This window comes from Bos grunniens, chromosome 10, assembly GCF_055505025.1.
Source record: "Bos grunniens cultivar Pamir isolate PY7600 chromosome 10, Bosgru_T2T1.0, whole genome shotgun sequence".
NCBI classification, from domain to species: Eukaryota; Metazoa; Chordata; class Mammalia; order Artiodactyla; family Bovidae; genus Bos; species Bos grunniens.
The window spans coordinates 32,431,672-32,575,850 of NC_141174.1; the positions used below are offsets into that span (position 1 = coordinate 32,431,672).

The following is a 144,179-nucleotide window of genomic DNA, read 5'->3' on the forward strand; positions in this document are numbered from 1 at the left end:
TGCTCATCCACCTGCTTCTATCTTCCAAATTTTATCTCTCATCTGGTGATGTTACTTCACCAGTAATCTTTGTTTATCTCTTTTTTAAATTCCTAATAACCCTGTCCTTTTAATAAAGTTTCACTTAATGAAGAGGAAGAGGCTACAAAGACAAGTATACACACTACTATATTAACCAAACTTCTCTGAACTAATTATTTTGAAATGTGAATTTATAAGTTGGCATTATTAAGACAAATACCAATTTGCTGTTCCAATGCTAAGTCATGTCCAGTTCTTTGTAGCCCCATGGACTGCAGCATGCCAGGCCCCTTGTCCTTTACTATCTCCCAAGGTTTGCTCAAATTCATATTCATTGAGTCGGTGAAGCTATCTAACCATCTCATCTTCTATGGACCCCTTCTCCTCCTGCCCTCAATCTTTCCCAGCATCAAGGTCTTTTCCAATGAGTTGGCTGTTTGCATCAGGTGGTCAAAGTATTGGAGCATCAGCTTCAGCAACAGTCTTTGCAACGAATATTCAGGGTTGATTTCCTGGTTTGGTATCCTTACAATACAAATGGTTTAATAAAAATAGTCTAATAAGATTTTTTAAATAATTTTCTGTAACTTGCCCTTGATACCAGAAAAGTAAAAGATGAAAAGAAAATAAAACCCTCTTTCAACTCGTAGAAAAAGGATTGTGAAAAATTATAAGAAAACAATCATCTTACTCCGCAATTTCTAAATTTAGTCTTATCCCATCTTTATGAATGCTATTCTGTGAAGAATCCATTTCTGAATAGGAAGGTTTCTGAACAGACACAGTTTACCCATAACTTTGTCATGTAATAGGAAATAGGCCACCATGAGCAGACTATCATCCTCTCCTCACCTTAAACAAGAAATGTAAATGGAACACAGAATTATTGTGGAACACAGAATTGTTGTAATACACAGAATGGTTCGAGTATAAATGGAGGTCCATGAACTAAATAACAAAGAAAAAAATGAGTCCTGGAAAGAGAGATAAATAAGAAATCTGGGGACCCTAGAGCTAATCCTTTCTGTCACCAACCAGCTATATCAATTAGCATTGTCTTAGCTTCTCTGTACAGCAGTTTTCTCTTGTGAAAAACGATGAGGTCTGACTTTATCATCTGCTTGAATTTTCAAGCTGGCCTGACCCTCCTCTGCCCCAGACACTTGGAAACTGTGAGGCACAAATGTGCCCTCTTTGGAGCAATTGTCCAGACCCTACTTGTTTTATTCTAGCTTTTCCTCTGTCCCCCTCTCTTAGCTCCTTCTTCAGCCCCCGTCTTCCCCACATTGGTTAGGTGGTTGACTCTGCTACCCTGATTCATAAGTCTCCTAAAAGAATGATGAGTTTGGTTCAATCTCTGCTCTGGGCCCCAACTGCTCTATTGACATCCAACTTGATCTCATCTCACTCACTTGCAAGAGAGGAAGGAGGTGGATTCAGACAGGCATTTCTGAGCTCTCTTTCAATTCCAGAATCCTACAATTCCATTAGCATAACAAAGTCTGAAAATACAAAGTTTCTATAACCAAAATAAATCTCAGCTACATTTGACTGGCATGAAGAATGGCAAGTTCATCTTCAGCAAGAAGATGAAGATTCTTGGGTTGTCAAGGCAGAAGGAAGTCTTATTTTAGAGGGAAATCTCTTCCTTTATTACTGTTTTCCTGGTTAAAACAAGTCAGTATCACCACCTATGAAATTCTTCACAGGTACTCGGTTTCAATTACTTCTGTACTGGAGGGAAACAGATGCCAAATGGAAAAGTAATCTCGAAAGATCTTAATACCAGGCACGAAGTTGCCACTGCCACACATGTCTTGGAATGAAGCCACATTTCTCAAGCTTCATTTCTTATAAATGTTTATTGACATGGAGCCTTTGACAGGAGTCAACCTGGCCGATAGCTTTTTCCTATTAAATCCAGTTGCTTTCACTGCTGAAAGCTCTTAGTGACAAAAATGAGGAAGACGTGTCTGCAGCAAGAGACAAATGTCTTGGGCTTGGTTTCACCTTGTCCCAGTTGGTCTCTCCTCAATGAAGAGGGGCAGTCATACCAGTATATATCTGATGAGGAAGAATTCATAAACTCAGAAAAAATTAGGGCGTTTGAGAGTTTTATAATTAAAACTCTAAAGCAGAGAGGAACTAATATTTATTGAGCGTCTAAATTCCAGGCATTATTTCAAGGGCTTTCAAATTATCTTTTTAATTAAAATTATCTTTGATTCTCATGAGAATCTTAGAAGAGAGGTAGCACTGTCCCTATTTTATGGATGAAAATGTAAGTGAAAGTTAACACTCAAGAGTGTAAGTTGGTGCAGCCACTATGGAAAACAGTATGGAAGTTCAAACTAAAGCTAGAACTACTATCTGATCCAGCAATCCCATTCCTGGGCAGATATCCAAACAAAACTATAATTCAAAAAGATACAATAGCCAAGACATGGAAGCAACCGAAATGTCCATTGACAAATGAATGGATAGAGAAGATGTGGTCCATATATACAATGGGATACTGCTCAGTCATCAAAAAGAGTGAAATAATGCCATTGGCAGCAACATGGATACAACTAGAGGTTATCATACTGGATGAAGTAAGTCAGAAAGAGAAAGACAAATACCATATGATATCACATACGTGGAGTCTAAAATATGACACAACTATCTGTGAAACAGAAACAGACTCACAGAGATAGAGAACAGACGTGTGGTTGCCAAGGGGGTCGGGGGAGAGATGGACTTGGAGTTTGGGACTAGTAGATGCAAACGATTACATGTAGAATGGAAAATCAACAAGGTCCTACTGTATAGCACAGGGAGCTATATTCAGTATCCTGGAGTAAACCATAATGGAAAAGAATATAAAAAAGAATCAGATCAGATCAGATCAGTCGCTCAGTCGTGTCCAATTCTACTATATACCTTTCTGAAGTGAGTTCTTTTTTTTTTTTTTTTTTCATTTTAAAATATTAAAAAAAAAATTTTTTTGAAGGATAGTGGATTTACAGTATGTTCATTTCTGCTGTACAGCAAAATGACTCAGTTATATACACACACACATATATGTGTGTGTATATATATATATACATATATATATATATGTGTGTGTGTATATATATATATATACATATATATATATATGTGTGTGTGTATATAACTGAGTCATTTTGCTGTACAGCAGAAATGAACATACTGTAAATCCACTATCCTTCAAAAAAAATAAATTTTAAAAATATTTTAAAATGAAAAAAAAAAAGAACTCACTTCAGAAAGGTATATAGTAGTTCAAAATCAAATAAATGGTGGGGAACTAGTATATTATCTCAAGTCTATAAACTGGATTTTATTTAGTTCTGGTGTGCACTACAGACTTTCATCTTCAATTCAACAAAGGGAAATGTGCTCATGGGAAAATAAATCATAGAATCATATAATTTTACACCTTGAATGTTATAGATAAGGAAACAGACCCATAGAGTTTAAATGACTTACCCAAATTACATGGTTCTAGCTGTGCAAATTGTGAAACACTTTCTTGACTGAAGCACTAGGGATTAAAATGCATGCCTTTTGCAGTTAATTGGATAAGAGATATCCTAAACCAGCACAAATAACAGAGACTGTAAAAGTTCCAAATGGGAATTTCTAAGATAACCCAAGGACACTGAGTAGTATGGACTTTGAGAAGGCTTTCCTATCAAACCAAAGGCTTCCAAGCACAACTGTTTTTTTTAAGTCAGAGTAAAAAATGTGACCGAGCAAGTCCATCTGCAACTAGAAGTAGCATTGTAGTCTGTTTTTTTTTAACTAGGAAATCACTCAACATCAGGTCAATGGGTTAGCAGAAATGGTGGGAAACAAGACAGGAAGGAAAAAGGCAGGAGGAGAAATAGAAAAGATTCATCCACATGGAAACTAAGAAACAAGCAAAATCAATTCCACACATTTCTCCATTGGTATAGGAATAATTTGCCATACAAGCCCACATATATTTGCATTACTTAACCATGGGTCAGAGACCCCAGCAGAAATTCTCTCTGCCCAGAGAGAATTCAGTCTTAATCATCAAGCAGCTAGCCAAACTCAGTTATATTCCACAGCTGAAAGCAGAGATTTAATAGACTTCCCTGCCCAGAATGCAAATGCTCTAAAGATCATCTCCAATTTTAAAAAGCTTAAGAAGAACATTTATGTACTGGCTTTTATGAGCTTAAACTCCAAGGTCTAGAGTTATGTAAATGACAATACTCAGGAAAGGAAACTTATCTTTTGAATTTGGGCTTTTGCAAAGCTTGGATACAAATAGTGCCTGAAAGAGGAATAAACATGATTCATAAGGGTTGTCTCATGTGGTTAATCCTTCCAGGCAGTTAAGGACTGGATTCTCCACAGATGTTTTTACCAACTTTTTCTCTTGGAGCATCCAAGGAGGTATAACGATTATTAAACATCTCATTGATCTGTCTCTTAACCCTGGAGGACTAAGGGCAAATGCTGCAGTTGAAAGATGATGAAGCAACTTGAAAACTGTCAAAGAACAGTATTTGATGCACTTGATTTGTATGCAATCAACTGATTTGAATACAACTTATTGTAAACTAACTGAAGCCTAAAAGATGAAGCCTTCCCCTGCTTGTTTGTAATGCTTCAGACAATAATGTTATCTCTCTTGGATTTAAGTTAATCGACTTAAGAGATCCTCACCTGGATGTGAACTGAAGAGGCCAGCAAATGGAAAGGAAAAATCACACAGTATAAACCAATACCATTAGTTCATGGCATTACACAAATTTTCTCAAAAATGTCTGCTTACATTGTGTAACAGCTTTAACCCCTTTGACAAATATGTGCTGATGTTTTCACAGTGATTAATAACTGGCTATCTCAAAAGCCTTGATGCCCCTTGTACTGAATAGGAAGCAAACCACCCCACTTGATGGTCAGAGGATCATTTGGGACTTGTCAGAAGATCCAGACAGGCTGGTCTCAGCCATTCCCCTCCCATGAAGTGCTGTTGGGATGACTAATGCAGACAGTGGTGGGAACACCAAGTGCTGCCCATTTAAAAGTTGCGCAGAATGCATGCAAGACAACACTGTGAAAATACAAACTATTTATTTAAAAAAAAACTTTACTTGCTGTTGTCTTACCTAGAAATAGAATATTCCTCATTCAGACAAAAATAATAACAATAATAATTCCATCCAGAGCAAGCAGCCAACTTGTGCCTTATATGCCTCCTCCGCTTTCATGGAAGAATTGGAAGGACATTAAGAAAAAGTTTTTTGTATTTTTAACTTAAGTCCTTTCTTTCTTTTGAACTTTTTATTTTTATTAGCCAATTAACAATGTTGTGATAGTTTCAGGTGAACAGCCCAGAGACTCCACCATACACATACACGTATCTGTTCTCTCCCAAACCCCCCTCCCATCCAGGCTGCCATGTAACACTGAGCAGAGTTCCCTGTGTTATATAGTAGGACTTTGTTGGTTATTTTAAATATAGCAGTGTGTACATGACCATCCCAAACTCATTAATGATCCCTTCCCTCCAGCCACCATAAGTTCATTTTATAAGTCTGTGAGTCTCTTTCTGTTTTGTAAATTCATTCGTATCATTTCTTTTTAGATTCCACATAAAGGGATGTCATACTATATGTCTCCTTCTCTAACTTATTAAGCTCTTTAATTTTTATTTTTAAGGCTATTTATTATTGTTTACTTACTCCTTGGAAGGAAAGTTATGACCAACCTAGATAGCATATTCAAAAGCAGAGATATTATTTTGCCAGCAAAGGTCCATCTAGTCAAGGCTATGGTTTTTCCTGTGGTCATGTATGGATGTGAGAGTTGGACTGTGAAGAAGGCTGAGCGCTGAAGAATTGATGCTTTTGAACTGTGGTGTTGAAGAAGACTCTTGAGAGTCCCTTGGACAGCAAGGAGATCCAACCAGTCTATTCTAAAGGAGATCAGTCCTGGGTGTTCTTTGGAAGGAATAACGCTAAAGCTGAAACTCCAGTAGTTTGGCCACCTCATGCGAAGAGTTGACTCATTGGAAAAGACTCTGATGCTGGGAGGGATTGAGGGCAGGAGGAAAAGGGGACGACAGAGGATGAGATGGCTGGATGGCATCACCAACTCGATGGACGGTGAGTCTGAGTGAACTCCGGGAGTTGATGATGGACAGGGAGGCCTGGCATGCTGTGATTCATTGGGTCGCAAAGAGTCGGACATGACTGAGCGACTGAACTGAACTATATTAGGTTTTCTCAACTCATTTCTACTGGCGTCTAGGGTTGGATAATTCTTCGTCCTGGGGGCTGTTTTATATACTATAATATGTTTAGCAGCACCCTTGGCCTCTACCTTCTAAATATCTGTAGCACCACCATCTTCCACTCCTTCCCCAACAGAGTTATGACAACTAAAAATGTCTCCACATTGCAAATATCTCCACATTGAGAACCACTAAATGCAAAATCTTGGCTCAAGGAATCCTGTTTCATATAAGTATGTTCTACAACAAAGTAATATAACTGTCAAATCAGTCAATGGAGGCAGTGAGGAGCTTGCAGCAGCCACTGCCATCCAGGAATCCAGGATAATCTCAAGATAATTACATCTACAAAGATCCTTTCTCCAAATAAGGTAGCATTCAGAGTTTCAGGGATTTGGACGTGGACGTACCTTTTGGAGGGGCTTCCCAGGTGGCACAAGTGATAAAGAACCCACCTGCCAGTGCAGGAGACATAAGAGACGCAGGTTTGATCCCTGGGTCAGGAAGATCCCCTGGAGAAGGAAACAGCAACCCACTCCAGTATTCTTGCCTGGAGAATCCCATGGACAGAGGAGTCTGGTGGGCTACAGTTCCATGGGGTTGCAAAAATTGGACACATCTGAAGCAACTTAGCCCATCACACATCATCCAACCTGCTACAGCTGGACTGCCTACCTTGAGACTTCTTATTTATCCTCTCCCCTCCCCCAAAAATAAAAATCCTCCTTAGGTTTAAATCATTATTTTCGAAACTTCTGTAGCTCACAGTCAAATACCTTCCTTCACTAATAGGCTGCTTGATTCAGTGAGGATGTTGGGAGAGCTTCAGGGAAGGATCTTGATGACTGGTTTTAAATTCCCTGGATTCTGAGTCTCTATGTTGGCACTTTGGCAGGGAAGATCAAGATCCAGTTTAGAACTCTAGCTCACATCTCAACCTGTGACCCCAGAGAATCAGTATTACCTGCTGTGTGTACTTAAAATTCTGGGGTTTTACCCTCAAAATGAGTTTGACATCTCAAAATCTCTGGGAATTTACATCTCTAGCAGGTCCCTTTGAAGGTTTTTATGTCCCCTGTATTCTAAGCACCATTGCTGTCCTTCCTGCTTTTCACAGTGATTCTCTGCACCCTGACTCCAGATGGAACAGTTAGTCCTTATCACTCAGGGTGGCTTGTCTACCTCGAATTTTATTGATTTTGCAGTTAAACCTGTTTATGCTCCATTGATTAAACAAAATCTGTGTTTCCTTAGCAATAAAACAAAAAATTATCTTTCTTATATTGAGTTTTTTCAGATTTCAAAAGCTACCTGATAACCTCGTCTACACTTTTATTGCAGATGCTTTGTAAAAATGGTTTCTTTTTTAGCTACAAAGTGCACAGTCCAATCATGTTATAACATCAGAGCTGCGAGCAGAGGGCTGCACCCAGTACATGATAGGATTTCTGTTTCGACAGAGGGGCACCATGCATCGTGGGGTACTTAAAAAACAGAATTCTCCTCAGTCAGATTCATGACTCCATCGAGATTAATCAAATCCCCGGTTTGTGAGGGAGTTTATTGTACATTCCTTTGTCCCTGGTTTCTTTGATTCTTGCTTTTCAACTTCCTTCTGGAGAGCATGATGCATGCCATCTGGGATCAGGTGACAATTCCAAAGTGTGGCTCCAGACCATCCAATCACTAGTTACAAGTCCTTCCTTAAGCCCCTGCAATTTTGCCATTTTCCATGTGTGAAAGGAGGCCTCGTCACCTTCAGCATATACAGAGAAGGGGGACAAAGCAATTATCTGAGGAGTCAGGCACTGAGCTGGGTTTTGAGCATCTCAAGCCTCAGCCTATACAGGAGTCAAGAGGGTGAGCTCTGAATCCCCAGTCTCCCCACACAGAATGCAGGCCGCTGATGGAGAGAAGCGGCATGAAACTGAAGTCAAGGGGCTACCCTCACTGCAAACTGCCTAGAAAAGGCCTCGCGCCAAGGAGGCGCTGATCTGAATCACTTGGAAGGTCAAAGAAAAGGATTGTTTTCTTTCCTAGAAACCGAACCCCCAGAACCACACCCACCTCAAATCCCTTCCAAATCCCCTAAACTCAGCTAGAAGCCAGACCCAGATGGGGGCAGGGGACGGTGAGATTCCTCTGGCTTTAAAAGTGTGCTGTAACACATTAACTGCTTCCCTGCTGAGAACCTCTGCCATCTCCTGAGCCCAGCCAGTGCATGCCATTCAAGGCCCCCAAATGAACATTCGAACATTTGTTTCCCGATGTGTGCTGGAACTGTTCCTCTGCCTGCCCTCCCTGCCCACCAGGGACTTGCAAACCTACAGCAGAGAAACCACCACACCTACTGATGTTTCAAATGTTGGCACACACTGCGAGGACAGGAGGCCACCTTCCTTCCGTGGGGCTCCTCCTCTGGGTGTCTGGTTTCTGTTTAGAGGGCATGAAGCGGGTTAACCGGCTTTGTTCTCCCCAGGCCACCTAAGCATGCTTAGAATATGCTGCCAGAAAAACAAAGCTCCATTCCTTTCCTATTTGTGTTGGGCTCTGTGTTGAGGCTGTTTTCAGCTCTGAAACTACACAAATTTATCTATCAAAACTGCTTTCAGAAGCCGACAGATGCCATCCTAGTCAGTAATTTCTACTCCGAATCCCTGTAGCATCTCACGCCTGCAGCATCTACATGACCTTCTGTGTGGGCTTCCTGGCTTGGTCTCTAGGTTTATATGTCTTAATGCCCTTTCTGCTCTAAGTTCCCAGAAGGCATGTGGTATAATCTTAAACATAGTTAATGATTCACGCAACACAATAACAAAAAAATAACCCAGTCAAAAAATGGGCAGAAGGGTTTCCCTGGTGGCTCAGTGGTAAAGAATCCACCTGCCAATGCAGGAGACATGGGTTCAATCCCTGGTCCAGGAAGGTACCACATGTCATGGAGCAACTAACCCTGTGTGCCACAACTACTGAGCCTGTACTCTAGAGCCTGGGGACTGCAACTACAGAGCCCTTGCACTTCAGCTAATGAAGCCCACATGCCCTGGAGCCCATGGTCCGCATCAAGAGAAGTCACCACAATGAGATGCCTGTACACGACAACTAGACATTAGACCCTGCTCACCACAAGTAGAGAAAAGCATAGCCAGACCCAGCATAGCCAAAAAGAAATAACCAAATACAGTTTCTTTTAATGGGAAGACAATCTGAATAGACATTTCTCCAAAGAAGACATACAGATGGCCAACAGGCTTATGAAAAGATGCTCAAAATCACTAATTATTAGAGAAATGCAAATCTCAACTACAATGAGGTATCACCTCACATTGGTCAGAATGGATGTCATCAAAAAGCCTACAAATAATAAATGTTGGAGAGGATGTGAAGAAGAGGGAACCCTCCAACACTGTTGGTAGGAATGTAAATTGGTGTAGCCACTATGGAAAACAGAATAGAGGTTCCTTTAAAAACTATAAATAGAGTTGCCATATGATCTAGCAGTTCCACTCCTGGGCATATATCCAGAGAAAGATCAATTTGAAAAGATACATGCACCCCAGTGTTTACAGCAGTACTATTTACAATAGACATGGAAGCAACCTAAATGTCCATCAACAGATAAATGGATAAAGAAGATAAAGAAGATGTGCTATGTCATATATAAAATAGAATACTACTCAGCAATAAAAAAGAATGGAATAATGCCATTTGCAGCATTGGCATTAGAATGGGTCTAAAGATTATCGGTGGCTTAGAGGTTCAAGTGTCTGCCTGGAATGCGGGAGACCCAGGTTCGATCCCTGGGTCGGGAAGATCCCCTGGAGAAGGAAATGGTAACCCACTCCAGTACTCTTGCCTGGAGAATCCCATGGAGGGAGGAGCCTGGTAGGGATCGCAAAGAGTCAGACACAACTAAGCAGCTTCACTTCTTCAAGCCAGAAAGAGAAAGACAAATACTATACACTATCACTCACATTCACATGTGGAATCTGAAATATGATACAGATGAACTTGTTCACAAAACAGACTCACAGAAGACAAACTCGTGTTTACCAAAAGGGAAAGGGGATTGGGGAAGATAAATTAGGAGTTTGGGATTAGCAGATACTAACCACTATATATAAAATAGATAAATAACAAGGTCCTTCTGTATAGCATGGGCAACTATATTCAATATCCTATAATAAACCATATTGGAAAAGAATATGAAAAATATATATATAATACCTATATATGTGTGTGTTGTGTATAATTGAATCATTTTGCTGTATACCAGATATAAATAAACATAGTTAATGACGAGTCATCTTTAATTGAATTAATGAAATCTTAGAGTACCATGCATTTTCTATTTGGAGACCAGTAGGAGTTATTACAGAGAAGGCAATGGCACCCCATTCCAGTACTCTTGCCTGGAAAATCCCATGGATGGAGGAGCCTGGTAGGCTGCAGTCCATGAGGTCACTAAGAGTCGGACACAACTAAGCGACTTCACTTTGACTTTTCACTTTCACGAATTGGAGAAGGAAATGGCAACCCACTCCAGTGTTCTTGCCTGGAGAATTCCAGGGATGGCGGAGCCTGCTGGGCTGCCATCTATGGTGTTGCACAGAGTCGGACATGACTGAAGCGACTTAGCAGCAGCAGCAGCGGCAACAGCAGGAGTTATTACTGTGTGAGAAATGCATGGATTAATTTTATATTTTAGGCCAAAGCAGACTTGACCTAACTATCCCTAACTCAGTCAGACAGAAACACAATGGCTGCCCCTGCTTGCTACTCATATACCCATATTTAGAAACAAAACTTGACATGCAAGTCTCTCATGAGAACATGGTTTGTTGCTATAACCAACACCAAACTTCTAATGTTATGAATTAGAAAAGAATATTCAATGGCACTGAAGCAGATGATGATTGCAGCCATGAAATTAAAAGATGCTTACTCCTTGGAAGGAAAGTTATGACCAATCCAGACAGCATATTAGATAGCATATTCAGAGAAGGCAATGGCACCCCACTTCAGAACTCTTGCCTGGAAAATCCCATGGACGGAGGAGCCTGGTAGGCTGCAGTCCATGGGGTCACTAGGAGTCGGACACGACTGAGCGACTTCACTTTCACTTTTCACTTTCAGGCATTGGAGAAGGAAATGGCAACCCACTCCAGTGTTCTTGCCTGGAGAATCCCAGGGACAGGGGAACCAGGTGGGCTGCCATCTCTGGGGTCGCACAGAGTTGGACACGACTGAAGCAACTTAGCAGCAACAGCAGCAGACAGCATATTAAAAAGCAGAAACATTACTTTGCCAACAAAGGTCCATCTAGTCAAGGCTATGTTTTTTCCAGTGGTCATGTATGGATGTGAGAGTTGAACTATAAAGAAAGCTGAGCGCCAAAGAATTGATGCATTTGAACTGTGGTGTTGGAGAAGACTCTTGAGAGTCCCTTGGACTGCAAGGAGATCCAACCAGTCCATCCTAAAGGAGATTAGTCCTGGGTGTTCATTGGAAGGACGGATGTTGAAGCTGAAACTCCAATACTTTGGCCACCCAATGTGAAGAGCTGACTCATCTGAAAAGACCCTGATGCTGGGAAAGATTGAGGGCAGGAGGAGAAGGGGACGACAGAGGATGAGATGGTTGGATGGCATCACCAACTCGATGGACATGGGTTTGGGTGGACTCCAGGAGTTGCTGATGGACAGGGAGGCCTGGTGTGCTGCGGTTCATGGGGTCGCAAAGAGTCGGACATGACTGAGCGACTGAAATGAACTGAACTGAATTGAAGTAATTTCATAATGTTTAGCAATAGCAGAGATGATGGGAGACCTAGTATCCAGGCAATAGCCTCCCTATTCAGAGGCAGAAAATGAGAATAAATAGGAAAATACTGGTTAAATTACTAAGGGTAATAGAATCTTGGAATAAAATATCCAGTTGTCAGTAGAATACAATTAGACCCATAAGTGAATTTTTTTGAGGTTACTTGCTCTTTGAGATTAGATTGCAGCTACGTCAAAGTCTCATTTTTCATGGCTTACTCCCTGGGCCCTCCCCATCAGAAAGGAAATTAAGGTCAAATGGCTTTTTCACTAAACAATTTATTTCCCATTTCTAGGCTGTTCATTTAATAAGAGTTCACTGAATGCTAAACATGGAAGTAATACAATCACTGCTCGGCACCTGGGGTAGTGTGTCTCCAAAGACGCCCCTCCAACCATGCTTCCTGGGGTTTACTCCCCTGTGTAGTTCCTCCTCTTTAAGCAGGGCTCTCACTTTCGAGACGATGACTCCCTTTGAATCACAGAATATGGCTGAAGTGATGCAGCACGATTGCTAGCACTGTATCGTAAGAAGACTTGCAGCTTCCACCTTGATCTCACTTTTCAATTTATTTTTAATTGGAGGATAATTTCTTTACACCACCTTGATCTCTTTGCAGTACTTCTTCTGGGAGAAGCTAGCCACCAGGGAAGAAGCTGAAACACCCTGAGACTTCCATGCCTTGGGAAGCCCAATGCAGCGATGTGAAGAAGCCACAGGAGAGAGAGAAGGAGAGGGCCCCAAACAGCCTTATGTGTTTCAGCTGTCTCATATGAGGAGTCAGACGTGTGAGACAAGAAGTCATCTTGGACATCCAGCGCATGCTTCAATAAGTCTAGTTTCTTCAGATAAATCTAGTTTCTTTTACCTTCTGGCTACAATTGCAAGAGAGACCTGAAGCAAGAACAGCCTAACACAACACACCAAAAATACATGAGAGAGAAAAATAAATTGTTGTTGTTAGCCTCAGAGTTTTGGATTGGTTTGTTATACAGCAATAGATAATGAAACCAGTCCCAAAGAAACATTTTGTATCTATTAAAAAGCAAAAGCCTTGCCTTTGGAGAACTTAGATTATAGATGAAGCAGCAATACATCAAAGAAAGCAACGTAAATACCCTACGACATAACTCTTTCAATGTCCTCCAACTGGGGAACAGCTTTATGAGGCCTGCATGTGGGTTTGTAAAGGAAGAAAGTGGCAGCAAAGGAGAGTAGCCAAACTAATCCTGGCAACCACTGAGGGGACAGCTGTCACATTTACAAAAAGAGTAAAGACAGAGCCTGGAAGCACTGAGGAAATGTGGAGCAGAAAAGTGAGCAGAGAAAAGTGGCAAAACACATCGTGTAAAACTGTTCAAATGTTCACACTAAAAATATAACCAAGAGAGAGATACAAATTAAAGCAAGACACTGTTTTTCAACTATCAGAATGACAAACATCTCTTTTAAATGAAAAATATTCATGCTTTCAGAGTTCAGTGAAACCCATGTGCCTTTTTTGGCAGGAAAGTGAAAGTGAAAGTTGCTCAGTCGTGTCCAACTCTTTGCAACCCCATGGATGATATAGTTCATGGAATTCTCCAGGGAAGAATACTGGAGTGGGTATCCGTTCCCTTCTCCAGAGGATCTTCCCAACTCAGGGATCAAACCCAGGTCTCTCGCATTGCAAGTGGATTCTTTACCAGTTGAGCCACTAGGGAAGCCCAAGAATACTGGAGTGGGTAGCCTATCTCTTCTCCAAGGGATCTTCCCAAACTGGGGTCTCCTGCATTGCAGGTGGATTCTTTTTTTTTTTTTTTTTTCTAATTTTATTTTATTTTTAAACTTTACATAATTGTATTAGTTTTGCCAAATATCAAAATGAATCCGCCACAGGTATACATGTGTTCCCCATCCCGAACCCTCCTCCCTCCTCCCTCCCCATACCATCCCTCTGGGCCGTCCCAGTGCACCAGCCCCAAGCATCCAGCATCGTGCATCGAACCTGGACTGGCAACTCGTTTCCTACATGATATTTTACATGTTTCATTGCCATTCTCCCAAATCTTCCCACCCTCTCCCTCTCCCACAGAGTCCATAAGACTGTTCTACACATCAGTGCCTCTTTTGCTGTCTCGTACACCGGGTTATTGTTACCATCTTTCTAAATTCCATATATATGCGTTAGTATACTGTATTTATGTTTTTCCTTCTGGCTTACTTCACTCTGTGTAATAGGATTCTTTACCAGCTGAGCTACTAGGGAAGCCATAAGCCATAAATATACATATACTTTTGGCAGGAGTATACTGTAAATGCATCTCATCTTTCTTCAGGGCAATAGGTAGCAAAGTCTTTAAAATAATCACATTTTGGTAAATAATCACATCTTGGCACTGTTATTGAATTTCTATAAATTTAACCAGGGAAAATTATCTGTCACTTATTTTTTTAAAATTTGTGTAAGGTTTTTAAAAATAGATTTACTTATAATGTGTGTGTGTTAGTCACTCAGCTGTGTCCAACTCTTTGTGACCCCATGGACTGTAGCCCACCAGGCTTCTCTGTCCATGGAATTCTCCAGGCAAGAAAACTGGAGTGGGTTGCCATTTCCCTCTCCTTACTTATAATAGCATGAGTTAAACACTGTTGCAGAACCATGTTGTAGAACAGCCAGATATTAACCTAAAGTCCTTCCCTGTAGCTAAAAATCATACAATTGTTAAAAATCATGTTTGTAAATGATGTTTCATGAAACCACAGTGTTAAGTGGGAAAAAAAGAGAAAAGACCTTATGCAGTATATAATCTCTACACATTTACGAATGTATGGAGGGAAAAAAAAGGAGGAAATGTATCAAAATACAGTGGTTGTCTGGACTGGTGGAATTATCAGTGACTCATTCATTTTCTTTCTTTTCTGTGTTTTCCAAATCTTCTGTGATAAGTATGCATTTTTTCACAAATTGTCAGAAAAGTCACATTATATATAAGGAAGAAAATACAAGTAATCAGAGAGCTGGGGTTGGTTGACATGTGTGAAGGTAGAGTTAGAGTGACAGCAGAGATGAAGGGAAGTTCTGTTTGGATACGAAGTGTAGGAAACTATAGGAATGTGAAGATGAGAATGGACAAAGGATGGACCAGAGGGATTCTAAGTGCTTGAATAAGGACAGCATAAGAGGGAACCAATACTGGATGAAGGCAATTCTAACTGCTAGGAGGAAGCTTGCAGAGAGGAGACAGAAGCAGAGAATGGAGTAAGGATTTCTACAGTATTCCTGGCAGCTAAGTCAACATGCACAGGCATGCACACTCATGATTTACGTTTCTTTCAGCCTGTTAGCACTTTGATTTTTACTAAAGTGTGTCTGCTCTTGTCATACATTCTGAGTAATCCAACGTCTATGTTATCAACAAATGAGGTTTTGGCATCTTCTCCCAGTTAAGTGTCCAGTTAGAAAGAGGAAGACAAGACAAAAGCAAAACATTAGTTCAGTTCAGTCGTTCAATTGTGTCTGCCGACTCTTTGTGACCCCAAAGACTGCAGAACACCAGGCTTCCCTGTCCATCTCCAAATCCCTGAGCTTGCTCAAATTCATGTCCATGAGTGAGTGATACCATCCCACATCTCATCCTCTGTCACTCCCTTCTCCTCCTGCCTTCAGTCTTTCCCAGTATCAGGGTCTTTTTCAGTAAGTTGGCCTTTCACATCAGGTGTCTAAAGTATTGGAGCTTCAACTTCAGAAACAGTCCTTCCAATGAATATTCAGGGTTGATTTCCTTTAGGATTGAGTGGTTGGATATCCTTGCTGTCCAAGGGACTCTCAAGAGTCTTCTCCAACACCACAGTTCAAAAGCATCAATTCTTCAATTTTTCAGGGCTCAACTTTCTTTGTGGTCCAACTCTCACATCCATATGACTACTGGAAAAACCATAGCTTTGACTAGATTAACCTTTGTTGGCAAAGCAATGTCTCTGCTTTTTAATATGCTGTCTGGGTTGGTCATAGCTTGTCTTCCAAGGAACAAGCATCCTTTAATTTCATGGCTGCAGTCACCATCTGCAGTGATTTTGGAGCCAAACAAAATAAAGTCAGCCACCGTTTCCACTGTTTCCCCATCTATTTCCCATGAAGTGATGGGACCAGATGCCATGATCTTAGTTTTCTGAATGTTGAGTTTTAAGCCAACTTTTCACTCTCCTCTTTCACTTTCATCAAGAGGCTCTTTTGTTCTTCTTTGTTTTCTGCCATAAGGGTGGTGTCATCTGCATATCTTAGGTTATTAATATTTATCCCAGCAATCTTGATTCCAGCTTGTGCTTCATCCAGCCCAGCATTTCACAGGATGTATTATGCATATAAGTTAAATAAGCAGGGAGACAATATATACAGCCTTGACATACTCCTTTCCTAATTTGGAACCAATCTGTTGTTCCATGTCCAGTTCTAACTGATGCTCCTTGATCTACCTGCATACAGATTTCTCAGAAAGCAGGTCAGGTGGTCTGGTATTCCCATCTCTTAGAGAATTTTCCACTTTGTTGTGATCCACATAGTCAAAGGCTTTGGTGTAGTCAATAAAACAGAAGTAGATGTTTTTCTACTTTTCTACATCATGTTTTGATGATCCAATGGATGTTGGCAATTTGTTCTCTGGTTCCTCTGCCTTTTCTAAATCCAGCCTGAACATCTGGAAGCTCATGGTTCACATATTGTTGAAGCCTGACTTGGAGAATTTTGAGCATTACTTTGCCAGCATGTGGGCTTCCCCTGTGGCTCAGCTGGTAAAGAATCCACTTGCAATGTGGGAGACCTGGGTTCGATCCCTGTGTTGGGAAGATTGCCTGGATAAGGGAACAGCTACCCACTTCAGTATTCTGGCCTGGAGAATTCCATGGACTGTATAGTCCATGGGGTTGCAAAGAGTCAGACCCGACTGAGCGACTTTCACTTTCACTTGCCAGTATGTGAGATGAGTGCAATTGTGTGGCAGTTTGAACATTCTTTGGCATTGCCTTTCTTTGGGATTGGAATGAAAACTGACCTTTTCCAGTCCTGTGGCCATTGCTGAGTTTTCCAAATTTGCTGGCATATTGAGTGCAGCACTTTCACAGCTTCATCTTTTAGGATTTGAAATAGCTCAACTGGAATTCCATCGCCTCCACTAGCTTTGTTCATAGTGATGCTTCCTAAGACCCATTTGACTTCACATTCCAGAATGTCTGGCTCTAGGTGAGTGATCACACCTTCATGATTATCTGGGTCATGAAGATCTTTTTTGTATAGTTCTTCTGTGTATTCTTGCCTCCTCTTCTTAATATCTTCTGCTTCTGTTAGGTCCATACCATTTCTGTCCTTTATTGTGCCCATCTATGCATGAAATGTTCCCTTGGTATCTCTAATTTTCTTGAAGAGATCTCTAGTCTTTACCATTCTATTATTTTCTTCTATTTCTTTGCACTGATCACTGAGGAAGGCTTTCTTATCTATTCTTGCTATTCTTTGGAATTCTGCATTCAAATGGCTATATCTTTCCTTTTCTTTGCCTTTTGCTTCTCTTCTTTCCTCAGCTATTTGTAAGGCCTCCTCAGACAACAATTTTGCCTTTTTGCAAATGGTTGTCTTGGGGATGGTCTTGATCACTGCCTCCTGTACAATGTCATGAACCTCCATCCAGAGTTCTTCAGGCACTCTGTCTATCAGATCTAATCCCTTGAATCTGTTTGTCACTTCCACTGTATAATCGTAAGGGATTTGATTTAGGTCATACCTGAATGGTCTAGTAGTTTTCCTTGCTTTCTTCAATTTAAGTCTAAATTTGGCAATAAGGTGTTCATGATCTGAGCCATAGTCAGCTCCTGGTCTTATTTTTGCTGACTGTATAGAGCTTCTCTATCTTTGGCTGCAAAGAATATAATCAATCTGATTTCAGTATTGACCATCTAGTGATGTTCTTGTGTAGAATCTTCTCTTGTGTTGTTGGAAGAGGGTGTTTGCTATGACCATTGCATTCTCTTGGCAAAACTCTGTTAGCCTTTGCCCTGGTTCATTTCGTACTCTAAGGCCAAATTTTCCTATTACTGCAGGTATCTCTTGACTTCCTACTTTTGCATTCCAGTCCCCTATAATGAAAAGGACATTTTTGGGTGTTAGTTCTAGAAGGTCTTGTAGGTCTTCATAGAACCGTTCAACTGCAGCTTCTTCAGCATTACTGGTTGGGGCATAGACTTGGATTACTGTGATATTGGATGATTTGCCTTGGAAATGAACAGAGATCATTGTGTCATTTTTGAGACTGCATCCAAGTACTGCATTTCAGACTCTTTTGTTGATTATGGCGGGTACACCATTTCTTCTAAGGGATTTTTGCTGACAATAGTAGATATAACGGTCATCTGAGTTAAATTCACCCATTCCAGTCCATTTTAGCTCACTGATTCCTAAAATGTCGATGTTCATTCTTGCCATCTCCTGTTTGACCACTTTCAATTTACCTTGATTTATGGACCTACCATTCCAGGTTCCTATGCAATGTTGTTCTTTACAGCATTGGACTTTACTTCCATCACCAGTCACCAACACCACAAGTGGGCATTGTTTTTGCTTTGGCTCCCTCTCTTCATTCTTTCTGGAGTTATTTCTCCACTGTTCTCCAGTAGCTTATTGGGCACCTACTGACCTGGGGAGTTCTTCTTTCAGTTTCCTATCTTTTTGCATTTTCATACTGTTCATGGGGTTCTCAAGGCAAGAATACTGAAACGGCATGCCATTCCCTTCTCCAGTGGGCCACTTTTTGTTAGACCTCTCCACCATGACCCTTCCATCCTGGGTGGCCCTACATGGCATGGCTCATAGTTTCATTGAGTTAGACAAGGCTGTGGTCAATGTCATCAGTTTGACTAGTTTTCTGTGATTATGGTTTTCATTCTGTCTGCCTTCTGATGAAGAAGGATAAGAAGCCTATGGAAGCTTTCTGATGGGAGAGACTGACTGAGGGGGAAACTGGACCTTCTTCTGATGGGCAGGGAAATGCTCAGTAAATCTTTAATTCAGTTTTCTGTGCTTGGGCGGGGCTGTGTTCCTTCCCTGTCACTTGACCTGAGGCCAAACTATGGTGGAGATAATGAAGATAATGGCGACCTCCTTCAAAAAGCACTGTATGTGCACTGAAAGACTCAGTGCCCCCAATCATGCAGCAGGCCACCACCAAGCCACGCCTCCGCCGGAGACTCTCAGACACTCATGGGCAAGTGGGGGCCAGTCTCTTGAGGGGTCACTGCTCATTTCTCCTGGGTCCTGGTGCACACAAGATTTTGTTTGTGCCTTCCAAGAGTCTGTTTCCCCAGTCCTTTGTAAGTTCTGGTGGCTCTACGGTAGGGTTAATGGTAACCTCCTCCAAGAGGGCTTATGCCATACCCAGGTCTGCTGCACTCAGAGCACCTGCCCTTGCGGCAGGCCACTGCTGACCCGTACCTCCACAGGAGACACTCAAGCACTCAAAGGCAGGTCTGGCTCAGTCTTTGTGGGTTCTACTGGTATGCACAAAGTTTTGTTTGAGTCCTCTGAGCATCTCTGGTGGGTATGGGCTTTGATTCTAAAACTGATTCCACCCCTCCTACCATCTTTTTGGGGCTTCTCCTTCGCCCTTGGATGTGGGGTATCTTTTTTTGGTGGGATCCAAAAACATTTTTTCAAAGACACCAAAAAAGCAAGGCCAGAATTTTTACTTATCCCATGGCAAAAAAGCTTTGAATTAGACAAGCTTTTCTCTTTTTTTACTTTTTATTTGGAAATAATTTCAAACCTATAAAAAAAATTGCAAGAATAGAAAAAAAAAAAGCAAACACTCCTATACCCAATACCCAGATTATCCTATTGTACTATTATCATTTCACCCATTTATTTTGTCATTTGTCTTCTTTTTCTCTCCCTCTCATGTTCGTATATATACAACATATATAATATATACATATAATTTTCATCATTTGAGAGTAAGTTGTATACATCACATAAATCTCCTAAAATCGGGATATTCTCCAATGCAACCACACACAGTTGTCAACTTTAGTCATTTTAATCTTAATTTAATAATTTTATCTAATCTCTTTTTCATATCCAACTTTGTCAGTTGACCTAATAATTTCTTTTGTAGCATTTTTCTCCTCTAATAAAGAATCAGGTATTACATCTAGTTGTCATGTCTCTTTTGTCTCCTTTCATTTGGAACAAATTAATTCCACAGATTTTTCCAGTGTCCATGTATAGATGTGAGAATTGGACCATAAAGAAGGCTGAGTGCCAAAGAATTAATGCTTTCAAACTGTGATGCTAGACAAGACTCTTGAGAGTCCCTTGGACTGCAAGGAGATCAAAGGTAATCAACCTTTGTTCAATCCTAAAGGAAATCAACGCTGCATATTCATTGGAAGGACTGTTGCTGAAGCTGAAGCTCCAATACTTTGGACACCTGATGTAAAAGGCTGACTTACTGGAAAAGACCCTGATACTGGGAAAGATTGAAGGCCAAAAGAGAAGAGAGCAGCAGAGGATGAGATGGTTAGACAGCATTACCAATTCAATGGACATGAATTTGAGCAAAGTCTAGGAGATAGTGGAGGACAGTCCCTGGGGTGAGCTACAGTCCCTGGGGTCACTAAGAATTGAACACAACTTAGCCTCTGAGCAACAACAATAAAGAATCACCGTAGGATCAGGTATTACCTCTAGTTGTCATATATCTATTGTCAGGTCTCTTTTGTCTCCTTAATTTCGAACAAAGTAATACCACGGGGTGGGGAAAATCCCCCCCAAAAGCACCTATTTTAATTCAGACACCTATTTCATTTAAATTACATATTTTCTAAATTACTTTCACCAAGGAATCCCTGCCAACCCACAGGCCCCAGATTCACTTTCAATGGCACTCATCCATCTGATCCTTCTTTCCAGGTAACATCATGTCTGTTTGAATGGTAGGTATAGTTATGTCCTCATGAAGCATTTCCTTTTCTTAGCCCTAAAAGGACTGATGGTTGCAAATTTTGTCCTAAATGAGTATGAACTAGTGGTCATTTATTTTAAGGGATCATGTGCTTCAATGCCTAACTGGCGAATATAGTACAGACTCTTTTGTGGTCGTCAATTACCAAATCACTCCATCGCCTTGACATACTTTCTCAATCCCCTCCTCCACCTGTCTCCTTCTGAAGTACCATGACCTTTGACAGCCAGCCTGACTGAGAGAGCCCATTCTTCTTGAAGGTCTCTGATATATGTTAAGCGCAGAGATGGCTGTGATTGATAGGCACAAGCTAAATAAAGGCTCCAGATGAGAACTTTTGATGGCTGTAGTTTTCATATGAGCCTAGAAGACAGGTATTAATCCATGCAAACACTGCAGTCAAACCATATGGGTGGGGTAAACTTGACTACTAGCCCGCAATCACAAACACACAGCAAACTGAAAAACTACACCTCTCCCCAGGTCACGGTTTATTTGCATGCACTCCCAGCCAAATCAATATCGCCATCTTAATCAAGAGGGAATTACAGGCTTCAGCAGAGAGGTAACACTGTTAGTAATTACATCCAAGCCATTTTCAGACACATCTCATGCTGAGCTGAAAGGTTTAAACAGATATGAGAAGAAAAAGAAAAAAAAAGAGAGAGTGAGAGCTGAACACTGTTTGTGCCCAGAGTGGCATCACTGTGTTCACGTCCAAACATTAGAATAAAAGTGCTGGCCGGTGATCTAAGGGTCGGGGAAAGAAAACCCCAGTGGCACTCTAATGTGCACACCGTGAGTGGTGGGGGTTGTAATCTTAAGTGAAACGATCCAGACTCTTTTTTTTTTTTTTGTCTGTTAATCAAAATACATCACCTCTTCCATCTTTTAGGGGAAGAATTCCTGGTACAGTTGCCATGTGAGACATAGTGGGTTTGCAGCTTGGCAGAGATACTATTTGGAAAGAGGAGCACTCTAGCTGGCTGTCAACAGGTCATGGAAGCCCAGGGCACTGCATCCAGCTCAGGCCTCCTAGCAGAAACTAGAAATTAGGAAAAGCGGGGTCTGAGGGAGAATAGATCAAATGACATTCATTTGTGCTCACATTTTGTAAATTAGTTTCATCCTTTTTTTTTTTGCTTCCTAATTTGTATTCCAGTATTTGACAAAAAGAATCTGCTTCAATTAAGAAAGTATGAAATGGTATTCATGAATGAGGAAAAGTGATTTTCTCAGTTTCCAGTACAAGCAGCATCAAAGCAAGAAAGGTGCAGTGGGAGAGACACTGCTTTAGTTAAAGAAGAGAAATGACTTATAATTAACTCTGAGCCGGTAGCTTGAGCCATGCTGGCCTCAGCCAGAAGGGGCTTTGTTATATGCAAATGCCTTTTCCAAAGCACCAGAAAACACTTCCTTTCCTAGAGGAAGTAATCATCTTCTTGGTATTTTTTTCTGTTCTATTCATTTGCTTCGTTTTCCACCCCCTCTTTTCCCCTTAATATTTCTAAAGAAAAGGTCAACTTTAGTTCTTACTAAGAATGATCACAGATTCCATGTTAATCTATTTTCCCTGGTCAAATATTGCCCCATACCTATGGTTTTACCATCATAGCTGTTTTGCAGTGGTGCCTTATTAACAAAGTCAACCAGGGCATCAATAGAATGGTGATGGAATCCTCAGAGCTGGCTCGGTTGGCAGCAGCAGGGAGGCAGAGGAGGTTCTGTCTCTGTCCCTGCTCCTGGACATGTCTGTAAGGCCAGAGACCAGCCGAGATGGTCACAGAGCTACCCTCTCTGGTTGGTGCATCCTGGGTATGGTAGGGGTGTGTTCAGGGCCCCCTTGGCAGAGGGTTATCTAGAAAAGGAGAGGATGCCCTCTGCCAACCATCCCCCACTCCATGAAACTGAGCCTTAGCCTACACGGAGGAAGCTTAATTAAGGGGCTCTAATTTCTGAGGCACGCCCATATGCATTTTGTATTACTTCCTGTCATTATCAATTTCTGTCAATGAAAGACTCTACTGGAATGTGGCCAACCAAACTCCTCCTCCATAGGACCCTGTTATTCTCCATCTGGTATTCATTGGCCTTTCCCTCTGAGGAACTTCCCCCCGAAACCCCGCATCAACCACTACCTAAAATATGCAGTCACCAAACACTACCAATTTCACATCTTGAAGTTGTACGTCTGTTTTGTCGGGTCTTCGTATTCCAAATATATCTGTTCATTACCTGCCCATTCATCTGACTACTGAAAGAACTGCTTATCTGGACTCCAGCCTCTGACCATTAGCCTTCAGCACAACAGTCATGCTGGCCCCAGAGAGAGAAGGGGAGAGACGGAGTCACCCCCACCACGACCCCAAACCCTTCAGTGTTGTGTCGGTCCACTCAAGCAGCTATAACAAAATACCATAGACTCGGTGGCTTATACAACAGAAATTGCTTTTCTCATAGTTCTGGAGACTAGAAACCCAAGATTTATGGGTGGGCAGGTTTGGTTTTTCTGAGGCCTCTCTCCTTGGCTGGCAGGCAGCTATCTTCCCCCCATGATCTCACCATGGCTGCTCCTCTATGTGCACACAGCTTGTAAGGACACGGGTCATATTGGTATAAGGCCCACTGAAATGACCCTATTTTCACTTAATTACCTCTTTAAAAAGACTCTATCTCCAAACACACTTCTGAGATACAAGGGATTGGGGCTTCAACATAAGAATTTGGGGGGTAAACAATTCAGTCCGTAATACTGCTTGACCAATAGAATATGGTGGAAGTGATGCTGGGTCCATTTCCAAGCCCAAGCATTAAGAAACTGGGAGCCCGCACTTCCTGTCTCTGTGACATTTGCCCTGGGAACACAACAGTCACTCTGGGAAGAAGCCCAGACCACTCAGGGAGGCCATGTAACTGTATCAGGCAAACACCACACTTTTGTAGGCTGCTGGTCTGTAGTTTGCTCTAGCAGTTCCCCAATACTTTGCCTATCTGCTAACATCCTGCTTGTTCATCCGTCATGACTTGCAAATGCTGCCTTAACCCAAACATCCCAACTGCTTAGCTTTCCTCCGAGTAGGAGCTGGTTAACTTTTGTTGAATAAATGACTAGGTGACCAGAAAATCAAAGACTTAACTATATTGAGGTCACTTCCTGTCTTCCTTGATCTTCCTTGGAATCCTCATCATAACTCCCCTTTCACTAAGGTAGGCAGACCTGATTCTGACCTTGCCACTTACAATATAGTGGGTGTTGACAAGTTAGATACCTCTTAGTCTCCAGCTTTTCCCATATGGAGGATTTGGAATGACCTCTTTCCTGTTTCTCTGGATCGCCTTTTTATTCTCTTTTATCTTTCTTCTGGCAATTCTGTTGTTTATCCATTCTTATCTTTAATGGCTTTCAATTACTCAATGAAACGTGTCAAGCCCCAGAGTTGACCGGGCACTGTGCTCCGAAGATGCAGAGATGGACAAGGGCACATTGTCTCCACATGGGAACCTCTCAGGTTTAATACTAAAACCCACTTGCAAAACCAGATGATCTGTGGATATGCGAGTCTATTACAGTCCAGATCCAATCCTTTATTTCTCACAAGTAGTCAGTCAAAATGAAAACTTTTCACAGTGGTAAATTCTTGGCTGCCTGGTTTTTCCTTCATCCCAACTGCTTGATGGCATTTAACTTGTTTCTTTGCCCTTAGATTTAAAAAAGAAAAAAAATTAATATTGCAACTAAAACTGTAGTTAAAACTGTCCTAAATATTTCCCCTAGCTCTGGTCTCTCCACAACTGCAGTTCATCCCTCACAACACTGAGAGATTATTTTTTTTTAACACCATCTAAAAGCAGTCAACAGATGCTGTTCACACACCAGAAAAAGCTCCAATGCCACGGCCTGGAACTCAAATGGATCTGAGGCCTGGCCCCAGCCTGCTGTCCCAAGTCCTCTCTTCTAACACCCTATGTGAACCCTGGCTCCAAACAAACTCATTCTCTCATTGTCCTTCAGAACGCTGGACATCCCCAGGACCTAGCCTGATGCTCAGCCAATGTCTGACAATCACACTCCATTACATGTGTGTCAGTTGGTTGCTTTGGTTACTGATTAGACACAACCCAAGCAACAGTCAACACCTCACTTTGGTTACTGACCTTGACTTTCCTTCTGACCCTGTGTAATGTGTAAAACTTAACAGGACTTACTGACCACTCTAATTAAACAATTGACTAGGAGTTATACCCTATAAATACCACCTAAAGAGGTGTAAATTTCTGTTTCTAAGACAAATCATGTTTACTTTTAAACCATGAAACTCAGTATCCCTGGGATGGTACCAAAACAGTATCTGAGGAATGGGCTAAAGGCACCAAAAAAGAAATCAAAATTATTTTGTTTTCTTTATCCCACAGGACCCTGGAGTTAGCATCTGTGCTGAAACCATGTGAAAGTAGCAGGTCAACAAATGTCTGACTTTAAATATTCCAAAGCTAAATTTAAAAAAAAGTCAGTGGGTATAATTGAGAAAGCATTCAGCTCAGGGGAGCTGAGCTCACATCTCCCTTCATTTGTGCAGAATGACTGCATTCTAGAGATGCTCGGCTGAATGCCAATGAAGGGGAAAGTGGTGTAAACTTTAAGCAAATAGAACCAGGTTGTCTAATATATATGCAATTAATGTAAGGATTAAGAGATAATAAGAGCCCTGGATTCTGGTTAGATTTTAAGTGGTGCTTAACAAGACTATTAAGTCAGAAAAACCTGACCAAGAATAGGCAAGTTGAGGCAAAGCTTTCCAAATCATTTTTCAAAAGCTAAATGGAGTGTTTTATAGTTGCTGGTGACCCAAAAATACAGACAACACATTATGAATTTTACATAAATGTCACTGTCCAGACACACTGAAGTGTTTCTACTGAAGACTCCCCATCTTACAGTTGATGAAGAGTGAGGTCAGGAAGCATTAAGTGGCTGACTCACAGTCATTAGTAGGCATTCTAACCTAAAGGGCAATAGCTTTCCACTGCACCCACTGTCCCTAATTTACAAAGGAGGCTAAGTCGCTTCAGTTGTGTCCCACTCTTTGCAAACCTATGTACTATAGCGCGCCAAGCTCCACTGCTCATGGGATTCTCCAAGCAAGAATACCGTAGTGAGTTGCCATGCCCTCCTCCAGGGGATCTCCTCAAAACAGGGATTGAAAAACCGCATCTCTTATGCCTCCTGCATTGACAAGTGGGTTCTGTAACAGCAGTGCCACCTGGGAAACCCAACTTACAAAGGATAGAATTTATAAGGAGAAAGGGTCCAAAGGTAAAGTGTCTGTATTAAGTGACTTAAATGGACAACACTAAAATGTTTTATCATACATTAATGGTTACAAAAAATTGGACTTCTTAAGTTGACCTCCTGGACCAAAAACAGCAACCTGGATTCTCCTCATGAGCTAAACTGATCAATTGTCTGAAGGCCCTTTTGGAGAAAGGTTCCAAAGCCACGTCTGGATCTGGTAGGAAAAAAGCAATGCAATGGATTAGTGATGTCTGCCATGGGCGAAGAGAGGTGTGTGTTAATAGCATGCACATCACATATTTACCATTTCGATTGACACTTAGATGTTGAGCTTACTGTGTATTTTCCCTGGCTCTGACTGGTATTTGGATTCAGTCCTCCTGATGTCAAAGCAGTTGCTTAGACAGGTCACCCACCTCAGGGAGGACTGACGGGGAGCTGTGAACACCTGGCTTTAAGGAGAACCATCACATTGGAAGGCTGAATCAATGTGTCTGAAGTATTTGCTTTACAGTATATCTCAGAGAAAACATGCAGAATATGAAGATTCCAATTTCTCTTAAAGAAAGGCACATTGTTCATCTTGTTGGTGACTGGCAACTTACAGTGAAAGGAGTGAGCATGCTGTTTATAAATTGCCATATCTGAGATAATATCACATTTTTAACTCTTGACTGATATCTTTATCCCATTCTTTACCCCTTTTCCTTCTGATAACTCTCTCCCCCACTTCTGTTTCAAACTGAAAATCTATTTTCAGTGGAGGGACTTGGTAAGTCAATAAAACTGAAATCATCTGCCACACATTTGGACACATTTTGCTCACCTATTTTGTTGAATATTCATGTTATTTCTACTGTCTTTCTATTATGAATATTGCTACTATGAACATTTGTAAACACATTTTTGTGTAAATATATGCTTTTATTTCTCTTGATGAAGCAATTCCTCTCTTGCATCTCTTCCTTTCATCAGGGAATTCAAAGATCCACCAATATGCTTCCCCCTTGTTTCACTGGTCACAGTTTAGTGACATGGTCACCTCTGTCTGTGAGACTGGAAAAAGGATGTTTCTGGTTTATTCGATCATGAGAATTGAGACAGGAAAGAGGGAGTTAGGAATGACTATTGGGTTATTCAGCTATCAATGTTCTTCTAGTGGGCATGTGTCTACTGAATATCTCCACTTGTGTCAGAGGCACCTCAAAATTTCAAGTCTAGCTCTCAACTCATCATCTCCTTCTTCCCACCAAACCTGGTCCTTCTCTAACAGCCTGGCTTCCTGATCTCCTTTATTTCCCTCAGCCCTGGACCTAATCAATCTCCAAGTCTTATTTTACCTCCTAAGCACCCACCACGGAGAAGGAAGGGCAAACCCACTCCAGTATTCTTGCCTGGACAATCCCAGGGATGGGGGAGCCTGGTGGGCTGCCGTCTATGGGGCTGCACAGAGTCGGACACGACTGAAGCAACTTAGCAGCAGCAGCAAGCACCTCCCAAATCTGTTCACTTCCTCATCTCCTACACACTGTTTCAGGAGACTTCATTTCTTCTCTGCACTGGCATGATTGCCTGCAGTCTCTCCTTCCTCTAGACCATTCTCTGTAACCTAAGCTTCAAGTGCAAATTAGTTCATGTTTCAATGAAACTTAAAATCCACTGAAGGCTTCTCATTATCATAGCAGTGATACAGGCTAATCTCCATCAAACCCCTTCCTGATCTCTCCTGCTCCAGGCCTTTGCACAAGTTGCTCTTTCTGGCTGACATGTCTACCCCTATTCCTTCGTCTAATGTTAATTCCTACTCATCTTTCAAAGTTCAGCTCAGACATCCTTCACTCTAAAAAGCTTCCCTGCTTCTTCAGACCAGGGCAAGTCCTCCATTATACACTCTTACAACAAGTATTTTGCCTTCACCCAGTTAACACATCCACTTCGCTCAATATGTGATTATGTGTTTAACATCTGTCTCTCCAGCAAGAAAGTAAGTTCCACGGGTCAGGAAGCATAACCTTGCTTTATGCTCCTTCTCCCATGCCTAGCACAATATGTCACATATGGGAGGCACTCATATAGTTATTGAACATATATAAGAATAAATGAATTAGAAAAGAGGTGGACAGTATTCAGAGCCAATGACTACTACAAAGAAAGCCACTGAAGCAACTCTGCAGCTGGGGACCAAAGGGAGGAAAGGAAGTTTAGAGAGATCTTATTTCCTCCATAAACTACAATAGTGTCTTCATTGCGAACAAAATCTTCAGGCAGTAGCAGCCTTCAGCTGCCTGATTACTAAAGCTTTCAATAGTATTTGCTCAGATATTATTTTCTGATCCCTTATTGTCTCAGGTTCAAGTCTGTTGAAGGCTAGGATAATTTCTGAAGAGTAATAACATGTCACTTGGCTCAAGATTTATTTATATCTAATAAATACTTTGAGTTTAATCTTTAATCATATCCTAATATTACCAAATTGAAGCGCCAGCAGCTTCAGGTCTCCAAAGCCACTGTAAGGAGAGAGTGCCTTGAGGGCAGGGACAGTATAATATAGCCTTCCTCTTGCCTGACACGTAGAGGACCTGTAAATGCCCATGGCTTTTGGACCTCCTATGGGTCCCTCCACAGGTGCACAGTGAACAGCATGTCTCACCAGTTCCACTCTTATCTTATCACTGTCATGAAATCTTCACTTGACAGGAGAGAAAGAACTCCACACCCATGTCGGAGGGAGTGACCTGCTCTAGAAGAGCTCTTGCTTAAAACTCAAATGCAGTGACTTGAGGTCACCTCAAAAGAGATCACAGCATTCCTTCCCAATTTAAGGAAACGAAGGAGCTTTGGAGCTCAAGCCCACTCTCTTCAAAGTAACGAAAAAGGTGATTTTCCCTCAGTTGTTTGGAGCATACCTGGTGATTTCTTTTTCCTCAGCACAGTATGCAATTGCCTAATTCAATCCAGTTTCATTGTCCTTAAATCCTAATACTTTCGCTTTGATCTAATGATCTCAGGGAAAGAGCATTAGTGCTGAAAAGGTACCAGCCTCTCTGAAAAGTCCTATTCTGAGTCCGCTCTGCTGCACAGGTGCAAATCATAAGGCAGGGCACCATTTCAATCTGGGTATCCCCATCAACCTACGTAACACTGAGTGCATCAATCACTCTGCCAAGTAGGAATATGTTCATTGTGCTGTCTGTCTCAGGAATCTGCACCAGGCGACACCAAGCAGCTCCCCACAAATGCTCACTGAAGAATGTCAAGACCAGCAGAAACCTTTCCAAGAGAAGCCTGGCAGCTTCTGAATCAAATTTCAAAAACAAACAAAAGAAAATCTGCAAAGACAGCAATATTATAAAGGATCTTTATTCCTTGACCTTTGTCCTATAGTTTTTGGGTTTTAAAAAATAGATTAGGGCTTCCCTGGTGGCTCAATGGTAAAGAATCCACTTGCCAATGCAGGAGACCTGGGTTTGATCCCTGATCCAGGAAGATCCTAGAAGCCTCGGAACAACTAAGCCCATGTGTCACAACTGCTGAGCCTGAGCTCTGGAACCTGGGAACCACAGCTATTGGCCCATGTGTCGCAACTACTGAAATCCACGCATTCTAGCCCCCATGTTCCACAACAAGAGAAACCACTACAATGAGAAGCCCGTGAACAGAAACTAGAGCGTAGTCCCTACAACTAGAGAAAAGCCCACGTAGCAACAAAGACCCAGCACAGCCAAAAATAAGTAAATAAAATTACTTTTAAAATACATACATTAAAATTTTACTCATTCAATCCATTCCACCCAGGAATTTAAATCTCCTGGCACAGGATAAAATGTCTAACCATTCTTTATATTATTTTATGAACAACTTTAAAAATAGAGGAGCTTTTATCAGAGTGGGGACTACATGCTCTACAAACAAGGATTAATCTATACAGTTTGGGATACAAATATACACATTACTATGTATAAAATAGATAACTAATAAGAACCTACTGTATAGCACAGGGAACTTTACTCAGTGCTCTGTGGTGACCTAAATGGGAAGGAAACCCAAAAAAGAAGGGATATATGTACACATATAGCTGATTCACTTTGCTATACAGCAAAAACTAACACAACTACACTCCAATAAAAAGCTTAAAAAATAATAACTCACACCAGTAATTCCTAGAGATTGAGGCAGTGACTGCATGACTTCTGGTCTATCCATGACCCAAACACCCTTTCTACGCTCTGTCCTGGAGTCACTCAGGCCCTTGAGGTATCTGGAAAGCAAGTCCAGTCTAGCACAGGCACTGACTGAACCTGGGCGCTGCTGATGAGGCATGACTAATGAATCATGTTCCTAGTGCAGAGAAGCTGGCTGATGTTTCTGGTTCCCATAGGAACCACAGAGACTAAAGTGGCTGCAGTGATTTAGGACTAGGATGTTCACGCCCCATGTTTAAGTTCAGTAAAGAGGCCTCCTGCCAAATCAGCCAGTACCTTTTGGATTCTGGCTCATTTATTTTCTTACTCTGCTGCATCTACCAGGATCCAGGGTGAGTCAGGTGGGGAGGCTTCATAGGTCGTCTCACATACATGAGGAAATGGAAATTCAGGCCATGATCAACCGAGAAGATACAGGGCAGAGGAAGGGGAAGTGCCAAGAAAGCCATCCAAAGAAGAGAGTTGGAAGCAAGATGCCACAGCTGAGGCCTGAGTTCTAGCTGCCTGCCATGAATGCCAAAGAGAATTCCTCCTGGTAGTTCTTCAAGACAAGGTGACCTCTTCCTCCTCATCAGACCCCTCCTCAAAGACCTGAGCCCTGGGTGTTACCCTCCTAGTGATCAGTTTTTTAGTTCATGTAAATAGCCACACCCAAGTGAGCCAGCCAACTCTGGGAAGGCTGAGTGAGGTCGGGTCCCAGTACCTCAACCATCTCTCTCTCCATATCACAATACCTACTCATCTACGCACACAACTCCAGTGGGGCCACACAAGCGATTCTGTTAAAGAATAAGGAAACGGTGCTTCAAAACTAGTTTCTGTCCTTGCTTGAATGTGAAGCAGCTGGCAACTTTCTCTTCCTGAAGGAAGGGGAAGAGGTAGGAACACAGAACTGTAATCTCTGGCCACAAGCTCCCCTGCTACAGCAAGCCCACCACACTCCACAGAGTGGCTCCCCGCTCCCAGACCTTGTTGACAGGGTGCCACCCACTGAACATACCAGTGCTCCAGCGTGTCATTCCTTTGGTGACAGTTCACTGAGTCCTGAGCAATCCTCACCATTGCTTTGCGATCAATCCATAAGGCTGGAATTGACCTCCACATTCTTTGGCAATTTAATGTAGCTCGCATCTCAAAAAATGAGAGTGAAGCACACTTCTATTCTTTGCTTTGTTATTTTTTCTGTAATTGAGAGGAAAGGTCTTCAACCATAGGACCTTAGCGATTCTTTTCTTATACAGTGAGTTCCTTTATTTAAAGAGAACTCCCTGCTCTCTGAGTCCTAGGGATTTTTCCCTCTGGAGCAGCTGGGCAAATGCTGATAGTACGTATAACTTAAAGAAGCCAGAGAGCATTGTAACTACCTTTCTTGCATTACCCTTTGCTTTGGAAACTTTATAATAAATTGCCACTTGTACAGTTGTATTTGAATCAGAATTCTTATCCCCACTGGCAGTTTTTCAAACATGAACATTTAAAAAAGAAAATCAAAGACATACGTATCTTTTTCAAACATCACTCTGTTTTCTCCTAAGTCTATTTTTTGTCCTCTGTCCTTAAGGCTGTGTTCCCTTTGGGCAGCCTCCTTGATGAAGCCTCTGATATGAAATCTGCCCTTAGGCCACTTTACCAGGATGGAACTCACCCACTATTCCTTGCCTCAATTACTTTTCATACAGAATCAAAGATTCCTTATGCCAGTTTTTGTACTCCAGAGCTATCACACAGTGCCCCCGGATTTTTCTATCATGTAAAATAGAAACTAACTGGAAAACACCAATCATATCAAAATATTTTATTGCAGCAATGAGTGATTCTTGAAGCAACTGGTAACTGCTTATAAAATTTGATTCTGTACTCAGCTCAATTTACATTAATCCAATTATTTTGGAATAATTCAACAAGAGAATACAACTACAAGAAAGCATATGTAATTGGAGGGAAATCAGTAGATTTTTTTGCTCAACCTAAAAGGAAAAGATTCATGATTTCCTCAACCTAAAAGGAAAAGATCATGATTATGATCTTATGTGATTATATGATTAAGTGATGATTACATGATTAATGATGGAGGGGAAGATGAGTCCAATAGCTTGGAATCCTTTCTGAATTGTTCAGTTCGGTTCAGTTCAGTTCAGTCGCTCAGTCGTGTCCGACTCTTTGCGATTGCAAATCTCTCTGAATTGTTAGGCACATACAAATAAATAATGAAATCAACATGGTACTGTTGGTTCTTTTGCCATCAGAACAAACACCAACAAATATTAGTGGTATGTGAACCTGTTCAGTGATTTACTGAACCAATCATTGCCTCTTTTTTTTAACTTTTTATTTTATATTGGAGTATAACAATGTTGTGTTAGTTTCGGGTGTACAGCAAAGTGATTCACATACATGTTATACATATACATGTATCTATTCTTCCTTCAAATTCTTTTCCCATGTAGGTTGTTACATAATACTGAGCAGAGTTCCCTGTGCTATAGAGCAGGCCACTGCCTCTTAGCTTAGTTATTTTACACATTCTAGTTACATGCTAGTCGGTGTGCGCTACGCTGCCTCCTCATTCTACAAGGCACTATATGGCATAGTGGTTAAGGACTTTGGAGTGGGACTGCCTGAGTTCAAACCCTAGCTCCGCTATTTACTGTGTGATCTGTGCCAGATGAACCCTGCATCTCTGCTCTGATGCTAGGCTGTGTAGATGACATCAACAGGCTTCAGTAAACTGGAACTTCTGATGAAGTCTGCCCAAGTCTACCACTGAAGACTCCTGGCTGGAGCCCAGAGCGATGGGAAAGGGATTAGGGTGTTTGTTCCCTTGGCTCCTTCCCTGAAAAGCTGCCATGGGCTAACAGTGCCTCTACCCCCCAGAGATCACTGCTCCTTGCAAGGAGCATACCTTGTTGCATACCTCTCTCCTCCAGAGTTTGATTGACTGCTCACTCCCCTCATCTACTCAGACCCTCCCAAGTTAACTATTTTTATGCACCATCTATGATCTATTTGGATCCTAACTGATAAACAGTGTGACTCTAGATAAATCACATAACCTCTCCATGCCTCCCTCTATAAAATGCAGAAAATAAGGATAACTTACTTCCTAGGCTTGTAAGGATTAAGTGAGCTATTAATACATATGAAATACTTGGAGCATGGTCTGGCATGTAGTGAGCATGACTAGTTTATTTTTATCACCACCATTTTCCTCACTGTCATCATTAGGCGACACTAATGAACAAAGGAGACATGTCTTTGAGGGGGTAGCTATCTGGTTTCTAGCATGCAAAGTTGCTTGTGGAGAGCTGTAATTTAAAGAAAGGACACAGAGAAATCTGACAATTAGTACATAAAGTAGCTTAAGGGAAATCCAGAGGTGATTTAACAACACCGGGCAGTTAGGATCGATAGTCATTACTAGGAATCCCAAAGGATTTCTATATTCAGTTGCTTGCTCTGCTTTTTCTCAAAGCCCTTTTGATGTATCTTATCCTAGATTCATAGACATTTAGCACCAAGAAGGACTCTAACTAGAAACATAACCCCTCATTTAGCACTTTATTTAGAAAAGAAAACTGATTTAACCAAAATAAACCTTTAGGCCATTTAGATGCAGACTCTGTATAAGAAAAGTAAGTGGGAAAAAATATGGGGGCCTTTCAGTCTTGCTCAAGGGACTCTCAGCTAACCATTCGGAGAGATTTATTTCTAACCGAAGTTTCCTAATTCCGAGAAAGAATATTATTGTATTCTCTCCCTAGAGAAGGGAAATGGATCTTAATAAAAGAAAAAAAAGAAGAAAACAAAGAGAAAACGGAAGTCCCCCATTCATTCTGCAGACTGATTTATAATCTCCATTAGGTTCAGCAGAATATGAATTGCTATATGTCCAAAGCATTTGACCAGGACTTATATTCAATTCCAAGAGTGATAGTAAATGGCAGGGGGGTGGGAGACAGTCATACATCAAAAAAAGAGGGAAACTTACAGGATATTATGTGTGCCCAAGTCAAATTGTGAGAGTCTCATTCCCTTGAGAGAATGAAGGGCTAAATCCATCCTTTCAAAAATCAGAATCTTTGGGGGCAAAGAAACTAGATCTCAACCCTAAATATTTCATTTCATCTCTCTGAGCCTCTATTTCCTGTAAAATGAGAGGGTTGAACCAGATGGTCCCTGTGATTCCTTCTAGTTCTTTATTTCTAAAATTCAGTGAATTTTAAATTGGATATTACATATTTCAAAGAGCCCTGCTTCCCAGCTTCAGATTCTATTACAAAGAAATAGATGAAGGCTATACTTCACTTGTGACAGGATCAAAGTTGCTTTTTGATTTCTTTCTTTCTTTTTTTGTTTTTGTTTCAAACATCTCTGAGTGCATTTCTGATCCTTGAGTCCAAAAATTCATTTTAAACTCATCCAGTTTTTTCAAACTCTAGGTGAAAAAAAATTTAGTTAAAAGAAATTGATTTATGAGTGGTATGTCAAAGGCTACTTCATTAATATGCCCAATTAGGAAACCCACTTGGAAGACTGAATTAAAATGAGAAGGATGAAAAGATACTTTGAGCAAGGTTAGAAAACAATCCATAAAAAAATAAATAAATAAATAAAGAAGACAAGAAAACCAGTCATCAACTGAGAGAAGATACTTGCATCACAGATAACTAGCAAAGTGCCAGTAGGTGAAACTTGTAAAAATCTTCAAATTAATAAGAGAACAACAATCCAATAGAATAATGGGCAGAAAATTACAAGCAATTTACAGGAGAAAATGGCTAATAAACATTAAAAGATGTTCAGCCTCACTAATACACAGGGAAACGCAGATAAAAACAACAAAAACCACTTCACTCCTATAAGCAAAAACTTAAATGTCTAATAAAACCAAGATTTGGTGAAGATGTATAGACATAGGGATACACAAGACTGGTAGTAGCATAAATAAAAACAAACGTCTTAGAGACGAAAGCTAATGAGGTTAAGAACATGCATATATTAAGGCCTAGTAATTATACCTCAAGTATGTAATCCAGTGGAACATAACAGTTCATGCAGATAGCTTACAAGAATATATTTACTCTGTGACAACCTAGAGGTGGGATGGGGGGGAGGAGATGGGAGAGAGGTTCAAGAGTATATTTATGGCTGATTCACATTGCTATATGACAGAAATCAACACAACATTGTAAAGCAATTCTCCAATTTAAAAAAAGAACATGCTCATAACAACAAAAATTGGGTACAGTCAAACATCTATTAAGCAATGAAAAATAAATAAATTTAATATAATCCTACAATGGGATATTATACAGCAGTTAAAGTAATGAGATGTCGAGCCATATGTACCTATGTGAATTGGTAAAAGTATACTTATATATATATATATATATACAAACATTAGATCCCCTGGAGAAGGAAATGGCAATCCACTCCAGCACTCTTGCCTGAAAATCCCATGGATGCAGGAGCCTGATAGGCTACAGTCCATGGGGTCGCAAAGAGTCGGACACGACTGAGCGACTTCACTCACTTCACTTAGTGCTATAAAATATGCCCAAACTACATTATTTATGGATTATGGATTATTTTATTATTATTATGGATTATTTATGGATCCATATACATGTAGTCAAGATAAAAGTCATGAATGAGAACATATACAGGGTTGATATGGTCTGACATCAAGAGAATGAAAACACCATTGGGCAAAAACCAACATAATCATTGTGGCCACAAGAGTCCTTAATGGATGCTTAAGATATAGTGAAAAATAGGCTATTTGCATAGTCAGTATATTTCTACAAAAGATACTTAAACATACTTACCAATTGCAAAGGGAAAAAGAGTGATTTCTCAGTGGAGAAACCTGGAAAGCACCTCTTCAGCCAAGTGATCAAAATGAACATCACCAGTAGTGGAACACATCAACATTGAGAACATCCTGATGTGATGGACCAAAAAGGGCACGAAGTCACTTCTGTGCTGTTCTTGCTAAAAATGCATACCATGAATTTCAACATCAGTTCAGTTTAGTTCAGTTCAGTCGCTCAGTTGTGTCCGACTCTGCGACCTCATGAACCACAGCACGCCAGGCCTCCCTGTCCATCAGCAACTGCCAGAGTCTACCCAAACCCATGTCTATTGAGTCAGTGATGCCATCCAACCATCTCATCCTCTGTCATCCCCTTCTCCTCCTGCCCTCAATCTTTCTCAGCATCAGGGTCTTTCAAATGAGTCAGCTCTTCGCATCAGGTGGCCAAAGTATTGGAGTTTCAACTTCAACATCAGTCCTTCCAATGAACACCCAGGACTGATCTCCTTTAGGATGGACTGGTTGGATCTCTTTGCACTCCAAGGGACTCTCAAGAGTTTTCTCCAACACCACAGTTCAAAAGCATCAATTCTTCGGTGCTCAGCTTTCTTTATAGTCCAACTCTCACATCCATACATAACTACTGGAAAAACCATAGCCTTGACTAGATGGAGCTTTGTTGACAAAGTAATGTCTCTGCTTTTTAATATGCTGTCTAGGTCATAACTTTCCTTCCAAGGAGTAAGTGTCTTTGAATTTCATGGCTGGAGTCACCATCTGCAGTGATTTTGGAGCCCCAAAAAATAAAGTCAGCCACTGTTTCCACTGTTTCCCCTGACAAATCTAAATTAAGAGACATTCCACAAAATAACTGGCCAGTATTTTTTAAAGGGTCAAATCAAATCATTAAAAAAAAGAAGATGAGGAGCTATCCTAGAGGCAATATAGGACATTAGCGGGTAAAACTGGTAACATATAAATAAGGTCTGTATGTTAGTTAAGAGTATTGTATCAGTGTTAATTTTCTGGTTTCAATCATTGTGCTATAGTTTTGTAAACCACAGGGTTAACAATTGAGAATGTAAGATGAAGTATATATTATTTTTGCAATCTTTAAGTCTAAAATTATTTCAAGATAAAATGCTTTATAAATGGCTGCAAAAATATGACAAAGTGGCAAGGTGATTAATGGTAATGAAGTATCTGTTATCTATACTTCTCTGTATGTTTAAAATATTTCATAGTAAGAGGGGATAATGAAGAATGTATAAATTTTAAATGTGAGTATAAGGAATTAGATAGTCTAAAAGAGATATATTTATCACACAGCAGTTTTAAAACAACAAATTACTGGGGATGCAGGCCTAAGCTTTGTATCTACCAATCAGGAGCCTTGACTGAAGACTCAAAATACAAACACTGGCATACTAAGAAGTCCTTAGTGGATCTTCTGACTCCATTTTAAGCAAAATGCATGATGTCAGTTTCTTGCCCCCTGCCTAGTTTTCTCTTGTGGTTCATGCTAATTTCACTTGGCCTACTACTACTCTAATATTCTTCCTGATTTTCTCTCCACCTAATTCCTCATTTTGCAGCTTTAGTAGTAATTGTCAGTTTATAGTAAAAACCATCTGAATGGAAATAGGGAGAACAAGTGTACAGATTAGCATTGAGGAGATGAGGAGTTTGACTTTGAAATGTTGAGTTTGAATGGCTTCATCATGACCTGCATATGGAGCTGTCTTGTCGATTGCTGGAAATGCGGGCTGCAATTAGGATATAACCTAGTATTAGGGGATTATCCATAGAAGACATGTAATTTGATAAGACCATCAAGGTTTGGGAACAGAACCTAGAAGCAGAAAAAAGAGAAACCAGCCTTAATTGAGAATGTAATAATACGCAGAATACATCACGTAAAGTGCCAGGCTGGATGAAGGACAAACTGAAATCAAGATTGCTTGGAGGAATATCAATAACTTCAGATGTGCAGATGATACAGTCCTAATGGCAGAAAGCAAACAGGAACTGAAGAACCTCTTGATGAAGGTGAAAGAGGAAAGTGAAAAAGCTGGCTTAAAATTCAACATTCAAAAAACAAAGATCATGGCATCCAGTCCCATCACTTTATGACAAATAGATGGGGGGAAAAATGAAAACAGTGACAGACTTTATTTTCTTGGGCTCCAAAATCACTGGAGATGGTGACTAGAGCCAAGAAATTAAAAGACGCTTACTCCTTGGAATAAAAGCTATAACAAACCTAGACAGCATATTAAAAAGCAGAGACATCACTTTGCCAACAAAGGTTCATACAGTCAAAGCTATGATTTTTCCAGTATTCATGTAGAGATGTGAGAGTTGGACCATAAAGAAGGCAGAGTGCCAAAGAGTTGATGCTTTCAAACTGGTGCTAGAGAAGACTCTTGAGAGTCCCTTGGACAGCAAGGAGATCAAACCAGTCAATCCTAAAGGCAATCAACCCTGAATATTCATTGGAAGGACTGATGGTGAAACTGAAGTTCCAATACTTTGGCCACCTGATGCAAAGAGCCAACTTATTGGATAAGACCCTGGTGCTGGGAAAGATTGAAGGCAGGAGGGGAACGGGTGACAGAGGATGAGATGGTTGGATGGCATCACTGACTCGATGGACTTGAGTTTGAGCAAACTCTGGCAGATAGTGAAGGACAGGGAAGCCTGGCAGTCCTATGCTACAGTCCATGGGGTCACAAAGAGTTGGACACGACAGAGCAACTGAACAACAAATAAGCTTTATTGCCAATAATGTTAAATGAAGTTTAAAAATATTCAAGTAAGATGAGAACTAAGTTAAAACTAGCAAGTTTGAATATTAGAATGTGGCTTTCAAGGCATCAAGATGCCACAGGACATTATGGAGGGATGGACTGCAAGAAGCTAAGGCCAGAGTGAGTGGGAAGGGACTGTGAGGAACAGATATATAGTGGTGAGATAAGAAAGAGAAAATGAGTGCTAGTCTTGAGGGAAGAGCTGCATTAAGGAAAGGATTTTAGAAAAAGAAACACGAGTACACTTGAGGGAGAGAAGGAGCCAATAGAGGAGGAGGGAAATTATACCTTAGAGAGACAGATCAGGGACTTTTCTGACAATCCAGTGGCTAAGACTCTGCACTCCCAATGCAGTGGGCCGAGTTTTGATCCCTAGTTGGGGAACTAGATCCCTCTTGCCGCAACTGAGAATTTGAATGCCACAACTAAAGATCCCTCATGCTGCAACTGAGACCCAGCAGAGTCAAACAAATAAATAAATATTTTTTAAAAAGAAAGATAGAGCAAAGTCAGCGAGGTGAGAGAAGGCAGGTAATAGACGATAAGGTGCACCAGCAGGAACGACTTGAGTCTGTCGTCTTCAATGAAGTCATGAAAGAAAGACTGAAAGTTAGGATTTTGGAGTTTGACACTGACATGGAGAAAGCTTTTGCCTAGAGTCTCAGGTCAAAGTCACCTGCTGTATAAAGAGTATTAGGAAAGAGGCTAAAGGAAAGTAAGACATTTCAAGGGGAAATTGCCATTTTAAAATAGCTTAAGTGTAAATCCAATGCTACTGATTTTCTCAGCTTACTGTGGAGCAGCCCTAGAGTGGAAAAGGATCAACGCATATAGCAATTAACAAGGTCGCTTTTGCATTTGTTTTGTAAGTTTATTCCAATAACCCCGTGACATAACTGGAGTGGATATTATTAACCCTGTTTTATCAACAAGGAAATCAAGGCTCAGAAGTTAAATCAAGATGATACACCAATCAAATCAAGATAAGAACTCACTTCTACTCACTTTGTTCACTCTAAGCGCTTTGGAAGAAATGGCTCTTTTATACAAATTATCTGCAGCCAAGCAATTTTTTAAAAAGCTCTTAAGAAAAGCTGCCAATGTGTGCACTGTCAACAGAAGCATGCCTAATAATCTTATTAGTGGAACAAGATTCTTCATTAAATTTGTTACACGGTTAGATGGGGGTTGGTAGCAGGTGGTAGATACTGAAAGGAGCTCCTGATAGCTAAAAGCTGTTGGCAAGAGCATTTAGAATATACAATGATGGATGACACAGTATTCAATTTAGGGAAGGTGGTTGAGTCTAATAGGGTGACCCAAGGGTCAACCTCAGGCTTAGTGCTATTTAACATCTCATAGGATTTTTGCAGCAGGCATAACAACATGCTAATAGAATCTGAAGATAATCATAACTGATGAGTGATGGTGATACTAACAAGGCAGGGGGAAGAAAATAAAACGGAACTTGGTACAATTTAAGATTTAAAGTGAAGAGAAGAGGGTATGAAATTATATAAGGTATAAAGTGAAGATATTTTTTACCATAAAAGAAATGCAAATATACTATAGTAGGGTTGAACCCCTACACCCCCAGAAGAAGATCAAAAAGAATGAAGGAGGAGATCAGAAGAGAGGTAACAAGTGATAATACAGACAGGATGATAGTGCAGCCAAAAGGTTCAGCTGAGTCTAGAGTTAAAACTGCAACTGACATGCTACCACTTGCTTAACAAAAAAAAGCGGGAAGGAATGGGTTCATGTGTCTGTGCACATATAAAATGCACACACACACACAGAGAATATCTCTGAAAGGATATAGAAGAAAACAATCATCTTGGTGACCTCTTGTGAAACAAACCAGTGCCCTACAAGCTAAACCCCACCTACAGATTGTTACATTTGGCAGCCTATTTTTACAACTTTGAGTACTTTTAGGCTAGGTGTAAATTCTCCAGTTTAGCATAATCCTCATCATTCTCTAAGTTTACACATTTATGTTATCTGCCTGGTCCTTAGAGGGAATTTAGTTGATATGGTCACACGTGGCCATACACAGAGACACAGTCACATATGTAAAGAGATAAACATAGAGAAGGGCCTATACAGATATATTTTAAAAGGTTAACAACAATGATTTCTGAGCAGTTAGATTATGGGTGACTTCCTTTATCAACACTTGTAAATGTTGTCCTACTAGGAACACATTTATAAGATAAATAATAAGTGGTGGTTGATCTTAAATTCACGTTTAAATTAACATCGGCATGCAGCCAAGTACAATCATAGATGTTCCGGGGAGATGTGCTGGGACAATCATTCTGATAGATTTTGCTTCTGTTACTCCTTTCATGCCTGAGCCTACATCTCTGTGCCTGTCTTCAAATCAAGCCAGAGGGACTGAATATATACAATGGGTCAACCACACATAGTCACAGCATGGTATCCACTTTTCAGTAAAGAAAAATATTTAAAAGAATTTTTAAGTTTTCATTTTAATAGGTAATATTCTAATGGCTAGTTTTAAAATGATTAAATAATAGCCCACCCTTCCAATCATCCAATTGTTCTTCACAGAGGGAGGCAAAGTTACCAGTTTCTACTATATTATTTCAGAGGTGGTCTATGCGTACAATTAATTACAAATATATCATCTTTAGGAAAATTTTGTCCAGAGTAAGTCCATTGTCTTTATCTGGGCATTATGAAGATGACTTAGAAATGTATTTTGTATAATGATGTGAACAAAGGTCAATTTCCATAATTTGTAGAACATCATAGCGCTTGCTATGACAAGGAATAATTTCAGTTTCAACAGCAGTGGCCACAGAAACAGTTTCCTCACACTTCCTGCTATAGGGAAAGCAAGGAGAACAGCATCCTAACCAAATATTTCAACCCAGCAAATCAACTGTCTCAGTGCTTTTAATGGTATTTTTCTAATCTGATCATTATCGTCCCATTTCTTCCCTGTTGCTGACAAAAACCCTATAAAGAATAGCTAGTTTCAAAAGTGAAATGGGCTTGATTGTGAAAATATGCAAACTTATGATTTTAGTGACAATTTATCTTAGTCAAAGCTAAGCAAATTCAAATTCAACCCATCATAATTCTTCCTCCAAATCTCCTACACGATACTGAAAACACACAATTGTGTCTGCTTCTCCTTAAGTCATTTATCATTTTTAAAAGGAAGGAGAAGAGAAAGTGGTTTCCGGCATAATTAAAAATCAAGAGTTCCCCACTGTGAAGGCTGGATTCTCACTGAGGCGGGCATCTTAGCTGAGGGGCTTGTTAGGGGGGCTTGGGATGTGTGTGTGTGGACAATGGCCCAGGTGAGATAAACACCCCTTCTTTAATAACCCATGCAAACGCCACACTCGAGGGATTAGGGAGAGGCCTCCCCTTATCGTCAGGATGTTCGCACATGACAGGTGACCTCTGTGACCTGGTCCTGATGGAGAGAAGAGGGTGTTTAGGAAACATGACCAGCTCGCCTCTCTCTCCTGCCTCTTCCTGCCTGCAATCTAAGTGGTGTGATTGAGGCATGCTGAAAGGTGAGCCTGTCACACCAATCTCCTCCCCAGCAGCCTGCCACAATGCAGAGATGTGACAGGAAAGGTCATGACACCCAAACAGAAGGCTCCCTCGTGACTTTCAGCTGTCACTATGCTGGGGAGCAGGGCTGTCTTCTGCTTATTCCAGAACCTGGGGTAGAGACTTCCCCAGGATCTTCTTCCGGCAAACACCTTCTCGCCAGCTCCAAAACGGGAGCACATGCAGTCAGCTACTTAGAAGGAGAGACCACATGGCGCTAGGAATCAGTCAGGCAGCAGGGGTGAATCCTCACCCGCCTCGGTAATTGACTGTGCTTTGTCCTGGGCTGACTTACCCCTCACTCATCCACACATGGCTCCACGTCCACTGCTCCAAGTCCACATTTAGGAGCAAATCCTTAACTTTCTTGAAGCCATCTAATACCATCCCCCCAACACCTTTTAACAAGACTGCTGGGGCATTCCTAGTGTTCCAGTGGTTAAGGCTCTAAGCTCCTGACGCAGCAGGGACAGGTTCAATCCCTGCTCAGGGAACTAAGATCCTCCATGCCACGCACGGCAGCCAAAGTAATGAAAACAAACAAACAAACAACAGGAAAAGAAAAACTTAAGAATAAGACTGCTCTCTTTGCCATTGTCCTCGCTCTCAAAGCTCAGCCATCTATCTTCAGCCAATCTAAAAACAGACGTCAGGAAGAGATGAAAGTTAAGTATATGTACTTCAGAATTTTGTCAGTCATCTTATACTCACCCACCCTCATTCCCATCCCACTCTGTGCCTGGGGGTGCTCCAAGCCCCCAGAGCTGACAAGGGACAGGAATAGCCCAACACAGTACAGTAATAGGACTCGGACACTGCCTACTCTCAGTGGAAAGTGCTAGTTATTTCTATCTGTTGCAAAAATGTCTACAGAGTAGATCAATCATCTTAGGCAGTTCTCCTTTTAACCAGTTAGGGGAATAAATGCCATCCTCAGTGTAATGTGGTGAGCTTGCTGTGTCTAAGTGAACCTGTATGTGTTTCCCTCACTGAAGGTGCACTCAACCCAGTTGAGTTGCTTACTCTTAGATTTGGGATGCCCACCTAGCTGCAAGCAGAGCCTAAGCACCATTAGGGGAAGGAAGAATATCTAGGCTGGCCTTGCACCCAAGGGCTCCATGGCTGGATCAACACTGAAGGACAGGAGCTCAGTCTTTGCCTTGAGCTATTGTTGAAATAACATCTCATCTTTCAGAAACCTAATGGTTCCAAGACTAGTGCTTGGGGATATAATCTGAAATCAGGATGAAATGCCCTGCTTAATGAGAACAGCAACATTTATAAAGGACTTCAAGGAAACCTGGGGTGAAGGATTTGGGTGAACATTGCTCCTGCAACAGTTGGGGCCCCAACCCATATCAGTCCGTTTATCAAAAAGTGTCTGAATTCCACTCTGCTGGCCTCACTGTGCCCTTGGCTTTTCCTCTGACCTTCTACTGCCTGCCCCACTCAAAGAGAAGCCAGCTCTCCACACCCTGGATTCCCACTGCATCCACCACAAGCTGTTTACAGTAGCCTGGGTTGCCTGTAAGCCTCCCCAGCCCACTGTCATCTGACCTTGTTAGCAGCTGTGGCTCAGGCTGCGTTCTCGTCAAAGACACCCTGCACCTGAATGATGGGGGCTAGGGAAGGCTAGCAGACCCCTGAACCCAGTTCTTTGTACCCTGCACCTGAGTGACGGAGGCTGGGTAGCAGACCCCTGAGCCCAGTTCTTTGTAATTTCACCCAAACCTTACAGAGAAACAATGCAAAATTATTCCAAATATAACATTTGGGGCTGTAATAACTGGAGATCAATATGAAATTCCTATCATTAGGGACTATAATAGTGGTGAAGTTGGTAGTCTATGGGAGAAGGCATCATAGCATGACTGAAACTGACATCCATCTGGAAGCAAGACACTCAATTAGTGTCAGAATGCGTGGTGCATACAAATTCTGTGTGTAATTATCAGATGCAGACGTAGTTTATTGTTATTCCAAGGCCTTATTTTTTGTGACAGCTTCGTATTATTAGAAGAGTCCTGTTCAGCACTAAAACCACTTCCAGCTGGTCAAAGATACCACCAACCTAGAGAGGGACTTGCAATTGAGGGCTGAATGCACCAGGGAAAGGAATCAAAATAAGAGGGCGAGTTTTATTCCATTGATTTTCTAGCCATGAAACAACCCAAAACACTTCCCCGGTCCTTATAATTTTTCTGTGCATTTAGCTGGGAAATGTGCATTTTCCTGATAAAAACTAAATGAAAGTTTCAACTGACTTTTTGCTTCATCGGAAGATTTTCATTTAACATGTAAAACAGCCAACTCATAGAGTTGGTTTTAAGGACCTCATTACAAAATGTGACTCCCCGCCTCTGCTCTCACACTGTGAGCTGAGAAGCTTTCAATTACTTGAGTCACGTGTACCTGAATGAGGTAACGGTTGAGTTTAAAGCAGTTAAGTGGAAAAAATTGTAATTATTTTTCTTTTACAGTTGAAGGGCATATATTAATTATTTTTATTTGAAAAACCAAATCATGTGATTGAAAACTAAATAATCAGTTCAGACTCACATCTGTGAAATAGCCACTGGATGCTTCGAAGGCAAGAAGCAGCTTAGACATCATATTATTTAAATATTTTCTAAAAACAGCAATAAATATGTCCCCAAACTGCAAATCTAACATAAATGCACTGTGTCAGCTAGACAAAGCTGCAAACCTAACATAAATTCATTTTTCTAAATAACCAACAAAAAATATATCTCAAATTTGCAAATCTAATGTAAATACACTTTGTCAACTTGAGACTAATGAACACAGAAGACGATGTAATGGTACAGTTCAGTCGCTTAGTCATGTCCCACTCTTTGCAACCCCATGAACCGCAGCACACCAGGCCTCCCTGTCCATCACCAACTCCCGGAGTCCACCCAAACCCATGTCCATCGAGTTGATGATGCCATCCAACCATCTCATCCTCTGTCATCTCCTTCTCCTCCAGCCCTCAATCTTTCCCAGCATCAGGGTCTTTTCAAATGAGTCAGCTTTCTGTATCAGGTGGCCAAAGTATTGGAGTTTCAGCTTCAACATCAGTCCTTCCAATGAACACCCAGGACCGATCTCCTTTACAATGGACTGGTTGGATCTCCTTGCAGTCCAAGGGACTCTCAAGAGTCTTCTCCAACACCACAGTTCAAAAGCATCAATTCTTCAGCACTCAGCTTCCTTTATAGTCCAACTCTCACATCCATACATGACCACTGGAAAAACCATAGCCTTGACTAGACAGACCTTTGTTGGCAAAGTAATGTCTCTGCTTTTGAATATGCTGTCTAGGTTGGTCATAACTTCCCTTCCAAGGAGTAGGTGTCTTTTAATTTCATGGCTGCCATCACCATCTACAGTGATTTTGGAGCCCAGAAAAATAAAGTCAGCCACTATTTCCACTGTTTCCCCAACTATTTGCCATGAAGTGATGGGACCAGATGCCATGATCTTAGTTTTCTGAATGTGAGCTTTAAGCCAACTTTTTCACTCTCCTCTTTCACTTTCATCAAGAGGCTTTTTAGTTCCTCTTCACTTTCTGCCATAAGGGTCGTGTCTTCTGCATATCTGAGGTTATTGATATTTCTCTTGGCAATCTTGTTTCCAGCTTGTACTTCCTCCAGCCCAGCGTTTCTCATGATGTACTCTGCATATAAGTTAAATAAGCAGGGTGACAATATACAGCCTTGATGTACTCCTTTTCCTATTTGGAACCAGTTTGTTGTTCCGTGTCCAGTTTTAACTTGTAAGCCTGAGCCAATACCAATGTGCATAAGAAGTCCCTCAGACACTGATACGGCAGGAAAAAAAAAAAAAAAATCAGAACGTCTCTGACCCAACCAAATATCTGTCCCCGCAAATGAAGAAGGGCTGGAGGCCCTTCCAGGTCATCTCATTGCCTGAAGACAGAGCAAATATTCCACAGAGATAAGAATCACCTATTTGTCAGAACTGCTAGAGGTGAGGTCTCAGCCTTCCCTTGAAAGTCATCAAAATGCCTCTAGTCTCCATTGCTTTTACCCCCCCATTTTTCATCCAGCCTGAATCCCCTTTGTTGTGACTGGAGTCTATCCCCTCTTAGTTTATCCTTAGTAAAGGCAAATAATATCAGTCACAACCATCTTCCACTAATAATCCATCATATCCTTATAACTGCATTATGCCCAATAGCAGACTTTTTCTTGATGAATTATCCCTGGTTCTCTAGCATCTCCTCTCAGGGCTAAATTTTTTTTAGCTCTTTAATCATTCCTATTTGAACAGTCTTCATGTGCACCCTCGGGATGTAAAGTCCAGGACTGGACACCATATCCCAGCTATGCACTAACAGTGCTGATGAGAATGCGGTTATGCCTAACAGACCAAGCAGAGACACAAGAGGAACAAAGACCAGAGATGGAAAGTCCCAACAGCCTTCCAGTCTTTGAGTCTATTACCAAGGTGCCAAGCACCCCTGCTAATAATCACTTCTCTTTTATTGTTTAGGTTGGCTCCCTTATTTTCTGATACTTACAAACTTTTCTCACAAATACAGTATCTGGATTTAACAGCTGCTCCCATATATAGCTGCTTTAGGACTGACATGGCTCAGGTACAGAGCACAGCAAGAAAGAAGGTCTTAACAACAAAATGCCAAAGTTGGCCATTTGACCCTGTCTGGAGACTGTGTCCTAGAAACTCACTCTTCTATCTTTGACCCACCACCACTTAAGCCTCATGACTCCTATAGATTTGGTACTCCTAGTTAGCTTTGCCTAGAAGACTGATTCACTATTATCTTAGATAAAACACTCAACTTTCCCAACTGTGAAAGCCCTAGCCCTCTTTCCAGCCCTCACTAGGGCCACAATCATCTATTTCAATGCCATCATTTTACAGATGTGGAAACAGAGGCTGAGACAGACATAAAGTGACAACATCCAAATATATAGCGTTGGAACATCCTTTCAGTCAATTCCTGCCAGTCAGTCTATGACTTGTCCCTGAGTCACTGAACTCCTTCATAATGCTTAAATGATGAGAGAATTTGCTATGCCAACTTTCAGCAATATGATGTCCAGCAAAGTGCTTTATGGTTCTCTGGCTGTTTCCCCATCTGTTTCTCAAGGTATTTTGTTTCTCTGAATGCCAGCTCCCATGGACACGTAGCCCTATGCCAATGGCCTTGACTACCAAATCACAAGGTTCCTTTTGTCTTCGACTTCAGTTTCCCTAAAAACAAAACAAAACAAACAACAAAAAAAGCCTACTTATTTTAACTCTGTAACTACTAAGAGTAAGAGCAGCTTCCAGGCAAAAAGATTAGCCCCTAGCAATATGAAGCATCTTTCTCACTATCTTTCCATTTCTCCTATCAAAAAGAATAAAAATGATCCTTCTTAACATGCAGAATCCTATTTAATATGTGAATTCATTTCAAACCCCTGCTCTCCTAGATGAAAAACACTTTAGCATTATGAAATATTTATATTTCCACATAGAAATTATATTTGCAATTATTTCTCTTCCTTTCTTGCTTTTTTCTTTCCTTCCCTCCTGCATTTCTCTCCTCCTTTTTCTTCCTCAGGGTCACATCTCTGCATTCATCTCATCTGAATCTTCTGGTTTTATCTCAATCCACTTCCCCAGTTTCCTGTTTGATATCTAGCCTGAGTCTCTGCTATTCTGGCTACCTTTACCTTTTCCAAATTCCAGTTTTAGGGTCCTCTAAGAACTTAGTCAGGTTTTATTTTCACTTAATTTCCCATCAATCATTAACATTGTTCCTCAGCATTTACCTTGTATTTTGTATTTTAACAAGTGGTCATATCAGAGGAGAGCTAACCTGACTTTCTTAGGCGATTTTGTTGTGCATATTTTGTGTCCTATTCTATTTCTAGTCTCTCTGTAGTCTACTCACATTTGCTGGGCCATTATATCTAATCCATTATCCAGAAAATGGAAATATAATACTAAGTGGCTTACTATAGCCTCCATTCCTTTCATAATGTCATAAAAATTTATAACACTTAAAAGCCAACGATCCCCGAGGTCATTTATTCTCAAGAAAGAACAAATTTATTCTTGTGGAACAGAATCTATGTCAGATGTAGCTCTCATATTATAAGAAATATAACCTTAATGCACAACATCAGGGCAGCCTGCAAGCGCCCAGCATCCATTCAGTGTCCTGATGGTGCAAAGCCCATTACATGGAGGCAGGTGGGCTCTTACCATTCAGAGGTAAGGGCCTGTATTTCAGCAATTCACTTCAGCCTCCATATCAGATGTGGCTTCACAGAGAGATAATGACCCCCTTCAAACAATAGGAAATAACTGAGAAAAGTCATTATGTCACCATTAAAAAATGTACTCGATTATCCAGTCCTAGCAGTTAGCTAATCTGAGTTTTATTTCAAAAGGCTCCTGAGTGGGAAAGCTTAAGCGCCACACATACCTAGCTCATGAAGTCATTGCTCTCCGTGGCCATCAGATAGTGGTAGCGGAATGCAAGCAACTGTGGAATGAGGGGTGAGGTAACGGGAATGAGGTAGCAGCTAAAGAAGTTCTAAAACTACAGCAGTTACACAGAGCTCTTTTTCTCCAACACCAACTGGAGAAACGACAGGTCCTCATCCGGCAGATGAGGGTTTTCTGCAAACACCAGCTGGCTTGAGAGCCATCTGCCTTCAAAGAGGCTCTCACCTGGGCTCCAGGCCGCTTCCTGGGGGAGCCCCAGGCTCTGAGCGATACCAATCCCCACTGACAGCCACCTCTCCAGACAGCCTCCTCTGGGAGGCACCAGTTGTCCAGGTATCAGATTCAGTCTTTCAGCCTCGGGCAAGGGTATGACTAACCTTTGCTGATGACCTTCTTTCAAGCCTTCTGCTCCCACTCAGTTCTAACTTCCTGATGAAAAGCACAGCACACAGGCTTTTCGAATCACTGAAAATTGGTCCTTCCACAATTTCCCAATAAAATATTAGGCAGCTGTAAAATAATGATCAGTTATATCTTGACCAAAGTTCACACTAGATTATTAAATTGAAATGCAAATTATAAAACATTAATTTGCTAGTGTTTTTTTAAAATAAATGGTTATGTAAATATATTTTTAAGGAGTTAAAATTTCTCTTAGGGCTTAATAACAAAATATGAACTATTCAAAGAAAGACAAATATTAAAAGATATCATTTATGGGATCTAAAACATAATTCAAATGAATTTATCTACAAAACATGATAGATCCACAGACAAAGGAAACAAACTTGACTACCAAAGGGAGAAGGGGTAGGGAGGGACAAATTAGGAATTTGGGATTAGCAGACACAAACTACTGTATATAAAATAGATAAACAACAAGCACCGACTGTATAGCCCAGAGAACTATATTCAATATCTTATAATAACCTATAATGGAAAAGAATCTGAATATATATATAACTGAATATATATGTGTATATATAACTGAATCACTTTGTTGTACACCAAAAACAAACAATATTGTAAATCAACTATATTTCAATTAAAAAAGAAGAAGAACTGTGGCGAACACTGGAGAGTGGAATTACAGATTACTTTTTTCTTTTTGCTCACCCCTGTTTTCTCATTGTTTGGTGAATGTGTATTATCTGTGTGCTTTTAAAAAATAATAATAAGAGAAAGAAACTCTCTGTAAATACGTGGAAGAGTTTTTCATTCCCCTTTTTTTGTACTGGAAACTTAGGAGACAACAGTTGTTGAACTGGTGTGGGAAGTGGGGCAGAGGAGGGAGGGGGGAGAACTATGGTGCCCTAACTCTGGAAGAAATTTCCATTGGCCACAAGGATTCCTTGAGTGCTCTGTGCCCCGTAAAAGAACAGAAGAGCCTTATAAAGAAAATTGAGGCCTTGGAGAACCACTGATTAAATACAGAAGAACCACAGGAGGCTTGAAGGGGGAAGTCCAAGTAACATGACTTTAAAGATTTGTTTCAAGGAAGTAAAAGTACCCGTTAAATAAAATATATTTATTTTGAAACTGTATTACTATGACCTTTTTTTCACAATCAAAAGTAGACAGATTTTATTCATCAGCAACATGATTTTATTTTTGTATTTTTACCACCTCTACCTAATATAAAACATCTGCTGCCCTTGGACTAGCTTCCAGTTCTGCCTACCACTCTCTGTGTACCCAGTCCCACCCCTCAGCTATGACGCCGTTCTCAACTATATCCTTTCAGTTGGTCTCCCTGTGCTTCATATCATCCATACAATTTGTTTGGTTTCAATAATATAAAAGCTTTATGTGATTATTTAAAATTTAATGTATGCATAGTTTCACCTCCTAAGATTTAAGTTCACTATGAGAGATCCTGCTAGTGGTCCCCCAAATACATTCTTTCCCTCTTCCAGAGTAACAGAGCTCCTGATTTTACCTAAGGCATATAGCCCCCAAAACAAAGCCCACATTTCGTCGCCTCCTCACCCTAGAATTGACAATGTGACTAAGTTCTGGCCAATATGACATAAGTAAAAGGGCTGTACGCAATTTAAAGAGAGGGAGCATGCTCTTCTTTTCTTTTTTCTTAGAAATGTTGATGCAATGGCCGGAGCTCAAACAGTGAGTTGGGACCCTAAAGTAAGTTAACATGCCAAGGAATACAAAGTTATAAGACACAAGTAACTGGGCCCTGATACTATGAACCTTCCTTAAACAGCCTGGACTGCTTTTCTCTAGATTTATTTTACGTAAGAAAGAAACTTTTCCAGTTTGCGTGCATGCTAAGTCACTTCAGTCATGTCCGACTCTGCAACCCTATGGACTATAGCCCACCAGGGTCTTCTGTCCATGGATTCCCCAGGCAAGAATACTGGAGCAGGTTGCCATGCCCTCCTCCAGGGGATCTTCCTGATCCAGGGATTGAACCCAAGTCTCTTATGTCTCCTGCATTTGCAGATGGGTTCTTTACCACTAGCTTCTCCTGGGAACCCCTTATTCAGTTTAAGCCACTATTATTTTGGGGTTTCTGTCACTCACTGATGACCCAAATTTGAACTGATAAAATTTTCATTCATTCTACAAACATTTTCTGAGCACCTACCAAGTGTCCAGCACTGAGCATCCTGGCTCTGGAAACACCAAAGCAGACAGGGTCCTTCTCTTGTCCTCCATTTGTGAAGCCTACATTACAGCTCAATATCTACACAGTTAGGCATCTACTAGGTGCTGAAATACCTGATCAACCAAGATCCCTCTCCTGCTTTTCTTGTGGTTTAAAACAGATTTTGTCTTCATGTCTGAGGATCTTTTGTACGAATAATGCTCAAAAAAAAACAAACAAACAAACCCAAAACACAGTTCTTTTTTAAAAGAAATAAAATTACTTGATGAACCTATTCTGCTACTATACCTACTCCCCACACCCTGAATTAAGCAAACACATTAACAAAGCCTATTGTTGCCTTTTAAATTAGAATAAGCAAAGATGATGCCACGATGACAGCCCAAAACAATGCACTGTAGTGTTACCCATACCATATATGTCTTCTCAATAGGGAGGTGCACAAAACTGGTATAAAAATTAGATGAGATATTGTCTCAGAAATGGTTATTAAATATTAGCTATAACAGCTGATAACAAATATTAGCAGCTTTAAAAACAGTCATAATTTTAAATTCAGTAATTCCATTTCTGGGATTCTATCCTAAGAAAATAATCCTAAGTATGAGGGGAAATTTTATGAAAAAATGTTCATCCCAGAGTCATTTATAATAGGCACAAACTAAAGATCCAGTGACCTTCCCCTGCCACCTTCATTCCCATCCAATGGTGAGCTGAGGCCGAGCACTCTGGCCCAGTCGAGAGTTATAAACCCGGGACTAGATGGGAAGACGCAGACGGATTTGGGAAGAGGCAGAGAAGAGCGCAGAACTTGAGTCCGACTTCCTGGCAAGGCAGACTGAACGAGAAAGAAGAGTTCAAAATGTCAAGTCCATCAGAGTAGAGCAGAGTGAAAGAGCGGAAATGAGGCTTGACCCGAGATCAGGCTCCTTGAGGGAACATTCTAGAATGTGGATATTGGAGCCATGCCCTGAGATCCGGAGGGAAAGGGGAGGAAGAACCCTCCACGGAGCATCTCGGGCACACTTGGTGGGTGGGCTAGGAGACACTGGGTTCTGAATAGGAACAAAATATATTTCCATCATGAGTGGAAGGGCTAAATAAATTATTGAACACTGGAAGAAGATACTATGTAACCGTTACCAAATGCTGATTAGAAAGGCTGTAGTAATCAGAGAAAAGTGCTCCACTATTGCTAAGTACATATGTTTATGTACTTAGTACATAAAATGTATTTGTTTTTGTTTAGTCACTAAGTCATGTCGGACTTTTGCGACCCCATAGACTGCATGCCCCTTCTGTCTGTCCATGGGATCTCCCAGATAAGAATACTAGACTGAGTTGCCATTTTCTTCTCCAGGAGATCTTCCCCACCCAGGGATTGAACCAGTGGCTTCTGCGTTGGCAGGTGGGTTCTTTACCACTGAGTCACCAGGGAAGCCCACATATAATGTATACTTATATATCTGCTGCTGCTCCTGCTGCTAAATCACTTCAGTCATGTCCGACTCTGTGTGACCCCACAGACGGCAGCCCACTAGGCTCCCCTGTCCCTGGGATTCTCCAGGCAAGAACACTGGAGTGGGTTGCCATTTCCTTCTCCAACGCATGAAAGTGAAAAGTGAAAGTGAAGTCACTCAGTCATGTCCGACTCTTAGCAACCCCATGGACTGCAGCCCACCAGGCTCCTCTGTCCATGGGGTTTTCCAGGCAAGAGTACTGGAGTGGGGTGCCATTGCCTTCTCCACTTATATATCTATTTGTATATAAAAATATAAGTACACACTATATGTATATAAAATGAACATGCAAGTACTTACATAAATACATGCATGGTATGCACTTTCATATAAATATGTGTATATGTATACATATGTATACATGTATATGGTAGTAGCTATGGTATATGCATAGGAAAAATATTTGGAGGAAACATCAAAACACTAATAATTGAGTAGGAAGATAAAGTAATGATAATTTTCCTTTTTTCTCTATTTTCTCAATTTCATTTAATTTGTAGATTTTCAACTTTTATATTTAAAAACTTGGATGTAAGGACAAAAAGAAAATTAGGCACATTTATCTAAATGTTACAGTGATACTCTTCCAGAAATTTGTTTCTGAAGAGTAAAATATGTGTATCTTAGGCAACAAGCCATATTTTCAGCCTCCTAAATCCTTTCCTCTAAATATCAACTGATGAGATTCCAGTGAAAGAATGTTCCTCCCTTGGACTACTTTTTGCTCTTTGGGAATAACTGTAACTCTTTCCTGACATGTGATATCATTTAGGGGACAAAACTCAAAAAAAAAAAAAAAACTTGTTTATGGGATACATTCTAATGGTCAGCAATTACCTGGGTCCTTTCCAAAGGTTCTAACTTGCTCCCATGGTAAACCCTAATCAGGCATCATATAAAGTAATACAAAAGAAAGTGAAATGCTACAAATATTAAGTACTATTATATTTTTCACATTGTATATTTTCTCAATTTTATTAAGAACTTCTTGACAGAATGGGAGTCATTTTAGTCCCTCAATTCACCAGAGCACAGGTTGATCTTTGGTTCTGGTAACTCTAGAGCTGTGAGCAGAATCAATTAATCTATAGCCAAATTGACCACATGATTATCAATGCCAACTATCAGGCCTGCCATAGACCTCCCATGAATCATCTGAATCCAACATATTGAGGCAAATATTTAGAATAACACCCCTAGAAATAAAAGATTGATTTTTGAATTTTTAAAAATTTTTAAAGTTCCCTTAAACAATTGGGGAAATATGAATGTGAACTGGATATTAGACAAAATAAAAGTGCATTTATTGCACGTGGGAAGGTAAAGATCCTTGTCTTTAAAAATCAAGTGGCAAAACAGTATGAAAGGTATAATCTCATTCTGAAGAATCAGACACAACTTAGTAACTGAACAACAGAGGGACAAAAATACATAGAAGCGTAATTGGAAGGGGATTTGGACGGATATGCAATGAAGAGTTGGCAGGAATCATCTCTGGATAACAAAAATCATGTTTTTATAGCCTTATCTTTTTGCTTATTTGTATTTTTTAGACTTTCTATAATACACATACACTGTGTTTGTAATAATAAAAGAATATTTTCAATGGAAAAAAAAAGCCCCCTTCAGTTTTAAAAATAGACCTCTGCATTATCCTGGTCCTGGCTACATACAATACTCAGAACTAAATGTCAGAACCTACAGAAAGCCAGAAATGTGGGAAGCATTCTTTTAAGTAAAGAACATAACATTCAGAAAGAAAATCCCATGGGGAAAAGTTGCTTTTGCAAGATTCCCTGCCCAAGTTGCCAGTGTAAAGCCTTAACACATTTTGCATAGTTTTTTGATACATAAATAGATTTTAGGGTTGTTTACCAAAACCAAGTTCACACTCTGATCATTTTGATGTTGCTACTGCTGCTGCTAAGTCGCTTCAGTCGTGTCCAACTCTGTGCGACCCCATAGATGGCAGCCCACCAGGCTCCCCCGTCCCTGGGATTCTCCAGGCAAGAACACTGGAGTGGGTTGCCATGTCCTTCTCCAATGCATGAAAGTGAAAAGTGAAAGTGGAGTTGCTCAGTCATGTCTGACTCTTCGAGACCCCATGGATTGCAGCCCACCAGGCTCCTCCATCCATGGGATTTTCCAGGCAAGAGTACTGGAGTGGGGTGCCATCGCCTTCTCCGAGTATCTGTGCATAACATTCCCTTAAAATATAACAGCTAGATGAACTAGTGATATTTAAGACTTTTTTCATATTTTGGTAACCTTGAAATATTCATCTGTTATAGTTAAAAGGAAAGGTAAATTATTCATTGACCACTTGAGCAGTAATGATTCCAAAGCAGCTGTTATTTACCTGGGCAATGGTCCTCAACTTAAAATAATTATCTGAATCAGCTCTGGGCTTCATGCTGCTACTCCTTATGTTTAACAGATAGGTTGTAACAGCTCCAAAAAAACCACTGTGGGCCAACAAGTAAATAACCATTTTCAAAAATGTAATTATATACTATATTTATATTATAGTCAGAGATATGATGATCAGGTAAATAAATAAAAGTGACAGGTCTGAAACTAAACAAAATGACTCAAGGAAACAAAAGGCACTTTTATGCTACCTTTGAAGCAATATACACATGTGTAGAGAAAATTATTTTTCACTCAGCCCCAAAGGAAAGAATCAAAGAAATAAACAATTATATAGCTCCCTTCTATCCTACAAATTAAAGGTCTGCACCTAGAAAAAAGTAAAATAAAACTGACCATACCAATCCTAAATACACCTTCTTCCAGGTAAAGTATTTCCTTGCTTTTAATGACTTTTACTATGTCATGAGATTTAAAAACCAGAACACAGAAAGCCTTGTGTGTTTTTCAGAGTCGGGTGGGGAATTTGGGGGAAGCATATGATTGGCTTTCCTTCAGGATTCTGCTGCATCTTTGAAATCTATCCATATTAAAAATAAATAGGTCAGTGGATTCTGGTTCTACTATGGCAGCTAGTCCACCTACTGCTGCTGCTGCTGCTGTCACTTCAGTCCGACTCTGTGCGACCCCATAGACGGCAGGCCACCAGGCTCCTCTGTCCCTGGGATTCTCCAGGCAAGAACACTGGAGTGGGTTGCCATTGCCTTCTCCGAGTCCACCTACTAATTACAACTAAAAACTCTGACAAAAATACGGGGAGAAAAAACTACCTGAGGACTGTGAAAGTAAACAAAAGCAGCTGGATGGGGGGATGGGTGTGCTTTCCATTTTTTCCTTTTCTCATGCAGCTTCATCCTAAGAATTGGTCCCAGTTTCAAAGCAATGTATGGAATAGGCAGCTAAAATTCCAGTAGAAAACGTCTTTCTAGCCAGAGAAACCAGGAAATGATCACCCTGTGGTGTGAAGTGAGTAGGAGAAACCTCAGAGGAGAAAAAAGCTAGAGAAAGGGGGTCCCCCACTTCTGTGTATGAAACCCTTGGCTCAATCTAACATTTGAGTCAAGTATGCAAGGTACCGACTCAAACCAACATCAGCAAAGGCTCTGAGAATTTAAATGAGATAGGAACCACCAACCTAAGTGTCAGACTAACCCTTGAACTGTGCAGGTACCCAACAGACCCAAAGCACCACAGCAAAGGTTTATATAAATGAGTGAGAGTTAAACCACTGCCCACAAAGGTGAGAAGAACTTAGGGTCAGAGCCTAACAAGATTAACTGCCTGGTAAAGCAAAAACATCAACATTCCCCTGAGGATTATAAACAGACTCCGAACCTATGCAATATTACTCTGACAAGTTCAGGATACAATCTGAAATTACTTGACAACCAAAGAAACGGGAAAATATGACCGGATCTCAAGGGGAAAACAATCAACAGATGCCAACCTCAAGATCAGTTAAATGTTGAAACGATCAGAGACTTTCAAGTAACTACTGTAACTATGCTCCATGAGGAAAATACATTTGAAATGAATGGATAGAGATTCTCAGTAAAGAAACAGAAAGTACAAAAAAAGAAAAAAAAAAAAAAGCAAACAAACAAAAAATCCAACTGGAAACTTTAAAACTGAAAAATACGATATCCAATTTTTTTTAGAATTCACTAGATGGGCCAAATAGCAGAAAATAGATAGGTAACAAGGGAAAATGAAAATAGATCAATAGAAATCATCTAAACTGAAAAACAGAAAGTATTGGAAAAATGAACAAGGTTTCCAGATCTTTCAGTTCAGTGGCTCAGTCGTGTCCGACTCTTTGCGACCCAATGAATTGCAGCACGCCAGGCCTTCCTGTCCATCACCAACTCCCGGAGGTCACTCAGACTCACATCCATTGAGTCGGTGATGCCATCCAGCCATCTCATCCTCTGTCGTCCCCTTCTCCTCCTGCCCCCAGTCCCTCCCAGCATCAGTCTTTTCCAATGAGTAACTCTTCGCATGAGGTGGCCAAAGTACTGGAGTTTCAGCTTTAGCATCATTCCTTCCAAAGAACACCCAGGACTGATCTCCTTTAGAATGGACTGGTTGGATCTCCTTGCAGTCCAAGGGACTCTCAAGAGTCTTCTCCAACACTCCAGATCTTTAGGACAATATCAAAAAGTCTAAGATTGGAATTCTACAAAGCAATTACTAAACCTAATAAATGAATTTAGCAGGGTTTAAGGTCAATAATGTTATTGTTGTGCTCAATCATTCTGACTCTTTGCAACCCCACGGACTGCAGCCTGCCAGGCTCCTCTGTCCATGGAATTTTCCAGGCAAGAATACTGAAGTGGGATGCCATTTCCTTCTCCAGGGGATCTTCCCGACCCAGGGATTGAACCAGCATCTCTTGCATCTCCTGCGTTGTTAGGCACTTTTTCCACTGCGCCAGCTGGGAAGCCCTTACAGTCAATATAGAATATCAATTGTATTCTTATATATATATATCACCAGCAGACAATTAGAAAATAAAATTTTCACACTTCTATTTACAGTATCACCAAAAATCATAGAATGCATAGAATTAATCTAACAACAGATGACTAAGACCTTTATACTAAAAACTATAAAACATTGCTTCAGAAAATTTAAAAGACCTAAATAAATGGATAAATACTGCAAATTTATGGATGGAAAGGCTATTTTTAAGATGGTAATACATCTATGGTGAACTACATTCCATGTGATACCAATAAAAATTTTGGCAGGGTTTTGTTGTTTGGTAGAAATTGATAAGCTGATTATACAATTTAAATAATAATGAAAAGGATCAAGAATAATCAAAGGATTTTAAAAGAATGAAAATGACAAAGCAAAGTTGAGAGGACTTGCCCTACCTGATTTCAGCAATTACTGTAAAGCTACAAAAATCAAGGCAGTTGATACTGGTGAAAAAATAGGCATACAGATAAATGAACTAGAATAGAATCCAAACATATATGTGTGTGTGTGTGTGTGTGTGTGTATATATATATATATATGTATATATATTTCAATTTTTTTACAAAGGTGCCAAGTCAGAAGTGAAAATCATTTCAATAAATAGTACTAGACTGAAAGTATGTGTTTGGAAAATTGAACATCTGTCCTTACCTCCCATTATATCCCAAAAATTAACTCAGAATATGTCATTTGATCTACATGGAAACCTAAAACCATAATATTTCTAGAAGAAAGCATAGGAGAAGATCTTCACAACCTTGGATTAGGAAAACATTTCTTAGATGGGATGCTAAAATCACAAACCATAAAAGAAAAAATAAAAAGCTGGACTTGATTAATATTACAGATGTCTGTTCCTCATAAGACACCATTAAAGTGAAAAGGCAAGCCATGGACTAGGAGAAAATACTCACAATACTCATCAGAGGACTTTTATATTAAATTTTTAAAAAAGAAAAACTCTCACAATGCATTATGAGAAGCCCAACAACCCACAGACAAACTATGTGAACAGACACTTCGTCAAAGAAGATAGGTAGATGGCCAATAAACACATTAAAAGGTGTTCAACATTCTTAGTCATCAAGGAAGTTCAAATTAAGACCACAATAGGATACCACTACACATCCATTAAATTGGCTAAAACTAAAAAGACGGAGCACACCAAATGATAGTAAGGATATGAAGCAACTGAAACTCTCATTATGTCACTTGTAAGAATGTAAAATAGTACAACTCGTTTGGAATACATTTTTGCAATTTCTGCAACATTCACCTACCATAAGACCAACACATTGCATTTACCCAAAGGAAACAAAGACATCTGTCCACACAAAGACCTGTACATGAACGTTCTTCACAGATTTATTTATAATATCCCCAAACTGGAAATAACCCAAATGTCCATCAACAAGTAAACGGGATAAACAAATCATTATTTATCTGTATAGAAGAATACAACTCAGCAATAAAGCAGAAAAGAACTATTGAGACATGAAGCAATATACATAAACCTAAAAATCATTATGAAGAATGAAAAATTCAGGCAAAAGAGGGTACACACTGTTTAATTTCATTTATACAGAATTCTAGACAACACAAAGTATTCTATAGTGACAGAAAGCAGATCAGTGATTTTCTGGGGAAAGGGGTGGAGGGCAAGAGAGAGAGACAGGACACAAAGATCTCAAGGAAACTTTTGAGAATGATGGAAGTTTCATTGTTTTGATTGTGATGATTACATAATTATATAAGTATGTCAAAACTGATCAAATTGTAAAGTTCAAATATGTGCATTTTACCATACTTCAGTTGTACCTTGATAATACTGTACCAAAATGAGAGAAGGAAATGAGAATGCAACTTATTGGCAAAGGCAATGAATGGGTGCCTGTATGGATTTTATTTCCAGCCCTTTGATGGGCTAGATAACCTAATCATTTCACTGTAAAACACTTAGAAATGATGGGTAAACTATTAACAAACATCCTCATACGTGTGTATTGACTTCACTACAAATGCACCCAAGTTCGGTCTACCTTTGGAGAGTAGAGGGAGAAGTTTCTGGTCCCTGAAGCAAGGCACATGAGGACAAGGACTTGTAGCATTTGGGACTGAGACCTCTTCATATTTTCTACAGGCACAGAAGGGATACACCCTCAGCAAAGGGTTGGTCCAAGAAAAAAATTTCACTTCCTGGCCCAGGATGAAAATAAAGAAGCTCTTCTGCCGTGGGAAATGTCTCCTCTGAGAACATGTAACCAGCGTACTTCCATGTGGGTTTAGGATTTGCACTTGTACTACCTCTGTGGGCAGGTAACCCCAACACAGAGAAATGAACTTAAAAGTGGTCCAGCATGGATATGTCCCTAAGGCACCTAGGAGAAAAAAAGACAAAGCTCCTCGGTATGGCAAAATCCTTAATCAAGCCTCACAAGATTTCCCCCAATAATAGCCCACTGAAGTGACCTCACAGTAAAAAATAATAAAATACAGTGAACAAAATGCCAGGCTGGATGAAGCACAAGCTGGAATCAAGACTGCCAGGAAAAATATCGATAACCTCAGACATGCAGATGACACTACCCTTATGGCAGAAAGCAAAGAGGAACTAAAGAGCCTCTTGATGAAAGTGAAAGAGGAGAGTGAAAAGGCTGGCTTAAAACACAACGTTCAAAAAACGAAGAGCATGGCATCCAGTCCCTTCACTTCATGGCAAATAAATGGGGAAAACAATGGAAACAGTAACAGACTTTATTTTCTTGGGCTCCAGAATCACTGAGGAAGGTGACTGCAGCCATGAAATTAAAAGATGCTTGCTCCTTGGAAGAAAAGCTATGACAAACCTAGACAGCATATTAAAAAGCAGAGATATCACTTTGCCAACAAAGGTCCATATGGTCAAAGCCATGGTTCCTCTAATAGTCAGGTATGGATGTGAGAGTTGGACTGTAAAGAAGGCTGAATGACAAAGAATTCATGTTTTCAAACTGTGGTGCTGGAGAAGACTCCTGAGAGTCCCTTCGACAGCAAAGAGATCAAACCGGTCAATCCTAAAGGAAATCAACCCTGAATATTCATAGGAAGGACTGATGCTGAAGCTGAAGCTCCAATACTTTGGCCACCTTATGCGAAGAGCCGACTCATTGGAAAAGATCTTGATGATGGGAAAGATTGAGGACATGAGAAGGGGGTGACAGAGGATGAGATGGTTGGATGGCATCATGGACTCAATGGACAAGAATCTGAGCAAACTCTGAGAGATAGTGAAGGATGGGGAAGCCTGGCGTGCTGCAGTCCATGGGGCTGCAAAGAGTAGGACACTGAACAATAACACATGAGAAAACTAAAAAGGCAGTAGGTCTGCAAGTGTACAGCACTTGGGTAACACTTTTATTGCTAAATATTAGAATTTTTCTAAGTAGGGCAAATAAGTAGCCCCATAAAATCTGGTGCCTTTTTCTTCAGTGAGGAAGTACTTGGAACCCCATTAGAAGCAGAGAATTATATTCATGAAAGAATAAGTTACAGAATGATAAATATAGACCAGGACCTGGTTTTGAAGAAAAAATATAACGATAATATATTTGTTTGTACACATAACACAGTATGGAAATATACACACCAACATTATTAAAGGGTAGGATTTGAGGAAGATTAAGAGTGCAAACATATGTACATAAACTGACAGTTTTTCCTTCTGACAATGAGAACTTGTAATTTATTTAAATAAAGAAAAATATTTTAAAGAGTTCTTTTGTCTGAAATAACAAGTATAACAAGGTATACTTGTCATTGAAAATAATGGACAAAATCCAATTTTCTAAAATCCAATTTTCCAATTTTCTAGTACTACAACCGGGAGTTGGTGATGGACAAGGAGGCCTGGCGTGCTGTGATTCATGGGGTCGCAAAGAGTCGGACATGACTGAGCGACTGAACTGAACTGAACTGAGTAGTACAACTGTTAGCTACAGATAAGTCAAGCAACAGACAGAAGTGGACAAACCCAAGGTTCTTTGAAAATCCTGTTTTTCTCACTTCTCTTTCTTTGGTGTTCTGTCACCTAAAATTTAATGATTCAGAAGCTGTTTTTTAGAAAGAGTCCCCCTTCTGTGCTTATTGAGAACAACCTGGACATGATTCAAGAACTGACTGTAGGTCACAGCTGCGTTACACAATAAACTTTATAACTTGCCCCCAAAAAGATTGGATCACACATAGCATTAGAAAAGATGGTCAGATCATCTGCTTGTTTGTCCTTGGCTTAGATTTAATCAGGCAACCAAAGAAATTCTAGTCAAAGAAGAATGACTACATGTAAAAACATACAAATATGAAAAGACTAGCAACTCTACATTTTCAAAAATTGTCTGAGGTGTCTTGTTAAAAAAAGAACTCTTGTTGGGAAAAAAAAAAAAGCCTTATCTTTTTAAGCCTCAGAGAAATAATTTGCTATAGTTTCAAAGTTAAAAGCCTTCTTAGAGATAAGAGAGAAATACAGAAAAAGAGACCATTTCCAAGACAGAATAAAAAATGGATAGTTACCAGATTTTTGTTACATTGAAATTTAGCATCTGAAAAATCATTTTAATAGAGTACAATTTCTCATATTTCAAATATATGAGACTGAGCTGACTCCACAGTCTTTTAATGAAATTTATCCTCTCACTGGCCAAATTTGGGACATGTTGAGCATCAAAAAGAACAATACACATAAGTGATTATAAAGTATTAAATGAGTAAAAATCCACGAATTCACCATGCTCGTTTAAAGAGAGAAAGGGAAAAAAATAAGGAAAGTTCCTTTTTGTATCATGGCACCCAATAAAAGTAGAAGGAAAGATATTTACAAAACCACCATGTTGCATCCCCAAGGCAATAACTGATTCAGGCAAGTATCAGCAAAGTAAACTCAAGCCATTAAGTCAAAAGTTATGAAGAATAGGATATACATACACACTGTACCAAAGAATCACTCACAAATATTAACCATCTGCAAAGAGGAAAAACAAAACCTTTACAGTGGAGAAAGCTCTGCTCACTAACTTGACCAAGGGATCACTCTTAAATTCAGTAATAGTAGGTAATCTGATATTCTGTTTCTTGATGTGAAGCAATAAAAGCAGCAAGGTCATTAGTGAAATTTTCTTTCCAAGAATGTTTAACTTAAACCCAATCAAGCCCTCATAGTTTACAGGAAATAGAGGGACTAGAAGATGTTAAAAAAAAAAAAAAAAAACACATACACACACAAAGAAACAACCAAACCCAGAATGGGGCTCTTCTACAAGACAACTGTGCTGACTTTAACAACTAAATGTCATTGTAAAAAAATATGGAGAGGCTATTCTAAGATTAAGATCCTGACGCTGGGAAAGACTGAAGGCAGGAGAAGGGGCAACAGAGGACGAGATGGTTGGATGGCACCACCAACTCAATCGACGTGAGTTTGAGGAAACTCCAGGAGATGGTGAAGGACCAGGAAGCCTGGTGTTCTGCAGTCCGTGGAGCTGCAGAGTCGGACATGACTGAGCAACTGAACAACAACAAATTCTAAGACTAGGGATCTATAACCAAATGCAGAGTATAACTGACTGAATCCTGGTTGGACGGAGAAGTGAAGCTGCTATTTAAAAATCCTGAAACAAATTGGAAAGCTATTGAACAGAGATTAAACATTTGATATTAAGAATTATTGTCAATTTTCATTAGGTGTGATCATGGTGTTGTGGTTACATAGGAGAATCGCCTTGTTCTTAGGAAATACCTGGTTTTTATAAATGAAACATCATGATGCCTGAAATTTACTCTAAAATAATGTAGTAGTGTAGTAGGGAGAGGGAAGATTACCAAAATCTATTTTCAACCCACAAAACCAGCAATATGGTTTACTCTAATCTATTTATATAGAGTGTTAAACCATGCATGGCAAAATCTTAACAATTGTTGAATCTAGGTGGTGGCTACACAGGTGTTTATTGTACTATCCTTTCAACTTTTGCATGTTGAAAATTGTGCATACTTAGAAGTTGGGGGAGAGAGGAGGTTTTCACAGAAATATTTTCCTTAGAAGAGCTCTATTAAACATACCTTCAATTTTAAAGAAGCACCTTAACCATTCTCAACAAGTGAATTGCTTGTCCTCATTTGTTTACGTACCATCCATTCAAATACTCTTAAAATCTGCCTTAATTATTGCAAATAATATTTCAAATGCTAGAATAGGCCTAATATAAATCCCACAATAATCAGCACAAGATTTATAGGTGTAAACATCTGGTTTTATACCCAAATAACAAACTTAACAGCAGGAAAACAAATCGTTTATTACAGCATATAATGTGTTATATTAAATTTACACAAAGATATATAAAAACACATACTGTTTATATCATACAGTCATTTAACATCAACAGGAATATCAAAACAAATACTACTCATGCACAAAACATGCATATATTGGTATAAAAAAGCAATTTTACACAATACTGTTTACCAAAAAAATTTTTTTTAAAAAAAGCCCTTCCAAGACAGGGTCAGTGGTCCAATCTGGACTGGATTGCACTAATATGTTTGGGCTAATGTTTAGATGGCACAGTGCTCTGTGAGCAGTTCTGAGCTTGGAGTCGCACCCAAGAGTTATTTCATTAGGAGTGAATTTCTCTGCACCCAATGACGAAAAGTTATACCAAAGGCAAGTCTCCAAGGGAGAAATGGTTGGATCTGCTGTAAATTAGAGAGGGGGGAAAAAGGCATCAATGTTGGGTAAATGGCCCTAGAAGGGGTTACTGTAACCAGGGCCTAGGCACCAAGGGTGGCAAAGGTTTTAGCGAATCCTTTTAAGGTATTACCAGCCTCCCTACCCAGATCACCTTTCTGGATGTAGGGTGTGGTCTTCAAGTTCTGAGTCCAGTAAACCAAACAGTTCTGAGAAGAAAACAGAATGGGGCTACATCTGAGAAAAGCAGAATATATAAAAAATGACAGAAAACCACGACTGCCCCTTGTATCTGCTTCACACAACTGTATGTGATACCCCCAACAGGAAAACCCTCATGGCGACGCTGCCCTGAAGAACCAAAAGTAGCAAATGCATGTCCTCAAATGCCATCCACCTGACCTCCAGATCAAAAGGTCTCAGCCACTTAACACCTGAACATCAAAACCTGTGCCTTCACAGATGCTCAGACCATTTCAAAGAAAAATCATCTGATACCACAAAATCCACTCACTGTCACCACCATAAGAAACTCAATACTCACTTCTAACCAGCAAAAAAAAACATTCTTTACCTTCCATTAAAGGCACTAGTGTCCATACGTGACGAAGATGAGACAAAAATTCACCTCGGTTTTCTTTTAACCAAAGGAAAGCACTCCGTGAAATTATTACACACAAAAAAGGAAGACACCACCGACTGGCGGGGAACTAGAAAGCCCCACTCTACACGGAGGATGTGCCTCAGACCGTCGTCATCAGTTTCAAAGAGCCCGATCGAAAGCGGAGGATCTTCTTCTTGAGGTTGTGCGAGGCCTTAATCTTGACGAAGGTTTTGGTGGGGTTGTGGCGAAGGTCGGAGGCCGGGACCGGCTGCAGGGGGAGCGTCTGCACGAACTGGGACCAAATCAAGCCCCCGCTCTCCTCCGAGTCGCTGGTGCTCGTGCTGTCGCCCACGAAGTCGCCCTCGCTCACGCTGGACTCGCTGTCGCCGAAGCAGTTGGTGGTGTAGTTGCTGCGCTCGTCCTCGCTGGTGTCCAGCACGGTGGAGTGGAACAGGGACTCGCACTCGGCCGAGTACTCGGAGTCGCTGGCCGCGTACGCGTAGGGGCTGGCGTAAGGCCCGGCCGCAAACAGCCCCGCGGGCTCCCGTCGGCCCCGCCGCGCGCGCCGCAGCGCCTCCTCGTACGACACCTCGGCGGCCGACCTCCACCGCCGCGAGTCGGTGCGCTTGTGCTTGGGCTTGGCCACCACCGCCTCCCGGCCGTGGCCGTGGCCGTGCGCCCGGCTCCCTGGGCGGTGGCCCGCCCCCAGAGGCCGGCTGGGGAGCCCCGCGTCCGGCTGGCCGCCCCCGCCCCGCCGCGCCTTAGCCGGGGCTCGCCGCAGTTTCTTATTTGTATCCGTGTCGTCGGGGAACCGACACTTCTTGCCGGCCACCCGGGCCTTCTCCCTCACGGGGGGCAGAGCACTTTCCGGCCCGTGGACGGCCAGCGCCCGGTGCTTCACGCCGGAGCCCCTCGGGGCGGCCGCGGGGCGCGCACCCCGGGGCGGCCTGACCCCCGGAGGCGGCGCCAGGACGGGCGGCGCCTTCCCCGGGGGCCCTTCCTCCAGGCTCTGAGAAGAAGAGCCCTCGCTTCTGAAATCCAGGGCCGGCCGCTCTTCCGCCGGGAAAGTGGGGGGCAGCAGGGCTGAGGCGGCGGGAGGGGGCGCCAGAGTGCCTGCCTGCGGGCTGTTTTTCTGTGGCACCTTTTTCAGTGGCTGGACCACTTTGTTCTCTTGCAGCGGTGCGAGGACCCTCCCAGGGCTCTCTTTCGGAGAGGCAGCTGGGATCTGCCCGCTTTCCTTAGAGGACTCCCCTGTCCCAGCGGGGGGACACCTCGCATGTTCCTGGGAGACGGGCTTGGCATTTTTGGGCAAATGCTTACCTTGAAGTTCGGTAGCAGTGCCTGGAGAACAGCCTTCAGGCGCGGGCAACCTCTTGCTTTCCAGAGGTTCTGGCTTTGATTCTTTTGACCACTGTTTTGGTGGGGAGAAGCCCCCATTGTCCAAAGAAGGGATGCCTCCGGAGGGCAAAGGCACCTGTTTCGAATTCTTAAGGTTCCCATTGTTGCCCTGTGAGACACCCCCAGTCACTCTGACACAAACGCTCCCATTCCTCAGAAGCCCCTTCGTGGGGTCAGCGTTCACACTGGTCCTCGGTTTGTTGGTCCTTACTGGGTGGGTTTTTTTCTGGACCAGGCTCAGAATGTAACCATCCATCTTCTTGCTGGATGAAGGATGGGGAGCAGACCACAAACTGCTTGGAGATGGTGAGTTAGTGTCTGTCTTGACGGCGTCCAGCTCAGATCCCGCACAAACGTCGTTGGCATGGTTACCAAGCCGCTCCTCTTCCCTCAGTGGGTTGCCAGTCAGGCAAAGGAGGAACATTGGGCTCTGCACGGCCACGGCATGAAGTGGACTGGGGTAGCGATACACATCATTCCCATTTTTAGACACCAGATCGCACTGGTACTTGGGATTCACATCTGCAATGACAGCAAGGGAATTAGATTGTGGTGTGGAGGGGGAACAGTCAACTGCCCTTATGGCCTGGTCTTCACAATGGCCTTCTTTATATTCCAGCCATCCTATGAGATCTGAAAAACATTTAAAGGTACACTCTGAAGAAATGAACTGGTCAGCACCAGCTTGATCAGGCCAGTTTCTATGAAGACAAATTCAGAGATAGTGAGAGAATAACAAAGAATACCAAATACAAGACAATACTACTCTAGTAGTATTTCATATACAGTTCATACTACTAGATGAGGAAAAAAATAATCAACAAAGGAATTTTTAACAAGATATAACTCTGAATGAAAAATATTCAGCCATTAAAAATGCTTTCAAACTATTGAATAATATATGGAAAACACTTTAAAGTGGAGTGAAAATCATAATTTTATAATTTTACTAAGACTGGATATAGTCAAAGAAAAACGTCTGAAATGAAGCATGTGAACATGCTAATAGTAGCATCTCAAAGTGCTGGGAAAGCAAGTAATGGTACGTTCTTCTTTTTCTATTTTCTAACTTTTCAATAAAAGTATGCTGGAGAAGGAAATGGCAACCCACTCCAGTACTCTTGCCTGGAAAATTCCATGGACTGAGGAGTCTGGTAGGCTACAGTCCATGGGGTCACAAAGAGTCAGACACGACTGAGCGACTTCACTTTCACATATGTACTGCATTTATAACTGGAAAAATAAACGTTTTTTGAGCCATTCTTTCTCTGGGCCACTTTCCCTTCTGTGTTCTATTCCTGGTTTCCCTTTAAGTACTTGAGATAAACTATACTTTCATGGGCTTTCTCCTGATTTTGAATTTTTTTTTAGACCTAATTCTTAATGACATGTGTTTGAATATAACTGTCAATTGAAAGGTCAGGGAAACTAATTTCAATCAAAACTAAATTTAAATAATAATCACCTTATGTTTTTAATAGTTATACTAAAAAATAAAGCACAATATTTTATGAAGGAACTTTTGATAAGGCTTTAAAAGATTGAGGAGTAGTACTAATGAATAAAATTTCCACATCTCAAAAACATAGATGCCAAAATACAATGAAATTAAGCTTTCTTGCTTAATTAGATTATTCTGCTCTCTTATCCTGGTATATATTATAAATATCAAGTCCTCTGTGTGACTTTTAGTTACAGAAGATCAAAGTTTTTGTCCCTATTTAATCTGCTTTCCATTATAATTATATTTATTCACTCAAATATTGAAAACCTACTATGTGCTAGATTATATGTTAACTGTTTAAAGAAAAACCCTGTGAATTTCTATGATTATTAGCAGTCTGGGTGGCAGGGCCAGTCTAGACCCAGAAATGATACTCATTTGTAAACAAAAGTTTATTATAATATAAATGTGTCATGTCCCCATTTCCACTTCCACTCCCAATAAACAGTTCGTTGTAAGAAGGGGAAATCTCTCTAGGTAATATCTGTGCTCATTCTTCCTCACTACCCCAAGGCCTATCCTTATCTTACTCAAAGCCACATTTACCTACATGACACCTCTCGTCCCTGTTCCCTCTTTTCTAGAGTTAAGGAACAAGACAGACATCCCAGCCCCCAAAGGCCAACCCAACTGTCTCAATTATGAGAAGATGTGACATTTGGGATAGAGGAGTCTGTCCTTAAGGAAAACCTATACCAAAGTACCTTTAATGGGTTTATAAAATTTCCCTCTGAAACCAAATCTGCAGAATGAAAGGCAGCAATTACCAATGAACTTGAGACCCAGACACTCTAGATAACACAGATCTGTGCTTCCCCAAATGATTGCTGCTAACAACACACACTACAGAGACACCAGCTGATTAGCAGCCTCAGTTGTTTGGTGTTATGTTTGCACTGCCTAGACCTCAGAAATTCAGCCTATACCTAAGTGGACAATACATAAAACCAAGGGTATAGTGACTTGTGCCAGAACCTATCGCCTCCTTTAATCTCTGTATTTTCTCTGCTCTTCTGAGGAATCACACTAAATCTGAACTAAGGAAGATGTCCCAAATTTCAGCAACAACTCTGCCATTCAGCAAACCAGGAGTCTCTGACAAAAGGCATGTAAAACCAAATTCCTCCTGTTTGATGAGAAGGTTGAACACAACACTTTCTGAATTCCCTTAGTGTGGTGGAAAAACAAGGATCTAGCAGTTAGTCCTAAGCTTGAACCCTGCTTCTGCCACTTACTCACTATATATAGTCTTAAGCAACTTACCAAACTTAACCTCACTGGGCCTCCATTTTCTGATACATAAAATGGTTGCTGACAACACTTGCACCTTGCAGAACTGTATGAAGGATTCAAAGCAGAGAAATGTACGCGGAGCATACAGCAGTGTGTGAGACACATAGTGGAAATGGAGAAACTCTTCCAGAACCAACAATGGCATGATTCTCTCTAGAGATCACTGCAATAATAGCCCCAAAGGGGGAAATGGTCGAGGGGATCTAACCCCATCCACCTTCTAAAAGAAGAGAGAGCTGCCATCACACAAGGCATTCTGGAGAATACGCAGGGCCACTGCCACCAGAAGAGCCAAGCAGCTCTTAAGCAGGCTGACAGATATATTTAATTTGATATAAGCTTTGGTGGTGGTGGTTTAGTCATGTCCAACTCCTATGATCCCATGGACTGTAGCCTGCCAGGCTCCTCTGTCCATGGGATCTCCCAGGCAAGAATACTGGAGTGGATTGCCATATCCTTCTCCAGGGGATCTTCCTGACCCAGGAATCAAACCTGGGTCTCCTGTATTGCAGGAGGATTCTTCACTGACTGAGTTACCAGAGAAGCCTTAACTTTAAATGATTAAAGGAAGAAGAAAGCAGATCTAAAGTAATCTTGAAAACGGAAGCAAGTTAACAGCAAAGATTCAGAAACAGAGCTCAAGATCTATAATATTGGGACAGGATTTCTAAAGATAAGCTATCTTGCTACCATCAGGATATAAAGCCAGGTAACACCCAAAAAGGACTGGGAATAGTGGTGATCTTGATCCTAGAGGTAGCTATGGCACTAAAGGCAAAAAGCAGATGAAGTTCTCTGTCTTTGTTTTTCATCAGTAGAAGGGGCTGAAGCTAGACAACTTTTAAGGACCTTTGACCCCTTCCAATTAAAAATGTCTATCAATTCTGTAGATGAAGAAGTTGTGGTACATATACACAATGGAAAACTACTCAGCCATAAAAAGGAACTCATTTGAGTCAGTTCTAGGAAGGTAGATGAACCTAGAGCCTGTTATATAGTGAAGTAAGTCAGAAAGAGAAAAACAAATATCATATATTAATGTATATATATGGAATCTAGAAAAATGGTACCGATGAACCTATTTGCAGGACAGGAATAGAGAAGCAGATATAGAGAACAGACTTTGGATACAGAGGGAAGGAGAGGGTGGAACCAATTGAGAGAGTAGCATTGAAATATATATATTACCATATGTAAAAGAGATAGCTAATGGGAAATTTCTATATAACACAGGGAGCTCAATGCAGTGCTCTGTGACAACTTAGAAGGGTGGGATGGTGTGCAGTGGGGGTAGGTTCAAGAGAGAGGGGACATATGTATGTTTATGCCTGATTCAAACTGTTATATGACAGAAGCCAAGACAATGCTGTAAAGCAATTATCCTCCAATTGCAAAGAAATTTTTTAAATGTCAATTCTAAAAAGTCTTACCTGCAGATTTGGGGCAACCATCTGAGATAGTCAAGGTTGCCTCCAAGGGGCTGCAGAAGCAGGTGCTGGAATGACAACTGGATAAACACTCACTGAAGACCGAGTTCGAGGAATTGGACAGGGATCCCGAAGCCCCATCACTCAGTTCATAAAACCCTACAAATCAAAACATCATTTGAAATTAAGATCATGTCAAGCAAAAACACACATTTGTGCTTAAAAGGAAAAGGGGTAATCATGTACAAAAGAGAGAAAAGAGAATATGGAGGGAGGGATGGCAATTTTGGTTCATGAGATATAGTGTCTTGACTTTAGGGTTTCGTTTCCAGCAATCCTCAGAAAAAGGCAAAAAGCCCATAACTACAAGTACGTTTCAAAGTTGAGAGTACTCTCACTCTCAAACTGACCTTCCTCCTTGACCCCACCTTTAAAGATGGGCAAGGAAAGAGACTCAGATCTGTGAGAGTGTCAACTTTTTCACAAACATTTCAGAAAAAAATAACCTGAAGAGAAAAACAAATCTATGTAAGGAGCCAAATGGTTTAAAAGGAAAAAAGAAAACTTTTGAAGTGGTCTCAGGAAGTTGAAGTGTGACTAATTTTCTAGCCCTGTTCTGACTTTCTCAAGTTTCAAAGGAGGATCACGCTTCCAGAAATTTGCATAGAAGCTTTTATTTTTAAACTCAGGGGACTTCAGTCAGATGAGTCTCATTATTAAAAATTTTGTTATCTAATGAACTCATCTATGAAACAGAAATAGACTCACAGATATAAAAGAACAGACTTGTGGTTGCTGGGGAATGGTGGGCAGGGATAGATTGGGAATCTGGCATCGGCTGATACAAATCATTACGTAGAAAATGGATGGCAATTTTCTCCCAATTAAAAATCAATTAAAAAAAAAAGAAAATGGATAAACAACAAGATCTTACTGTACAGCACAGGAAACTACATCCTGTGATAAACCATAATAGATAAGAATATATATACAAGTAACTGAATCACTTGTTGTACAGCAGAAATTAACACAACACTGTAAATCAACTATATTTCAATAAATTTATTGCCTGATTTTGTTTCCCTGTCATGCAACTGAATAACAGACTTTTCTTGTTTTGTTTTGCTGTAGTCTCTGTGTACTGGAAACAAACTCCATTGTCCTTTGCAGGTCTGAGAATGCTAAGCACAGGGAGCCGAGACAGAACTCATGACAGCAGAGTTTCTCCTCGTGCCCCCACACTCACCTGAGCTGGGGCGGCTGTCTGTCTCCAGGCGCTCTTCAGATGTCTTTTCCACATCCAGTCTGAGGTCACTTATCTGCTTGTCGAGTTCCTGCAACTGGTTCAACAAACCAGCATCTCTTCTCCTCAAACAATTCTGATGAGGAAGAAACAGAGAAAGGAAAAAAAAAAAAATTCTGGTGACAAAGAACTACAAAGTTGGCTCTAAGTATTCAAATTACCATCTGAAGAGTTCCCTAAATTTTTCAAAACCAAAATTTTACTGGATGATCTGAAGTGAAGAAAAACTTCAAGAATATGTCCTGTTTAATTCCACTTTCTCACATTTTGCAGTGATATAAATTTTCTTCATAAAAACAAAACTTGGTTTTAGTTTCAGCTAATATATATATAAACTTACTTTTTATAGGTAGGGATATGAAAAACCCACTGAGATTAAAAAAAAAAAAAACACCTCTGTGTACAGCCAATTTATTACAAAACAGTACTTCACAGTAAACTCTTTAATTTGAAGTCAGAGTGTAACAGATTTCCTACAATACACTATAATCTTTCTTAGGTGAGATTTTCTGGCCAAATATCCTGCAGAGTTTTGATTTCTATTAGTCACTTTGTGGGGTTTAATCAGTCTTAGGGCCTTTGAAAGTGAGAAACTAATACTAATAGCCAGTGCCAAGTATAATGTGAGCTGGCAGAATCCAAAACCCTCAAGGGAAGGTCCATCAAGATTTGAACTCAACTCGGGTTTCCAAAGGTGACAGATTGTAGTGCTAAGTCACACCGCCACCTAGTGCTTCCTATTGCTGGGAAAGCAAAAAAAAAGAAAAGAAAACTCAGAGGCATCTGGTTCAAATCACAAATGCCAAGTCTACAAATGAAAATAGTACCACAAACACTGACTGGACGGGAATTCTCCTGACATGCTGTCTTGCCCCTCTCCAGGGAACAACAGGAATGTGCCACTCACAATTGTGAGATTCATGAAGACAAGAAGGTGCTATTGTATAAGACAATGCACAGAATGTCAATGACCAGGCACTACCAGCAACAATTGACTCAAATCAGTCTGCTACCAAAAACCACAGCAAAATGCCAAACCTGAGGTATTGCACAAACCACTACTTCCACACAGCCTTACAAAACAGATGCATATGAGTATCTGTTCCTCTTGTCTGTCCTTGAACTTAAAAAGCTTGGACACATAACATGCTTGTTTGTTAGAACGAGTTTCTTCAGGAAAAAAATGAACCAACCAAGTAAAATCACTTTGACGCTCAAAAAAGAGACAAATTATCTGAAAAAAGATAATACAAGAAAACACTCAACAACCACAAGGCATCACTCTGTTAGCAGGAGAGACATTATCTAGTATATGTCTAGTTTCAGATAGTATCACATGGTCAGATAAGGATTTTTTTTTTTTTTTTTTTTTCTGTTTTCAAAACTACATTTTTGAGGTCATGGAAACAAAGCTGCCGCCATTTCTCTGAGGCTGGGTCAAAGCTGTTCATCAATACATTAAGCGTCAAAGTTCTTTTTCTTCCCCGTTAATGAAGACGGTAGAGAATGTCTGAGATGCTGACACAAATCCAATAAGATAAATGCTCCCTGAGAGGAGGTTTTCCCTTCCGCCCACCTCCACCTCAAGTCACAACGAGCAGTACCTATGAGAGGAGGGGGCACTTTCTCCAGCCAAATTTCCATCATGTGCATCTGTTTTAGCCGTCTTATACAAAGGGCTTCTATCTGAAATTAAGCAGCAGAGTAGGCAAAAGCTGGCAGGCTGGAGGTGGGGAGCCCAGGGAGGGGCAGGCAGGGCTCCCCGCGGCCGCTTCCGTGTAATAGTAAAATTCGGCACTGGACAGTCAATCGCGCCCCAAAGTCCCCTCCTCGGCTTTTGTCCCCTCTCGGCGGGAGGACCTGAAGCCAAGAAGCCCTCCAAAGAAATGCTGTTTTAAATGAGGGTTTGCAAACCTTCGGGGAGAGGGCAGGCATTCGTCTAACTAGAGCGATTGGAGGTTCCGACCAGACTACTCCAAGAATCCCGAAGGCAGGGCCGGAGGAGAGAGCGGCCAGCCTCTCCCGGGCAGTCCGCACGGGGTCTCCGGCCCCTCACCTGACACAAAGCGGGCACACGCCGGGATCGCGTGGGCGTCGACAACCCACGCGCCCCCGGGGACCCGCAGGAACCCGGGTCAGGGAAGAGCCGGGCGGGGGTCCCGGGAAGCCAGAGGGTTGCTCCTAGCTAGAGGCACCCACCACGGACCACCTGCCCGACCCCCGGCCCGTCTGCAGGGACAGCCGTGCCCCCACCTCCGGACACGACCTACCAATTGCTTCCGCAGCAGCAAGATGTTCTCCTCCAAGAACTTCTCCTCCAGGCGGTTGCGCTGCGCCGCCTCCCCCGGCAGCTCCCCAGCGCGGGCTGCAGCGGCCCCCGCGCCCCCCGTGCCGCGCAGGGCGCCCCGGACCAGCAGCTCCTGGCGCTGGCGCAGGTACTCCAGCTCCGCCAGCCCGGCCAGCGTGGCCTCCTGCCGCTCGCGGGTGCGCTGCCGCTCCGTGTCCGCCTCGCCCTTCTCCCGCCAGCGTCCCTCAGGCTCCGCCGTGCGCTGCTCTCCCCGGGCCGGCGCCGGCGGCTCCTGCTCCTTAGCCGTCCCAGTCGGACTCGGCTTCATGGCCCCCAACCCGGCCGCGCGCACCCGTCCCCGCAGCCGGGCCGCCCGGGCGGAGGAGCGGGCGCTAGGGCTGCGGCCTCGGGCTCATGCCTCCCGGCGGCAGGGCGCGGCGGCGGGGGCGGGGACCCGGAGCGCTCAAGACCCGCGCGCGGCCCCGGGCTGCAGCCGTCCGGGCCCCGGGCGGCGCCGTCCGCTGTCGCCGCGCGTCCCTCGCCGCGGCCCCGCAGCTGATAACGCCCTGCCCGGCGCTACGTCACGCGCGGCGGCCAGGCGAACCCCCTCCCCGCGCCGGCCCCTCGGCTGCGAGGCCCGCTCCCCCTCGGCTTCCCCCTCTAGTGTCAGGGGCGCCGCTCGCGGTCGGCGCCGGCCTCCTGCTCGCCTGGCCCTCCCCGCTCCTCCCTCTCTCCTCCCCCGCTCTTCCCCGCGGGCCTCCTCGCCCCCTTTTCGGGTTTACGGCACCCAGTTTTTGCCTCGCTTCTTATTGGTTCTTTACAATCGCACAAAGCCAGGGGCGAGCACCCCGAGCCCCAGCATCCTGTTACAGCCGGCTTCGCTGGCAGGGTCCGCCAAGGGACGCAGCAGTTGGGCTCCCCAGAGAACTTTCTGAAACTCGACCGAGTTGCAGCCCACCATGTTAACCCTTTCCCCACACGTCCACTGTTCGTATCCACTCAGGTTGGTTTAGGTTTCTTCCACCTTACCAAGTAAGGTACTGCGAGTGTATTCAAAGACTTTCTCTTGGAGTTGGCTTTTGTGATTCCAAGTTGTAAAGGCAAGCCCTACAAGGCACAGTGCAGCGTTGTCCGAAAACTGTTGAACTCTTGGTTTTGCTGCTGTTGTTTTAATCTTTTCATGGAAGGCATTTAAAATTAGGCAGGAGGATGTCGCTGTACAGCCAGCGGTTGCATCAATTCTTCTACAAGCTCCGGGCTTAGGGGGTGCGCGTGCGCTTGCGCGCTTTGGGTTTTTTTGTTAAGAGTTTTTTATTGTTGTTATTTAGTCTGCAAGCACAAGAGCTCTGAAACCGGATTGCCTGAATTTGAATCCCCTTTCCTGCCAAGACTAGCTGCGCAGGCAAGTAACTTCACCTCTCTGTGCCTCCGTTTCCCCAAGGGTAAAATGGAACTACTAACAAGGTGCCTGTTGTAAGAATTATAATAATATACAGTATATAATATATATATATATATAGTGTGTTTACAGTGGCACAGGCACAGAGAGAGTAAAGGTTATGTGAGTTAAGTTGTATCTTTCTTTTCTTCCTCCAGAAGGACTTAACAAACTTTCCCCCTGCGGTTGCATTTGTAATATTGTCATCTATGCTTGGGACACCGGTCTCAGGGCATTTCAGTGAGATGGGGTCTGGAAATGCCTCTCGTCGGCTTGTCCATGGAAAAGTACCATATCTGTTTTAAAAGCAGTACGTCCAAGAGATGTACTCAGAAATTGAATTCAGCCAGTTGCAGTTTGCTGAAGTTCAGGCACAATGTTGTATGCATTCTATATCATTATTTAAGACTCTTAGACCTTTCTTAAGCTTCTTACCCCTGTTAAGAATTCTTCCTTTCTCCCCTCTGTGTGGGCCAACCTTCTTCCCTCCAAGATCAGTTCACTTCTCTCCTCTGAATTCCAGTCAACTGCATGAATATTTGATTCTTACCAAATGCTCTTTGCATGGTTATTTATCCGGTTATGCACACACATAACTATGTACATAGGTATTTATGTGTATCTGTTCTCTCCAATTACATTATTAGGATTCCTCGAAGGCAGTGATTATTTTTCTCTTAATGTTACTATTGGAAAAGACTCATTAGAAGAGACCTTGATGCTGGGAAAGACAGAAGGCAGGAGGAGAAGGGGACGACAGAGGACGCGATGGTTGGATGGCATCACCGACTCAATGGACATAAGTTTGAGCAAACTCTGGGAGATGGTGAAGGACAGGGAAGCCTGCCCTGCTGCAGTCCATGGGGTCGCAAAGAGTCAGACACGATTGAGTGACCTAACAATAAGTATTACTATAGTGAGGACAATGCCTTTGCAATCATTCAAGAAACTTCAGGTTGGTTGTAAATTGTTTTTTCATTAACACAGTGTCTAACTAACTTAATTTCTGCAAAAAACAATTTCACATTTACCAAAAAGCAAAAGTAAGAATTCTCTAGCCACTCTCCATTGACCTCCCCATTGCTGCCCTCACAGTCATAATTGGAACTATAACTACAACCATGATTCACCATTAACTAGATTGTATATTAAATCTAAAAATGTAAAACTGGAATTATGCTTGGGTGCTCATCAGCATACAAAATTAATTCTCTTCAGCTCATCTAAGCTTTATGCCTACTGTGTGCCAAACACAGTACTTGATAATAAAGGAACCAAAATTTCCTTCCTATTTTAGTAAAGCACTAAAGAATAATGACTGGTCCTCTTTGCCAAATGCCACACCCCTTTGTCCTCTGTCATTGTCTTGTGCTATTCATTTATAGGCAAGTTTCTTGCTTTCTAGTTCTGAATTAGATTCCTTCTGGCTGGGTGGAGTCTATTATTGGGGCCTGTGTTATGTCACACATTGACAACTATATTTATATAGTCGAGAGGGGGAAAAAAAGCCGAAACATGTTTTTACACACTACTAATAAATCTTGTTAAAGTAGACAGACAAGTCACTGTGTCTCCAAACCTCTATACCTCCCCAGCCCCCTCCTCACCAAATGCAGCTTCGAGCTGGCTCATTAACCCAAAGCAAACCATTTGCCATAACAGCTTGTACATGTCCATGAAAAAGTGTTCCCAGCAAGTTTAAATATTAAAACTAATCTATTCAAACAGCTCCACCAATAAAATGGTCACAAATAGGAAAAGAGGTTATGCTTTCCAAAGTATCCATTACACATTAATAAATAATACTGTTCATTCATGCACCAATTAAAACAAACTCAGGCTGTCAAGTGAAGTTAGAACCAAGGAGCTCAACGCTGTAATTGTTTTTCCAGGAAAACTAATGTTGTCAGATTAAGTGTGCCTGGTTGGGTTGCCCCTATTCTCTTTTTAACCCAACAGCCTATTTCTCCTCTCCAATTTAGTCTTTCTTTCTTAGGCTTTCTTTCCTCTTTGAGTCTTTGTTTTGCTTGCAGGTATTTGGGAAGCAGTTGAAGGTAATCACCCACTGTTTGCTGCTCCTTCCTGTCAGCTACAGGATCTCGCTTTGCCCTACTGTTTTGATTTTTCTTTCCTTTTCTTTTTAAAGCAAGTACTGGTGCTTCTTCCTCCACCAGTGCTACTTTGTTATCTCTTTTCTAGTATTGCTCAGCTCTCTTTAGTTCTTTTGCTGTCCCTGGAGGCTTCTGTCTTCTCAGAAAGGCTGCTAATCGACACTCAGAATGTGTGACATTAAAGACGGGGTGGATCTGCCACCCGGAGGATCTAGAGAGTAAGATAAAGTTGCCAGCATGAAAAAGAATCTTGACTGAATATATCACAGTCATGTGGCTTACACTTAGACATTTCCTGGGCAAAGCCAGGAAAGGTCCCTCAGATGACACAGTCTGACGCTTTGCCCTTGGGCAGAACGACTCCCAACAGCACCCCCCACAAAGTCTGAGCATCATTGTACAAATGCCTTATCCAGCAGTGAACATTTTTTTGCAGCCCAGCAAAGTAAGGAGCATCAATTGCACGTTTAGCTATAGAGCAATGCAACAAAATGATGCCTTCCAGCTTTTATGGCCAAACAAACACAAATGATGTAATTGGGAAAAGCTGTCTCCTAATAGGAGGGAAAAAAATAAAAGGCAGTCTTTTGAGTTGGGGTGATGACCACCATTCGAGGGACAGGGATCAAAGCTCCAGCCAGACATCAAAGCCCATTTGAGTCTAATGCCAGAAGAGCCACAGTGAATTAAACTTCATATATAAACTAATTATAGCTTGACCCCCACAATTAGGCTTCAGTGAGCACATACACGAAAGAAAGCAGACATTGAAACAAAAGATCAAGAGAAAAGAAAGCTGGTAGCAAAACTGGGCAACATCATGGCCCTGACCACTTTACAAATCTTTTGAGGGCAGAGGGGAACCAGGGAATGGCAGTGGAAACAGCAACCTTGGACAATGCAGGTCTTGTCTGCAAGGCTATGAGACAGCTCCTACTCTCGCTGACTCGTGCACAACCAGAGGCATCCTTATTCCTGGAAGAAAAGGTTATCGTTTAGCTCTTTTTCAGCATTGTTAAAGTTCCCCTTCACCAGATTTCTCTTGAAGGAGTGAGCACAAGGTGATTCCATGAAGGTTGGGGGTGAATTCCCAACACATCTGTCTGGCAGTGCCTGGCATTCCCTACAGTCAATCACAGATGTCTACACCAACTTTGAACTTCAGTCCCTTAGCTCTGCCATGTCAGCTAGTCATCTTTATAGATGAAATGCGTAGCACAGCAATTGTGCAAATTCCCTAGAACTACCTGCTCTGGTACTAACACCATGAAATAAGACTACTTCATCTCCAGGCAAAATTTAAACGTGTTTCAGCTACAAGTAGACTCTTTAAACAATTATATTGAGTAAATTTTACCCTTACTCTGATTTGTTGGGACCAGTCACCAATTTTTTGAAAGTCTCAATTGTATGAACTGGTAAACCATTGCATACCTGATGTGACAATCCATAGACTATTTTCAGTCATAATTTTTTGTAGATAAACATTAGTGCTTTCTTAAAATCATAAAGTCCAAATTTATTACCTGAGTCTCTTGATTAAGAGAAAAAATTCAAAGCAGGCACTCTTATAAAAACAAATACCATCATTATTACATTACATCTCTTTGAGTGATTACTTATGTATTTCAACAGATATTTGAGCAGCTAAGACATGTCTGGCACTGGGCATACAATGGTAAACAAATCAGATATAGTCCCTACCTTCTTGGAGCTTAAGGTCTAGGAGGAAAATTGGCACTAATTAAACAATTGCACACATTTGTGATATATATGTGTATATATATACACACATATATGTATATATATCTCCAAATTGTGAAACAACTGCCAATTAGAGGGATGTGTAAATAATTTCATACTTTAAGAACAGAGGGGAAGGCATCAATATAAATTATCCTTGGATACTAATATTTCTTTTAATCCTATCTAATTGTATCATCTTAATGAGAAAATATAATTATTGATATTCTATTTAAAAATGGCACCCAGACTTCATTTTTCCTTTTTAAATAACATTTTCAAAACAAATATATTCTATGATTCTATCCAGAGAGTAATACTCAAATTAAATCAAACACACACACACAAAATTGATCTTCATAAAAAATATTTTTACAGAGAAGATAATTTTATATTTAACTTTGTATTATCTTTTTAAAAAATATTTGCTTAGAGCTACATTTAAAATATCTATGGGGAGATACTTGCCCTATAGCAAAATAACTCAAAATTTTCATCTATCATCATGAAAAGGTAATAACTAACGCATGTAATTAAACTTTAAGATAACTAATTTCCTTACAGATCTATTTATTACCTTTTCCTCAGAATAATCTGAGGGAGGAGAAAGCATCATTCCAATGCATGGTGTGTGCCTGCTAAGTTGCTTCAGTTGCGTTCAACTCTTTGCGACCCCATGGACTATAGCCCACCAGGCTCCTCTGTCCACGGGATTCTCCAGGCAAAAATATTGAAGTGGGTTGCCATGCCTTCCTCCAGAGGATCTTCCTAACCCAGGGAATCAAACCTGCATCTCCTGCATTGGCAGGCAGGTTCTTTACCAGTGAGCCACCAGGAAAGCTCTACTTTGAGCAATTTCCAGTTTGGTTTCCCAACCATTTCTACACCAGCAAAGGAAATACCAGGTGATGCTCTGCGGGGACTGCTCTGGGTTATTCAGGTGAACAAGACTTTTGCTTTAGAATTTAGACAGTAGGCCCAAGTTGTTTCATTTCCTTTGCTCCTATGAACTAGGTCCCTCTGAGACCAGAACTCACAACAAGAACCCCCTCTGAGTTCTGGGCCTGTGTTTGCCTCCAAGGCCCACAAAGCCACTTTAATTAAGATCCCTCGGTGGCCTGGGGACCCCTGTGGAAAAGCCCGGAATGCCATTATTGCCCCCTGAGCGGCTGAAAGCTCTGACTGTCGCCACCGCCGCTGGAGGCTTAGGTGGCCTCGCCCCACGGGGAGCCGTTTCCTCTAATCCCGCTGCACCTCCGTGGAGAGCCCACCGTGTGAAGAGTAGCACATCTACTTCAAACAGAAATCGGGCCTCGTCTGTTTGAGCTGAGGGGAAGGCTGGGGGTGGTGAGGAGCTGCAGATTCAAAGTGAAGTCAGCTGGGATGACAGGCAGTAGCTCCAGCCCCCAGAGACTGAAGCGGCGACAGGAGGCCTAGGGGCTTCCATCTCTCTCTGCACCCTGGGGGGCTCTCCCTCCGGGGGCTGGGACTCTTTGAAGTCAGGGAGGATGGTTTTGACAACAGATGGGATAATTCACTTCTGTTCAGTTTGGTCCATGCAGACCAAATAAATCCAAACAGAGTGGGGGAAGTTTTGCCTCATGACAAAGAAATGCTGCCATTTTGTTACACCCAATGCTTCCCCGCTCCCAGGCCACATAGAGGAATTTGGTTGACCCTCTGTAGCCTTTAATAGATGGTGTTTGCACAGAAGAAAGCATCTGATTCTACCATAGCACTTAACTGTTGTGGTGAGAGGATGTTCACCGAGGGACAGGACGGCCAGATTTGAACTCCAGCTGCACCACACTCCATGGCATGGTAATGCTCAGCGGACGCTTGGTGTTGCCAACTTGGACCTCTCAACCTCCTTTCTCTCATCTGTAAAATGGGCCTTATATATAACCTTAAAGAGAGGTTGTGAAATGTCTGGAAATAAATGTTGGTTACCCCAAAGTCCCAAATGTTATGCTTCCATATTCACACCCACACAGTGAAGGGACATTTAAGGACATTCCGCTCAGAGACAAATTATCATTAACCATTGCTTTGCCAGTTTTCTCTATCTTTCTTTGAAATGTTTCCTAAAGCATACATGTCATATTGTTTTTAGAACATTTTATCTGGTTTTGAACTAGGTCAGAGAGAGACTTTTGAAGTGTAGCAGTATGATTTTACCCACTGGCACTTGGGGCTGCCAAGATTAAACACAGGGATCCTGTCCTTAGAAACCATATGGACCAGGAGAGCAAGATGGTATGCTGGAAAGAGCATACATAAGTTTTGACCAGCATTCAACTCCTTGCTGCTGCTGCTGCTAAGTCGCTTCAGTCATGTCCGACTCTGTGCGACCCCATAGACGGCAGCCCACCAGGCTCCACCATCCCTGGGATTCTCCAGGCAAGAACACTGGAGTGGGTTGCCATTTCCTTCTCCAATGCATGCAAAGTGAAAAGTGAAAGTGAAGTCGCTCAGTCGTGTCCGACTCTTAGCGACCCAACGGACTGCAGCCCACCAGGCTCCTCCGTCCATGGGATTTTCCAGGCAAGAGTACTGGAGTGGGGAGCCATTGCCTTTTCCTTCAACTCCTTAAGAAGTCCTTTAACCTCTCTGAGCCTCAATTGCCTCAACTGTAAAATGCAATCACAGTTAGTTCACAGATAGTATGTGAAGGATTGGCTCATAGTAAATACTGAAAACTGTTGACTTCTTAGCCTTCATCATTTGTCAGAGGTATTATTTAGGTAATGAAGTTTATTTGGCCCCTTCCTTTTTTAGCGTGGCCTCTGATTATGAAAAATTTAAAGACACAAAAGTAGAGAGAATTAATGAATTCTCATGAAAATGTCACCCAGGTTAACAATTATAAAAAGATTATGAAAAACGCACTTTTAGAAATTAATATTTAGATAATTCAGGGGTCAACAGATATAAAATAGAGTTACAGATTAGAGCTATATTCCCATCTTTAGGTTAATGCCAGGCATATAATAAGCACTCAATACATATTAGATATTATTATCACTTTTTTCTAAATGTACCCCAAAACTTTTTACAGACCTTATATAATACACCTTGCATCCAAAAGCACAAAGAATTCCCCACAGTCCTTACACTACACTTTGACATGGGGAGATGAAGTTACTCTGAAGAAAAAGCAGAGGAGTGATTCTCTCAACCTCTCAACCCCAGTTACTGGTCCCGTGGTTCTTGTCCTTGTGCACCAGCGACTTTTTCCCTCGTGCTCTGTTTCACCTGCTGAGCTTGGCAGTGAGCTTCTTGAGAGCTGGATTCATGCCTGATTCAGCTTTACCTCTCCAGGGAAAGTGGCCGGACTGCGTGAGTGCTTAATGCTCATAGAGTCTGGAAGGAAGTACTATTAGGAAAAGAACTAGTTAAGCCAAATTAGCTTGAAAATTAGTTAAAGCATCCCCAGTGTCTAGACTGAGTTTCCTTTATTTGGGTTAGAGAGCTCTTTTTCATGAACAACTAAATCTACTATGTTGCATAGATTAAACTTAATGGACCCTTTTGGCCATTCAGAAACACTGAAGCCAAGAATGCAAATTCAAGAACTCAGAAGTAAATTCTTGGCTTAATTAATGTTGCCTCTTAATTCAATTTGACTTTAAACTCCTCAAGGGCAGGGATAAATCCTTTTTCCTTTCTAACTCCCCTAGAACAAAGTCAGATACAAAGCAGATACTCACCAAATGTTTGTTTAATTTGATTGCTTTTCAAGGTAGACTGAGATGGAATCCCCCATCTGTGACAGACTGTCTTTGGAAAATTCCATAGTTATTTAGAAACAAAATTGGGTACTTTTTCAGTCGGCTTCACTTTCAGAAACATCTTTTGTAAGTTTGCATCTTTTAGGCAAATATTGAGGAAACAGGAAAAAGAGAAACTATTCCATTTCTGAAAAGATAAGAATAAAGTCTGATAAAGACAAAAGGCATTTGGGGTCAGTAGAGTTAAAACAAACTCAGACTGCCCAGCCTGTTTGAAGTTGACAAGAAGCAGAGAATGACCCATTGGTCCATGATGGAGCACAAAGCAACTTAATCAGCATTTCATCAATGAGATGACACCATGGGGTAGCCCAGCTAGGACAAGTGGCACTGTGTAAAAAGCCCTGGGTATTCTTACCCAAAGAGCATTCCTACCTGAGCACATCTCTGGGTGTTTGTATGTGTGTATGAAAGGATAAGGAATGCCAGGGGCTATCACTAGTGTGGGGTCCATGCTTTCTCATTGCTTCCTTGTAATGGAATTCCTACGAAGATTGCTAAAAAAAAAATCGTTTCCCTTTACTTTGTCATTAATTCAAGTTTACTCTTTCCTTTTAGTCTGCAGCACCACACAGAGTCCTAAGCACCCATGAAGAGTTTAATAAACGTTGAATTGGATAGGTGCAAGGGGTAGAAATCGCTAATGCAATATTAAACAAATGCATTTCCACTGAAGACATTCTTTGGTGAGGGCTCTTCTAACTGAAAATAGTTCCTTTCCTATGATATAGCTTATGTGTGGAATCTAAAAAAAAAATGACACAAATGAATTTATTTAAAAAACAGAAATAGACTCACAGACATAGAAAATGAACTATGGTTACCAAAGGGAGCAGGGGAGGGATAAATTAGGAGTTTGGGACTAAAATCTATACACTACTACACATAAAATAGTTAACCAACAAGGACCTACTATATAGCACAGAAAACTCTACTCAATGTTTTGTAACCTAATTTGGAAGAGAATGTTATTATGTACGTGTGTGTGTATATATATGTATATATATATACACATATATACATATAACTGAGTCATTTGCTATACACCTAAAACTAACACAACATTGTAAGTAAACTATATTTCAGTAGAAATTTTTTAAAAAATGACTCCTTTCCAAGGATGGCTGTATGTGAGCCCAGTTCTCTGAGTGCAGAAGGTTTTACATTAAAAACTATTCCAGTACCCACCCCTTCTGTCCTACTCAACCTGCAGCTGAAAAGATGCAAACTGATGCTGGGCTCTTCCCAGGATTCTTCCAAGGCAGACAGGATCTTACCTTGCCAACTGCTGTGGCTGCAGCTGCTTCTGTCAACACAAAGGGAGGGAAACCTGGGTCTGCTCGATGGGTGTCCCTTCAAGCATCAGGCTGCCCCCTGCACCTGGGGAATTTCACTGGCTCAGGAAAAGCAACACATAAAAAAAGACCCAGAGTTTACAAGTAGACCTTTTCCTTTCCCATTTTAGTTCATTTCCACATCAAAGAATCAAGTTTCTCTATTTTCAATAGAACTGAGGCCATTTTAGAATTACAGTGCATACCTCTCTCTTAATCTGTACCAATGGTGTCTTCAGACACTGTCCAAAAACCATGTCACCCTCTCTTTTCTCTCTCCTTCCTTTTTAAATATCCCCTCTCCTCTGCGGACCCTAAATAAGCATCTTGGCAATGGAAAGCAGTAGAAATCAAAGTGGCTCTTTGGCACATCATATCCTATTGAAGAAACACAGAAAACTGAGAGCTGTTTAGCATGTGATCCAAGTGGGGACTTTGTTAATAATCCAAGAAGGGAAGAATGCAGATAATGTTCCTACGCATCACTAGGTAATTGCTTAAATTCTCAGTCTTTATGAAAAGTTTGTCATCCCATCTGTCTACTAAGAAAGAGAGAAATTAGTTCTGTACCTTTCCCCCCTCATCACAAAGAACAAAACCCCGAAGCTAAATAATGATGCTTCAAACCCCTGTATGTCCCTTCTGCACCCTGTGTCCCGACTGGGAGCCTATCAGAAGAATGTGAATAACGAGGCTACAACTTCTATTGACCCAGCTGTTTATAAACAAAGGTCTTCCTTCTAGGAAAGGCAACGACATTTAAATTGCTGAAAATTATCAGCCTCAACTCACCTAAATTTCATCGCAGTGCTACTCATTCAGGAAATGGGAACCATAAGAAGTTTCCCTTTTTTAAAATTGCCTCCAGATGTGGCACACAAAGAATCTTTATTAAAACATCACACAGTAGCCAATTCCCTACCATTTTTTCTTCTGTTCCTTCAGTCAGAAGACAAATAACAAACCATAGATCATAGAAAAAGAGCTCTAGGTGTTGTCTGGGAACACTTTAAAAGTTGCAAAGGCCCTCACCTGCTCCAGGAGCCTCCAGACACTTTACCCTGCCTAATCTTTACCCTGCCTAATCATACACTTAACACATTATTATACTATATACTTATTTATGATATTCATTATTTATTGCTTGTCTCTTTTGCTAGAATGTATGCAGGAGGAGAAGGGGACGACAGAGGATGAGATGGCTGGATGGCATCACTGACTCGATGGACATGAGTTTGAGTGAACTCCGGGAGTTGGTGATGGACAGGGAGGCCTGGCGTGCTGCGATTCATGGGGTTGCAAAGAGTCGGACACGACTGAACGACTGAACTGAATTGATGCTCCATAAAAGCAAGAATTTTTGTTTTGTTCTCTGATACATCCCAAGGGCTTAGAACTATGTCTGGCACACTGTGGTGGCTCAAATAAATATTTGCTGAGTCAATGAATGCATGAGTCCATCTGTCAATTTAAAAAAAAAAATTGTAGGTTTATTGGAGTATAATTGATTTACAGTGTTGTTTGGCAGTTCTTATTAGGTTAAAATCTCTAGGCCTCAATTCAAAAGTGCCACTAATTTCCTATTCCACACAACTATCAGGAGGATAATCCCAATCTTAATTCCAGATACACTTTGTTTCACCCCCTTTACCCTGCTTTTCTTCTGAGAATATCTATTTTTTGTCAATGACAACACCATCTACTAGTCACTAACACTAAAATTCTTACTGTTACACTTCTATCTTCTTCATCCCTCAGATCACTAAGTCATCAGATTCCTGAAGATGCTTCCTTTCAAATCTCTCTCCAATTTGTCCCTTCCTCTCTACTCTCATTGCCCCTGTCTACACAATTATCACCTCAAATAGGTTCCTAATTGACCCCTTAGCCTCCAGTCTCTCCCCCCTACAGGTTCTTTTGCACATCATAAGCATCATTTTGATCACATCAGTCCTCTTCCAAAGCCAGCTGTGATCTGGCCAGCCTAGCAAATCTGGCCTTTCTGAGTGGTCAAATGGTCAGGAGTTAAGTCTTGAAGAAATAGAAATTGTTGCATAGGCAAATGAGCTAGGATATGTAGGGGGAGGGGAGAGGATCACAACTGTCAGGCTACTGAACTTGAACTCCATCCTGGAGACTGACTGGAGACAGAATTTGTGGTCTATTGCAAGATATTTCTGACTATCAATCAGACCAATTGTCTATGATAGCTCTGGCAGTGTTGAAGGTGCTGGGTATACAAAAGGGAATTGTTTTTCTTCGATTCTACAGCAGGTTGAGAGAAAGCACCAAAGACCAGATACACTTTGTTATAACAAAGCCTCTGTCCTTGCGTTTACTTGGCCCCAGATCCTAATGCTGGGAAAGATTGAGGGCAAGAGGAGAAGGGGGCAACAGAGGATGAGATGGCTTGATGGCATCACTGACTCAGTGGACATGTTTGGGCAAACTGCAGGCGGTAGTGAAGGACAGGAAAGGTTGGTGTGCTGCAATCCATGGGGTCTCAAAGAGTCGGACACAACTTAGCTACTGAACAACAGACAATCTCAGATTTTAAATAAGCACAGTTGGCCAGGCTAGTCATCACTATACCTACTCTCTTACTCAAAGCTGCTACTGCTGAAGACGTGGACCATAGGTTAGTTAGGAAAAAGAAAAGAAACGTTTCTTATAAGATATGAGTCAACAAACTTTTTCTGTGAACAGCCAGATAGGAAACATTTTAACCTGTGGACCTTACGCTATTACAACAACTCAACTGTAACACAAAAGCAGCCACAGACAACACTTAGACAACTGGGCGTGGCTGTGTTCCAAGAAAAACTTTATCTACAAAATCAGATAGTAGGCAGATTGTCAGTTAGTCACTGATCTCTACTGTAAGATATTGGGATATTTCAAATCTAATGGTTTTAATTAGAGAAAGTATCAGACAATGGGTTTTGGAGTTCAGAAAACTAGAATGGAATTCCAACTTTACAACAAAACTTGAGGCCTTAGGAAAATAAACAGCAGTCTCCTAATACATAAAATGAGAACCACATAGCATGGTAGCCGTGGAGTCAGTCTGCCTGGGTTCAAATCCCAGCTCTTCCAAGTTCTACTTTTGTGATCTCTGGCAAGTTTCTTAATCTCTCTGAGCTTCAGTCTCTTCAGCTGTTTTCATGGGGATGAAAAATCAAAACCCTCCTCATTGTGAGGATTAAGGGAGATCATGCATATTAAGTGCCTGGAACAGAGTAAGCACTTAATAACTGTTAGCTATCATTATCGTTATTATTACTGTTATATTATTTTGACTTTCCTAAGGGGTGGCTATTGAGACATTACACATAAAAGCATTTGTTTTCTTCTTTCAGAGATTAAAAACAGAAAGGAGTTTTTCTGTTCTTACACTTTGAACACTTTTCACGCAACTACAGGAAAAATGAAGTCACCTTGTAAACCAGCCCCTGCTTTTTCAGATGATTGCCTGTAAGTGGATTTCAAATTCTGAAAATTATCATGCATAATGTATTATGCTTATGTAAGGATTAAAATTTTTCCATTGATTTTTCTCCTGCCTCCATCAAGGGCTTTGTTGGACGGGCCTTCGTCTCAAGAGGAGGATACTTTCGCTTTTTCCGAATTGTGAGCACAAAGAATTTCTTTCAGGCTTTTAGTGTCTTTAAATCAACTAATGTGGCTTTTGTTTCCAATTACAACCAAGTTTAAATTCTACAGTACACACTAAACTCCCATTCCCATGTTAGACATGAACGTGTCCCAATCCATTCAACACCGTTAGGGGAAAACAGGACTGGATTTTGGGTGGCTCCCCCCAGAGCACCCTGTCCTCCTGACAGTTGGTGCCAGAGCCTTAGGAAATCTTTTATTCCAAGGTCCTGTGACCAGAGTTTAATTATAATGTATGAGTAATATTTCAAAGCACAAAAATTAGTAGATATTATATTTCACATTGTATGGCATGCATCAAGAATAATACTGCTCTGAAGTCCTTAGCAAAGATGGTCTTACTTGAGTGAGAATCTGTAGAACCACTTTTATTGTCTATTGTCTTGATTAAAATGAATCTCAGGGGCACTACCTTGGTGGTCCAGTGGTTAACACTCTGTGCTCCCAATCCAGGGGGGGCCCAGTTCGATCCCTGGCCAGGGAACTAGGTCCTGAATGCTTCAGCTAAGACCTGGCACAACCAAATAAATTTAAAAAAAAAAGAAAAAGAGTCTTAGAAATTGATGACTCTTCACATAAAGATCCCTTAAGACAGGGGTGTGGACTGTTCCCTTCTGTTCATGTCACCATTAGTAAACATGGTGTCCTTCTCCAGTCCTGCTTAGAGTGGCTGCATTTCAGGTGGTCTCAGACAATCCAAGTCACTGTATAGTCTGCTCTTTGTTAGAAGTAATCAGCCACAGGGGCAGAGGCGGTAAACAGTAATTAATATGCAAATTTACAAGTAACTTGCCTCTTGGTGCTGAGACTTCTTTGTTTGTTTGCACAGTCGTGGACAAACGGGGGTTTGTCTCTGCTGTAATTAGCAGGATAAATACAAAATTATGACACTAATCGTTAGCTGGCTTTTTAAAAATGGTAGTATACGCCTGCTGTGCCTGAGATGCTGCAGCTCAGTAGGGGGTTCCTTCAAAAATGAATTTTAAAATGCCGAAATACCCATTTTAATTAAAAGGCAAACATTGAAATGAGTTTGTCACTTCAAAAATCATAGTTACCGGGCAACAAATCATCAATGCATATATTAACAATTAGTATTTGTACATCAGTCGAACTAATCTCAATGTAAAAAAGAAATCACTCTTTTATAATAAAAATGAAGAGTAATATTTATTAAGTGCTCTACACCAGGCACTATGCTAAGCACTTTTCTTGTATTATTTCAATAAATCCTTGGAGCAGACAGACTGGGTGGTGCTATTAATATCTACATACGTGGAAGCCAATACTTTAAGACAGGTTTTCCTGAGTCTGCTCTCTAATTGTGGTGTCCTCAAGATTATATTTGCAGTTCTCATTTCTTTTTTTTTTTTCTGGTTCTCTCTACTCTGAGAATTTTTACCATTTGGCTGCTTTCAACGGATTCTTCACTGCATACTGATGATGGCCTAAACCTGATCTCTAGCGCTAACCTGTCCCTCCTTCATTCTAGTCCTCATCAGTCTTCTGTCTGCTTCCAAGTAAAACCCACATTCCTTAGCTTTACTGATATGGAAGGCGTTCCACAACCTGGCCAGCTAATTTCCATCTTTTATTTCCCATTTTATTCTTGCATTGTTTAACTCGGCTCCCATTATTTAGTGCTAATTGGCAAAATTATTATACTTGTTCCTGGGGGTGAGGTGGGACAGGAAAGAGTGAAATTTTTAAAAAAGCACCAGTTCTCAAGGAGGTTCTGGTGAGAGTTCAAAGTAATGATCAATTTCTAAACTAATATGTGATTGCCCTGATGGTAGAGAAGCAGGTATAGGAACCCAGTGTTTCTCTCTTTAGGTACCACAGCTCAGTGCCGTAGATACCACGTATGGCATGATGCCACAAAATCCTTGGCAATGGTTTTCTTCCAACTTAACACATATATCCCTGAAGTTCTTCCTTTCCAAGTCTCAGCTGTAGGTTTCCTCTCTCAAAAAGCCCTGCTTCTCCCAAGCAAATGAGGCATCCTTCTGCCTCATTTCCACTATAGCCTTCCTTTGACAATTATAATATGATATCACACCATAGTGTAATCTCATGTTTGCCTGGCTGTCTACCCACTGATCTGTGGACACCCTGAGGTTAGAAACAGGATCTTTTCCCCTTTATGTCTCCCACTTCTAGAACAGTGCTGGCACCTAATCGGCACTGGTTGCTCTTTGCAAGCAGCCAGACAGTGTCAGACCTGCTAACAAAGTCAGAAAGTGCCCTCAGAGAGGAAATTAACAATTCAAAGCAGAGCCCAGTGAGAAGGAACCTGGAGGAGTCGCTGGGGAAAAGCTACCTCCAGGCTGGCCTGAGCAAATGATCTCCAAACCTCCAGCTTTTTACTGAGGGCTGGGAATGGGAGAGGCTGCAAAAGAAAGGTTTGGCAAAATGACTTTATAAACTGCTCCATTCCAGGACTTTCTGAAACAAAATACCCCAGGTACTGCCCTTTGAATCTGGCAACTTCAGGCAGGTTCTTTGGGAAGAGAAGTAGTAATATTTATTCTACTCTTTTAAGAGATGGTGTAATAATGGTGCTGCTGGAAGGCAACTTCCTCAACACTGTCACAGTAGCCCTTAGAGGTCTATAAACTTGACCTCGGTGGATGCTCAAAGGGATCCACAGCCCGAGGACTGTGAGGCCTCTTTTTGGCATTGTCTGTGGCTCCAGACAGACATCATGAAGGCCACAGACAGTCAAGGCAGGAGGCAAAAGAAGGTCTTATGAGAAGTCACGCATCCCTGGGTTTTCAATGTGCCTTCAACCTCCCACTGTTCCCCTAATAAGACCCTCTCTCATCAGTCACAGAAGAGCACCACAGCATCAGTTATTCTCAAAGGATGGGAGAGGGTCCCCAAAACACACACTGCGGAGGTACAGATTGGAAAATCCTGAGTTATTCTGTTGACACTAATAGGACAATACCTCTAACCTCCCAGAACTGACGTAGACAAGTCAATCTTCCTATTTTCCGTACCTCTACTCTTCCTCTTTCTAAAGCCTTTGTGCAGGATGCTGGGTCTAATGGGCTAGGGACCCAGGAGGAGCAGAGGCTCTCTAAAAGCAGGCAGTTATTGATCAGCTCCTGCTGTCCAGTAAGAGCAAACTCCAGGACAAGGCATTTTTTGGCACTCCACAAGAAAGCTCATTTTTTTGTTTTGGTTTGTTCTTGTTTTTGGCTGTGCTGCACAGCACGTGGGATCTTAGTTCCATGACCGGGAATTGAACCGGCGCCCCCTGCACTGGAAGCACAAAGTCTTAACCCCTGCACTGCCAGGGATGTCCCGAAGTTCATTTTTAAAAAGAGGGAGGCTTCTATTGTTTACAAAGGAAAATAAATAAATAAAAGAAGATTGGCTCTAACCTCAGTCGTGAGTCAAGCAGTCAAGTTTAGTGGCTTAGAGCAGGGATTAAGAACCAAATAACCAGGGCTGAATCCTGGGTTGCTTATTTACTTGCTGCACAATCTTGAGCAAGTGAATAAAAATTCCCAGCTAGCTCAAATGGTTAAGAATCTGCCTGCAATGCAGGAGACCTGGGTTCAATTCCTGGGTCAGGAAGATCCCCCGGAGAAGGGCGTGCCCACGCACTCTAGTGTTCTTGCCTGTAGAATACCATGGACAGAGAAGCCTGGGGGGCTCCAGTCCATTAGGTCACAAACAGTCAGAGATGACTGAGCGACTAAAACACGACCTTGAGCAAGCTTCTTAATTTTGTTCCCGGTTCCTTGGTCTCTTTACTTTTAACACGTGATTAACGATCATAGGAAGAAGGCTGAGCACCGAAGAACTGATGCTTTTGAACTGTGGTGTTGGAGAAGACTCTTGAGAGTCCCTTGGACTGCAAGGAGATCCAACCAGTCCATTCTGAAGAAGATCAGTCCTGGGATTTCTTTGGAAGGAATGATGCTAAAGCTGAAACTCCAGTACTTTGGCCACCTCATGTGAAGAGTTGACTCATTGGAAAAGACTCTGATGCTGGGAGGGATTGGGGGCAGGAGGAGAAGGGGACGACAGAGGATGAGATGGCTGGATGGCATCACTGACTCGATGGATGTGAGTCTGAGTGAACTCTGGGAGTTGGTGATGGACTGGGAGGCCTGGCGTGCTGCGATTCATGGGGTCGCAAAGAGTCGGACACGACTGAGCGACTGAACTGAACTGAATGATCATACTGACCTCGAAGAGTCATTGCGAGGATTCAATGAGTTAATGTACGTGCAGTGTTGAGGACAGAGCTGGGACACAGTAAGTGCTATGTATTTCCTTGTACTATGACTAGAACGTGGGGTCCGCGAGGATGAGAATTTTTGCTATTTTGTTCATTTCTGCATCCCAAGCACCTAAACCAGTCCCTGGCACATAGAAAGTACTCTGTGAATAATCGTTGAATGGATCGAATGAATATATCTGGCTGCCATTATTCCTTGCAGCTTTGAATGTCACAAAGTAATATCACGTTTAACTGTCCCCTGGCCTTACTCAGGTCCTCTGGCGTCCTGCAGCCTGTAAAGGTGGTGTGCAGCCTGGGACAAGCAGCGCTGCAATGAAAAGGATGAGGCAAGTTCTGAGACCAGCTCTGTCCCTCCTATATCTGTGGTCTATGCATCTCTGAAATATAAATGTGAGAGTTGGAACCAGAAGATCTGCAAAATGTCTCAGACAGGAGACTGACCATGAAAGACAATTGACCACAGATTAGGAACAAAACTGGGTGGCTTAGCTGGTAAAACTAGGTAGGCTTACAGAGTCCTGCTCCCAGGAAATGAATGTTCAACCATAAAAATGTTCCAAAGGACCATCAAATATTTCTAAAAATATGTAATTCTTCTCTCGAATTATAGTATGCTGCTTATCCATCACAAACGCTTGTATATCTTATTATGATTTTCACTCTAAATGGGTGAAAAAAAGGGGTCAGTCAGTCAGTTCAGTCACTCAGTTGTGGCCAACCCTTTGCGACCCCATGAACCGCAGCATGCCAGGCTTCCCTATCTATCACTAACTCCTGGAGTTTACCCAAACTCATGTCCATTGAGTTAGCGATGCCATCCAACCATCTCATCCTCTGTCGTCCCCTTCTCCTCCTGCCCTCAATCTTTCCCAGCATCAGGGTCTTTCAAATGAGTCAGCTCTTCGCATCAGGTGGCCAAAGTATTGGAGTTTCAGCTTCAACATTAGTCGTTCCAATGAACACCCAGGACTGATTTCTTTTAGGATGGACTGGTTTAATCTCCTTGCAGTCCAAGGGACTCTCAAGAGTCTTCTCCAACACCACAGTTCAAAAGCACCAATTCTTTGGTGCTCAGCTTTCTTTATAGTCCAACTCTCACACCCATACATGACTACTGGAAAAATCATAGCCTTGACTAGATGGACCTTTGTTGACAAAGTAATGTCTCTGATTTTTAATATGCTGTCTAGGTTGATCATAACTTTCCTTCCAAAGAGTAAGTGTCTTAATTTCAGGGCTGCAGTCACCATCTGCAGTGATTTTGGAGCCCTCCAAAATAAAGTCAGCCACTGTTTCCACTGTTTCCCCATCTATTTGCCATGAAGTGATGGGACCAGATGCCATGATCTTAGTTTTCTGAATGTTGAGCTTTAACCCAACTTTTTCACTCTCCTTTCACTTTCATCAAAAGGTTCTTTAGTTCCTCTTCACTTTCTGCCATAAGGGTGGTGTCATCTGCATATCTGAGGTTATTGATATTTCTCTTGGCAATCTTGATTCCAGCTTGTGCTTCTTCCAGCCCAGTGTTTCTCATGTTGTACTCTGCCTATAAGTTAAATAAGCAGGGTGACAATATATAGCCTGACATACTCCTTTTCCTATTACTGACCTGAAAATTGCTATGCTCCTCTGAAGACCTTGAAAACCTGAAGACCTTGAAAACCTGTGAACTCTGTGTGGCCACAGAAGGGATGCTCATCACTGCTGCCCCTCACCTGGGAAAGAAGCAGGTCTGTGGAACAGCACACTCAACATTCATTATTGTCAGCTCAGTGAAACTACACGTATCAACACTCAGATTAGATTGTTTACATAATGATAATTACTACAAGAGGGAAGACAGCATTGAAAGGTGCCTTTGCGGTTGACACGTATGACCAGTGAAGAGCTCACACCACACCCGGAGCACAGGGTGAGCCTCTCACCTGGCATCACAAAGAAACTGAGGCAAGACCTGAGCTACCACTGGTGGTGTGGCAAGCGTTAGTGAGCACGGAGCTAACGGAACTCCTTGCTGGACAACCTCATGTTACTTAGGCCCAGTAAAGCATCCAATCTCCACTCTTCCCTTGTCACAAGCTAAACTTGACCTGTGGGATTAAGGTAATGACTTACTCCAAGAAAGCCTCAAATCATTTTTGAAATTTACACAGCTCTGCTCTGAAAGACAGGGAATTTTCCTTGAGTCTAGAGCTGTTGGTCTTTCCTCTAAGGTATGATGCTTATGCCTCGAAGGACTTCAGCAGGCACCCACTCAGCTCTTCATAAAACAAAGCTTCCTTCCTACCTGACACAATGTTGGCTCTCCAGATCCAAGGAAGTATTAGCAGTTCAAGTGGTTTATTCTCTGAACCCAGTGAGATCTTGTTTAGCATTTAAGCCTGGTCTAAACAGTCCTGAGCTTCCATGTTGGCTCAGTGGTAAAGAATTCATCTGCAATACAGAAGGTGCAGGAGATGCAGGTTTGATTCCTGGCAGGAAGATTCCCTGGGGGAGGGCATGGCAACCCATTCCAGTATTCTTGCCAGGAAAATCCAATGGACAGAAGATCCTGGGGGGGCTACAGTCCATGAGGTCACAAAGAGTCAGTTATGGCTAAGCATGCACAGAGTCAGTTCTGATCTGGATTTCTTCCACATTTGAGATTATCAGTCCTTTGCTTAAAAACAGATTTCAGTTATGAGCTCTGGTTTAAGAGGAAGTTATTCTATTTGCTACCTGTTGGCTTTCCAGCCTCTTTCTGAACCTCTTTCCATCTGCTCTGAATTCTGTTTGGCACCCTTTGAATATTCATTCTTTCATTCAGTGAACCATCACGGGGCACCTATTGAGAGTCATACATTACGTATGCATTATACATGACACTGAAAAACACAGCCACTGATGTCTGTGGCCACTATCTCAGCAGCTGCTCCTTCATCTCAATCCTCCTTGACATTAGTAGTCCAACATTTACTTTACCTCCTCATTATATATATTACGTTAATAATACATACTCACCACAAAACAAATAAGAAATACAGAAAAAAAGAAAGGAAAAAAAGAACTGAAATTTGAAATCATTTGATTATTACTTTTCCTTTCCAGGCAAGCAGATATCATATCATAATACCAAATACAACATAAAAGGGGGGGGCAAATGTATTTTTGTTTCTTCATGTAACTTTTTTGTTTGAAAGTAATTCTAAACTCACAGAAAGGGGCAAAAATAGTACCCTTCACCTGTTTTTCTCCAGTCATCATCCTAAATAACTATAGTGCAATAAAACAAAAATAAACAATTTACCAAAGTGTTCAAAACATTGGCAACTACAGTGTGATATCAAAACCAGGAAATTGCACTCATGTGTGTGTGTGTTCTATGCAAACTTATCACCTGTGTAGATTCATATAATCACTACCACAATACACAAGATATACAACTGCTTCATCACCATAAGGAGCTTCCTCATGCTACTTCTTGATAGTTGCACTCACCCCTGTCTCTAACCCTTGGTTAATATCAATATGTTTACAGTTCAGACCAGTTCAGTTCAGTCGCTGAGTCGTGTCCGACTCTTTTCGACCCCATGAATCGCAGCACACCAGGCCTCCCTGTCCATCACCAACTCCCGGAGTTCACTCAGACTCACGTACATCGAGTCAGTGATGCCATCCAGCCATCTCATCCTCTGTCGTCCCCTTCTCCTCTTACCCCCAATCCCTCCCAGCATCAGAGTCTTTTCCAATGAGTCAGCTCTTTGCATGAGGTGGCCAAAGTACTGGAGTTTCAGCTTTAGCATCATTCCTCCCAAAGAAATCCCAGGGCTTATCTCCTTCAGAATGGACTGGTTGGATCTCCTTGCAGTCCAAGGGACTCTCAAGAGTCTTCTCCAACACCACCATTCAAAAGCATCAATTATTCGGCACTCAACTTTCTTCACAGTCCAACTCTCACATCCATACATGACCACTGGAAAAACCATAGCCTTGACAAGATGGACCTTTGTTGGCAAAGTAATGTCTCTGCTTTTCAATATGCTATCTAGGTTGGTCATAACTTTTCTTCCAAGGAGTAAGCTTACATACCTGTAATTTTGTCTTTTTGAGAATATGATAGAAATAGAATCATGCAGTATGTGACCTATTTAGATTCACTTTTTAAATTCAGCATAATGCCCTTGAGGTCCATCCAAGTTGTTGCATGGATCAATACTTCGTTCTTCTCTTTTGTGAGTACTATTCCATGGTAAGGATGTACCACAGCTTGTTCAATCATTGAAGGACATTGAGGTTGTTTCTGACTTTTATTTTTTACAAAGAAAACTTCTATATAAACATCCATGTATATGTCTTGATTTGACCATAAGTTTTTATTTCTCTGGGATAAATGACAATTGCTGGGTTGTATGGTAAATGCATTTTTAGTTTGATAAGAAACTACCAAACTGTTTTCCAGAATGGCTGTATCAGAAATCTAGTTTCTGATAGAGAAGGCTCCTCTGTCCATGGGGATTCTCCAGGCAAGAATACTGGAGAGAGTTGCCATGCCCACCTCCAGGAGATCTTCCCAACCCAGGGATCAAACCTGCATCTCCTGCATTGGCACGTAGATTCTTTATCATCTGAGCCACCAGGGAAGCCTCATATAATTTATAGTTATATCCAAATAAAAGAAGATTCAATTCACAAAATAGACAAATAAAATTACCTATACATAGCATTAGGTTTTCATGGTGGCTGGTGGTAAAGAATTCGCCTGCCAATGGAGGAAACACGGGTTTGATCGCTGGGTCAGGACGATTCCCTGGAGAAGGAAATGACAACCCACTCCAGTGTTCCTGCCTGGAAAATCCCATGGACAGAAGAGCCTGGTGAGTTATACACTCCACAGGGTTGCAAAAGAGTTGGACATGACTTAATGACTAAATAACAGCACGTAGCAGTACTGATGGAGAAGGCAATGGCACCCCACTCCAGTACTCTTGCCTGGAAAATCCCATGGACAGAGGAGCCTGGGAGGCTGCAGTCCATGAGGTCCAGAAGAGTCGGACACGACTGAGCGACTTCACTTTCACTTTTCACTTTCCTGCATTGAAGAAGGGAATGGCAACCCACTCCAGTGTTCTTGCCTGGAGAATCCCAGGGAGGGCAGAGCCTGGTGGGTTGCCGTCTTTGGGGTCGCACAGAGTCTGACACGACTGAAGCGACTTGGCAGCAGCAGCAGTAGCAGCAGCAGTACTGAACTACAAACCTGACATTGAAGACTCTAAATTATACCAGCATGGCACTACATGCTTTCTCGCCTTCCCGTCTACATTTTTGTAAACAAGTTTTTTACATTTGGTCTCCAGTTCATTGAAAATTAGTTGGAAATATTGACGTATTTATTGAATGGAATGCCAAATAGTTCAGATTCTGAAGTTTAATGAAATTGCAATTACTAAAAACAAAGCTGACAAATATAAAGATATTGAAGTGTATCACTATACAGCCAAGTGAGAAAGTCAACAACCCAGAAAGGAGAGTTCAAATAATGCCCAGGTATGATTTGAAATTCTGTAATTGTACTTGGAAATATCTCATCTTGTAGGAGGTATATTTTGATAAAAATTCCTGTTTTTTAACAGGATAAATTTATAGTTACAGAATGGAAAGAAACTTGAGAAGGTCTACAGTTTAGTGGCATTTAAATTTGGCAATCTATTTGTAAATCAAGAAAACGTTAATGAGTTTTTACTTATAAAATTATTTGTTGAAATAAACTAAATAGTGACAAAAAGATGGTCTTTGTGAAAATACATGGGCTGAAATATTACATTTGAAAATTTGAATTAAAAATTTAAATTGCAAACTTATTTTACTTAGCAGAATTTGCTTGCTCTGAGCTTAACAAGCGCCTTAGCATTTGTAGAGAGTATTTTCTCAAACAGAAGCTAATTAAAGGTGTTAACAATTTTAAAATTTATTAACCTTAAAATGTAATCTTTAAGATGACTTTGAGCATTTGTCTGTGAATATTTAATTTAACAAGACCATTTTGAAAAAATATTCATCAGAAAAATACAATCAACATGGTTATTAGACAGAATACTATGAAACTAAAGAAAGCACATTAACATATTCTAAGACTAATTACTTAGATTGTATCACTTTTAAAGTTCAGAAATAAATATAAGTAACAATATTTTTCTTAATATACATTGATATATTATTTTTATTCTATAGAAATAATTTCTTTTTTGAAAATATTTTCTGAACAGACTTTATAGGTTTACCATAATAAAACTAATTGGTTGGTTAATGAATGTACATTTGGGTGACAAATTATGTAAGCAGTCTATTCATAAGGCAGCATTTCATACTGAAATTTAGCCCAAAAAGTAGACTGTAGCACATTCATACATACCCAGCTTAAACACACAGCTGGTTTGATGGCTCAAGTGGCTTTGAATTTGGTCATCCTAAGACTGAGCAATGGACTGACCACAGCACGTGGACCACAGCAACAATGGACAGAATGTCCCCAAGGATGTCTGCCACACACCGGAGACTCTTCCTCCCTTGTGTAGAGAGAGGGAAATTCAGTAACAAGAGTGGCTCTGACAGTCCCAAGAGGATAGCTCTGTTTTTCACTGTACATAGACCATAAGGATAATAATGATGGTCTCCAGTTCTACAAAGAGATGAAGAAAGGGATCTTGAACAGTCCTTAAATCCCACACTACCCAGGAGAGGAAGAGAGACATAGTCTAACCTTCCTCCATGGTAGCCCTCTGGCTGACCTTGCTTCACGTGATAATCTGACTCTAACAGTCCAAACTGTTTGGTTCTAGTGGAGCCACTGAAAGATTTATACCAGGCTGCACCCCATAGAGATAGTCTTGGCACATTCTGGGACTAATTTGTAACTTCTCATAAACCCTTCCAGATTTAGAGCAGCAAGCATAGTGGAAGGAATGCAAGCATTGAAGCCAGATATCATTTCACCCGCTTTGTTCTCTTGAACATCAGAACTCCTTAACTGTAAAATGAGAATGATAATAATAGTAACATGCACAAAAAAGGATAATTTGCTATTTAAAATACAACTATTCCTACTTCCATTCCTAGGGAAGGAGACAGTTACTCTTAGGAATAGGTCAAATTTTGCCCAGTAGCATGCCTTGATGAGCACCGTGGGTATGGGCCATGGTTTAGAAAGATATCAGGGGAAAAAAGAGGAAATTATAAACTAAATTTTAGTAGATATGGACAGAAATTTGAAGGAAATATTTATTCTGAGGTTCTCTCACTGTGAGCTGCTGTGATCCCTAAACGCAATGCTCTTCTATTATCCTAGGCACTCTAAGAAATGTGTAGTTCACCTGACTGCTTTGTAGGGGTGGTACTTGCGGAAATTCTAAGACAGTACTACCTTCATGGACACATGTTGTGTACAGTCATACCCCCAAGCTTAGAAGGGCCACATGCTTGGTTTAAGGTTCTGTCACCATCTTGAAATTCTTCAACCTTTTTGACTAAGTACCTCCTTATTTTCCTCTTGCACTGGGTCCTACAAATTATGTATCCAGTCCTGTTGGACCTATGTTACCTTTTGGGGTCCCTGGGTCTGTGGGATGTGGGAAAAGGGGAAAGCTCCAAAGGCCAGATATCAATGAGACTGAGAATTCAGTAGGAACATGAAATTAGAGCTGGCAGTGACCATAAGAATCGATCCTAATCTTGGTGAGAAAATTGGATTTCCACAGATAATTAGGACATGCAAATCAATTTTATGTAAATTTCAAAGGTAGGGGAAGCCCAACATTATCCGTATTACATTAACAATATTAGATAAGCAATATTGCATGTAAGATGGCTAGAACATGATTATTCGCAATAACTGATTGGTATTATTGTTATTTTAGGGTCATATTTGAATAGCAATGAGAAAGTGTGAAAGTGTAAATATATACGCATACATGTGCACACAGACATGTGAGTACTCCTCTAATCCTCTCTTCCAAATAGCACATCTCCAAATCAACAAATTTTAGAATCGTGAGTTCTACAAAATCTACTGACACACACATGTCACTTACGCTTTGAATGACACTCTTTAGTCTACTTGACTAAGGATTGATTTTTATCCCAAAACACCTTTGCTTTTCCATTTGAGGTTGAAGAAAAGTCCTGCTAATAAACTCAGCTTTCTTTGCTCCCTGATATCCCACCCCCCCCCACCCCACCCTCTCTCTCTCTTTAGTCACTAACTCATGTCCGACTCTTGTGACCCCATAGACTATAGCCTGCCAGGCGCCTCGGTCCATGGGATTCTCCAGGCAAGAATACTGGAGTGGGTTGCCATTTCCTTCTTCAGATAGCCCCTAGAAAGGAACAACTAAACATCCAAAATGACCACACCCACCTTTCACCTCCACTGGATCTAAAGTCACGTTAATGTCAAAGTTGCCCAATGAGGGAAAACCCTTAAACTCTCAAAATAGGGATCTTTGACTTTGGGACATGATTCAATGATGTAAATAGGTGACATAAGACATTTTCTTTAGTATTAACCTACATTAAAGTACCCTGAATGCAGGAAAGAGTGGCTACTGGGTGCTCATGAGCCTCGTTTCTGTTCTTATCCAGAAAGTGAATGTGGTAGGAAGAATTTAAAATGACCCCCCACTGAACCACACCCTTGAGTGTCAGTGGGACTTGTAACGTGCTTCTAACCAGTGTAATACGGCAAAGGCAATGCGGCAGCACTCCTATGGTTATTGTTATATGGCAAAAATGAAGCCATTTTTTTCAGATGTAATCAGTGGACTTCAAACTAGTCAAAAAGAGATTATCCTACGTGGGCCTGCCCAAACCAGGTGAGCTCCTTAAAAGAGAGCCTAGAGTTTAGGGATGCTGGCTTTGCAGAAGCAAGTGGTCATGAATTCTATAGCTGCAAGAAAATGAACTTCCAATAATTATATGTATCTGGAAGAGGACCCCAAGCTTCAGACGAGACCTTAACCTCAGAGGGCACCTTAATTTCAGCTTTGTGAAACTGAGCAGAGAAGTCAGCTAGGCAGTTCCTGTAAGATCCTAAATGTATGCTGTTTTAAGGCACTTAGTTTCTGGTAATTTGCCATACAGTGATAGATAACTTAATAGACAGGGGTAGAAAATTAGGGGTGGGGACCAAATGGGGAGCCCAACCTACCAAGGAAGTCACGAACTACATGATAATTAAAGTTAACTGCAACTGCTCAGCTGCTAGGAACCCCAGCATGGGACTGCCTACTTGACAGGGAAACATGAGCAAGAAAAGCAGTAATAAACTGCTTTTTGGATTTGAAATAAAAGCCACCACTCACTTGATTATCATCTGAATCTCATCCATAATCATCACTGGTTTGCTATTTGAGTCAAACTTCTTTTTGCAGAGATAAAAAAACAAACAAACAAACCAGAAACATAATCTCAAGGTTATTGATTATCTTCCAAAGTGCTTGTGTGAACTAGTCAGTGATTCTGACTCTTTGGCTGTGTCTTTGAAAGATAACAGTATTTAGACCCTACTGTGCTCTCACTAACTCTCCAATCAGTTAGAAAATCTTAAGATATTTTTTCAAAGAATGGTAAAAGAAAGCAGTGTGTGAGTTCTGGAATTATAGAAAGGTATTATCTGATGATTGACTTTCTATCACTCTGATACTCAATTTAGAAATGGAATGAAAGAAAATAGGAAGAGAATTGCGCTCCACTGATGTGTGGAAGCCTTGAAAAACCTTTAGTCTTGTTTAGCAATGGAGCTTCTAGGTTAAAGGAAATAATATGAATATATATGAAAGAATTTATTTGAAGCAGGTTGCTTTCTTTATGCATTCATTCTTAAAAAGCTGTGAATCAATTTTGTCATCAATTGAATCTCACTTTAAATGCATGAGGGAGCTCAGTATTTGAAGGAATACTACAGTAAGTCTAAGTAAAGCAAATTTAGCTTTTAGTAGTATATATAATTAGGCAAGCTATGACTTCTGTTGTATTGATAAGTACTTTTGTATACCAACACTTTTTATAGTGAAGACCTGATTTTAAAAAACTACATTCAATTAGTTTTCGTGAAGTGCAGTGCCCATAGAAACTATAGACTAAAGAATGTGGTTCTCCATCTGGTTCTACAAAATGAAGTCACTAGCTGCAGAAGTCCTGTTGCTGATCTTTACTTAACACATCTTGAAAAGAGTTAGGTGGAAATCAGGATGAGGCACTCTGTCTTTGGGAAAAACTGACAGAACAGGCCTTCAAATAAATACTGTCAGGAAAAATATTATGCACCCAATTTCTTGTATCTTCTTATCCCTTGTTTGCTGCTGTTTAGTCACTCAGTCATGCCAGACTCTTCACGACTCCATGAACGATAGCCCGCCAGGTTCCTCTGTCCATGGGATTTCCCAGGCAAGGATACTGGAGTGGGTTGCCATTTCCTTGTCTCATCTTCTTATGTCTAGAAGAGCACTAAACTAATTAACAGAGACATTTGCTCCTCGTGACTAGCAGCAGGCTTCTACTGAGATGTGTGCTTGATTATACTTACCCCCTTCGCCAAAATCATATATTTGCTGACCTCACCTCCTACCTATTTGAAGCAGTTCCTCAGAATTATATACGAGGTGGTCTCCTGGGCTATATTCCTCAGTAACTCCAAAGAAGATTGAACTCACAGCTTTCATATTGAATGGTTGTTTTTTTCTTCAGTGAACAAAACTTTGGCTGATGGGGGTTAGTCTTAGATGTGCCTTGCTAAAAGATAGAATGAACAGATTAAACTGGAACATTGACAAAGAGAAAGCTGAAGTGGTGTCATCAGGAAGGCTTTAGACCCCGGATGCTTCTAGATGAGATAAGGATAGACCTCTAAGCCACGTGTTAAGGGAAAAAAACTCTAGGTCTTCGGAGACAAGCGTCTTACATTTTGCAGTGTGACTCTGTGGATTCAAGTCCTAAAACCTCAGCCTACTAGCTGTGCCACCAATGAAGGCACTTAGTCACTCCCTGCCATCTCTTACCTATACAATGGAAATAATAAAATCCCAATTTCAGAAGATGACTGTGAGGATTAAATGCAGTAACATAATAAAGAACCTGGTGCTTCGTCAGCTTTTAGTCACTGTTAACTGTTTCTACTTGGCACAACAGAGTTGCAGAGGCTCCAGTTATTTAAAAGACCAACCAAACCTCAAAAAAAAAAAAAAAAAAGATAGTGCTGAAGGAATTAACACACCATAGGAAAAAAAATGCTAGTTTTCTCCAGCAAGAGAATGCCTCCGGCATTTACAGTTCAATGACTAGGTACTATTTCTAATCATCATCTCATTTAGAATTATAATGAAGAATGTTGGGAATAATTAACCCCATTCTGTAGTCCCAGGAGCCTGTCATTGCAGGTAGGAAGGATTAGGTACCAGCTCTGTCAGTCCTGGCATGCGAGTGCATTTATTTCCCCGAGTGATACCATGTCATCCTGCCTCTCTTTTCAGGCAGGATCAAAAAGTCCCCCACCCCCCCTACAGTGGCAAGGAGCATTCGTCTCGCGCTTGATAACACTTTTACAGTCAGAGAATAGCAGCAGCTCCTGAAACATCCAGCCCTTTTAAAAGCTTAGGAATGACAACAGCCACGAGTGAGAGTCCCTTTAGAGCCAGATGTGGTAAATCCTCTCTCTTCAGAGCTGCCAGCCTGGAAGCCCACTCCCTCCTTTGTTAGAAATTCTAGTCACAAAAACCTACAATAAAATGCTGCAGGCACATCAATAAAGGATATAATGAAATCAGATGAGTCTTGTTCCTTACATTTACATGCAAAGTATATCAAAGGAGCATCCAGTTTGTTCCTGAGACCAATACAATGGATTCTTTTGTGTGGGAGGAGAGAAGATATATGAAGCTGAATGAGGAAGCAATTCCAATTAAAAGGGCTGTGTTTAAGGCTCCAAAGACAATGCAGCCTTTGCTAGACACTTAGCTATTAGAAGTATCTGGCTGCCGAGGTGGTTTTATGGTAATTGGATGAGAGCTGGGTGGAGAGGAACACAGCAGCACTGCCACAGGGCCCCAAGTTCCAGGTCACACTGCTTCCCTTCCAACTCATTCCTGTGTGACCTCAGGGCCACAGGACCTGCCCTAAAGGGCTGCTATGAGGATTAAACAAAATAAAGCATATAAACCCTCTCTGGCTGTGCCAGGCACATGCTAAGCTTTCTATGATGTTTGCTATTATTGTTCCTATTGCTATTATGAGTTCCTCTGACTCAGCCCCACACAAAAGCTGGCAAACGCTGGAATCACTCAGATGACAAGTGACTGGGACCCTGGAAGGGCCTGCCCTTGAGGCAGTGCTATGTGGTGAAGGGCAAGTTGTCTCCTGGTACAAAGGCCTCTTAAAGTCAGCAAGTATTGGACAGCTCAGACATGCACCATTGGAATTAGCTTGCCTGTTTCCCACACACTTTTCATGTTTTATAGCTTTAGAATCAGACACTTGGGAGATGCCAACTTGGAGACAGATTATCCCCTCTGGCAGGCTGTCTGCAAGTTTTCTCCAGAATCTCCATTTGTCTTACATGGGAGCTACCTTCTTGAAAGTGAGTACTCAGGCTGCCTCGTGCAGCTCAGATCTGAGAGTGAAATAGAACCACCTATTCGTCTATGTGGGAGGACACATCTATGGGAATCAGGGGATTTAGCTTTTGGCTCTTTCCCCCTTGCTGAATCACCAAAGTGCCTTTGGAATTTCCTTTAGCGCAGAGGTCCCAGATATTCTTGGTTTTGTAACTTTCAGTGCCATTCTTCATTGACCTTATTAAAAGGGTGGTAATTCTCAGTTGGAAAACGAAAGTAGCACAGTCCCCACTGCAGTTGTTGCAGTAAAAAAGAGGAAAATGTTTTCTTTTTTCTCTTGGCCTTTTCTGAACGTGTTTTACTTTAACTCTTCCTAATCTGTAGTCTAGAGACTAAGAAAGATTAACCGGATATGATAATCACATCCTGTGTTGGGTGCTCACCTTTCCAGCACTCTCTTTGCTGACCACTTGGTGCTTCCCAGGTGGCGCTAGTGGTAAAGAACCCAGCGGCCAATGCAGGAGACATTCCGTGGGTTGGGAAGATCCCTTGGAGGAGGAAATGACAACCTATTCCAGTATTCTTGCCTGGGAAACCCATGGACAGAGGAGCCTGGCAGGCTACAGTCCATGGGGTCACAAAGAATCAGACATGACTAGAGCGACTCAGCACACACACATACCTTGTAATGCTTCTCCTTTCATGCTACAGAAAGCAGGCCATAGTACAGTTCAAGAAAGACAGTGGACCTAACTACCAAGCCGCCTGACGCAAGTCTATGACTCTTTCTAAAACAATGTTACAGGAAGAAGAATATAAGAATATAAGATACACGTTCGTTCCTCATCACCAACCCGACTGCAAGCCCATATCTATATATCCCCTGATTCCTCATGCGGCACAGTCTCCCCTCCGTTAGCTGATGATTAAAAGCCACCTTTCTATTTCCTCCAGACTGTGTCTCTGTATTTTTATTTGCCTTTGGTGGACAGAGAAAGCCAAGATTTTTGGCGACATCACAGTGAGTCACTCCAAAGCATAGATGCAGTTGTCACTCTACAAAGCACAGGATATGCACCTGGATACTCATTTCAAATATGGGCTTTGTTATTGTCGAGACGTAAATGGGCCTAAATCACAGTGCCTCTCAGTTGGGAAAGCCCTGAGGAATATAACACATGAAGCCATCACTCTTATAGTGACATTTTAAAACCAGTCGTGAGGAGAGAGACAATGGAAAGACAGGGCTGCAAAAGGGGCTTTCTTTCCATTTGTAATATTCAATTTCTGTAAGAAAAAGGACCTAGAGCAATTATGGCAAAAAGTAAGTATTGTTAAATCTATGTGTTGAGCACAAGCATTTATATCACTTGGCTGTGTGTATTTTCAAGTATTTTTAATAATTGTGTATATTTTGAAGAAAGAGCAGTACAGTTTTTGGCACCTAAAAAGAAAGGTGTCTCAACTCAGAACAGCCAAAGAAAAGCAAATAGAGTGAGGAGTTGCTCAAAGCTTTCATCAAGGTGGGTTTCAGAATGATGCTGGAGGGTGCAGCTCGTGTGAAGAAAGTGGCCAATCTGTTTTAAGTTGTTCAATTGCTCAGTTGTGTCCGACTCTTTGCGACCCCACGGACAGCCAGGCTTCCCAGTATTTCACTATCTCCTGGAGCTTGCTCAGACTCACGTCGATTGAGTCGGTGATGCCATCCAACCATTTCATCCTCTGTCGTCCCCTTCTCCTCCTGCCTTTAAGTTAAAGGAGTAAAAAGGACTTGGCAGGTAGCTTGGGTGAAGGGCAACTGCTCTTTAACTCACCAGCAGGGGCTCAATTCAAAGTGCTCTCCTTTTTTCTCTGACTTCATTGAGGTATGAAACATAAATTTAAATGGTTTAACAAGTAGGTAACAACAACAACAACAACAAAATTGTTTGGATACGAGTCAGTTTAGACAAAATGGTGCTGAAATGGGCAGTAGCTTTGAAAACCCTCATTTTGAAAATGTAGGCTGGCAAATCCAAGAAAAGTTGCCACCAGAATACAAATTCAGAATTGAATTGTTTTGTTTCTTCATGAAGGGGTAAAAAAAAAACCCACATCAAAACAAAGAGGAAAAACCCAAGTAGGGTGAATGAATTCGATTGTTCAACTAATCATGAAACTGCCTCCCAAAATGGGCTCACTTAGCAAACATGGAGACTAAACACTCTCCGTGGTCAAGCGGAAGAGTAAAGAACAAATGTGCTCCCTGCACAGAAGTAGGCTGTTGTGAGGAAAATGAAATCTGAAAAGCCATAAAGTGTTGATTGTGGGGAATACAAGTCATAGAAGACCTTCATGTCATTTACCTGTGATAAAAATTTCAGGTTAAGTGGCAAGATAAAGAATAACACCATGAATCATCTTTATTCATGAAAAAGTCCTTAGACAAGGATTTCTCTGACACAGTAAAAAAGACTGTCTCAAATCAGACTTTCCTTCTGCCTAAAACTGATCATATAATAAGAAATAATTACATGAAACTCTCTCCGATGTGGACCTGCACACGTCAGTTTCTAGTGTCTTTTCCATAGTCATGGTCCTAATATAAACTGTAAACTGATGCAAAAGGAAGCCGTTTCTGTTTCAACCCACAAGTATATTTTAACCTTTGCTGCTGTTCAGTCACTCAATCATGTCCGACTCTTTGCGTCTCCATGGACTGCAGCATGCCAGGCTTCCCTGTCCTTCACTATCTTCCAAAGTTTGCTAAAACCCATGTCCATTGAGTCAGTGATGCCGTCCAACCATTTCATCCTCTGTCTGCCCCTTCTCCTCCTGCCTTCAATCTTTCCCAGCATCAGGGTCTTTTCCAGTGAGTTGGCTCTTCACATCACGTGGCCCAAGTGTTGGAACTTCAGCTTCAGCATCAGTCCTTCCAGTGAATTCAGTGTTGATTTCCTTTAGGATTGACTGGTTTGATATCCTTGCTGTCCAAGGGACTCTCAAGAGTCTACTCCAGCACCACAGTTCGAAAGCATCTGTTCTTTGGTGCTCAGCCTTCTTTGTGGTCCAACTCTCACATTTCTACACAATTACTGGAAAAACCATAGCTTTGACTATACAGACCTTTGTCAGCAAAGAGATGTCTCTGTTTTTCAATACACTGTCTAGGTTTGTCATAGCTTTTACGTAATTTCCAACATATTGTGACTGAGGAGACAAATTTCTGGAGGCCAAAGGATGAGATGGTTGAGTGGCCTCACCAACTCAATGGATATGAATTTAAGCACACTCCGGGAGACATTGAAGGACAGGGAAGCCTAGGGTGCTGTAGTCCATGTGTGCATGCTAGGTCGCATCAGTCGTGTCCAACTCTTTTGTAACTCCATGGACCAGAGCCTTCCAGGCTCCTCTGACCATGGGATTCTCCAAGCAATAATACTGGAGTAGTTTGCCATGCCCTCCTCCAGGGGATCTTCCCACCTCAGGGATCAAACCCGCATCTCTTATTTCTCTTATTATCTCTTATCTTAATCTTGCATTGGCAGCTGGATTCTTTACCACTAGAATCACCTGGGAAGCCTGTGCTGCAGTCCATAGGGGTCGCAAAGAGTCGGACAAGACTTAGTGACTGAACAACAAACCTCATGTACGTGTTTTCAGACCATAGAGATTAAACATGACTTATCCTTCCAAAACTACTAAAAGGACCCAGAGAGACACATGGCTATTTTTTTTTATAATTTTAAAAATTATATTAAAACAAACACAGAGATTGTGTTTGTTAGGGTGTTTTGGGTTGCAGAAATCAATTTAAGTTAGTGAATACACACCAAGAGAACATTTTATAAGATACAGGGCGACCCAAGGTTGAGAATACATGAGACCTCGGAAGCAGCCATCACTCATCACTGTGTCTCTCTGAGAAACGGCTTTGTCTTCTTGGAAGAAGAGCTTTCTTTGCTACTCAGTCCCCATGATGAACAGGAAAAGGACATCTATAGCTTGCAAGCCCGAAAGTTTTAAAGTACCTGTCATTCCACAACTGCTGGCCTGTGCTCACACTCCCTCATCCTCACACACCCACTTCATCTTGGATTCCCTCACTTAACTCCAAATGTGTGGTTAAGGGATGTTCACTGGTCTAGCTTGAACTACGAGTCTGTGGCCAGCACTTTAGATCACACAGCTGCTGAGAGCGATCCCAGTAGGTCTCCAGAGAAGAGGATGTGGCAAATGACCTATGAATTTCACTACACATATGCTACAGAGCAGAATGCCTTCATGCAAAATACTTATAGAATGCCTCCTCTGTGCCTGATGTTTTCTGAGGTTCTGGGGGCACAACAGTGAAAAAAAAAAGATAAAGTTTCTCCTCTCAGGAAGCTTAGAGTCCACTGAGGAAGGAAACAATAAAGAAATACTCAGTAAAATACCTAAGATATCTGTTGGTTGTAAATACAGTGAACAGCAGTAACGGCGAGCTCAGACATAGTTAACAACCAGCCCTCTGGAAGGCATTTGATAATTTCTGTGGTATTTATCGGAGAAGGCAATGGCACCCCACTCCAGTACTCTTGCCTGGAAAATCCCATGGATGGAGGAGCCTGGTAGGCTGCGGTCCATGAGGTCTCTAAGAGTAGGACACGACTGAGCGACTTCACTTTCACTTTTCACTTTCATGCATTGGAGAAGGAAATGACAACCCACTCCATTGTTCTTGCCTGGAGAATCCCAGGGATGGGGGAGCCTGGTGGGTTGCCGTCTATGGGGTCGCACAGAGTCGGACACGACTGAAGCGACTTAGCAGCAGCAGCAGCAGCAACAGTGACAGTCCATGGGGTTACAAAGAGTCAGACATGACTGAAGTGACTTAGCCGACACACACGGTGACTTTCAAGCTCTCAGTGTGATATCCCTGACCATGGACTTGGGAGGAGATGAGCTGTAATGCACTATTGCAGAGTAGCCCCACCATAGACAGACACAAGGGATATAACCTCAAAGCACAGATGAGGGTAAAACATAGTAAAAGAACTAGGACGTTATGAGTTTTTAGGATCTATTACTTTTGTTTTTAACATTATCAATTTCATTGTAATTTGAACTATTTAATTTTTAGTGATGGCTTTGTTTAATAACTAGCTCACAGAATTCCTGAAAATTTTATCCTCTGTTCTCACAGGCCAGTATGAGCCAGATCCAGGACACCACTGGAGGTAAGGAAAACAAAGCAGACGGAGGGGTGGTGTTCCAGATACTGGAACTGCTGTGTAACTAACCACCCAAGACTTAGTGGCTTGGAATAAGAACTGTTCTACTACATCTCATACTTTTGCGGACCAGACAGGGCCCACATGGGGGAGTCCTTCTAGTCAGTGATGTCAACTGGCAAATGGACTAGTCTTGAAGGTCCAGAGCGTCTGCAGCCTCAGTGGAGGTGACCAGAAGCCTGGGCTAAGCTGGAATTCTTGAGTGGAGTGCCTCCACTTTACTTGAGCATGGCAGCTTCGGGTAATCAAATCCAGGACTCCCAGAGAAACTGTTCTAAGAGGCAGGAAGTGGAAACTGTCAGCCTCCTAAGGCCTGGGCCTGGAAACTGTCCCAGCCCCACATCTGCCATATTCTGTTGCTCAAAGAAACCACAGGACCTGCCTACATGTAAGTGACAGAGACGCTGTCTCTCCACAGGAAGGGGATCAAAGAACGTGCGGCCATCCCCAATCCACCACAGAGAGGGAACAGTAGTGGTCACGGAGCTCTGATATTTTAAAGATGGTGGTTGGGGAAGACTTTTCTACTGAGGTGATTTTTTTTTTCTCCTAAGAACCAAGCCATATGAACAAATAAAATGTGCATATGAGTTATTGAGTCCAGGTTTTGGCAGTAATTCTAAGTCCTTAGACCCCGCTCTACCATAAGTGGGGAATATCTGACAGTGACCACTTAAGAGCCAAGTCTTACTACCCAGGTGAAAGACACCAAAGTTCAAAGAATCCAGGCACCTGTTCCCAGACACCAAGCAAGGCCTTGAATACTGGTCAGTAGCAGAATGTAACCTGAGCCCAGTTCTTCTACCCAGATCTTCTATTTAAAAGCTCAGTGCTTCTTCTATGGGCTTCCACTATGGCTCAGATGGTAAAGAATCTGCCTACAATACAGGAGACCCAGGTTTGATCCCTGGGTCAGGAAGATCCCCTGGAGGAGGGAATGGCAATCCATTCCGGTATTCTTGCCTGGAGAATTCCATGGACAGAGGAGCCTGGTGGACTACAGTCCACAGGGCACAAAACTTTTTCTAATCAGTGTTAGCACATGATTCAGCATTTGACACTTTCCTTTTATAAAATACACATATTTCATATAGATAAGAATGTACATTCCTTAAGAGAGACTTACTTTTACACTTCTCCAGGGCTGCTGTGTACAGTACACTATGCAAGATATCACCAGGTACACTACGCAAGATATTACCAGGTTAAGAGTATGCACTTGGCCTGCCAGGCTTGTGATGTGGGGCAGGACCACGCTGTCTCAGAGGGATGGGTATCTTTTTCTGTTCCTATGAAAAAGCAGCAGGTAGTAGCCCTATACTTCTCTTACAAAAGTGCACTTCGTGTAACATAGTGATGGGCATGCCTAGAAGGATCCTGGGGAGGTGGGTAGAGTGAACGGGTTGTACTGATTAATAGCATTCAGATTCCTCTGAAAGTTTGTCTTATGGACACGCTATGATTATCTGTTGCTGTATAATGAACCACCCCAAACCTAGTAGACGATATAGATCTTCAACTGAAAACTTCCTTTGGTTCCGACTCTGTGTGACCCTATGGACTGCAGCCAGCCAGGCTCCTCTGTCCATGGGATTTTCCAGGCAAGAATACTCGAATGGGTTGCCATTTCCTCCTCCAGGGCATCTTCCTGACCCAGGGATCAAACCTGTCTCTTTTGTCTCCTGCATTGGCAGGTGGATCCTTTACCGTTAGTGCCACCTGGGAAGACCCTCATCAATTTAATAGCCACTTTATTGTGCTCACGGATGCTTGGGGTCAGGAATTCGGATAGGACAGAGTAGGGGTATATTGTCTCTGTTTCATGATGTCTGGGGCCTCAGCTGCAAAACTCATTTGGGAGCTGGAATGATCTGCAGGCTTCCTTCCTTATATGTCTGGGATCAAGCTGAAAGGACTCAAAGGCCAGCCTCCACTGGGACTGTCAATAGGAGCATGGGCATGTGGCCTTCTCCTGTGACTGGGGTTTCCCACAGCGTGGCGGCTGGCTCTGACACAGAGCACCAAAGGAGGGATGTCCAAAAAGCAAGCCTTCTGAGAAAGCCTGGGGGTAGCTGCATGGCCTTCTAAGCCCAACCTCGGAAGTCACCATCTCCAAGACACATTACTGGCTGCAAGCATGTAACTGTGGCCAGCTTACACTCGAGGGCAGGGAAGTGAGACTCTGCCTCTTGATGAGGACTAGCATGTGGGATGAGAGATGTCGTCGTGGCCATCTTTGGAAAATGCAGCCTGCCACAGGGCACATCTCTTCAACAACCCAGTACCACCTGGGTTGGGAAGATCCCTCGGAGGAGGGCATGCAACCCACTCCAGCATTCTTGCCTCGAAAATCCCATGGACAGAGGAGCCTGGCAGGCTACAGTCCATGAGGTCACAAAGAGTCAGACAGGACTGAGCGACCAAGCACACACATACCACCAAAGAAATGGAGCTGTGATTGAGGGATGCAGCCCCTTAACTGCGCCCCTCCCCCAACAACAATGATGCTGGTGCCAAAGGGCCCTCTGGGGCCAGGTACAGAGTGACAGCATCCTGAGGCCAGCACCTGAGTCCCCAGAAGCCTCTTTCAAGTTTGCAGTCAGAATGTGAGCTGAGCATAGGCCATGATGGCAGCTTCAAATGCCCCAGCTTCTTTTCGCCCTTGGGCTTAGTGGTTATGCCATGAGCCTGACAGGTTGAGGGTTTGTCTCTTTTTCTAATCTGTGGGCCACCAGCTAACTGTCAGAGTTATCAGGGCTCAGGCCAAAGCCAGATGTTCTTAACAGATGTGCAAAGTAGGCAGTTCCCGTATTACATCTTTTTAAGTTGTCTGATGTTATATGATGGCTTTTTTAGTCTAATTTAGGGTTGAACACCCCTGGCAAGGCAATTGTAGCCATTTCCTCTATTTTAGTTCACACAAAGAAACCCAGCCCTGATTTCAAACCTTTTTTAACTAATTGGGTGGCCTTCTGCAGCTGGGCTGTGGAAACCAAGGGAAGTTTCAAATTGAAGATTATATATTATATATATATATAGAGAGAGAGAGAGACAGTTGTGAAATGCATTCTGTCCAACCCACCCCTTGCCACTATTTCTCTCCATTATTAATATAAGTAAGAATGTAAGAAACCACCAGACATAACTGCAAGCACATCATAGTGCTCTCTTTCGGCCTCTACCCTATCAATTCTACCTGCATTTCATATCTGGAGGCTTTGAGGAAAAGTGCAGTAAAGCTCCTGCTTAGTTACAGCGTATCACCAAATAATAAATACCAAGTCCACCCTTCCCCTGCCCCTTTCCTCTGATCTGGCTTTGCTCCAGTTGTGATGTCTGCAAAACGAGCTGTCACCAGATCAGACTTCTTCAGGTCAGAAGTGGGAGGGAGCTGTACACCCGCAAATGAAATGCCCCTGTGAACACAGGATTTGTTTCCTCTATCGAGTGCTATTCATGTGCTTATAAACAAACTGCTTTTATTATTCAACTTATAAAACTCCGCTGTTTAAAGTCTGCATTTAACTACATTGCACACTAACATCTGTGACAATGAGAAATGCACTAACATGTCCCATTTCCCACCCTCCCATCACCACTACCCGCTCCCCACCCCCCGCCAATATGACAATGTACATCCAAGATTATAAAGTGCTAAGATGGAAACCAGGTATGTATAGGAGAAGAAATACTTATGAGAGGATGTGAGAGTGACTATCAAATGTTTGTTAGGAATGAGAATGAACTCTGTGTGGAGTTGGGTGAGCCTTGGAAAGGTCTAGGTGAGTGAGCTGACAGAACCCATGCGTGACTCACAGCAGGCTCCGGCTAGGCCTGTAGTGCCCTTGGACTCAGTAAGAAATAAAACATGGAAGTAAATATTTTGTGACTAACACAAAGGCTGCGTTCCATGGTAACAAGGTGACCCCAGAGCATCAGACATCCCTCCTGCCACCTGCACCTCCCCACCCCACCATCCAGAAACGATGCAAAAGGCAAGCCAAGGCTCAGGGCTCTTGTGATCTGGGAAGTTCCTCCAGGGCTGGTAGATTCACTGAACTTCATGTCCACTTCAATCCATTAGAAACAGAGGCACAGAGCTGCCAAAGCTGTTTGTAACTTTAATGTATGTGTAATGGCTGATTTTGTGGATCAGTCTGGCTGGGTCACAGTACTCAGTCAAGCACCAGTCTAGAGACTTCTGTCAAGGCATTTTTCAGATGTGATTAATATTTAACTCAGTAGACTTTAAGTAAAGCAGAGTACTCTCTATCAGTGTGTGTGTGCTTGATTAATTTACTTAGCAGGGACTGCAAGCTGCCAATACCCATTTTTCTCTTCTTTCTTGGTGTCAGAATCCTAATTTTATTTAGGATGGTAACGTTCTAGCTAAAAGACTACGTTTCCCAGTTTGCCTTACAGCCAAGGATGGCCCCATGATTTACCTCTGTCCAATGACAGGTGAGCATTGTTGAGTAGGATTTACAGGAAAGCTTCTTTAAAAAGAAGAAAGGCTATTGGCATGTACCCTGTCTCCCTTTTTGAGTTTTCTGTCTGGAACTCGGATGGTGTTTTGAACTCAGTGGCCTTCTTGAATCATGAAACCACCCACTAAAAATGGCAGAGCAGAAAAATACCAGCTCTGGACTGGCTACTCCCTTATACTTGAAGAAAAACTAAACCACTAACCTTTAAAAACCACTATAATTCCGGTTTGTGAACAACAGTGTACTGTAATTCCGAAATGATCAGATAATACACAGAAGCTACAGTAATTCAAAGCAAACCTCAACAGTCCTCAAACCCAGGCCATCATTTATGGTCTCGTCCAGCTTGTCTTATAAAATGGATAGTATTATTAGTCCCACTTTACAGAAGATGAAACTGAGTTACAAAGAAGCTAAGTAACTTGCCAAGATCACATAATCAGCAAGTGACTGAGCTTTGAACTTAGATCTAGTCAATTCTGAAATTTGCACTCTTTTTTTTTTCTTAATAAAATATGGAATGCTTCATGAATTTGCGTGTCATCCTTACACAGGGGCCATGCTAATCCTCTCTGTATCTTGGAATCTGCACTCTTAACCACAGTGCCTCCCAATGGTAAAGCTAAGAATAATGGGTGGAAGTCATGGGACACAGACTCCCGTTCAATATAAGGAAGACTCTTCTAAAAGGGGGCTGTTCAATAACAGCATAACTAGGAATATGTAATTAAAGACTGAATAACCACTCTTAGGGCTTTCCAGGTGGCACTAGTGGTAAACAATCCACATGCCAATGCAGGAGATTCAAGGGACGCAGGTTCGATCCCTGAGTCAGGAAGATTCCCTGGAGTAGGAAGTGGCAACCTACTCCAATATTATCCAGTATTAGTCTATTTCAGTTCACCCAAGTCTACATATGTGTTTTGATAGAATTAAGCACTCCATATTAGGAATTTTAAAAAGAAAGGGCAAATTTAATATTAATACTGGCTATTCTAGTTCTTGACTTCCTTGTAGTTTTAGTTCTAGTTCTTGACTTCCCTGTAGTTCAAATGGTAAAGAATCTGCCTGTGATGCAGGAGATCAGGGTTCGACCCCTGGGTCGGGAAGGGAATAGCAATTCACTCCAGTATTCTTGCCTGGAGAATTCCAAGGACAGAGAAACCTGGGGGGCCAAAGTCCATGGGGTTGCAAAGAGTCGGACATGACTGAGCAACTAACACACACACACACATTCTAGTTCTTAATTTGGGTAGTGGGATGGAGGGTCTCCATTTTATTACTGTGTTTCATCACTTATGTATATGTTCCAATGTCTTTTAATATATATTAAACATGACATGCTTGGTGGGCTATAGTCCATGGGGTTGCAATGATTTGGACACAACTTAGCAACTAAACCAAACACGACATTCTAAGTGGCTTAGTGGTAAAGAATCTGCCTGCCAATGCAAGAGATGCATGAGACCCAGATTCAAACCCTGGGTCAGGAAGATCCCCTGGAGGAGAAAATGGCAGCTGGTTCCAGTCCATGAGGTCGCAAAAGAGACACAACTGAGCATGCATGTGTGAAAACATGACATAATGGTCTTTATTAGTGAGAAGGTAAGTGGCCAACTTGGTTTGGGTGTTATATGCAAGGGGAGTGGTAGCCTGTGCCCATTCACTGCACCCTCACCTCTGGGCTGAGACTGGAGCCTCTGTGGCCTCAGTACTCCTTCTTCTTGGAGAGAGCATCTCAGTGAGGGCTCTTGGACCATGACTGAGTTGACCACCTGCCTCTCACCTGTTCCTGGGCAGTTTGGAGCAGTAGAGCTGAGTCTCAGGGCACCATCTAAAGAGTATGAACACAATGGTAACAGAGGCATCCTGGGTCTGTGCTCAGAGTTCATGTCTTTTTATTGTCTCCATCTTCTCTCCACTCCTGTTGTGGCCCTCTCTTCTGACTTCTTACTCCTTCCTCTTCTCTGAGACTTCACCTTTAGAGCAGGAAGCTTTCCCTCATTGAAATTTTTTCTTCTTAAAATTCATTCAGAGTTGTAAGGGGCCTTGAACTGATGTTCGATTGCTGTCTCTTATTCTGGGAACATGGGAAAAATTAATAAAGCAAGACACTCTTCTGACAAGATGGATTTGACCAAAACAATGTATTTTTTTTTAAAACATTCTAAGACATAATATCAGAGAAGGCAATGGCAACCCACTCCAGGTCTCTTGCCTGGAAAATCCCATGGACAGAGGAGCCTGGTAGGCTGCAGTCCGTGGCGTCACTAGGAGTCGGACACGACTGAGTGACTTCACTTTCACTTTTCACTTTCATGCATTGGAGAAGGAAATGGCAACCCACTCCAGTGTTCTTGCCTGGAGAATCCCAGGGACGGGGGAGCCTGGTGGGCTGTCGTCTCTGGGGTCGCACAGAGTTGGACACAACTGAAGTGACTTAGCATCAGCAGTAGCAGCAAGACATAATATACTTTCTACTTGAATACCAAAAATGTTAGAATGACTTCTCTTTTAATTTTCCAAGGTGAGAAAAACTCAACAATACTAAATGGCAAACATCCCTATAGACAGGCTTATACTTACAGACACTTTTGGTTTCTAGTCCTTTGGTTAGATAACACGAAAAGAATGATAAACGTCCTATAAAAAAAACAGATTGCTGAGTTGGGAAGGAAGTTGCACACATGGCCTTCTCTCACTGATATCCCAAGAAGGTTTTTCTGTCAAATTAGTGAGAGCTCTTTGTCGGAAACCATAGCAACTGGGCTTAGAAAAAGGAACTTATTGGAAACATAGCAGGTGACTCACAGGACTAGAAGGCTGGAGAATCAGTCTGGGAAAATGGCCAGAACTCCAGCTGGCCAGCAGGACACAAAGTCAAAGCCACGTCATCAACGGGACAGATTCTGAGGACACCCTGCTGTCCCTGCAGCCTCTGTCACCAGCCGCTAGACTCAGTGCCACCGGCGTGACCTTAAATGGTTCTGTATGTTCACATCACCAGCTCAGGACTGAAGGACTTGAGAAAGTGCATCTGATTGCCAAGCGACAAAATGTCTGCACCCTCGTCTCAAGGGGGCTGGCAGAGAGAAATTTGGCCCTTTGTTTTATTACCACTGAGTTATAAGAATTCTTTGTATATATTGAGCATAAGTACTTTGTCTGTATATGTATTACAGTATCTAAGATGGCTCTTCACCACGTCATGTCTGCTAATGCTGGAATACCCAAGATGGCTCCTTCATTCATGAGTTTGGAACCCAAGCTGGGAAGAATTAGACATCTCCTCTCAATGGAAGATATCACACAGAATTTGTGGCCAATCTCTGAGACATGTTATAATTAGAGATCTCAACATTAGTGTCAACTATCAACTTACTCTCAATTGCTCAAACTCACTGAAATCATTAAATAACAAAATAGCAAAAAATGATAGTTTTCAAGGTGCTTGCGTATATTTTATGACACCCTCACAAGAACCTTATGAGTTAAGCAGGTAGACATTAATATCCTCACTTACTGACACTGCTGAGGCCCAGTGATATTGGTGCCTTGTTCAACACAAAAGAATCGCAACTAGAATCCAGATCTTCGGCCTCTAGTGCAATGTCTTCTCCGATATGCCTTGCCATTTCTGCTTAGGTATACAAATCCTCCTAATTCAATAAGCCTCTTCTTTCATAGAAATATAAGTTTGTGGTCGTCCTCAGTTACTAATGAATTATTTATTCATGAATTATCAGACAGGAAGAGCTGTCTATTTAAATAATTAGGTACTATTCAGTGAAATCCTATTAGAACCAAAAGTTCTGTGGTTGTAAGGAATGAGAATGAATGAGTTGATTTGAAATTGCACCTCTGTTTAGTGACAGTATTATGCATATGATTAAAAATAAAGAAGCCAAAATTTTATTTACTGAAACAGAAATTCTAAGAGTCCACTGTAATTGAGAAAAGCAAATTGCAGAGCCTTATGTGAATACACTCACAAGAATGCATATAAACATATATATTTTTCAGACATGTGTTTGTTAGTACACATGCAAAAAATCCTCTAAAGGTGATGTTAATAGTGTTATATCTTATGGATTCTATACTGCTTGAATTTGAAAATATATCATTCTTTAATAATTTGTTAATAAAAGATTTTTAATCTCTTCAGTCCTTTCAGAAATACATAATTATCTGATTTAAGCATCTTCACAACTTTTGTAGTCCTAAGTAAGGTACAGGAATAAACAAATGAACAAACAAAACTACTGGAGTGGGTTGCCATTTCCTTCTCCAGGGGATCTTCCCAAGCCCGAGATCGAACCTGAGTCTCTTGTGTCTCCTGCACTGCAGGCGAATGTGTTACCACTGGGCCACCTGCGAAGAAAACTACAGATGGTATCATATTAAGGAAAGGAATTCTATATTTGCTGATTCACCTCCCAACAGAAATTACTGAGATAGTATCTTTTTAGTACTCAGCATAGGGAAACGTGTTCTTAAACAAAACAATACAAAAGTATCCTCTGGGCTAAACATAATTGACTTCCAGAAACTCACTGGTTTGGAACTCAAAAGAGATAGGCATTTCTTTGCAAACCAAGAAGTGACCATTGCTCACAGATCTCAAAAGATAATAAAAGAAATAGCAAACCAACTTAGACCTGCATGTATATTAAACTTTACCTAAAAAGCATTCCAGTTTACATTAAATTATTTAGAAATTCCAAACCAAACTGTGGCCCTACTAGGTCATAAATCAGGCAAAAGAGGACCTGGGAGATTGGCAAAGCTAGCTGGGCTAAAATAGAGTGAAACTCCTTTCCTATATGTCTTCAATTTGGGAATAAAGTAGAGTTCAAAGAGTCAAAGGTCAGGGTCTGGACAGGAATACCATCTGTGGACGGGTGCTCCAGATCAAGCCAGGAGCGGGGTTATCCAAATCGGTTAGGATTGAGAACTAGAGCCTGTGGGGAGCCATCAAACACAAACCTAGTTAGTGATAATGACCTGCCATTTGTTCAGTGACCGCCATGCTGTCACTTTTCATACTTTATCTCACAGCCCGCAGCCTCCTCACAAACAGGGTCTTAGCTTCTTCGGATGACGACACAGACTCAGAAGGGTTACAGGGCGTGCCCAAAGCCATGATGCTAGTGAGTGACAGAACCCGAATTCAAGCCCAGACCTTCCTCAAAGCCTATATTCTCTCCAACAGACCAAACTCTGGTGATCTAAAGGATCCAAGAGAATTTTGTGAGAATAGTAAAGTCAGGAACCATGAGACTTAGGCGGTGAGCTGACGTGCCAGTTCCATCAGGTCTACTTGTTCTGGACTTCTCCTGGAAACACAGGCTAGTTTGATGTTTTCCTTTCATATAATATATGGGTACACCTGCCTAGTGGGTGTTGCATCTTCACAGAGTCATGGGGCAGATAAAGTGAAATGAATATGATGGTGTTCCAAAAGCAGCCAGGCTCCTCTGCCAAGTGTCAGGTTGGATGTAAAAGGTAGAGAGAAACAGAAGAGAGAGGGTGCTGGAGTCAATGACTGAATAATGAAGCATGAACCCCAGGCTCTGTCTAGATACTCATGAGGCTCCCTTTTCTAAGAGGAAGACCATGCCCAAAGACGTGATGAAAAATTGTGGAGCCTGACCGAGAAGGAAAACCAAATGAGAAACGCGTTTTGAGAAGGATATCATTAGCACATCAAGTGCCAAAGGAAGAATAAACCAGAGGAGGACGGATATAAAGCCCGAACTTGGACATGAGAAGGGCACAGATGACCTTTGAGAGGGGAGATCTGGGGTGTTTGGGAGGACACGTCAAAAAACAGTGACCTAACGTACGGGTGGAAATGTTGGAATAAACCTGACTTTGTCAAGAAGCATGATCATCAGAAATAGATGGTGAACAAGTCAAAGGAAGGGAATCAGTCTTGGATTAGAGACATTGTGAATGGAGATGCAGATGAGGGAGGAAGAGTCATGATTCAGAGATGTAAGACAGAGGAATTAACTGGTGGAGTGTGGTCCCAGATGAATGGGGAGGGTAAGGATTCTGCACACTGAGAGAATCTTTCCTTAAAGCAGATGGAGGAGAGAAATAAGACTGATTATCAAGTAGACATGTGAAGGGAATTTTTTTTAGGTATTTTTCATTGGTGGCAAATATATTCAGGATTTTTTTTTTTACTATTACTATACCAGAAGGATGGACTTGATTCAAGAAAAGGGCACAGAATAGCAGAAATGAGTTCAAGTTCCTAGCTTTGTTCCTTATTATCTCTGTGACTTGGACAGATTTTCTGAGCTTTGCTTTGCTCACCTTTAAATTAAGATGATTATCTATGTCCTGACTCCCAAAGTGACTCCCAAGTTAAATATCTAGAAATTCAGATTGTTAAGTCATTGGTAGTTTGGAACTGGCCATGGTGTGAGCATTTACACCATGGTGACAAGCAAATGTTACAAAGCAAGCCTTCCCAAGGGCTTGCATTGCCTGCTTCCCTTATATTAATAATATTGTCAGGCTGAAACGAGAGACTGTTTGTGAAAACACTTTGCAAAGAACCAAGCTGTATATAATGTGAAGAGCTTTTATTATTAATATTGACAAGTGTGGCGGCATGAATTTTTCACCTATTGATTAGAATTTTCTTTTCTGTCCCCTGCCCACCATTCGTAACATATAGCCTTTCGTATTTCCTTGCCTTAGCAATTTTTGCAGGGCCGAAGGGAAAGATGCTTGAAGGCAATGGCTCTTCCAATCTTATTAAAGGACTATACATACCAAAGAGACAGTACTGAGAACAGGAAGAAAAATGGGAATATCGAAAAGGCTTCAAGGAGAGATTCCCAGTGGCCTGAGAAGGGCAGAGGTTTTATAGGAAGCAGAAGGGAACCAAGTCTGGATGCCTAACAACTCCCTGAGAGGCACAAGACCTCAGGAAATGGCTACAGAGTGGATCTGAAAAACCTTCCTGGGTAGGCAGCTTCTCAGACTCAACTCAGTATCCAGATGCACAAGACCACAGTCAAGCATATTTAGATTCAGAATACAGGACAGGAAATCCTGTCAGCAGGGCAGCAACAGTGTTCCCTTTCCCCTGGGAAGTGGTCCATGCAACAATCCATATGGCACCGTGGGTTCTCCTGTTTGGTTTTCCAGGCTTCCAGTGCAAGGATATGAGACCACATGAGGTCCGTGTGGGATCCCTGCCCCGGTCTAGACCCTCATGCCCCACAGGAGGTAGCATTTCCTGTAACAACTCCACGGGAATAGCTGCTGTGCCTGGCGCCCTCAAAGAACTTGCACAGTTTTGAGTCACTGCTCTCAGGAAGCCCAGAGCTATGGCTTCCCTCAGGTTCTTGGTTTTCCCTGTGTAGATACAGTTCACCATGAAGGCTAATTTTTGCCATAAGTCACTCTGCCTAGTAATAACACATCTGACACAGTAATTTTCTTAGGTCTTCAGAGGAAACAGAGAAAGTTAACAGAAAGTAAAATCTCAAGTTGAAAGGGAGAGGGTCTTTTAAAACACTTTATTCATGGTCGGCCCAAGCAGGCAGGCACAGGGACTCCCAGCCTCACCAGAGACACCCTTGTCGCAAGTGTGGCCCAGAGGCAGCGACACTGGGCGTAAAACATAAAGGTCATCCTGCTGGTGGTTGAACAGAAGTCTTGGACTTCCCTGGGGGTCCAGTGGTCGAGAATCCTCCTGCCAATGCAGGGGACATGGTTTAGATCCCTGGTCTGGGAAGATCCCACGTGCCGCAGGTCAACTAAGCCCATGCACCACAACTGCTGAGCCTGCTCGCTAGAGCGTGGGAGCCAAAACTACAGAAGTCCGAGAGCCTGTGCTCTGCAACAAGAGAAGCTACCATGATGAGAAGCCCAAACACAACTACAGAGGAGCCCCTGCTCGCCGCAACTAGAGAAAGCCCACACACAGCAATGAGGACCCAGTACAGCTAGAAAGGAATAAATTAAAAAAAAAACAAAAACAGCAGTCTTCTCTCCCAGACCCTCACCATTCTATTGACTGTTAAATCAGCTCCCACAAAAATTACAGTGAAAAAATCCCCTTGACCTGTCCGTATATACCTCAGGTTCCAACTGCAGTAAGAATTTATCATATCATTCTTGAGAGTGAACCAGTTAACATTTGCAGAGCAGGCAAAAGATGAAAGATACATTAATAACAGCACCAGGCATGCACTGGGGGCTGCTCATCCTCTGGGCACTTAGCAATCACAAATCATTCAACGGCTGTTTGCAAAGTATTATCGGTCCATTCCCAGTGCAAACAACCTCCACTTTATAAGAGAATTCTAATCCCAAACTATCTTGTCATTTTAAAAAACATTACTTTTCAAGACCTGGCATTATGCTGAGTTGTTCTTTTAAAAGATTGATGAGAATCCTCATAGTTTAAAATAACTAAAGGCAAAGCCACTTTTAATATGTACTGTGTAAGAATTTTTTTTTAGAAAAAAATTTTAATTATAGAAGTAACACATTAGTACAGACTCATTATAAGAAAAACCCAAACACCACATTTAAAGTAAAAGTCTTCCTGGCCCTCTTCCCACTGAACTTCCCTCCTTGGAGGTGACCAGGATATTAATTTGGTATATCCTTCCTTCCCTTTTACTCTTCATTTATAATTAATGTTTTGAACTATAAATGATTCTCAGTACAACTATTAGAGTGTATGGTTTAGTCAGAGATTCCTTGTCTCCTCCTCTTTCTATAAAGGCTCTAGGAGGACTTCCCTGGTGGCCCAGTGGTTAAGAATTCGCCTGCCAACGCAGGGGACAAGGGTTCAAACCTTGGTCTGGGAAGATTCCATGTGCCACAGGGCAACTAAGCCAGCGTACCACAACTACTGAGCCCGCACCCTAGAGCTCAGGCTCTGCAACAAGAGAAGCCAGTACTGTGAAAAGCCCACACATCGCAACTAAAGAAAAACCCGAGCAACAGTGAAGATCTAGTCCCATCACCAGGGCCCCACTCGCATGACCTAATCTAACCTTAATCACCTCCCCCAAACCTGACAGTTTCCTAATATATCCCCATGGGGATAGGGTTCAGTGTATGAATTTTGGAGGGTCATTTCCCCAGAGGACATGAGATATACAGAGAACCCTTCAGAAAGTTTATCATCCTCTTTCCACCATGTGAGGATACGAGAATTCTGCAACTAGGAGAGTGCCTTCACCCGACAATTTGGCACCCTGATCTTGGAACTAGAAGAACTAGAAGAACCAGACCTAGAAGAAATAAATTCCTGCTGTTTATTAATGGAAAAAAAAAAGTTTATCTTCAGGAAATGTTAACAATTTCAAAATTAGCTACACACATGTTAGGGAAACCAAGAACTTGTTACTTTTCCCTTAAGAAACAAGAGATGTCTACAGAATGGGAGAGGAACGTGGCCCAGCAGCTTCCCTCTATAAACATGCTTAGCATCCAGCGTCCCTGAGCTGTTCCAGCGCCCAGAACCCTCTTGTGACAAGCCTGAAGAGAGCTGGCATTTCCAAACCGTGCAGTTCAAGCTCCAGACCGTACAGAATGATGCATTCAGCTAAGTAGACGCTGTCGGCGCTGCTCCCCGCCCGCCCTCTCCCCCGCTGAAGTTTCCATTACCCAAGGGCTTTGATCTGGTAAACAAATCTGAGTCCAATCACATGGCAAAGGTTCCCTTTCTCTCTCCTCTCTGTGCTTGGGAGAACTGAACAATTAACAAATAGAGTGTGTTCTGGGACAGTTCATGATTTTGTACCTGATTTGGGGAGACTGAAAAGCAGCCCTTGCAAACAGTCTCTTTTGCCAGCTTCCTCCCTCCCCTTCCCCCTTCCTAAGCCCTGGGATTCCCCCTAGGGATTTTATAGAAACCAGCCCATCTGGAATATTCTGCTGACAGAAAGTCAGTAATTGATGCCAGCCGGAGAAAGCACAACTTCTGCAACTGCTTTAATTCCAGAAAAAGTCTTGCCTGCCTTGCAGCATTCACTTGAGCCAGGCCTTGCTTCATCCGGCCGGGTAGTCACCTGAGAAAGTTTCCAGAACGCAGTGCTCAGTGGATATTTGTCAGGCTGAATTAATTGCATTGAAGGCATTTGATCTCTCTGAATCTCATTTGAAGATGGGAATAACCATACATACTTCACAGTGTAAAGATTTCTTTAACCATATTGTTTGGCATCTCAAAAAAATCTATTCGGTCCCTATGTGCCTAAAGGATAAATGGGATGCAGTTTCTTGCAGCTGAGTGTCCGAGAGGCGTGGAGCTTACTGGATGAGTGCTATTGAGTGGGATACTTCATCTCTCTGAGTTTCAGTTTCTTCATTTGTAAATACAGAAAAATAATACCTACTTTAGAGGTTATTGTGGAGCACTAAATGAGAAGACATGTAAAGGTCATGACACAAATATTGCCCGTAGTAACTGTTCTAGAAATGTTAACTATTAGCCTTATGTGCATAATCTGTACACTGTGGGCACATGACCGGAAATCAGCAAATGGTAAGTGGATAAGTATATCAGAGAACACAGCTGTATCAGTTGGGAATGTGTTTGGCTGCATGTGATAGAAACCCTGCTGGAGTGACTAAACTGAGTAGCTGGTTATTTCTCTCATGTAATACAAAACCAGATGGAGGCAACCCAGAGCTGAGAGAACCGCTCAAGGAAGTCATCAGGGATCCAGGCCCTTTCTGAGCCTCAGATTTGCTGTTTCTTCCAGGAAGAAGTGGGGAAGGGCTTCAGTTGCCTCATCTATAAAATGAGAACAAGCTCACTGTCTTTCTACTGAATAATAAAAAAAAGGAAATCACAGACAACACAAGCAGATGATGACATTTTTGAAAAAAAACATAATGAAACAAAAACTGGTTGGAGTGAGGTAATAGACTTTCATTGTTAGCTCTATGGAAGTCTATACTTTTAATTTGTACATATTTGTACATGTGTATATTCATGTATTACTTATCTAATAAAATTAATGATTGTAACCATGCAATAGTGGAAACATAAAATTGTGTATGCATAGGGTAAAGTTTGGAGAGGATTCTAGAAATACGAAAATGGTAGCTGAGTCCGACTGGTGAAATTATAGAAAACTTCCTTATTTGTACTATTATTGCTATTTTACAAATGCAATAAGTATGATTTATACCCACAAGTTGTACACACAAGGCATAGGTGGATTTCTGTAACAACCCAAGTTGGGCATTTTTAAAAGGTAACTGTGATTTTGCTGACTGTGAGATCAGACCAGTACAGCCTCAGCTGGGACTGAAGTTTAACAGAGATTATCTGGGATGCTTGAAACCAAATCATTTCACTTGAACTTGGTGAAAAAAGCTGTCTCTCCAGTTTCATTTTTCTCTTTAATCTCCAGCATCAACAGCCAAAACTCAGGACAAGAACTAGAATGGTCACTACTTTCTCCCTCACTGAGATCCTGTCCACACTGTGGCACAGGATGTTCTGTGCTTAGACCACAGAGCCATGCAGCCCATTACTGCCCAGCAAGGAAGGTGGCCTAGGGAGAATGGAGTCTGCCAGACGAGGTACTTAGCACCGCCCTGCAACTCTGCCATACCATTTCCGAATGGAAGGCCATTACCTGGATCATTAACCTTGACTCCTATATAAACCTAGTCACCCAAAGCAGCTCAAAATAAAGCAGTTGTTACGGAAGACTCCAAGTAGGGTACAAAAATGCTGGTCAGGAGGTCCCTGCTAGAACATTCAAAAGCAGCCCTCACTCACTGACTTGGTGCCAAGAACTGGGCTATCCACTTACATTTAGGATTTCAGCTCATCCTCTTTGTGACACTGCGAGATAGACACACACACACCCCATTGTACCGAAAGTCTAAATGACTTACTTACTCAAGACCACATAGCCCATCAAATGAAAGAGCTAGAACTCTAACCCAACAATTTTGAGGACTACGAAGCCCATACTTTTAACTTGCTCAACGTTTTTCACATGTACTTGTATTTGAACAGAGTTCTTTGAAACAAAGTACCCATGCAAATTTGAGGACCATGTCTTTAATGTTGGCGGTGGTGTGGGTAGGGGGTGGGCAGGTACTCAAAAAGTTCTCTGAATATACTCAATGAAATACTCATGAAAAAGGAGCTGGGCTTAAGTCAACCCAAGTGTGTACAACACGGCCTTTAGGCAGTTGGGTGTGTTTTCCCCCTCAGCAATATATCACCCAAACCACAGTAGCCTTAATGTATGACTTTAATATATTACCAGGGAAAAATGTTCCAGTGATTTACTGGGGTACACATCATTGGTATTATGAGGCAGCATTAATCAAAGCTATGGAGTTGGCTTCTGAAAACCATTAGGTAAATCCCAAGCTCTACACTTAATGTATTCACCTTGGGCCACATTCTGGAAGGAATGAAAAGATTTCACTGCTTTTGCTTTAAATCTGCCTTCCCATTAGTAAAATTAATGTGTTTCTTGAAATTTTTAAGGTGCATTTTAAGATGAACAATTGTTAAAAGTTCTCTTCACCAAGAGTCTCTCTAAAGGAAGAAAGGCCAATCCCCTAGTCATGTGTTCTAAGGAGGGAGACCTGCCCTGGATTTCTAGTTTGGTTGCCAACCACAACAACCAAAATATAAAACCCAGAGTCATTCACTTTTTTAAAAACAGTTTAACACTACTTGTTGGAGGGATAGTTTATAAATACAAAGATCCTAAAAAGCAAAGTCTGATGAAGGAAGATGTGGAATGGGGACCTATGGACACTAGATGAACAGCAGGGTCAAGAGTACAAGCTCTGTTTCTTCTCTGTGAATACTTTCTCCTCATGGACTAAACCCTGCTGAAAACACGCACATGTGCGCGCGCACACACACACACACACACACCACAGTCCATTTACTCTTCTTGAAATGGAGAGTAGCCTGGCAGGGCTGTCAGTGCTGACAAGAAGAAGAAGGGGTTCCCAGGATAAAGAATAAACCCTGGTGCTTTTCTACATTTTATTTTCTCACTGTACCAAGCAGCCCTGATACAGTGTAAGGCGGCTTACATTTCTCTGTAATTTGAAGTATGTTCTTGAAAAACTGACCAACCAAAATAAAAGGGATATTCATTAGAGTTCCGTTACTGCTTCTGGATTTGCTCCAAAGGGCCAGTGTCTCCAGAGCCCGTCCAAGCTGCCACAGGCCTGTGTGTGCAGGAGCCACTCACCTGCACCCCGCCCCCCCGCAACTTCGGGTCACCCTCACACCCTGAGAGAGACATGCCAAGGTAGGGAGTGAGTGTGGCTTAGCAGAGGGAATTGTTGATGAGAGAGACAGTAGACAAGGTCCTTTCCAGGGAAATCTCTCTGATGGTGAAAGAAAAAGAAAAGAGGCCAAATGATTGTAGGGCTGGGCGGCATTTTAAATTTGAGAGACAAGGAGTTCTTGCTCTCATGAAGCTAAGGGGATGACATGAATCAAATAAAAACACAAATAAAACGTTAATTATCAGACACTCTGCAGCCTTTGTACTAATCACTGTTTCCTTCAAAAGACTCCCTAGACAGCATTGGGAAATGACACTTTTCAAGAGTTTAGCAGTTTTCTTAGTCTCCTTCTTCCTCCTGCAGGAACAACCTTATCTTTATTTAGAATTTATTTCACCAGTTTATATTCTTTAAGAGCAGATGTTCCACCTGACCCCAGAGAGCGGCACTCGCCAGCCGAGTGTCACTATTCTGAACCGATTACCTTGTCGTGTTCTAAAGAGCCCTACTTCAAAAACAGGTTACTAACTAGATATTTTAGAACTTAACACATCATTAAAAAAGAAAAACTACAAGTGAGCTCATCAAGCGTTGGTGGATGTTTGAAGTGAGACTTCATTAAAAGTGGCTGTGTGCCTGCTGTCGATAGCTCTACACATAATGTCTCTTCTATAACATAAAAATTGTCCTATTAATTTTTATTTCCAGATTCTTACTCAATGGGAGGATGATCACTATGAAACATGCCTGCGTCCTAGACAAAGTAACATTTAACATATAGTCTGTGAACCTTGAATAAGAGGCTATGTATTCCCCTTCATTTTCATGGACACTAAATTCTTTTTTTATTTATTTTTTATTTTTTTATTTTATTTTTAAACTTTATATAATTGTATTAGTTTTGCCAAATATCAAAATGAATCCGCCACAGGTATACATGTGTTCCCCATCCTGAACCCTCCTCCCTCCTCCCTCCCCATACCATCCCTCTGGGTCGTCCCAGTGCACTAGCCCCAAGCATCCAGTATCGTGCGTCGAACCTGGACTGGCATCTCGTTTCATACATGATATTTTACATGTTTCAATGCCATTCTCCCAAATCTTCCCACCCTCTCCCTCTCCCACAGAGTCCATAAGACTGTTCTATACATCAGTGTCTCTTTTGCTGTCTCGTACACCGGGCTATTGTTACCATCTTTCTAAATTCCATATATATGTGTTAGTATACTGTATTGGTGTTTTTCCTTCTGGCTTACTTCACTCTGTATAATAGGCTCCAGTTTCATCCACCTCATTAGAACTGATTCAAATGTATTCTTTTTAATGTCTGAGTAATACTCCATTGTGTATATGTACCATAGCTTTCTTATCCATTCATCTGCTGATGGACTTCATGGACACTAAATTCTTTAATGACCTTTTCACCTGCTCAAGAAATCATTTATTTGATTCTTTATTCGCCCAAATGCACTTCAGGAGCAGAAAATATCTATGTCAGGGTGAGGCAGAGGGATGTGAAACATCTTCTTTTATAAAGTAATTTCCTAATTCTGCCTGGCATGTTGATTGAGCAGAACTGATTCATGAGCTGGTCTACAGAACAGAACTCTACTTCAAGTCCACTGTCTGAGGTTCATTGTTCCTTGATCCCCAGATGACAAATCAAGTGAACGCACAGCTTATCCATTCACTCTTTGATGATAAACAATAGTATGATAACATGCTGCTGCTGCTAAGTCACTTCAGTCGTGTCCGACTCTGTGGGACCCCATAGACGGCAGCCCACCAGGGTCCCCATCCCTGGGATTCTCCAGGCAAGAACACTGGAGTGGGTTGCCATTTCCTTCTCCAATATGATAACATGATTGATTATTATATTACTAATTCTTAGATTATAAGTAAAATCACAATAAAAGCAGGAGCTATCCATTCATCCCTATTAACAAAAAATTCCCTGATCACTGAGGAAGAAAAAAAAAATCACAAAAATCCCAGATGAATATTTTTTAAAGAATGGGGCTTCCCTGGAGGTCAAGTGGGTAAGACTCTGCACTTCCAATGGACTGGGCCTGGGTTTGATCCCTGGTTGGGAAGCTAGATCCCATGCGCCACGACTAAGAGTTTACATGCTGTAACTAAAAGTCCCGCGTGTTGCAACTAACACCCAGGGCAGCCAAATAAACAAATAAATATTTTAAAATTCACAAAAATCAAAATCCCCAGTGTTATTGTGAGAATTCTGAATCGCATCTAACGTCAAACCTCCTCCCCTCCCACAGACCAGGGCCCTGCAGCAGGAAGACTTGCAGTGGGGAAGATTCCTTTTCCAAAGACAGATTTCTCTGTCTGTCTTTCCCAATTTTGCTCTCCCCAACTCAGTATGCTGAAAGGCTCTAGAATGAGGGAGGGTGAGTGGACATCGGCACAAAAGATCTTACTTGACTGACACCAGTATCAGTTGGGGGTGGATCTCCTCTCACTGTAGAGTTATTTTAAGCTGATGCTTCCTAAACTGGGTGGATAGTTCAGGTTGACCACCTTTCTTGTGCATTTCTGAATTCCTCAGTGATCCCAGTGGGAACATTAGACTATAATGCTCTTCACATGTACATTGCATTTCCCGATGGCTGATTCTTTTTACTTTTCCCCTTAGCCCCAGGGAATTTCATGATTCAACCCTGGTTGGGGTTACATCACCCCTCTAGGTAATCCTTCTAGGAAGATATAAAATGTCTCCAGCAGGGCTCTCTCCCACATTGTCCACTTCTGGTCCAAGAAAAAAACCACTCACACATCCCTGCACTTTCCCATCCCCTTTAGTGATAAGTGCGGCTAGTTCTAATATATCACAGTTGCTCCCTTTCTCTATCCCCTGCTGTATCAGGGTAATAGCCACAGAGTCTCACCATTATGTTCCTGAGACAGTAGTCCAGGGAGTTGCTAAAAACAAGGTCTTTAAGTGGCCTGCTTGAAGTTTCTTGAACTGGGTGCCATCAAACTCAGCATCACTCCCAAACCAAACTTCTCTACCAAGAAGTTCTCTCTAACATCAAGCATCAGCCTGTTTCTTATCTTTGAAGTGGGTATTAGGGTCAAGTTATCACCACTCCCTTTGCAATTCCTCCATAAGGGTCTAGTGCATCACAACAATTGGGGCTTCCCGAGTGGTGCTAGTGGTAAAGAATCCATCTGCCAATACAGGGGAAGCAAGAGATGTGTGTTTAAACCCTGGGTGGGAGGATTCTCTGGAGTAGGAAATGGCAGCCCACTCCAGTATTCTTGCCTGGAAAATTCCAAGGACAGAGGAGCCTGGCAGGTTATAGTCCATGGGGTCACAAAGACTTGGACATGACTGAGCATACACATGCACAGACCTCACAACAGTAAAGGCATACTTACCGCTCATTATCTAGCCTTGGATTGGGAAAAAGAGTTCACTTCATCCGCTTGTTAGAGAGGATTCGTTTATTCTACACAGGAAGCAACTTGGCTCTCCTAGATGCTATCAGTGCAGCTACCAAACCAAACCTGAGTCAGAATGCCTGCTCCACTGCCTGCTCTCTGTTGGTTGAAGACTGGGAATCATTTAGACCAAAGCATACCAGATAAAATGCATAATAACCCTCTCAGACTTCAGATAATACTACAAAGTTACAGTAATCAAAACAGCATGGTACTGGTACAAAAACAGACACGGAACAGAATACAGAGCCTATCAAAACCCCCACACATCTAAGGTCAATTAATATTTGACAAAGGCAGCATGAATATACAATGGAGAAAGACAATTTCTTCAGCAGGTGATATTGGGAAAGCTGAACGGCTGCCTACAACAGAAGTCAGAATATAGCTTTCACCATACACAATAATAAACTCAAAATGGATTAAAGACTTAAATGTAAGACATGACACTATAAAACTCCGAGAAGAGAAAAGGTGAAATATTCTCTGATGTAAATCATACCTATTGACCTTAGGTCAATCTACCAAGGCAATAGAAATGAAAGGGAAAATAAACAAATGGGGTCTAATCAAACTTAAAAGCTTTTGCACAGCAAAAGAAACCATAAACAAAATGAGTAGACAACCCACAGAATGGGAGAAAATATTTACAAATGATGTGACTGACAAGGGCTTCATTTCCAAAATACACAAACAGATCATACAACTTAACAACAAGAACAACAACAACAAAAAACCCAATCAAAAAATGGGCAGAAGGCCTAAACAGACATTTCTCCAAAGAAGACATACACATGGCCAATAGGCACATGAAAAGATGCTCAACATCACTAATTATTAGAGAAATGCAAATCAAAACTACAATGAGGTACCACTTCATACCAGTCAGAATGGTTATCATTAAAAGTCTACAAACAATAAATGCTGGAGAGAGTGTGGAGAAAAGGGAAGCTTCTGCACTGTTAGTGGGAATGCAAAGTGATGCAGTCACTAAGGAAAACAGTATGAGCGTTCCTCAAAAAACTACAAAAAGCATTACCATATGATCCAGCAATCTTATTCCTGGGCATATATCCAGACAAAACTACAATTCCAAAAGATACATGCACCACTATGCTCATAGCAGCACCATTTACTATAGCCAAGACATGGGGACGACCTAAATGTTCCATCGACAGATGACTGGATAAAGAGGATGTGACATATATATATGTATATATATGAATACAACTCAACCAGAAAAATAATGCCATTTGCAGCAACATGGATAGACCAAGAGAGTATCATACTGCAGTCAGAAAGAGGAAGACAAATACCATATGATTTCATATATATGTGGAATCGAAAATATGACACAAGCGAACTTATCTATGAAGAAGAAACAGACTCACAGACAGAGAGGACAGACTTGCAGTTGCCAGAGGGGAGGGGGCAGGAGAGGGACAGGTTGGGAGTTTGGGATTAGCAGATGCACAGTATTAGATACAGAATGGATAAGCAACAGGTGCTGCCGTATAACAGAGAACTATGGTCAGCATCCCGCAATAAACCAAAATGGAAAGCAACACGAACAAGAATACATATGTATGATTGAATCATTTTGCTGTATACCAGAAACTAATACATTATAAATCAAATATACTTCAATAAAATCATAGCACAACTCATATTCTTTGGGAACAAGATTCATGTTGTTGGCCTTTCTGAAGCACACTCTTAAAGATACCCCTGGATTGCCTTGAGAGGCTTACAAACCAAACATTCACACCAGCAGACCCCTATCCACAGTGCTTTCCCCTAAAGAAAAACACGTAAAAAGGATCCCCTTGCTGCTCCTCTCTTAGACTTTCTCCAGTCAGTTTAATGACTTTTATTTTGGTAGAACTGCTCTGTATCAATTAAATATGCCGCCAATATTCTGAGCCAATCTTGGCCACTGAGTACCAATCATTAGAATTTAACTTTTATGTAAAGAAGACCTCTGTGGCCAGGTGAGCTTTAATTGCACCTCTTTTGTTAGTTCAGAGCTTCATGTTATGCCAAGAAAGCATTAGCCTCATACCTTGTTTATACTAGAGAAGAATGAATGGGGGAAAATTGTTCCTTTCTCCCTATTTCTAAATCACCCTTTTCTTAATAGGTTAAAGCTAACTTCTTATAAAACCTTAACAATGAAACATCATGTCTGAAAGAAAGTCTCAGGTTCTTGGCATTGAGCATTGCCAGCCCTTCACGGTTAGATTTTACTCTTAGCTAGCTGCTCTTTTCCTTTCAGCAGGAATGCTTTCTGGTTTTTATGACCAAGTGGGATGAGAGAAGCAAAACAGCAAGAGGTATTCATGTAGTCATGTTACATTAAATTTCTCTAACATACAGTTCCATTAAGAGTTTCCTTTCTTACTTACAGAATACCATGTGTATACATTAGGATTTCAGTCCTCCAAAGTAGGCCTGTTTGCAAGAAGTAGGAGATTAAAGAACTGATGTCGCTACAGAAAGAGAAATAACATGTCAATTGTGTTTATTTGTTGGGCTACATGATTTATGCTTTCTCATGTGAAGATGGAGTAGAGAAAAGAGGACACGTGACATTGTTTAGATAATCCCCAAAGAAAGTTGGAGTTCCTCCTTCAGGAAAAGGGTTGCCTTTCATTTAAAATATAAATGGTACTGACAGCTTATGGGTAAGAGAAAGATTTCTTATGTTCTAAGAAATGAATTCAAGATGTACTTAATTTAGTCTACATAGAAGGAGAATATTTAGCATTCTAAGGGAGAAAGGGGAAAGGGGGGAAAGACTAAAGAAGAATCCCATAAAAACAAGGAATTTAGCCACCCCCTCACGAAGCTTTATGTCCATATAGAAGTGAAAAGGATCAATGCAATCTGAGTTTAAAATATACATTTAAAATTCTTTGTCAAAACATTTTAATTCTTCTCCATTTCTCTTCCTTCTAATTAATTCTCTAGTCCACGTAGATGATTAAATCTAATAAAACAATGCTATGCTATGCTATGCTAAGTCACTTCAGTCGTGTCCAACTCTGTGCGACCCCATAGACGGCAGCCCACCAGGCTTCCCCGTCCCTGGGATTCTCCAGGCGAGAACACTGGAGTGGGTTGCCATTTCCTTCTCCAATGCATGAAAGTGAAAAGAGAAAGTGAAGTCGCTCAGTCGTGTCCGACTCTTAGCGACCCCATGGACTGCAGCCTACCAGGCTCCTTGGTCCATGGGATTTTCCTGGCAAGAGTACTAGCGTGGGGTGCCATTGCCTTCTCCGAATAAAACAATAATGTTGGGCAAAAACTTTGAAAAAAAGCTAACATGAAAAAGAAAATGTTATATAAAATAGATAAACAATAAGGACTAACTGTAATAACTTATAATGGAAAAGAATCATAAAAAGGATATATATATATATATATATAGCTCAGTCACTTTGGTGTACACCTGAAACATTGTAAGTCAACTATACTTCAGTTTAAAAAAGAAGAAAATATATAAGATTTTCCTGGCAGCCCAGTGGTTAAGATTCCATGCTCTTAAAGCAAGGGACATGGGTTTGATCCCTGTTTTGGGAAGATCCCACACGCTACATGACCAAAAAGTGAAAGAAAAAAAAAAGTTGATAAAGTTTCTAAATACTCTTTTATCCAGCTGCTCTTCTACTGCAAAAATAGGTGGCAAAAAATTACAATTCAAGTTCTGCTTGTATAATTTCACAAGGCCCCAAACTGGTAATATGATTATCATTAATAAAATATTAAAAAAAACTTTTATATATTAAACTATATATGACCTTATGCTAGGTGTTATATCCATTTTTCTTTAAAATCAGCATCACTGCTTCACAGGAAGTTACATTCCAAAAGAGAAAATCCAGATGTGAATGCATACCAAGAAAAAAAGAGAAGCAGCTAAAACTAAAAGTAGTTTATTGACTGTCCTTCAGAAGAGAAAAGTCACAACACACATACACACACTTTCTCATCACTGATTAGTGCTACTGCAATAAACTTGCAGTAAAAGTGAAGATATAACAATGTATATCCTAGAAATCTATTAGGGACAATTTATACCACATTTAGCACTCAGAGGATGGGGACCACATCCTTTCATCAAGTAAGCCCTTCTGCAGACAGTTTTCCTGTCTAAACCAAATCTTCCAATGCAGTTACAGAATAAGGCTATCAGTTCATTGTGAATTGTCCCTCTTTTTATTGGGAAGCTTGAAGTCCCTGAAACCTGATATAAGTTCATCTTACAACCAAGAGCTTTGTTCACAATTAATGGCAAAGGGTCTTAGGTTGATGCCAAGAGCCAGATTATTACCTCTCAAAAAATTATCCTCCCAAAGGAGAAAGATTTTTATGAAAAGGGGAGGACTTCAAAACTGCTTTAGAACTGTACCTCTGGGTGTTATTTTTCAAGCATCATAAAGCATTTGTATTCAGCTGTTTTTTGATCCAAGTAAAACACTTCTAAAGATCAGTGAGGTTTGTTTCCTGAGTTAAAGGATATCTTTAAGTGACAGGCTCAGGACAATAAAAGGCCTTTTTCAGGAGCATATAAACTGGAACAAGGACAAACAAATTTCAAGACTGTTGAGAGATTGAGAAACCTAACAGGACCCCTCACATTTAACACATTCTCAACGGACCTCAGACTTCCTGGCTGTTCCTGAACTATTTCCCATGAAGCAAGGCATCATAGATCACTGTCAAAACACACGCTAGCTGATACTTTCCACAGCACTCAGACAAGCCCTCAACAACTCAGCATAGTGGAGACGGGCTGTGGAAGAGAAGGCAGTTTTCACTTGTGGGAATGATCTCACCACTGCCAGTCGTGCATGTGCATTCATCCACTGCTCCATTCAAGAAACATCTGAGGCCTGCCTCTTCACTGGGCCCAACTAACCATCAGAACCCACTGGGCCCTTCCACCAGCTATTGATTTGTAGGTGGGTGTTGGAGAAGGAAACGGCAACCCACTCCAGTATTCATACCTGGAAAATCCCATGGACTGAGGAGCCTGGTGGGCTACAATCCATGGGATCGCAAAGAGTCGGACACGACTGAGCGACTTCTGTGTGTGTGTGTATGGAGTGGTACCTATGTGTCTTGGTTTTTAAACTGTCCAGAGCCAGATTTGGAATCACTCCAGTGTTTTCAGGATATCACTGATGAGAGGAGACTTACATGCAAAGGGAGACCATCTTTCTTCTCCAGATTCTTGAGCCACCCCTTCACAGCAATAGCCTATTTTGTTCCTTCCTTCTTACTGAGGTCATTCTAGGTGAGGGCCAACGGTGGAAAGATTGATAGTACAAAGGGGAGAGAGAAGGAAGGAAAGATTTTAAAAAATGAAGGTCTGTCTACCTCTCTCTCACCATTTTACTGCTGCTCCTATTCCAGCTTCTAGTAATGAAAAGGTATTTATAACAGACTAACCCTCCTAACAGTAACAATTACAAACTCTGGACAAAAGTCTGGACAAAAACTCTGCCTTCATTTGAAGGCAATGGGGAGGAATCAAAAGCAGGCAGGGACAAGAAATATTACTACCTTGAAAAAAGGAAAACACACTTGTTGAGATCCACATTTATCCGAGGTATTTTCCAATGCCTATGGGCATGAAGGATGCACTCAAGTAAAGGGGCAGTTTTGCTGGTCTTGGGCAGTCAGGATCAGCGTTCAGGGCTCTCAGAAAGGTGGACTTATTGTACATGGGAAGTCCATAAAGAAGAGAGCCACAGATGGGGAGGGGGGCAATATATTCATAAAAACTCTCAAATCCTTAGCTGACTCCTGCACTACACAGGAACTAGTGGAAAGCAACAGCTGGAAGTTGAAAGAGCTGAGTTGAGATGTCAACAGTTGCCTGATACTGGAAAGACAGAGTCCCTCCAATTGAGAGGAGCCCAGTAAACAATTTGAACATTCCACTGAAATCCTAGAAGGGCCATAGCTTAGGAATAAGAACCATATTCAAAGGCTAAGAACTATGCTTATTAATGCTGACCCTACAAAGATTCAAATCTATTCTTATAAACTCCTGCCTCAATTACCCAAGACTACTCAAACCTGAATGATCTCATATTCAATGCCATTTTTTTATTAGTAGAATGGGCTAATTCTACTTGCACCAGTCCTTGCAAGGTTCACATTGCTAATTAATAAAACGAATGGAAAAGGCTATTGATTTAAGACCTCAGAAGAAACAATAAAAAGAATTATGATTCTTAAATTCATCATCAGTTCAGTTCAGTCGCTCAGTCGTGTCTGACTCTTTGTTACCCCATGACTCACAGCACTCCAGGCCTCCCTGTCCATCACTAACTCCTGGAGTTTACCCAAACTCATGTTCATTGAGTCGATGATGCCATCCAGCCATCTCATCCTCCATCGTCCCCTTCTCCTCCTGCCCCCAATCGCTCCCAGCATCAGGGTCTTTCCCAACAAGTCAATTCTTCGCATGAGGTGGCCAAAGTACTGGAGTTTCAGCTTCAGTATCCATCCTTACAAAGAAAACCCAGGACTTATCTCCTCTAGGATGGATCTCCTTGCAGTCCAAGGGACTCTCAAGAATCTTCTCCAACACCACCATTCAAAAGCATCAATTCTTCGGCACTCAGCTTTCTTCACAGTCCAACTCTCACATCCATAACATGACCACTGGGAAAACCATAGCCTTGACTAGATGGACCTTTGTTGGCAAAGTAATGTCTGCTTTTCAATATGCTATCTAGGTTGGTCATAACTTTCCTTCCAAGGAGTAATTGTCTTTTAATTTCATGGCAGCAATCACCATCTGCAGTGATTTTGGAGCCCCCAAAAAATAGTCTGACACTGTTTCCACTGTTTCCCCATCTATTTCCCATGAAGTGATGGGACCAGATGCCATGATCTTAGTTTTCTGAATGTTGAGCTTTAAGCCAACTTTTTCACTCTCCTCTTTCACTTTCATCAAGAGGCTTTTTTAGTTCCTCTTCACTTTCTGCCATAAGGGTGGTGTCATCTGCGTATCTGAGGTTGCTGACATTTCTCCCGGCAATCTTGATTCCAGCTTGTGCTTCTTCCAGCCCAGCTTTTCTCATGATGTACTCTGCATATAAGTTAAATAAGAAAGTCTTCCTCAGCGATCAATGCAAAGAAATAGAGGAAACAACAGAACGGGAAAGACTAGAGATCTCTTCAAGAAAATTAGAGATACCAAGGGAATATTTCATGTAAAGATGGGCTCGATAAAGGACAGAAATGGTATGGACCTAACAGAAGCAGAAGATATTAAGAAGAGGTGGCAAGAATACACAGAAGAACTATACAAAAAACATCTTCACAACCCAGATAATCATGATGGTATGATCATTCACCTAGAGCCAGACATTCTGGAATGTGAAGTCAAGTGGGCCTTAGAAAGCATCACTATGAACAAAGCTAGTGGAGGTGATGGAATTCCAGTTGAGCTATTTCAAATCCTGAAAGACGATGCTGTGAAAGTGCTGCACTCAATATGCCAGCAAATTTGGAAAACTCAGCAGTGGCCACAGGACGGGAAAAGGTCAGTTTTCATTCCAATCCCAAAGAAAGGCAATGCCAAAGAATGCTTGAACTACCACACAATTGCACTCATCTCACACGCTAGTAAAGTAATGCTCAAAATTCTCTAAGCCAGGCTTCAGCAATACGTGAACCATGAACTTCCAGATGTTCAAGCTGGTTTTAGAAAAGGCAGAGGAACCAGAAATCAAATTGCCAACATCTGCTGGATCATGGAAAAAGCAAGAGAGTTCCAGAAAAACATCTATTTCTGCTTTATTGACTATGCCAAAGCCTTTGACTATTGTGTGGATCACAATAAACTGTGGAAAATTCTGAAAGAGATGGGAATACCAGAACACCTGACCTGTCTCTTGAGAAACCTGTATGCAGGTCAGGAAGCAACAGTTAGAACTGGACATGGAACAACAGACTGGTTCCAAATAGGAAAAGAGTATGTCAAGGCTGTATATTGTCACCCTGCTTATTTAACTTATATGCAGAGTATATCATGAGAAATGCTGGGCTGGAAGAAGCACAAGCTGGAATCAAAATTGCTGGGAAAAATATCAATAACCTCAGATATGCAGACAACACTACCCTTATGGCAGAAAGTGAAGAGGAACTAAAAAGCCTCTTGATGAAAGTGAAGGAGAAGAGTGAAAAAATTGGCTTAAAGCTCAAAATTCAGGAAATGAAGATCATAGCATCTGGTCCCATCACTTCATGGGAAATAAATGGGGAAACAGTGGAAACAGTGTCAGACTTTATTTTTGGGGGCTCCAAAATCACTGCAGATGGTGATTGCTGCCATGAAATTAAAAGATGCTTACTCCTTGGAAGGAAAGTTATGACCAACCTAGATAGCATATTGAAAAGCAGAGACATTACTTTGCCAACAATGGTCCATCTAGTCAAGGCTATGGTTTTTCCCGTGGTCATGTATGGATGTGAGAGTTGGACCATGAAGAAAGCTGAGTGCTGAAGAATTGATGCTTTTGAACTGTGGTGTTGGAGAAGACTCTTTGAGAGTCCCTTGGACTGCAAGGAGATCCAACCAGTCAATCCTAGCGGAGATCACTCCTGGGTGTTCATTGGAAGGACTGATGCTAAAGCTGAAACTCCAATACTTTGGCCACATCATGTGTAGAGTTGACTCATTGGAAAAGACTCTGATGCCAGGAGGAATTGGGGGCAGGAGGAGAAGGGGACGACAGTGGATGAGATGGCTGGATGGCATCACCGACTCGATGGACGTGAGTTTGAGTGAACTCCAGGAGTTGGTGATGGACATGGAGGCCTGGCGTGCTGCAATTCATGGGGTCGCAAAGAGTGGGACACAACTGAGTGAGTGAACTGAACTGAAAAGCTATTCAATATTGAAAAATACCTGTCAGTTAAGATAGACATTCATAGACCATACATGTTCCCAGAAACCAATGAATGCCCTAACTCACATTCTAAACAAAAAGCTTTTATTGCCACAACCATGAGTTCCACCAAATTGACAAGCCTCCCCAACCAAATTTGGAAGGATACTGGCTCAATTTTAGACTCACTATTGATTGATTCATAACAATCAACCCAAACTTCAGAAAAACAATAGTGTCAATTACAGGGATACTCTCTCCATGAAGATGGGTTCTGAGAATCTCCTGACAGCTGCTCAGGAGTACCACAGTCCATCCAGTGAATGCTAATTAAATTTCCCGTAATTTTTTGCATCAGGAACAAATCAAGTTGCACAGTAGATACATAATGGAAACTTTTTCAAAATTTGACTAGGAGGTGGTAAAATTATGTCTTACCTGTGCTAACATAACCCAGGTAAACATGAGAGGGGTGAGCCAAAATATAGAAATCCCTTCTCAAGGCCATTTGCATATGTGTGTGTGTGTGTGTGTGTGTATGTGTTAGTCACTCAGCTGTGTCTGACTCTTTGCGACCCATGGACTGTAGCCTGCCAGGCTCCTCTGTCCATGGAATTCTCCAGGCAAGAATGCTATTTCTTACTCCAGAGGATCTTCTTGACCCAGGGATCAAACCTGGGTCTCCTGCATTGCAGGCAGATTCTTTACTGAGTCACCAGGAAATACAACTACCCAGATCTCTAGGCTATTAAATATATAGTATCAGTAGCCTGTAAGTTTTCAGGATGGAAAAAACCCATTCCTTGATGAGAAGCTGCAGATGTTACAGTTGCTAGACTTTGTATTCTGAGCACAGGGAATTCCTACTCTCCTACCCAGTGATCTTGGAACTCTGTTACTGAACATTGCCAAATCCACATGCCCAATGCACAGTAAGGCCACACAATACTAAGACATTAGAGTCTGGAACAGAGAAAGGTTTATTAGAAAGTCATGCAAGGAGATGGGAGGCTCATTCCCTATGGACCCCAAAGTTACTGAAAGCTTTCATCAAACCCCTTTTAAAAGCAAAAGGTAAGGGAGGGACGTGGTTAGTTGTTGCAAACATCCTGGTGTCAGATCCTTTGTTTTTGAAGCTGGGTCATGGTCAGGTAACGATGTTCCTGTAAATCTCTACCAAAGGAATTTTATTCTCTGTCATGGCAAGAAAGGGCAAGGTCCCAAGGTACAACTTTCACCCTCCAAGGTCCCAGTCCTCGCTAAGAGGAGGCAAAGTTCAGTTGGCACTCCTTTAGGGCCAGGTCTCCAGATTCTGTCCACCTGTCATCTCTGAGGGAGCCAGGCGCCCAGGACCCAACTGGCACTCAGGCTTCTCAGGCTGCCCATGTGGTGGAGATTGGTCCACAGGCTGCCATCCCAAACTGCCACTGCTATCAGGTTGCAGAGACCAGGATGGGGGAGAGGCTCACTGATGCCTCAAGGCCTGGGCCAAGTCTAGCGGGTGGCTTCTAAAGCCCTGCAGGACACAGCCCCCAGTCTGCTCTCTGAGGCTCCCAGCTCACCCACGGTCCCAGTGCGGGGTGAACTGGAGGGCCTTCAGGAAAAGGCTGGGATCCACTCTTACCTCACTCTCCACCTCCCGACTACAACTCCACCGTTGTCTGACCATCTAACTCTTGCTGTTTGATAGTTAGTTGCTTCTGGGCGGTCCAACTGCTGTGCTGTCCAATGGCTGAGCAGGACCACTAAGGGTTAAATTGGTTGCCAGTGGGTGGGCCCACCGAGGCACCGACCAATGATTGAGCAGAACCCATTGCCTGGTAACAGAACTCTGCAGGATTCCTCTCCTTACATAAAAACTGTACTCTCTATGCAGGAAAGGTAGAAAGAATAAATGAGACACTGGAACTAAACTGTCCTAATCAGGGGTTAGCAAACCAAAGCCCATGGGACAAATCTGGCCTACAGACTGCTTTCAGATGGTCCACAAGCTTAAAAAAAGTTTCCTACATATTTAAAACATCTGCTTTAAACAAAAAAAAAAAAAGGAGAAAGAAGAGAATATGAAATATATGACAGAGATCATATTTGGCCTATATAAAGTTTTACTATCTGGCCCTTTACTGAAAAAACTTGCTGACTCTAGTTTTAAATAAGTGGCAATTCTTAATCTGCTTTAGTATCATGTATCATCACTACTGTTAATGGCCACATGATCCCTTCCTCAGAGCTCATCCAGATTTTTCCCTTAGGACATCATTACAGGATGTCCCATGCGATTGGTAATAATGCCTCTAATCACTCTATTTCGTTGCATGCAGATCTAGCTGAGAACTGTGAGAAGTCAATCTAGTATACTGTCTTATCCTCAACATGCACAAGCCACCTTTCTAAAGGAGACATCATCCCTACCTTTTATGCCTCCTAGCTCAGTGACCAGGTTCACTGGAAAAGATATCAGTGTGTATTAAATTGCAAAAATGGCCACAAATTCTTCCGATCCCATTTGCCTGCTCCTCAGCATATGCCTGTACTTCTTTCCATGAGGAGATGGGAGTCTACTCCTCTATTCTTTGAGTCTGGCCTTGGACATGACTTGCTTTGGCCAACAAAAGCATTGTTAACAACATGACACAAGCAGAGGCTTGAAATCTGCTTGCACATTGGAGCTTACCCTCTCTTGCTACTCTTAGGAACTCTCAACCAATCTCATGTGAATGAGCTTGGGCTAGCCTGCTAGATGTTCTCTTCCCTGGTAGCTCAGCTGGTAAATAATCCACCTGCAATGCAGGAGACCCCGGTTTGATTCCTGGGTCGGGAAGATACACTAGATGATGGGCCCCGTGACCTCCACTGTCCTGCAACTGCCAGACATGTGAATGAGACCATCAACTATCAATGGACTATAAATGCATGTGTTGTAAGGCCAGACAACACCATGAGGAAAAGAACAAA

At 41.7% G+C, this 144,179-nt stretch overlaps 1 protein-coding gene, 1 long non-coding RNA gene and 1 pseudogene across 8 annotated transcripts; all 3 read right to left on the reverse strand.

The window, feature by feature from the left end:
• Positions 1-24,597: 24,597 nt before the first annotated feature.
• LOC147364264 (uncharacterized) lies at positions 24,598-63,755 on the reverse strand. 5 transcript variants are annotated; one of them, XR_015134261.1, is made up of 5 exons: positions 49,295-49,536; positions 36,432-36,547; positions 31,604-31,785; positions 26,479-26,615; positions 24,598-24,807 (listed from the first exon to the last, which is right to left on the reverse strand). It is a non-coding gene; the product is annotated as an uncharacterized LOC147364264 (long non-coding RNA). The 5 variants fall into 5 exon arrangements; XR_015134260.1 differs by having other exon boundaries at positions 36,432-36,597; XR_015134259.1 differs by lacking the exons at positions 26,479-26,615; positions 31,604-31,785; positions 36,432-36,547 and adding exons at positions 49,695-49,827; positions 51,923-63,755 and having other exon boundaries at positions 49,295-49,354.
• Positions 63,756-64,687: 932 nt separating this feature from the next.
• DACT1 (dishevelled binding antagonist of beta catenin 1) lies at positions 64,688-78,901 on the reverse strand. Of its 3 annotated transcripts, none has more exons than XM_086320468.1 (4): positions 74,898-78,901; positions 72,571-72,703; positions 71,328-71,483; positions 64,688-67,622 (listed from the first exon to the last, which is right to left on the reverse strand). In XM_086320468.1, the coding sequence occupies exons 1-4, from the start codon at positions 75,240-75,242 to the stop codon at positions 65,842-65,844; spliced, it is 2,415 nt and encodes an 804-aa protein (XP_086176594.1). In that variant the 5' UTR covers positions 75,243-78,901; the 3' UTR covers positions 64,688-65,841. The 3 variants fall into 3 exon arrangements, with proteins under 3 accessions (XP_086176594.1, XP_086176593.1, XP_086176595.1); XM_086320467.1 differs by having other exon boundaries at positions 64,688-67,733; XM_086320469.1 differs by lacking the exon at positions 74,898-78,901 and adding an exon at positions 74,232-74,250.
• A 37,189-nt stretch (positions 78,902-116,090) lies between these two features.
• On the reverse strand, positions 116,091-116,188 carry LOC147364266 (U6 spliceosomal RNA; annotated as a pseudogene).
• Positions 116,189-144,179: the final 27,991 nt, after the last annotated feature.

What these genes read in the sequence shown, in the direction of transcription:
- DACT1 (XM_086320467.1), bottom strand. Translation starts at nt 75,242, where the DNA reads ATGAAGCCGAGTCCGACTGGGACGGCTAAGGAGCAGGAGCCGCCGGCG. An exon ending in TGCTGCTGCGGAAGCAATTG is followed by an intron (nt 72,704 to 74,897) that starts GTAGGTCGTGTC and finishes CTTCCTCATCAG; the next exon opens with AATTGTTTGAGGAGAAGAGA. An exon ending in TGGTTGCCCCAAATCTGCAG is followed by an intron (nt 67,734 to 71,327) that starts GTAAGACTTTTT and finishes AATGTTTTTCAG; the next exon opens with ATCTCATAGGATGGCTGGAA.